This window comes from Bubalus kerabau, chromosome 15 (genome assembly GCF_029407905.1).
Source record: "Bubalus kerabau isolate K-KA32 ecotype Philippines breed swamp buffalo chromosome 15, PCC_UOA_SB_1v2, whole genome shotgun sequence".
NCBI classification, from domain to species: domain Eukaryota; kingdom Metazoa; phylum Chordata; class Mammalia; order Artiodactyla; family Bovidae; genus Bubalus; species Bubalus kerabau.
In genome coordinates, this window is record NC_073638.1 from 54297163 (window position 1) to 54441341 (window position 144179).

The 144179-nt window shown below is 40.3% G+C and overlaps 3 protein-coding genes and 1 long non-coding RNA gene across 10 annotated transcripts in view; 1 reads left to right on the top strand and 3 right to left on the bottom strand.

Annotated features, from left to right (window-relative positions):
- The window catches only part of P4HA3 (prolyl 4-hydroxylase subunit alpha 3), a 72792-nt gene extending 64960 nt beyond the window's left edge, over positions 1-7832 (bottom strand). For both annotated transcript variants that reach the window (XR_008703085.1, XM_055549071.1), the window contains exon 1: positions 7597-7832. Coding sequence is in view for 1 of the 2 variants with exons in the window: in XM_055549071.1 (XP_055405046.1) it covers positions 7597-7796 (200 nt within the window). In the remaining variant the exon portion in view is untranslated. The remainder of the gene's footprint in view (positions 1-7596) is intronic.
- Positions 7833-7927: 95 nt separating this feature from the next.
- On the top strand, positions 7928-19016 carry LOC129628267 (uncharacterized). Of its 2 annotated transcripts, XR_008702750.1 has the most exons (3): positions 7928-8293; positions 17509-17694; positions 18841-19016. It is a non-coding gene; the product is annotated as an uncharacterized LOC129628267 (long non-coding RNA). The 2 variants fall into 2 exon arrangements; XR_008702749.1 differs by lacking the exon at positions 18841-19016 and having other exon boundaries at positions 17509-17729.
- Positions 19017-28507: 9491 nt separating this feature from the next.
- On the bottom strand, positions 28508-89212 carry PGM2L1 (phosphoglucomutase 2 like 1). The gene is made up of 14 exons (XM_055549077.1): positions 88795-89212; positions 57627-57794; positions 55143-55249; positions 54336-54420; positions 51391-51474; positions 45344-45537; positions 44067-44256; positions 43421-43518; positions 42509-42689; positions 40484-40577; positions 40034-40163; positions 39621-39810; positions 35833-35966; positions 28508-33999 (listed from the first exon to the last, which is right to left on the bottom strand). The coding sequence occupies exons 1-14, from the start codon at positions 88903-88905 to the stop codon at positions 33897-33899; spliced, it is 1869 nt and encodes a 622-aa protein (XP_055405052.1). The 5' UTR covers positions 88906-89212; the 3' UTR covers positions 28508-33896.
- Positions 89213-125658: 36446 nt separating this feature from the next.
- Positions 125659-144179, bottom strand: part of KCNE3 (potassium voltage-gated channel subfamily E regulatory subunit 3) — a 22164-nt gene continuing 3643 nt past the window's right edge. For 2 of the 5 annotated variants that reach the window (XR_008703088.1, XR_008703087.1), the window contains exon 3: positions 125659-125843. Coding sequence is in view for 2 of the 5 variants with exons in the window: in XM_055549079.1 (XP_055405054.1) it covers positions 137186-137485 (300 nt within the window). In the remaining 3 variants the exon portion in view is untranslated. Of the gene's footprint in view, positions 125844-127691; positions 127894-133694; positions 137523-144179 lie in introns of those variants that run through there. The other 3 variants (XM_055549079.1, XM_055549078.1, XR_008703086.1) reach the window with 2 other exon arrangements.

The window sequence follows — 144179 nt, forward strand, 5'->3', positions numbered from 1 at the left end:
CCTGGCTGACTCTGAAGCTGGGGTTCTTGACTGATTTTGCCATACTGTTTCCCATGGAGTCAGAACAAAGAAGGGAGGAGAGTGGGTTTTTTGAGCCAAGAGGGACCAATGTATCTAAAGGCGCAGAGGCTTGACATATATTTAATCATTCAGTAAGTCATTTTCTAGAAGTCAAACTCCATGCTGGAAGCTGGGGATAAAAAGGCAAGACAGGGTCCAATGATCAAGAATTTCATGAACAAGAAAATAGCTGATTTCTCATCACTTTTTTTTTTGGCCACATCGTGCAGTGTGTAGGATCTTAGTTCCCCAACCAGAAACTGAACCTGGGCCACATCAGTGAACCAGGGAATTTCCTCTTATCACCCTTTTCCTAAGTTCAATATATATTTCTATGAAAGAATGAATGAAATATATTCTTCTATGAGCTAGGTACAAAATTTTGAATAAGACAATAACCTTGATCTCAAAACATTTGAGATCACAAATAATTACATTACAACCCCAGATGCAACCCCAGATTTAAGAACAAAGCTTAGAGGAAGGTACACAGATCCGCCACAGCAGATCACAGTAGGTATCACAGAGGAGATAATAAACTGAGACTGATGGGTAAAAGCAAATAATGAGGAAGGGAGAAGGAGGTCTCCTTCCAGGAAGGCAGAGACAGTTCAACATGTGTAAAAGTACAGAGAGAAGCAGTAGGGAAATTACAAACTGTTGAGTATTGCTGGAGCACGCAGTGTATTAGGAGGATGGGGAGACTAGACTGGAGAAGCAAGGAGTAACTCATATACCTTGCTGAGAAATCTGGGTTCTGCCTGAGTGCAATTAGGAGTAGCAAAAAGTTTTAAGTGAGAGTGGGATGGACTATGATATGTTACATATAGAAATCTGTGAGAGGGTGAGGAGAAGGGGTTAGAAGTGGCAGGGTTACTACCAGAGCAGAAAGACCAGTTAGGAGGCCATTTCAAGGCTGTAAGCAAGAGATAGGACAGTCTGAACCAAAACAGTGATGTGGGGGCAGAGAATGGAATGGTTTCAAGAGATATTTAGGAAGCAAATCATACAGAAACTGGTGAAGGTTGTAATGGGGAATGAACAGGTGTGTTACTCAGCATGCTGCCAACCTTTCTGGTTTACCAACGTTTGCAGTAAAGGGGCAGAAATGTAGGGGCCAGAAGTGATGATCTTTTTCATTAATTTCTCTCCTTCTCAATGTCCTATAAGAGTGTTCCTACAATTAAGAGAGAACTGTTTACTTTCCTGGCATACTATGGTTATCCCATTTCTAATTCCCTACTGGGATTTATATTATTGAAACTTATTAGTTACAGTAAGACAGACTTAAGAGTTCTAGTCCTGCCCTCTAAGACTTTTTCCCTTTGTTTTAAACATTATTTTCAAAAACAATACAATAACAACAATAGAAATAAAAGAAAAAGTGCGTGGTGCAAAGTGAATGTATGAAGAGCATGTGAGAATAGAAGAATTTTCTGGCCAGAGTGGAGGACTTCAGTGAGTCGAAAGGGATGGAAGTGAGGAATAGAGGGAGTGGTGGGGTGGGGGGAAGGTGCAGGATTTCAATCCCTTGAAACAGTCTGACTTAAGGATTTCTCAAGGGTGAGGCCTCAACTATAAACACAGCCTGAAACAGAATAGTTGCTTTGGGTAGAGATGCTTCTAGTGAGCCAAATATTCAATTCAAGCATAAACTAAGACAAATAGTCTGCTCCTGGGTGCCCCAGGGAGGAAACAGGAAGCCTGTTAAGTCCCAGGATATCTCTGATCCCCAAGACAGGGGGGGTTTAAAATTAAACCTACTCAAGGGTTTTAAAACTAAACCAGCCTCCAGGGTGTAGGACTTTTTTTTAATACCCATTATTTTCTGCTTCAGCTCCATATGGAACTACTTAGTGAAAGATATTCCACTGCTAGACGAAAATACAAGCCGAGACTCAGGCTTGAGTTCAGACTGAAGGGTAAGTGTCCAGGGACAACTGAGGCTGAGTGGCAGGGATTCTACAAGACAGTTGCATGGAGAGGAGCTGGGAGGAGACGTGAGAGGTATCCTACCCAGCCTCTAGCTATCCCTCAGTTTCCTCTCCTATAAAATGGTAAACCTGGTCTAGTCTAGAAGATCTCTATGGATGCTTTCGGCACAACCATTCTGTTCTTTCTTTCCATCACCTTTTCCACAATTGAATAAACAAACTCCTCACCTGGTGCTTGAGACCTAATGTATCGGGTTGGCCAAAAAATAACATCTTGATGGAAAAACCTAAGCGAACTTTTTGGTCAACCCAATATAACAAGCCTCGGAGGAAACTGAGGTGCAAAGGAAGCATGGCAGAGGGGTGAAGATCAAAGGTACCATCTCCTTGTTCTCTTCACATCCCACTTTGTATTACGGCGTCAATTTATTTAGGACAGAGGTTTGATCTCTACTGAAGAACATAATTCAATTCAATGTTCATGTACGTCATCTTTCTGTCACACAAAGAAAAAAGAAAAAACCTATCAATAGATATCTGAGGCTGGTTTGGAATCCAAACGTTGGCCCTGTGCCCAGCCTCTAAGCCAATAGCTGGTTTTTAGAGACCGAGTTACTGGACGCTGAATTCAAACCTCAGGGTTTCCTAAACAGCTTTTTTGCTTTAACAAATGCTGCTGAGAGTGGAAAATCAGATCCTTTCCTTCAAGAATCTGCACATAAAAGCTGCAACCCAATCCCTGTATTAAACATAGCCTGGGACAGGTTACCCAACCACAATACATGGGCTGTTTTAATTCAATATGTTTTTCCTTTGGAATTCAGAAATGGCTTTGTATCAGTTCTCCTGAGACATTCTGAATGCTTAATTCCTAGCATAGAAGTCATTGCTGATGATACTACTTTCTAAATCTTGATACTTTTTAAAAACTGCAACAACAAAAGAAGCTAGGGGTTAACTATCTAAATATTATATGATGAGTATACATAATACTATATTAGTACATAGCTATATATATTGTAACTAGTATAATTTTTATTCATCAATTTGGGGAAGGGAGTATAGTTTCAATATCAAAAAATATTTAATTTCTAACTAAAAATTCAAAGAATTATCAACTTAGGCCCCTTAGAAATAACATCTCAAGTTACATTAGATCACCAGATTGCAAGTATAGGAAAATGAGCAGGAACTGCCAGAATTCTTGTTTTAAAAAGCAAATATTTCACCAGGTTTTAGAGCAGTGACTAGAGAACAGACAGTCTCTAAGTTATCAAACTAAGCTTTCTGGAATTAAATGTTCATAAGTCATATGGGAAGAGACTCTAGAATTTTTCTGAGTCTTTCTTTTTTATTATCTGGGCTCTCACAATCCTAGCTACTGTGTAGAACCAAAAGTTGTGTCTAGCTTCACCAGCAAGTCTTAAACAACAATCATAAAGAATTAACATTTGTAGAGCAATTACTACTTTCCTTTATATGGTGGTTAATGCTTCCAACAAACCATGTTGGTAGGTACTATTTTTATCATCATTTTACAGATTAGGAGACTAATTCTTAAAGAGGTAAAGGAACTTGCCCAAGGTCAGAGCCAAGCATTCTAACAAACGTTACATTCCTGAATCCAGACTCTTAACCACTATGTACTCCAGCTGCCCATTAAACCTCAACAGCTATGGGGCTTGGTCAGCATCCTGGCATATCATACAAAGCAAGCAGTAGGGACATTATAGCGTGATAGAAAGAAACAATCAAAGGAACTATGTCCTAGTCCTAGCTTTGCTACTTACTTTTTGCTGTTGTTTAGTCACTAAGTCATGTCTGACTCTTTGTGGCCATATGGACTGGAGCCTGCCAGGTTGCTCTGACTGTGGGATTTCCCAGGCAAGAATACTAGAGTGGGTTGCTACTTCCTGCTCCAGGGGATCTTCCCAACCCAGGGATCGAACCGGTGTCTCCAGCATTACAGGTGGATTCTTCACCACTGAGCCACCAGGAAGTCCTTGCTACTTACTAGATTTTATAATCTTGGATTACGGTACTTCAATTGTAGGTTTCACACTTTTAAATGATTTCTCATTTGCTTACAAGAGTAATACAAACCTATTTCAAAACACTGTGTGAGAGAGAATCAAATGAGATAAGGTTTGTGCAAGACCTCCCACTGTGACAAGTGTGTGACAATGGCAATGGTGAGACGATGGTAAAGGAGACCGGCATGCAGGTTGGCGGGGGGAGTTCTAGCCAGCCACTCGGATCAACATCCCTAGCTCGCTCTTCTGACTCTATTCCCTATTAAGCCTGGCATCAGGATTCTGACCCCCATCTCAATCTGAGCCACCCAAATAAAGAGATTAGTAGTATGAGAACAAGCACACAGGCAGCAGGGAGCATGGTGGTGCTTCAAATCAAAGGAAAAAGTCTCCTCTATTTCCACCAATGAACTTGGACTCCAATGAATACGGATTATGAACAAAATGAATTTTTTTTTTTTTTGGTCACACCATGCGGCTTGCAGGATCTTAGTTCTCCCTATCAGAGATTGAATCCTGGCTCCCACCAGCAGAAGTACAGAGTCCTAACCACTGGACCATCAGGGATTCCCCAAATTAAATTATTTTACTCTGTAAATATGGGTCCACAGAATACCAGGCAACAATGCTACTCCAAAGAATGACAAGAATTATTAAAATTATCATTTATTGTTATAATTGGGCTTCCAAGGCAGCGCTAGTGGTAAAGAATCCGCCTGCTAATTTGGGAGACGGGCAGGAGACTTGAGTTCAATCCATGAATCAGGAAGATCCCCTGGAAAAGGAAATGGCACCCCACACCAGTATTCTTGCCTGGAAAATTCCATAAGCAGAGGAGCCTGGAGGGCTATAGTCCATGGGCCGCAAAGAGTCAGACACAACTAAGCAACTGAGCACAGCAGATTATTATAATTAATACACATGTATATACACTATATAGTATATGTGTGTGTGTGTGTGTATTATCAAGCTATTTTTGGCCACACCATGCACCTTGTGGGATCTTAGCTTGTGAGATCAAACTAACAGTAAATTTAAACAGGCATACAACTGCTTATATACAAGCTACATGCTTAACAGCATGTACCAAATTACATCATCATTCAGTTACCACTGAGTCACAAACAAGATCTCTCACACATACTTCCTCACACTCACTGACTCTTCTACATGGGCTCTCCCACATAGCCATGGTGGCCCTCACACCTTCTTCCCATATGCCCTGGAAGCAGTATTACTACCACATACACTCACTCATAGTTTTATAAGCAGCACACTGTGAGATAACCCTCTGTTGTCCCAGCTCAGCTGAGGGTCACAGGATATTTACATAGCATTAAATATTCAAGTAACTATATGGTTACACCCATTTCTCACTTTGTGAGTTTCTCAGTTTCCCAAAAGAAGGTGCACAGCACATATTCATACCACGGTGTTATATCCACTCATTTATCTTTCACTGTTTGAGAGAGTCAATACATGATTACCGTGCCTCAGTGTTCCAAGTCTTACAGTAGAGTTTGTTGATTGTATTTTCAGTTTCAGTTCAGCTGCTCAGTCATGTCCAACTCTTTGCGACCCCATGGACTGCAGCACGTCAGGCCTCCCTGTTCATCACCAATTCCTGGAGCCTACTCAAACTCATGTCCATTGAGTCGGTGATGCCATCCAATCATCTCATCCTCTGTCGTCCCCTTCTCCTCCTGCCTTCAATCTTTCCCAGCATCAGGGTCTTTTCAAATGAGTCAGTTCTTCACATCAGGTGGCCAAAGGATTGGAGTTTCAGCTTCAGCAACAGTCCTTCCAATGAATATTCACGACTGATTTCCTTTAGGATGGACTGGTTGGATCTCCCTGAGTCCAAGGGACTCTCAAGAGTCTTCCCCAACACCACAGTTCAAAAGCATCAATTCTTCAGCGCTCAACTTTCTTTACAGTCCAACTCTCACATCCATACATGACTACTGGAAAAACCATAGCTTTGACTAGACGGACCTTTGTTGGGAAAGGAATGTTTCTGCTTTTTAATATGCTGTCTAGGCTGGTCATAACTTTTCTTCCAAGGAGCAAGCATCTTATAATTTCATGGCTGCAGTCACCATCTGCAATGATTTTGGAGCCCCCCAAAATAAAGTCTCTCACTGTTTCCAATGAAACATTTCCCCATCTATTTGCCATGAAGTGATAGGACCGGATGCCATGATCTTAGTTTTTGAATGCTGAGTTTTAAGCCAACTTTTTCATTCTCTTCTTTCACTTTCATCAAGAGGCTTGTTAGTTCTTCTTCGCTTTCTGCTGTAAGTGTGGTGTCATCTGCATATTGATATTTCTCCCAGCAATCTTGATTTCAGCTTTTGCTTCATCCAGTCCAGCATTTCTCATGATGTACTCTGCATATAAGTTAAACAAGCAGGGTGACAATATACAGCCTTGACATATTCCTTTCCCGATTTGGAACCAGTCTGTTGTTTCATGTCCAGTTCTAACTGTTGTTTCTTGACCTGCATACAGATTTCTCAGGAGGCAGGTTAGGTGGTCTGGTATTCCTATGTCTTTAAGAATTTTCCACAGTCTGTTGTGATCCACACAGTCAAAGGCTTTGGCATAGTCAATAAAACAGAAGTAGACGTTTTTCTGGTTGATTGTATAGCAAAACAGTATTGGCTGAGCATCTAGTAGTATGTACTACACTCAGCATCTCCAAGCATCAAGTATGGTTTTGCCCAGTGGTTTTGTTTTCCTGCTGTCAAATACTTTCATACACATATACATCTCAGTTACAGTATTTAGAATTCTTATGTGTGTGTAAAGAGAAGACATCTCAGATTAACAATCATGATATTACAGACTCCAAGCTCTTAGAGGGCAGGGTAGGTTCTTGTTCACCATTCTCTCCCCAGTGCCCGGAACAGTGCTTGGTTCACAGTAGACACTCAAACATATATGTTGAATGAACTGATAAACCCGAAGCATTATTCCTATAGAGACCTGGACAATTACTTGGCATGACATCCATAGGGTCGTGCCCCCCAGTCACAATGACATGTAAATCTCATACATAGTCACAGAATGTCCCCCCATACTAAACATCAGTTCCCTGGGTCACATGGTCAACACACGTGTGGCTACAGTGTCACCGTATTCTCTCCGCTTCACTCTCTCAGGGTCGCTGTGTCTCTGTAACAGAACCTGGGGGCTCACACAGCTTGACTCAGTACCTTGTGAAGCTCTACTCCACCCCACTGTCGCTCCACCGCACGTTCCCACAGCGGACCAACTTGGCGGTGTGAGGCTGGATGGGGGTGCCGCTGCGTGTGTGCGAGGCACGGAGTCTGAGGTCCTACGCAGTGTGACACGGTGTCTCAGGGTGCCCCTCAAGATGACGATGGCTCTGGGGAGTCACACTGGGCCACGGTACCTTGGTCTCCGGGTTGGACACCGCGCCCGAAGTCCCAGCAGGGTGACCACGAACCTGAGTTACCCCCGGCCCTGCGGTACAAAGTCTGGGCCTCGTCCGTCCTCCGAGACTCAGTCTCTCCGGCTCACACCCCGCCCCCCGGTCCCCTCACCTGGTCAGGTCCCGCAGCCGCGCCTCCTCCCCGCGCAGGTAGCTCCGCAGCAGTCCCAGCAGCCGGCGCTCGGGCGCCAGGGCGCGCGCCACACTGGTCAGCGCCGAGAATGTGTCCCCGCGCGCCGCGACCTCGGCCGGGTCCCCTGCCCGGAGCGCCAGCACCGCCAACAGCGCCGCCAGCCGCGCCGCGGGGCCCATCGCCGGCGCTAGCGCGCGTCCTCTCTGAGCGTCTCGCCGGGCACTGCTCTCGCCGCTCCGCCCCCGCCCGGCCCTGGGCCCCGCCCCCGACTCCTTGCTAACCCCTCCTCTCGCTCTCCACCCCCACCTTCCTGCCCCTCGGACTGCATGTGGGCTGCCTGCAACCTCAGTGTCCCCCGCCGTCCCCCAATCACATCCCTGGGGAAGCATTTCCACTGTGCCTATTTCACACTTGGGGAAATTAAGGCAACGGGTGTGGTGAGGAATGAATTCATCAGTCTATGGCTGTACAACGTCATTCAAAAATATTCACTCCCTGGATCAAGGGGTGGAAATACAGAAACATCCCTGGATTCTGATGGACAAATCAGGAGAGTAAACGTTGTGGTATGGTAACAGCGGTGTGAAAAAAGAGCTGTGACAGACCAGCGGGGAGGAGAACACGCAGGACCTGACGTCTGAACTATCTCCAAAGATGAGTAGAATTTTGACCGGAGGTAAGGAGGGTGAAGGCCATTAGGGTCAGTGCGTGACAAATCTAGGACCTACAACCGAAACTTCTGGGGTCCTAGGTCATTGCTCTGCAATACATACCCATGGTCATTTAAGCAAACAAAAGTATTGTTAATCCTACTACTTACCCTTTCCCCCTATTCCCAGGCAATGTTGATTCACTCATTCATTCATTTAACAAATATTTAGCACATGTTCTACTGCAAGGGAGGGATGGGCTTTCCTGGAGAAGGTACTTACGTATACCAAGGTTTGAAGATGGAAAATAGTTTGAGTTGCAGAAATGGTGAGAAATTCCTTGGGGCTGGGACTGTCAGATTGTGAAGGGGTTTTGCATGTCATACTAAGAAATTTAGGCTGTTCACTATGAAAATCCAGTGGAAACCTTTTCTTTTTTTTTTTTTAACCTCCGTCTCACCTCCCTCTGCATCCCACCAGTGGAAGTTTTTAAGGGCATTAATAGTCGTCCAGTGACTGAGCAAGGTGAGGGAATAAAACCCAGTTATTTAGGTCCAACATGAGACAGCTCTGACAGGATCTAGTCCTCCTGCCACATAGACCAAGGCTTTGTCAAGCTTCTTTGACCTCTTCCTCTGCCCTTTCTGCTTTTCCTGTGCTTTCACAGACCCTGATCCCTAGCAATATCTTGCACTTCAAGCATCATCTCAGCATCTGCTTCTGGACAACCCAACCTGTAACAGCAACACAATCAACATACACAGCTGATAAGTGTAGAGCAGTAACCTGAACCCAGGTGGTCTGGGTGTGGGTACCGTTTTCTTAATTGCTACCAGAGGCAGATTTACCATGAAGCTTTTGAAGCTTAAGCTTCAAGGCCCCTAACTTACACAAATCCTTTCGAATACCCTCAGGATTGAAGGGTGGCAGACCCAACATTATTTTCTTATTGTTATATGTATTTGTAAAATTTGCAAAATAAAGATATTTTAACCACAATTGTTTAAGTTTTCTCTTTCCACTCTGACTTCTTTATCAGTTCGGTTCAGTCGCTCAGTCGTGTCTGACTCTTTGCGACCCTGTGAATCGCAGCACGCCAGGCCTCCCTGTCTATCACCAACTTCCAGGGTTCACTCAGACTCATGTCCATCGAGTGAGTGATGCCATCCAGGCATCTCATCCTCTGTCGTCCCCTTTTCCTTCTGCCCCCAATCCCTCCCAGCATCAGAGTCTTTTCCAATGAGTCAACTCTTCGCATCAGGTGGCCAAAGTACTGGAGTTTCAGCTTTAGCATCATTCCCTCCAAAGAACACCCAGGGCTGATCCTCAGAATGGACTGGTTGGATCTCCTTGCAGTCCAAGGGACTCTCAAGAGTCTTCTCCAACACCACAGTTCAAAGGCATCAATTCTTCAGCGCTCAGCTTTCTTCACAGTCCAACTCTCACATCCATACATGACCACTGGAAAAACCATAGCCTTGTCTAGACGGACCTTTGTTGGCAAAGTAATGTCTCTGCTTTTGAATATGCTGTCTAGGTTGGTCATAACTTTTCTTCCAAGGAGGAAGCGTCTTTTAATTTCATGGCTGCAGTCACCATCCCCTTATGGTGGCAATGTTGGAATGGCTAAGGGTCTGTATTTGCAACTGAGTAGTCACTCCAGTACTGTTGCCTGGAAAATCCCATGGACGGAGGAGCCTGGAAGGCTGCAGTCCATGGGGTTGTGAAGAGTCAGACACGACTGAACGACTTCACTTTTACTTTTCACTTTCATGCATTGGAGAAGGAAATGGCAACCCACTCCAGTGTTCTTGCCTGGAGAATCCCAGAGATGGGGGAGCCTGGTGGGCTGCCGTCTCTGGGGTCACACAGAGTCGGACACGACTGAAGCGACTTAGCAGCAGCCGCAGCAGCAGTCATCTTAGCCTGCTTTCTGCTCATAGAAGGTTGAGCATTGTAGTAGGAAGAATAATGCCCCCCCCAAGATGCTAATGTCCTAATTCCTAAAGCCTGTGACTGTGGTGCCTCACATAGCAAAAGGAAATTTGCAAGTGTGATTCATTTAAGGATCCTGAGATGCCCCAGTTACATATTCACTTATTTGACATCAGTATGGGCTCATGAATTTCACTGAGTGAATTATAATTCATTACTTGCTTATTTTGAAACTCAAATTGCCCTAGAGTTGGCCAGTGGTAGCCCCTGAGAGACTTCACTTTCACTTTTCACTTTCATGCATTGGAGAAGGAAATGGCAACCCACTCCAGTGTTCTTGCCTGGAGAATCCCAGGGACGGGGGAGCCTGGTGGGCTGCCGTCTATGGGGTCGCACAGAGTCGGACACGACTGAAGCGACTTAGCAGCAGCCCCTTCAATATGGCTCCTGTGTCCTTTTGATATGTTCCCTTTTTTCCTTGAGGACTTCCATACTTTATTACTTCCAAGATATTCCAACTTGTCTGTACTTTCCCTTCTCCTGTCCTGGAATCAAGCATTCCCCCCATGAGCCCTGCTTGTATTCAGAAACCAAGATCTGGGTGCTAGGTATGCTCATTGCAACTGGAATGTCTCTGCTCCCGGGTCCTTTTGGCAGACAGAACTAGATAATTATATATAACTTTGTTAAAATTAAAAATTGACATATATATAAAAAATTGAGATATAATTTACATATGATATATAAAATTGAGATATATATAAAATTGAGATATTTGAGATATATATAAAAATTGAGATATATATAAAAAATTGAGATATAATTTACATATGATAAAAATCCACATTTTTAAAGTGTATAATTCATTTATTTTTACCATAGTCACAAGGTTGTACAACCACGACCACTATTTAACTCTAGAACATTTTCTTCACCCCCCCCAAAAAAAATACCCATTAGCTGTTACTCTATCCCCTTCCCATGTGACAAACACCAATCTACCTTTTGTCTATATGGATTTACCTACTATAGGTGCTTCATATAAATAGTTTCCCTTTGATATTATTGAACAGTAAATGAAATTATTTCCTTAATTTCACTTTTTTAGATTGTTCAGTGTTCGTATATAGAAATACAATTGATTTTTGTATACTGATCTTGTATCCTGTGACTCTACTGAAATTACTTATTATGTCTAATCGTGTTTGTGTGTGTAATCCTTATGATTATATACAAGAAAGATCAAAACATTGGAAAATGAAGTTTATTTCCTCCATGTGAATCTAGATGCTATGTCTTTTTTACTAATTTATCAACACTTTGCTAGAACTTCCAGTGTAATGTTGAATAGAAGTGACAAGAGAAGATATCCTTGTCTTATTTCAGATCCTGGAGGGATAGGTTTCAGTCTTTCACCATTAAGGATGATGTTAGCTGTGGGGTTTTTGTCAATGCTTTAACTAGGTTGAGGGAGATCTTTTCTGTTCCTAATTTTTTAAATGTTTCTGTCAAATATGTTTTCTGCATCTATTGAGATGATCATATGGTTTTTATTTTTTGTATTAATATTTTTTATTATAATGATTGATTTTGTTTGTTAAACCAACATTGCACTCTGGGATAAACCTTGTTCTTTGTTGCTGGATTCAGCTTGCTGTTTGTGCTTCACTGAACTTCTCACTTGGCTTTTGTCAAATCTGGGAAATATCCATATATTATTTCTTCAAATATTTCTTTTTCAAAATCTTCTGGAATTATGATGACATAAATTAGGTACTGCATCACAGGTCATTAAGGCTCTGTTCATTTTTCAAAAATCTTTTTCCCTCTGTTTTTCAGATTAGATGATTTTAATGGATTTATCTTCAAGTTCAGTGAGTTGTTCCCTTATCAGGTGTATTCTGCTGTTGAATAAATTGTGAATTTTTTAGTTTGGTTTTTGTATTTTCATTAGGCTCCTGTTTATATCTCTTCTTTCTTGACATTTTCTACCTTTCCATTCACTTCAAGAGCGTTAACCTTTACTTCTTGGAGCATTTTATAACAATCTTCAATCATTTAAACATTTGTGTTATCTTTTCCTTGACATTTGTTGATTGTCTTTTCTCATACTAATGGAGATTTTCCTGGTTCTTTATATGCTGAATAACATTGGATTAAATACTAAAAATGTTCAATGTATTCATGCGTGCTAAGTTGCTTCAGTCATGTCTGACTCTTTGCAACCCTATGGACTATAGCCCTGCAGGCTCCTCTGTCCATAGGGATTCTCCAGGCAAGAATACTGGAGCGGGTAGTCATGCTGTCCTCCAGGGGATCTTCCCGACTCAGGGATTGAATCCATATCTGTCTTATGCATTAGCAGGCATGTTCTTACCACTACTGGGTTTCCCCAGTGGCTCAGATGGTACAGAATCTGACTGCAATGCAGGAGACCTAGGTTCAATCCCTGGGTTGGGAAGATTGCCTGGAGAAGGAATGGCAACCCACTCCAATATTCTTGGCTGGAGAGTTCCATGGACAGAGGAGCCTGGTGGTCTATAGTCCATGGGGTTACAATGAGTCGGGCATGACTGAGGAACTAACACTTTAACTTTCATACCTCCAGTTACCACTAGTGCCACCTAGGAAGCCCCAGACATTTTGAATATTATGTTATAAATGTCTAGATTTCATTTAAATCTAACGGATAATAGTAATTTTTTTTCACTGTTTGTTTTAGCATGTAGCTCACCCAGTTTGATTCAGAAGTACTGACCTGCTTCTGTGGTTCCAAAATGTCATCCAGTTTTCAAAGTTTCTGCCATGTTATTCAGATTTGTCCCAGGTGTACGCCACCCAGTGGCCAGTTTCAGATCTGGACAGTGGTCTATTCCATACCCGGTACCCAAGTACATGGTATGCTATTTGGCATCAGACTGATGCTTGCACAGTTCAGGGGTGAGGTCAGAAACTATGGGCTGTTCTCCTGAGCTCCTCCCTCTCTTGTGATTTCTCTGATACTTTCCAGTCTTTTGAAACCCCCACTTTTGAGCCCTCTGGCCAAAAAGCTTGGAGGTTCAGTTCCTCTTCTCTCCTGTGTATTTTTCATGTGTCTGGGGCCAAGTCACAGGAGGATAGAGGGAGGAAAAAATTCAACAGGGGTTTACCCCACCCTACTGGGATTGTTGAAAGAAAAAATTACAGCATTATTTTATGTGGTTTTAATGTGCACGAATAGAATACATAAGATAACTTAAGTGCCGTCTATGGGTTCGCACAGAGTCGGACACGACTGAAGCGACTTAGCAGCAGTAGCAGCAGCAGGCACTCACGACCACCACTTCCATTGTGGCCCATCACTGCAGGATTGCCTGGTGGGTGGGGTGCAGGAGGACAGAGAACAAAAGGTAAAAAACAAGTGGATGTTACCCCCCACCCAGCCCCTCCACATCAATGTGAGGGCCCTCTTTCCCTGTTCTTGAGCCAGAGCTAGAGGGCTTCCCCTGTAGCTTTCCCAGTCCTCACCCTGGGGTCCACTTACAGATTTAAGGCTACTGAGGATCAAAAAGAGGAAACTCACTACCAGTTCAGCAGTGCTTCAAATTCTGGCCTTTCCCCCCAGTCTGACTACAGAGTCCTCAAATGCCTGCTCTATTCTGTCTAGATTTTATAGCTGCATTCAGTGGGCAAGACATCTTCCAACAAACAGAATTTCCTACATTATAACATTTTATTTTAATTCTGCATCACAGAGAACTTTAAGTCACTCTAAATAACAACAGGGTTCCAAGTTTGACTAAAGCCAAACTGAATTTTAACTAAATTATATTACAAAGACAAATAATTATGTGACAATAGAATCGATCTTTTCCAAGGGAGCTAAGTTTGTGAGGTTCAATTTTTGTTCCTGTTTGGTATTCAGCAAGGTGTTTTTGTTTGTTTTTTTTACTTGCATTATTACACAATTTCTATTTCAGAATGTTAAAAACTAAAAAATGATGTTAGCGTTAAAGAAATGTTACTATTATTTTAGTTTTTTTAAGTGCAAAAATAGAAAGTTAAAGAAGAAATAAAAGGATCGAGGAAAAGATCATGACTTTCAAAATAAATATCAAGGCAGAGAAGAGAAAGGCTTTCCCAGAAATCATCATCAGCTTCATGTCATGCCACTCTCCCCTGCTCACTCCACACCAGCCATGTTGGCCTTTGGCCTTTTCATTTCCTGCTCCTGCCAACCTCTTTCCTGATTCATGGGTAATTTCTGACTAACTCCTACTCATCCTTTGACTCATTTCCTCAAGAATCTTTCATTTGCTTGCAGATTAGGGTCGAATCCTCATAATATTCAAAACACCCCTATATTTTCCCTTGGTAGCACTTATTACAATTGTAATTTCTTTTTTATATAATTCATGTCTATCTATTCCACCAGAGCATAAGTTTCATGTAGGCAGGGCTGTGCTTAGCAGAGTACCAGGCAATAGTGGGAACTCATTTAAAAAGAATGAATAGAGCAAATAGAGCATTCAAAATAATCCTACTACTTAAGCTGTTTATTGAGGGTTCTCTGTGTGACGGTCCTTTGCCAGGTCTTTTCTAATATTCATCTCCTTTATCCTCACAATAAGCCTACAAGGTATGTATTGTTCCTTTGCATTTTATGGTTGGGAAAACCGTAGTTCATTGAGATTAGTGATTCAGCAGCAAGATGGCAAAGCCTGAAATTGAACCCAGGGTCTCCAGTTCTCAGCTGAGTATTCTTTCCACTACATCATTACTTCAGGTGCTCATTACCAGCTCCTGGCTCAGTCTCCCTTCAAGAAGCGTTTCTGGGACACTCATGTCTCATTCTCTTCTCCTTTGTGTTATGAAAGGATTAAACCAATAGACTGATGTTTCTACAAGTGTGGTCCACAGTACATCTGCTCCAGAATCATAAGGGGGAAAGTGGATGTGCTTAGAAGACATAGTGCTGCCAGACTCATCGAATCAAAATGTAGGAGAAGGGGAGGCGAAGTCCAGGACTCCTTTTTAACAGGCTCATGAGGTGATTCTTGTGCACATTTAAGTTGAGAACGCTTCCTTAGGTGATTTCCAAAGTTCCCTCCAGCTCTGACAGTCTTTTCTTCTAAGACATTGAATTTGGAGGCCAGGCTTCTATAGCCCTATCATATTTTCCAGAGCTGTGAACTCAATACATACTGTTTTTCGTAAATGAATACATTTGAATTTGGAAGACAGATTCAAGTGCCTGCTTGGGTATTTACCAGCTGTGATTCCTTGGGAAAATGACTTCACCTCTTGAGCCTTAGAGTTATCATCTTTTAAGATGGAAATCATAACAACAACCCCTATTTTGGCTTCTAGTAGTTGGTGTGGAAGATAAATTAAATCATGTTTTTCAAACCTCTTGTGATTCCAAGTTGAAGAACCACTACGGGTATAAAATAGACACCAAGAGAGGTTACTTCAGTCCTTCAAATTTGCAGATGGCCGTTATAGCTCTTTCAAATGGACAGAATAGGGAGTGTATTCTAACACAAAACAACCACTACATCTCTGAAAATTTCCTTGAAAAGACCCTACTTGCTCTTTTATAGAAACCCAATTTTTTTAAGAAACCTGAGGTATTCCTATAGCGCCCCCTGGTGAAATTTAGAAGCCAATTCAAACCCATAATCCTTGTCAAACACTTGTATTTGCTTAGAAACAAGATTAATTTCTCAGTGTATGTATCTCTTCTCCAATAGACTAGGAGATTTTTAAAAAACTATTTATTTATTTATGGCTATGCTGGTCTTCGCTGCTTTGCACGGGCTTTCTCTGGTTGTTGTGAGCGGGGTCTACTCTTTGCTGCTGTTAAGGGCTTCTCATTGCAGTGGCTCCTCCTGCTGGTGAGCACAGGCTCTCGGTGCGCGGGCTTTGGTAGTTGCAGTACGTGGGCTCAGTCGTTACAGCACGCGGGGTCTAGGGCGCGCAGGCTCAGCAGTTGCAGCTCACAGGCTTAGCTGCTCCATGGCTTGTGGAATCTTCCTGGACCAGGGACTGAACCCGTGTCCCCTCCACTGGCAGGTGGATTCTTATCCACTGTGCCACCAGGGAAGCCCCTAGACTAGGGACTAGCTTTTTGTGGAGTGTCTCTTTGTCCCCAGAGCCTACCACTCATCCATTCATTCATTTAACCATTACTGAGCATCCATTGTGCCAGGTGCTGTTCCTGGTAACCAGCAATAGAGCAGAGGAGCCAGATGACTTCCCTGTCCTCAGAGTCCTTATGGCAAGGATGAGAGACAGACAAGTAAACAGTCAAGAACAACGATGACATATGCCATGTAGGGGGAGGTCCAAAGAACTATGGTAGCCATTTGGCTAAAAACCAATGAACAGTTTTGAGAAAAAAACACAGCACATGGAGGGATGCATGGCAAAAATGAGGCATGAAGTAAAAGCAGGAGCCAAATGATGAAGGGCCTACTCTTAAGTTTACTTTTACACTAAGGTCAATGGGAAGCAACTGAACAGTTTTAAGTAGAGGAATGATGCAATTAGATTTTTGTTTTTTAAAGATCATTCTGACTATAGTGGGAAGAACTGATTGGAGGAGGCAAGGCCACAGGCAGAAAGACCAGTTAGGAAGCTGCTGCATAATCCAGGTGAGAAATGAATGTTTAGTTAGGAGGTAGGTGTACATGGGAAGCTTTAAATGTATGGGTAAAATTCCATGTCTTTCTCGGAGTGGTAGGTACAAAAGTATTATATTCTTTATATTTTACACTTAAGTTACATAAATTCTTTAGTATATATGAAGCTATTCATTTAAAGTCAAAGAAGGGGACGACAGAGGATGAGATGGTTGGATAGCATCACCAACTCAATGGACATGAGTTTGAGTAAACTCCAGGAGTTGGTGATGGACAGGGAGGCCTGGCGTGTTGCGGGTCCATGGGGTCGCAAAGAGTCGGACATGACTGAGTGACTGAACTGAACTGAACTGAAAACTGACAAAATAATATCATATGTGTGCGTGTATATATGTACACATAGATAAATTTAAAAATTTGGAAGGGAAGGACACAAAAAATTCAAGAGGAGGATGGCCTCTGAGAAGGCAAAGTAGACTATAAAGACAGCCATGATCCTTATTCCTCCCTGTATCCACACCCTTTATGGTGTGAGCTTGCATCTCCCTCCATTAAGGAGTCAGTTTCCCCTTATTATTTTCTTTAGCCAATGAAATACAACAAAAGGGACAACGTGCCAATTTTGAGCCTAGGCCTCAAGAGGCCTTGCATGCTTCAGTCCTGTATTTTGGAACCCCATGCAGGCACCCATATGAACAAGTCTGGGTTCACCTGCTGGAGCATGGCAGAGCTTGGCTGACCCAGCTGAGACCATCGTGAGCTAACCAGCACCCAGGCGACTTGACTTGGCAGCTGACCTTCATCTGATAAGTGAACCCAACTAAGACCAGAAGAACCAGCCTGCTGATCCCAGTCCAAACTTCAGAACTGTGAGATATATAAATAATTGTTTTAAGTCACTAAAGTTGTGGGTAGTTTGTTTTGTGGCAAAAGTTGACTGTTATAGAACTGGTGTCTGAAATGCTGCTTTAAAAAAAAAACACACACAAAATTCATGGCATTGGCTTTGGGATCAGGGATGGGTGGAGACTGGAAAACTGGCAAGTAAACAGTGAAATCTGGGAAAATGAGAGGAAATTGTGACTGGCTAGAAAAATGGTAATCTGTGTTTTATAGTGGCAAAACAATTGGCAAAACTGTTGCCTGTGGTAACTAGGGGAAGATGGGAGAAAATACTAAAATTTTGATTCAACTAAGGAAATTTCTAGGGAGAATGTTGTGTCAGTTGGGTGCTCCCAACTGGGTGTGATAACCTTGTAACAGGAAGAGAGGTATGAATTAAAGAAAGAACTGGCCTGCCTGAAACATGAATTTAGAGAGAAGAGAGAGGGCCAGGACTTACTATGTTAAAAAATAAAACTTCATCTTGAAGCTCTCTAGCCAGCAAAGAATTCTTATGGGGAAATATAGCCTGGAGATGTGACTCATACCAAAGGTGTGGCTGTAACACACTTTGTAAAGACCTTTGAGAGAATTAAAGTGATGTCTAGTAGACTCCTAGACAAAAAGACTTCTTGAAATCTTAAGAGCAATATCCATCGAAACCTAATGCCAAAATAGCAATGATAAAGTTGAGAGATGTCTCAAAAACGATTGGGTGAATGTGGCATTTGGAGTATGGAGTAGACTACAGTCAGGTACATAGAAGACCCACAAAAATTTTAAATTGGTTACACATGTGAGAGTATCACCAACCTGAACTAAAAGGGACTTAAATAATTCGAATTGCCACTCAGCTGCCAATATGGACCACTTCTTCAGAAGTAGCCAAGGAAGGTGATGGACAAAGCATAGTCTAGAGGGCAGAGCAAGAAGCACAGAGATCAATAGACTAGGGAAGTATCCCCAGGGAGCAGAATTTAGGCCTCAGCAAGGAATACTCCCTCTCCCAGGAGAGGGGACCTGACAAACTTCGTCAACTTGGAGTCCAGAACTGCCTCTGTTTAAGGATGACTATGTATCTCTCATGCTTTTCCTTCTTGAATAGAAATGTCTGCTGTCTTTTAAATACATAGGTATCAAGATCAGAAAGAACAACATTCATCAAGTCACCTACAAACCTGATGTAGATTGTAAGATCCTAGACTTCCAGCCTGATGACATAACAGCAAGAGACTTTTAGGGGTTCTGAAATGGACGTAAGCGTATTTTGCCTGTGGAAGGAATGTGAACAATTACAGTCACAGAGTATATACTGTGATGGATTAAAAAAATGATCACTATCTTTCAATCCTCCTTGAATCCATACTCTTGAGTTGTGACCCTGCCATTCCTCCCATCAAAAGATGGAGACGATTTCTCCATTCCTTAAATCTGAAGTGGGCTTGTGACATTCTTGGCCTATGGAATGAAGCAGTGGCACTATTAAGCCTCAAGATGCATGTTTCAGTTCTTCTTGAAATCCTGTGTGGCTCTGAAGCTTAGAAAGGTCTGGCCTAAACACATAGACTTGTATGTAGGTCACCAACTTCAGAGTGATAGTTGGAACTTCGGACATTTCACCCAGAAAAAGTGTGTAAAATCTATGCCATTGGCTGAGATCAGAACCTATTTTCCAGTCTCTGCAGGATGCTTCTTCCTGCTTTCTTCTTGTTGTCTCCTGTGTCTGCAAGGTCTTTCCTCTTTTCTCTACCTCTAGCTATTCTTTCAAGGCTCCCACCAATTGTTTAGAGCCCTTCCTGGATCCAGCAAAGCTACCCCTCTATTCCTGCAGCATTCTATACTTACTTTTACTACTGCAATTCTATTGCATTGTAATTGTTTTTGTCTTTTAAAATATGTGGGTTATGTCTTACCAACTTTTTGTTCAGGGTCCTGCTCCTGGTAGGTTGAAAGTAAAAGTGTTAGTCACTCAATCGTGCCCAACTCTTTGCAATCCCATGGACTGTAGTCCATCAGGCTTCTTGTCCATGGAATTCTCTAGGCAAGAATACTGGAGTGGGTAGCCATTCCCTTCTCCAGGGGATCTTCCTGATCCAGGGATCAAACCTGGGTCTCCTGCATTGCAGGCAGATTCTTTACTATCTGAGCCACCTGGGAAGCTCTGGTTACTAAATATTTATACAGAAGGAGAAAGGGACTGCCATTTGGGAGACCTGAGTATTAGTCCCAGATTTGCCCCTGAACTGCTTTGTAAATCAAAGGATCACTGCTCTCTGGACCTTAGTTTTCTCTGAATACAAGTAGAGAGGACTCCTGACTGAAGACTAAGATTCACTGAATGAATATTAACCAGGCACCCTCAGGTCATGGGGGAAAGACAGCAGGCAGAAGAAGATGACTTGGGTTCTGCAGGAATCCACTCTGTGGACTCAAGTTGATCCCCAACCTGACCCTCAGACTTTCCTAACTGTAAAGAGAGATGCTTGCGTTGAATTTGGATTCTGATCCCTGTCCACTAGGGGGAAACATTGCAGATGCGGGAATAGCAAACAACTGAAAAAAACCCTCTAATCCAGTTACTATTTTTTTCTACCCTTGCTCCCTGCCCACTCTCCTACTCTTTCCCTACTCCAACTTTCCTAATTTAGCCTCAGGTTGGTTTCTACCCACCCTTCCAACTCCAGCTCATGACTTTGCTGCAGCCAGTCTGGCAGGAAGGCCTCCAGCAAGTCTCAAGTCTCCCTGGTTCCCAGTTGTCACCCATAGATTTTCTTTGCTTTGAGTTGAATTTATTCATATACCAAATATGCCTCATCCCCTTTGCTTATTCACAGCCTACTTGCCCTTGTAATGCAGCTCAAATTCCAATTCAGTTCACTTCAGCTGAACATTTCTTTTCCCCTGAGGGCTCATTTATCCTCTTGGCTTGGTTCTGGGCTCTGGGGAACTGCACTGAGTCAGCCAATTCCAGCCCTTGGGAGCTCACAATCCACTGGGAGAGTCCGACACACTCAGAAACCATTTCCTCGTGGCGTGGGAAGTGCTGTAACAAAGGGAGTTCTGGCAGGATGGAGTGGGGCCCTGCCCACTGTGGTTGGTGGGGTGGGGGTGGGTGACAGGCAGGAAAGGCCTTTTTTTTTTTTAAGATTTTTTTGGTGTGGACCATTTTTAAAGTCTTTATTGAATTTGTTACAATATTGCTTCTGTTTTATGTCTTGGTTTTTTGGCTGAGAGGCATGTTAGCTCTCTGACCAGGAATCAAACCCACACCCTCTGCATTGGAAGGCAAAGTCCCAATTGCTGGATCACCAGGGAAGTCCCCAGGAAAGGCTTTTTGGAAGAGACGATGCTTGAGTTGAGGATTAAGGGAGCAGCTGTTCATAAAGCAAAAGATGTCAAAGTGTTAGGGGAAACACAGGGACTGAAACCGCCCAACCTGGCCAGGCACCATAGTAACCATTTGCCTGAGTTATTTTATGACAGAAGGTCCTAGTAAGGAACATGGAACTAATAAGCCACCACCAACTGAAAGAGTTCAGGAAAGATCAAAAGGAGATGCCACGTGTCCTAGCACCTCCCAGAATCCTTCTCGCTGTCATCCATCTTGGCTGAGCAATGCATGTGCCACCGGGAAGGACTCTGAGTCAGAATAATTGTCCAGATACAACCCAGAAACTAAGCCCATCACCATAAAACCCAGCACAGAGAGTCATATGGCAGAGCGGACTTCCCAGTGTCCCTTAACCTCCTGCTCTCAGTCCAGGCACCTCTTCCCAATAAAGTTTTTTGCTTTGTCAGCTTGTGTGTCTCATCAGACAACTCATTTCCAACTGTTAGACAAAAGCCCACTCTCGGGCCTAGAAGGGGTCTCCCTTCCTGCAACAAGAGTGTGCTGTAGGCCAAGCCCTCTTCCTGACACCTGTTGTGCTGCCCCCATATCAGTTAGAAATCTCACCTTTTTCTACTCTGGGCTGGCATACATTAATATTATTTATATATTAAATTTTATACATTAAATTTATATAATATATTTATATTTATTATAAAATTTATATTTTTATAAAATTTATATAAACAATATAAAACAAAATTTATATTAAAATAAAATTCAGACAAGTTGAAGAAAGTAGGGAAAACCACTAGACCATTCAGGTATGACCTAAATCAAATCCCTTATGATTATACAGTGGAAGTGAGAAGTAGATTTAAGGGACTAGATCTGATAGAGTGCCTGATGAACTATGGACGGAGGTTCGTGACATTGTACAGGTGACAGGGATCAAGACCATCCCCATGGAAAAGAAATGCAAAAAAGCAAAATGGCTATCTGGGGAGGCCTTACAAATAGCTGTGAAAAGAAGAGAAGCAAAAAGCAGAGGAGAAAAGGAAAGATATAAGCATCTGAATGCAGAGTTCCAAAGAATAGCAAGGAGAGATAAGAAAGCCTTCCTCAGCGATCAATGCAAAGAAATAGAGGAAAACAACAGAATGGGAAAGACTAGAGATCTCTCCAGTACTCTTGCCTGGAAAATCCCATGGATGGAGGAGCCTGGTAGGCTGCAGTCCATGGGGTCACTAACAGTCGGAGACGACTGAGCGACTTCACTTTCACTTCCATGCATTGGAGAAGGAAATGGCAACCCACTCCAGTGTTCTTGCCTGGAAAGTCCCAGGGACGGGGGAGCCTGGTGGGCTGCCGTATATGGGGTCGCACAGAGTCGGACACGACTGAAGCGACTTAGCAGTAGCAGAGATCTCTTCAAGAAAATTAGAGATACCAAGGGACCATTTCATGCAAAGATGGGCTCAATAAAGGACAGAAATGGTATGGACCTAACAGAAGCAGAAGATATTAAGAAGAGGTGGCAAGAATACACAGAAGAACTGTGCAAAAAAGATATTCACGACCAAGATAATCACGATGGTGTGATCACTCACCTAGAGCCAGACATCCTGGAATGTGAAGTCAAGTGGGCCTTAGAAAACATCACTACGAACAAAGCTAGTGGAGGTGATGGAATTCCAGTTGAGTTATTTCAAATCCTGAAAGATGATGCTGTGAAAGTGCTACACTCAATATGCCAGCAAATTTGGAAAACTCAGCAGTGGCCACAGGACTGGAAAAGGTGTTTTCATTCCAATCCCAAAGAAAAGCAATGCCAAAGAATGCTCAAACTACCACATAATTGCACTCATCTCACACGCTAGTGAAGTAATGCTCAAAATTCTCCAAGCCAGGCTTTAGCAATATGTGAACTGTGAACTTCCGGATGTTCAAGCTGGTTTAAGAAAAGGCAGAAGAACCAGAGATCAAATTGCCAACATCCGCTGGATCATCAAAAAAGCAAGAGAGTTCCAGGAGAACATCTATTTCTGCTTTATTGACTATGCCAAAGCCTTTGACTGTGTGGACCACAATAAACTGTGGAAAATCAGATTCTGAAACAGATGGGAATACCAGACCACCTGACCTGCCTCTTGAGAAACCTGTATGCAGGTCAGGAAGCAACAGTTAGAACTGGACATGGAACAACAGACTGGTTATACATAGGAAAAGGAGTATGTCAAGGCTGTATATTGTCACCCTGCTTATTTAACTTATATGCAGAGTACATCATGAGAAACGCTGGACTGGAAGACGCACAAGCTGGAATCAAGATTGCCGGGAGAAATCCCAGTAACCTCAGATATGCAGATAACACAACCCTTATGGCAGAAAGTGAAGAGGAACTAAAAAGCCTCTTGATGAAAGTGAAAGAGGAGAGGGAAAAAGTTGGCTTAAAGCTCAAAATTCAGAAAACAAAGATCATGGCATCTGGTCCCATCACTTCATGGAAAATAGATGGGGAAACAGTGGAAACAGTGTCAGACTTTATTTTTGGGGGTTCCAAAATCACTGTAGATGGTGATTGCAGCCATGAAATTAAAAGACGCTTACTCCTTGGAAGGAAAGTTATGACCAACCTAGATAGCATATTGAAAAGCAGAGACATTCCTTTGCCAACAAAGGTCTGTCTAGTCAAGGCTATGGTTTTTCCTGTGGTCATGTATGGATGTGAGAATTGGACTGTGAAGAAAGCTGAGTGCCGAAGACTTGATGTTTTTGAACTGTGGTGTTGGAGAAGACTCTTGAGAGTCCCTTGGACTGCAAGGAGATCCAACCAGTCCATTCTAAAGGAGATCGGTCCTGGGTGTTCATTGGAAGGACTGATGCTGAAGCTGAAACTCCAATACTTTGGCCACCTCATGCAAAGAGTTGACTCATTGGAAAAGACTCTGATGCTGGGAGGGATTGGGGGCAGGAGGAGAAGGGGACAACAGAGGATGAGATGGCTAGATGGCATCACCGACTAGATGGACATGAGTTTGAGTGAACTCCGGGAGTTGGTGATGGACAGGGAGGCCTGGCGTGTTGCAGTCCATGTGGTTGCAAAGAGTCGGACATGACTGAGCGACTGAACTGATATTTTATATTTATAAATTATATATATTAAATTTATATTATATATATATAGTATTATGGGAGCTTCCCTGATGGCTCAGACGGTAAATAATCTGTCTGCATAGGTGACCCGGGTTTGATCCCTCAGTCTGGAAGATCCCCTGGACAAGGGAATGGTACCCATTCAAGTATTCTTGCCTGGAGAATTCCATGGACAGAGGAGCCTGGCAGTCTAGAGTCCATGTGGTATTATATTAATGTTGGATCCAGCTCTTTGGAAATTGTCTATGGGGTGATTAGGAAGGTGAAAGGGATCTAAAAATCAGGTCACACATGGAACAGTTACTGAATTACACATATTCAGACTGAGGGGAAAAGCCTTCAAGTGTCAAGGAAACAGAGTTTTGGATAACATTGAGTTTTCAAGTGCAACCGAAGAATAGAAGCTGCAGGAAGCAGATTTCAGCTGAACATAATAAAAACTCTCTACTAGTCTTTCCTTCAAAGAGAGTAACTTGTCTTGGCAAGTTGTCACTGGAAAAGTTCAAATCTTTATCCCATTTGGTAGTCAAATGGTAGAAAATGATGAGATTGGATAAGATGACCTTCGAGGTTCTTTCCAGTGGTGGATTCTCTCATACTTTCCGTGCCCCCACCATCATCTCTTGGAGACTTTCTGCTTAAACCCTCCCATGACTCTCATTATTTACTGACTGAAGTCTAAGTTCTGCAGCAGAGCACACAGGGCCCTCTCCCCAGTCTCTGCTCACATCCCTGCTCCCAACATGGCAGTACTGAACTGCTTGTGGTTCTCTGCATGCGTGTGCTGTGTCTGTGCTTAAGATGTCCCTCCTCTTCCTGTGCCCGAGCTTTTACTTACTCTCCAGTACTCTGGCACTGCAGTGAATTGTCACCTTCTGTCTGTACCACAGTTTCAACTGGTGAGTTAACCTCCTGTCACTGTGTCTTGACGGAAGGGTAACTGCAGCACGCTGCCTCCTGCCGCCATTCAGAAGGAAGCTGAGGGGTCAGATCCTTCCATTACCAGGGTCTGGTTTCAGCCAGGAGGCAGGCATGTGACAAGAGTCCAGGCCACTGAGGCCGTCTCTTCAGGTGCTTTGAATTCAAAGTCATCAAGAATAAATGCAGGTGATCTGGTGGTGTGGGGCTGTGGGAACAGTGTTCTGATCCTGCTGTTCCAGCAGTAACATGGTTGCTGTGTCTTTTTTCCTACTTCTTAGCCTTCTGCAGTGCCCTTGGTTCCTACATATTTCTGGGTCAAAAAATGTTTATAAAATGAATGAATAAAGCAGAGAGATAAAGGTCAAAGACATAATCTAAAGCAAATCACATGTAAGACTGGTCTATTTAATGATTAGAACTAGAGGTAAAGAGAGGGAAATAAAGATAAACAGGAGAACAGTCACATCACTAACAGGAATGAAGAAGTGCTATTTGGAGAAGACAAGAGAGGAAAGATGGAGAATAAATAAACATTTTTATTATAGTGAAAGTCACTCAGTTGTGTCTGACTCTTTGTGACCCCATGGACTATACAGTCCATGGAATTCTCCAGACCAGAATTCTGGAGTGGGTAGTCTTTCCCTTCTCCAGGGGATCTTCCCAACCCAGGGATCGAACCCAGGTCTCCTACATTACAGGCGGATTCTTTACCAGCTGAGCCACAAGGGAAGCCCAGAAATACTGGAGTGGGTAGCCTATCCCTTCTCCAGCAGATCTTCTCAACCCAGGAATCCAACCAGGGTCTCCTACATTGCAGGCGGATTCTTTACCAACTGAGCTATCAGGGAAGCCTTTTTATTATAATCCCTCCTCTAATACATCTCCATCTAAATATACATGAATTCTCCCTTGGGGATGATAACAGTCCCATTGCTATTTTAGGTTGAGTTAGCTTCTTGGTCCCTGTTTTAGGTGGGTCTCAGGCCAATGGACTTGTTCTTACCTTCAGAGGCTGTTAAAGAACTTGTCAAACACAGGTGGCCAATAGGCACAAGAAAATATGCTCACCATTGCTAATTATTAGAGAAATACAAATCAAAACTACAATGAAGTATTAGCTCACACTGGTCAAAATAGTCATCATCAAAAAGTCTACAAATAATAAATGCTGGAGGGGATGTGGAGAAAAAGGAACCTCCTACACTGTTGATGGGAATGTAAATTGGTACAATCATTATGGAAAACAGTCTGGAGGTTTCTCAAAAAACTAAACATAGGGTTTCCATATGATCCAGCAATCCTACTTCTGGGCATATATCTGGAGAAAACTAATTCAAAAAGATACATGCACCCTAATGTTCATAGCAGCACGGTTTACAATGGCCAAGACATGGAAACAACCTACGTCCACGGACAGAGGAATGAATGAAGAAGACATGGTATGCATATAAAATGGAGTATTACTCAGCCATCATAAAGGATGAAACAATGCGATCTGGAGCAACGTAGATGGACCTAGGGATTATCACACTAAGTAAAGTCAAAGGCAAGTATCATATGATATCACTTCTATGTGGAATCTAAAAAATAATGCAAATGAACTTATTTATAAAAACGGAAACTGGTTCACAGACATAGAGAACAAACTAATTGGTTACCAAAGGGAAAGAGGGGTGAGGGAGGTATAAATTAGGAGTTTATGATTAGCAGATGCAACGTATAAAACAGATGAACAACCAGGTCCTACTGTACAGCACAGGGCACTATATTCAACATCTTGTAACAAACCACAGTGGAAAAGAATATGAAAAAGAAAACACACACACACACACACACACATAAATACAAATACACACACACCTCTGAATCACTTTGCTGTACACCAGAAACTAACAACATTGTGAATCAACTAATATAGTACTCCAATTAAAAAAAAATAACTTGTCAATTAGTACATATCCTGTGGCATGATAAATAAAAGACGACTTGGCGGTTTCAAGCCAGGAAAATATGGGGCCAGGAAAGTGGGAAGAAAATCTTGAGATTTCAGCAGGACATGGGCAGAGATGACCCAGAGGTAATGAGAAGTAGGTGTTGCCTGAATGAGATACTGATTAATGGGCTTGTAAATCTCTAAAGGGGGTGGAATCACTGCTGCATATGTCTCATCACATGCAACTCTGTGCATGTGTGGAATCAAAGCAGAATTCAGGGCTTTTCTTCTGCATGCAGAAATGTGAGATGGGTTAATTCAACCAGTAAATATTACTGGATACCTTCTATGTGCCATGCACTGTTCTAGGCAATAGTAATGTAGCGAAAAGGCTATGCTTGTGGAGACTACAGAGACAGGTAATAATACTAAATTTACTGTATTGTTTATGTGCTTAAACAACAATAAAATAGAGGAAAAGGTAAGGCTGGGGTTAGCATGGTTTTCAGAATATACAAGGAAGGTGATAAAATGATCTTGTAGTATGTTATTCTCACTCATCTTACCTTTGAACCTGATCATAGGAAGCAGGCAGTGGAGACCAGGACCACAGAGTCCTAACAACCCTGGAAACTAATTGCATGACCACCACTCTATCACAGATACATAGTTACTTCTTTGAGGGATTTCCAAACCTTTAATTTTTTATTATGTTAGTTGATGCTGCAATGGCACCCCATTCCAGTACTCTTGTCTGGAAAATCCCATGGGCAGAGGAGCCTGGTAGACTGCAGTCCATGGGGTCACTAAGAGTCGGACACGACTGAGCGACTTCACTTTCACACATTGGAGAAGGAAATGGCAACCCACTCCAGTGTTCTTGCCTGGAGAATCCCAGGGATGGGGGAGCCTGGTGGGCTGCCATCTCTGGGGTCACACAGAGTCGGACATGACTGAAGTGACTTAGCAGCAGCAGCAGCAACATGGGCAGACAAATTAGGTCAATTAAAGAAGAGAAGGAGAAAAATAAGGTGGAAAAAGATTTAGTAATAGTTCTTTCTTCTGGGACTTTTGGCTAAAGTGAAAGTGAAGTCACTCAGTTGTGTCCCACTCTTTGCGACCCCATGCACTGTAGCCCACCAGTCTCCTCCCTCCATGGGATTCTCCAAGCAAAAGTACTGGAGTGGGTTGCCATTTCCTTCTCCAGGGGATCTTCCCGACCCAGGGATCAAACCCAGGTCTCCCACATTCCAGGCAGATGCTTTAACCTCTGAGCCACCAGGGAAGCTTTTGGTTAACCAATCAAGAAATATTTACTGAGTAATGAGCTACACTACTTATTTAGGGTCAAAGTAGTTTCTAGGGTATATCATGTATATATTTCAAGAACATGTTCAGTTTGGATAGCAAACTTTATAAACTACGTAATATGTAAGATAATAAAAATTACACAGAAACTTACGCCTATGAAGAGACCTGTTTATTACTGATAACACTTCATTTGGCTAAAACCACGCACACAAATACTTAAAGTGCACATTCTCATAGGGAGTATTTATGATACACCCTGGTAGTCTGTAAGGAAAAATGAGAAGATGTTGACAGAAACTATTAAAACAAGGGTACGATTTTGGTATACAGACAAATAATTAACTCTTAACTGCATATATTTTATCTGGCATATTCAATGACATATACAAAGAGTTTGTTTCAGCCTATAACACAAGGCCTCATCACATACAGGTGCAAATCTTGTTTGGGTGGCTTTCTTTAGACATATGATGAATCATACACTGGAGAAAAGTTTATCAAACAGTATCCAATTAGTTGTGACTCCCTTGGAAGGCAGCATTAGTAGGCTTATAACAGCACTAATACTAGTGATACTAAGTCTACACAGACACTTTCTTAACCTTCTTGGCCAACATCTTGCTTTGAGTGCAAAATAGTAGGCATTACATACAACTTCAAAATAGGAATATGCTCTGCTCTTGCCAAAGAAACAGAGTATTTAAGAGTGTGCACGCTTAATTAACATTACTTCCTGTACATATCAGTATTGAGAACTGTTTTAAAAGCTGAATCAGAAAAGTAATGTTTTTAATTGCCTAAACTATTTGTTTCTTTAGAATGAAATTCCATAATTCCTATTTTTACCAACTAAGTACTCTATAACAGGTGGTGGGTGGTGTGGATATGAAAAATAATAAACCATGATCCCTGCTCTCAGGGAGCTGAGAGTCAGGTGCTCCTTCCTAGTCACGGGATGCTAATAATTAATGAGAAGAAACTGGTAAATGCCTTGGAGTATATTATAAGGTTCAGTGGTACTAAAACTATTACAGGTCACTTCAACTTGGCATTAATACCTTCAAAGGTCACCTTCTAAAGGGAACATCTTATGCACGTTCTACGTATATTTGTCACACTAGAGTCGGTGTGTGTCCCCTCGGGGGTGTATAGCAATTGAGGCAGGGGATGGGGGAGAAAACTGAGAGCCCATGTGATAAACACGGCGCCTCTTTCTGGTGGCATCAGTTTCCACGAAGAGCGAAGGTATCATTTTTCACTAAAACAGTTTTATTACAGAGAATGCAAAAATCACATTTTCAAGACAGAACACGAAATTTTGAGTGCAGGCTGCTTCTGATTTTGCTCTCAGGCCCCTTCCCCCAAAACATTTATGCTCCTCTGCTTTAGGATTATGCTGATGGAAAAATTCGAGAAGCAAACTTTAAAGATATGCCACTTTGCCCTTATCTTGGTCACTTTAGTCATTCTTCTGTGTTCTCTTTTTTAAGTACACAGTCTTGAATTAACAAAGAGAAGATATGTCTTAATGAATGTAATAGTATGGTGAATATTTTAATGTCACCAACAGAAAACACTAACTTTGTTTCCAACCAGGAGTAAACTTAGGCTGTGTAAAGAGTCCAACAATGAGATATTCCCTCCTTTCCACTTAGACTCCTCATGGTTTATGGTAAGATGGTTTGAGGGACAAATGTAAAAAAAAAATTTTTTTCCCTCAGATCTTGGGCTTTGGATGCCCAAAGTACAAGGAAATCTGAAATAAAATGCCAGATCAATTGACCATTCATTTTGGTTAGTAGGAGTCTTTCTTCATCAGTTTCTAGAGCAATCTCAGAAAACAAGTGAATTGTAAAAGGCCATAATAAATTAATACACAGTAGTATCCAAGCAGACCAAAAAAGATTATGCAACAGATTTAAAATTACTTCTTACAATGTCTTAAATATTCTCACAGTAATAACAAAATAACCAAAAGTCCATAAACAAAAACAGCTTAGGAATAAGTTTAAAGCAGTCTGAATGAATACAGTTAAGATTTCTCATAAGTGAGGTAACAGGGCAACAGTTTTTTCACAGTAACAGAATGTGGAAGGGCACCTAGGGAAGGAGGGAGGTAGAGAGAAAAAGGCATAAAACAAATTTATCCAAGCAGAATTTGGATTTTTCAAGCATCACAAACATCAGTGGAAAACATCTGGGAGAAACACCAATAGCAGCAGTCTGTAGAACAATTTCTCCATTAAACTTCAGCTAGTATCTTTGTTGCATCAATTCCAGAAGCAACTTGCTTAAGAAATAGGAGGTCTATTCCTTATATAGATATTCCAAACATCCACTCTCTTAGAACCTGTCTGCTGAAGTTACAACATCCAAGTAATAATAATTTATATTCAAAACAAACTCCTCAAATATCCTATACATTCTTCAAGATGAACGGAATTATGTTCAAATCGCACTTAATTTACAGGTTTAATTAAGCAGGTCTTTATACAGTGAATAAAGACTGCACTCATGCATCTACTACTCAACATATACAAAAACTATCTTGTGAGCTAAATTCTTTCAGATATGGAGTGAAACTCAAATGTTACTTTCAATGCTCTTTATGATATCATCTTTGTTCCAACCTGAGATTTCAATGAAGGAACTTTAAAAAAGTGCTAAACAGCTTTTTAGCATATGCCATAATTCTAAAATGTTTAATTGTAGTTAAAAAAATCCTTATTCCCTCTTACACTGTCCCTGCTGGAGATGGAGAATAGTCTATTACTTCTTATTTTGAGTTCTTCAATAAAAGATTTAAATAATAACTCAAGAGTTACTAAACTATCTCAACAACTTCCTCCCCTCCAGAGTTAAATGATCTTAATCTTTTGTGCTTTTTCTTATAGGTCTTATTTTTCAATCTCTATTTCATTCCTTTTTATTTCTGCTATATTCTCCCCTCTCCAGTTCCCATGTGATCCGAAAACACAACATCCTAACAGGAACTGAATCCTATGAGGGGTACTTTTTCTCACCACCTCAAAGGCCTCCCTGGCTGCTTCTTAGCAGTCACTAATAAAAGGAGACAAAAGCATCACTATCTGCTCATCATAACAACAAGTAAACAACTTGCCCACAGCCAGTTCATTTCCTACTTTTCAGGTGGTAAGTTTGCTCTTCACACGAAGCACTTTCCCTGCCACTTTACTGACTTTTCTGTTGTTTATTTCTAGTGCTTTAAGCTTGCCTGATTAATTCTTTTCTTTTCCTCAAAGCTCTAGAAAATATCAGTTTTGATCTACACACTTAATGAGAAGGCATTCATTTCCATGATACTGTACATAAAGAAAAAGATAATGTAGATCCTAAGGCTGGGCCCTACTGGCCAGTACTTCTATTTTTCTTGGTTGTCTTGGGCTATTGAATTTATTTTGTTAGACAAGTGTACACCCACTATGTCAAGCTCTTGTTAAATATCATGCTCAAGAGTTTGGCTAGAATCAAATAATTCCCTCAATCTATACTCTTTGAGAACATTTGTAACATTTTAACTTTGGATATTTAAATTTTTGACACAAGAATCCAAGCCTTAATGACTTTTCACCTTGATTAAGATGACTCCTGTTGCATTATATTGTTGCATTCAAAACTGTTCTCTTTATAATAGAATGACAAGCATGGCTTTAGTGATTATGAATGAGCTGTTGTATCATTTTAGCTCCACTTTGTTCTTCAGTCACTGAAACACAGATACTAAAACAGAATATACATTATTTTTCATATATATATATATATATAGCATTGTTCATACCACTTTGTAGAATATAGGCCATTTCCTAAATGACAATCTACATTCCTAAAAGCAAATAAAGCAAAACATTCTACACATTTCTTCTTTAGTGCAAAGCCTTTGGAAACAAACTCATTCAGGAATAGCACTCTACATTTAGCTCTGTTATCTACAGTCACACAAGATTCAGCTATAAGAAAGTAAGGAAGGAACAAATGAACAATAGTGGCAATACAGTAATTTGAAAATCACATTTGGATTATCTGGAGTCAGCCAAATGTTAGCTGATAGCTGCAATAAATCAAACCCTGATTTAATAAATATTCTAGTCTGTTTAATTTTATATTATTTTTCAAGGAAATAAATTCTCTCATACCAGTTATCTCCCACAGGCAATTTGTTTAGTATAATTATGTACATACAAGGCCTCATGATTGTTAACTCTTAACTATACCACGTGTGCTAAGTACTCTGTGAGCAATACAGGACAGAATACACTTTGAGAAGATTAAACAACACTTCTCTATTAACTCTTTTTCAGAGATGCAGAATCAACCAAAAGTGACATTCCCCTCCCAAAAAATTTTCCCCCACTAAAAGAGATAAATAGTACTCATGATGAAAAGCTCTACAGAAGTCAGCAAGATGTTAGGATAAACTGGACTTTAGTTTTAAAACACGTAGCTTGTTTTGTAAGATCTAAAATCTGGATGTTTTATTTCTTAGTAAAATGAGCACTACTTCATATGATAAAGAAACATATATTCTTGTAAAAATGTAATTTAAATGTCAGACTTTTAAATTAAAAATTCACAGCTCCGTTCTTAGTTCCAGTATTTTTCTTTACTTAGAGGCTGTGCTGACGCAATTCTAACATGAAGATCCTTAGCTAGTTATACTGAGCCTGTTTTTATTAAGATTTTTACTTACATTCATAAGATTTTTAAATCAACAATCTATTTTAAATAGAGGAGAAGTACCTATATAGTTTGGAAGACTTTCTTTAACTGTCTGTAAATTAACTGATTAAATTATACTCAATGGAAGAACACTATTTCAATTTAAACCATGCCTTGAAAAGGCACTGAGAAAGAACCAAGCCGCTGGGAGTGTTGCCACTATTGTTTTATGTTCGATAAATGTTAGAATTTTAAATAAATACAATAAATTTACACTGCACCAAGAACACCTGAAACAGAGGTGCTGAAACCACAAATTGTAACACCTGTTCTAACCTAGAAATGCTAAATATCCTATTTCAAATACTCTAATTTGTAAGTTAATATCTGCAATGTAACAATGACACTTTTCCACAGTATTCTGGGAGCAGTGCCACTTTCTTGCCAATCTTATGGATTCATTTCCTTAACTAACTCTACAATTATACAACATTTATCTTCCTTTAAGAAAAACTGTGCTATACACAATCACAAGAATATATAACTAAGCTTAATCACACTTTAGTAAGAAAACTCACATTTATAATTTGTTTCTGTTGAAGGAAGAATGACGTGTTACCATAATACTTTTAATGTAATGACTTCTGTTCAGGATTATGAAAAGATTTGAATCATTTCTTCCCAGCCATTTCATTTCAATATATATAGTTTGTTTAGCTAGCCGACCAAAAAGAAAGAAAATAAAGGAAAAAGATACTTGGCCAGATGACACACAGAGAGAATGCTAACATGAGTTCAATGCATGGAGTTCTTGGTTGCTCTGTTCCATGGACTGGGGCAAAGCAACGATGTTCTGGTGAAGGCTAAACAGAACGCCAGGTCAGTCCATTTTTACTGGGCTCAAGAAAATTCTCAATCAAAGCGTCAATCAGTTTCTTCAATTCCTCTTCTAGTAAGGCAGTGTCACTGAGGAAAAAGGTTAACAGTTTTGAAATTCTGTATTTCCATAGCCTTAAAATGTGCTTAAATTGTTGTAACTTTAAGAGTGCATATACTTTATGGGATGATTAAATAACTGGTAAACAAGGCAGAAATTCACTCGGGTAAAACAAAACAAGACCAAAAGTGGGACGAGGGGAATCACACTCACAGAAAACACCATTCTCACAAACTGAAATTGAACTGCATTAAAAGGAGGTTAATATCTGCGATGTAACAATGACACATGAAACATGGATGAGTTAGAGTAAATCTAAAGACTGCTCCTAAAGCAGGCAATTTAAATGGCTCAGAACACCAATACCAGGTATTAAGATAAACTGGCTTCCTGAAATACTTTGAGGCATATCTCTTATAGATTATTATGGGATGATACAGCATATCTTTTAAGAAGTAAAGAAAGAAGTGTGACTAAAAGTATATGATGTTTAAAAAAATACCAAGTATTCCCTTCAAAGTCATCACCTGAAGAGCTGCCATTACCCCCAAAACCTTTCTTTTTGGACTGCCTTCAGTCATTTTACAAGCTACACAACAAATTTAATTTTTATTACGTTAATAATTGCCCTTCATTTTAAACCAAAGATAGTACTGTTCAATTTGCTTTACTTTAAACTCTGCTCTGAATGACTTAGGAGGTCATTTTCTCCCCCCAAAGGAAATAAAATCTACTCTTAAACACAAAGGTTTAGAGAAATACTAAGTAATTAATGTACATTGCTCTGAAGGCAATTCCAAAAAAAAATCTCCTTCCCAAATAGGTATTGACCAATGACAACATTATAGGAGATACTACTCATAAAAGTTTAAATACCCTCTAAATGTTATTAAAGTCAAGGTAATCACAATTTATACTCTTAAAAGGATATTAATTCAGCATATTAAGTCAAATCATATTAAATGTAGAAAATGAATATTTGGCAATGAACAAATTATTTGTTGATCATTTCTTTATGCTTAGCCTAAATAGTTCAAGGTTTAAAGAGTCTTCCCAGGAATATAAATTCACTAAAAAATTAAGATTCAGTTCCCAAATAATGCAGTTTTTTTGGAAAATAGTCTGGCAGTTCCTCAAAAAGTTGAACATAGAACCATATGACCCAGCAGTTCTCCTTATGTAAGGATGATATATACCCAAGTTAAAAGAAAATATATGTCCACACAGAAACTCGAACACAAACATTCAGACCACCATTATTCATAATAGCCAAAATATGGAAATAACCTAAATGTCCCTCCTCTGGTAAACAGATTAAAAATATGGTGTATCTATACAGTGGAATATCACTGGGCCATGAAAACAAAATTTCTAAAAAAGGAATAAGGTACTGATTCATGCTAACATGGATGAACCTTGAAAACATTATGCTAAATAAAAGATGCCAGTCACAAAGGACCACATATTGTGTGATTCCATTTATATGAAATGTCTAGAATAAGAAAATCTATAATGACAAGTAGTAGACTGGTGGTTGCCTAGGGCTGGGAAGAAGGAGAATAGGGAGTGACGGCTAACTGGGAGGGGCTTTCTTTCTGAGGTGATGAAAATGTTCTAAAACCGATTACAGTGATGTTTCCACAACTCTGAATGTACTAAAAACGACTGTACTGTGCACTTTAAATGGGTGAGCTATAGGGTATGTGAATTACATCTCTTAATAAAGCATTTTTTAGTTAATGCTTACTGGAGTACATTGCTATACAATGTTGTGTTAGTTTCTGGGGTACAGCAAAGTGAAATCAGTTCTGAAATCAATAAAGCTTTTATATATACATAATATTTTAAAAGTTGATTCCTACCTCTGGTCAGGTGATGCGCACATCTCTGCATAATACTTTATCTTCGGTTCTGTTCCACTAGTCCGAAGAGTAGCAACACAGCCATTTTGAAAAGTAAATGTAATCATTTGGCTGCTTTTGCTTACAGGCAGCACCTAGGCACAATTGCAACAACGGCTCAATTACACTTGGTACCTTTCTCATTTTCAAGAGTTGTAAAATACATTTCACTTATATGAGGTGTGTAAAGCAGTAAAACTCATAGAAAGAGAAAGTAGCAAGGCAGCTGCCAAGGGCTAGGGGGAGGGGGAAACGGAGACTTATTTAATGGGTATAGAGTTTCAGTTTAGCAGGATGAAGTTCTGGAGATCTGTTACACAACAATGTGATTATTAACATTACTGAGCCCTTAAAAATGGTTAAGATGATAAATTTTATGTTTTGTTTTTTTTTTTTTTTTTTTTGCGTGCTCAGTCATTCAGTAGTGTCCAGCTCTTGGCGACCCTATGGACTGTAGCCTGCTAGGCTCCTCTGTCCATGATATTATCCAGGTAAGAACACTGGCATGGGTTGCCATTTCCTCCTCCAGGGGATCTTCCTGACTCAGGGATTAAACCTGTGTCTCCTGCACTGGCAGCAGATTCTTTACTACTGAGCTACCTGGGAAGCCCCTGCATTTTTTTTTTGCTGCAATTAAAAATTTTTTAATATTTTAAAGAACTTTAAAATACAAAAGATTACATTCATAATTCATAACTGTACCATTTACTGACTATTTATAATTGTAGAAGCATTGGATTATATACCTTATACACATGATTTCCAGACCTCAACAATAATCCTGCAAAGTAAATATTACTGACAATTTACAGACAAGGTTCAGAGAGGGTAAACGACCTGTTCAAGGTAATCAGCTAAGTGGCAGAGCAAGAAGTTGAAACCTGGCCTATCTGTCCCAAAGTCCAAACTACCTCTCCTTTTGCAAAGTGCTTTACAACTTCAAGACACTTTCACAGATAGTTTTTCAACAGTCTCCAAAGCAGAGTGCACACATCCTAGAGGGCAGGCAAAATAATCCACTGGGGTACAAATATATATAATTACCTAAAAATTAAACAAGAATGAAGCTTTACTGACATAAATATATAGATTAACACAGGTACTCTTCCTGCACCACAAATCAGTCTGTGAAGGTGTCTCGAGGGAACCATGTGCGTTGTACTAGGGCGGAGGGGTTGACAGTGGAGCCTTTCTTTTCACAGGTGTCCTGAACTTGATCCTCTCTGTGACTGACACTCCTAGTTGCACAAGACAGAGACCTTCCTTCCCTCTGTTCCACTCACAGACCGTCAACTAGCAAGTCCTGGTTATTCTATCCTTTATTTAATTCAACTTTGTCAGGCTCTCTCCTTCACTACTGCTACCATATTACATTCAGGCTCCTGTCGTCTCTCATCTCCATTACCAAACAGTGTACTAATTGATCTTCTTCTCACCCCTCTCTAACCCACTCACCATACATGCCATCCTTCCTTGCACCCCATACTACTGCTGTAGAGAACTGCTTGCGGTTCCTTGAAAGAAAACATGACTTCTCACCTCCAGACATAGCGCTTACTGCTCCCTTTGCCTCAAACATCCTCTGTTCCTCCCACATCTGGATAACTCCTGCCCAAACTCTAGAACTCAGCTCACAAAAGTCCTCTGCAAAGCCCTGTACGAGCCCCTCAGATCTGAGTAAGGGTCTTTCCTATGCTCTTTCATGGCACTCTTATGCATCCCCTAATCATTTTGTAATCAGTTTACTTGACTGTTTCCCTACTAGACTCCTACAGTGTCTAGTCATTACTGTCTTCTTAGTGTAGCACAGAAGGGTTTTGATAAATGCCTGTTGAACACACAGATGAATGTCAATCTGAAGTTGGAGAAGAAAGAACTGAGGAAGTCTTTGACAGTCACTATGTGACCCCGGGGGATTAACAAATATCCATACTACAAGCCTTACAAAATGTGTTGCAAGCATTAGTGGAGAATAGATAGGAAAGCACTTGGAATAACAAATATCATAAACTTTAAAGGGAGTCAAGAGGGGAAAAGCATCATACCAAGAACCATTCTAACCATAGCAACACTAGAGAAATAAAAAGAAGCAAAACATTTAGTTCTTCTTTTCAAGTAGTTTATAAACACAGAAAAACATACGTACATACAGACAGAATAACAACAACGAACCAATTTTGGTTGACTGGATGAAAATACACAAAGAGAATATGGGTAGTATTCTACATAAGAGACTGCAGATTTTCCAAAATATATTATGCTCCTAGACTCTTGAGACAATATCAGACCATTATACATGGAAATTTAGGTTAATAATAACAATCATAATAATAACAAAATAAATATAATCAGCAATCTATGGCATTTAAATGTTAGTTGAGCACCTACTGTGTAGGCAAGAGCTTTGAGAGGCATAAAGGTATATTAGAACTGAATCTGCCATGCAAAAGGCAATGGTAACATGACATAGAAAGTGATAAGTGAGCAGAGGAAGGCACAATATATAAAGAAACCTCAGGAGGAAGATATCTGATTATGAGACCTGGAGGGTACATGGAGGAGGTGACATCTGCATGAAGTCTTAAATAATGGCTAAAGTGTGAATCTGCAGCAGTAGGAAGAAAAGGTGGACTAAGGAAAAAGCTTGAGCAAAAATAGAAAAATAATTTTTTAATGTATATATGTAAGAAGTATTTGTAAGTTATTCCATTTGGCTGGAGGTATAGGAAATAAGGTTGAAAAGGGACACCACTGAGCCACCTAGGAAGCCACGCATTCACAGGGAATAAGGTTGAAAGGGAAGTTAAAACTTCCCTAGAAAGACACATAGCTTTGGAATTATAGGCATTTATTTATTTATTTTTTTAGGTGCTAAGATTATCAGTAAAACATTCATCTTTTAAAAAGTTATAGTCTATTTTTTAAATTTTAATTGAAATATAGTTGATTTATAATGTGTTAGTTTCAGGTGTATATATTCTTTTTTAGATTCTTTCCCATTATAGGTTATTACAAGATATTGAGTATAGTTCATACTATGAAGTAGGTCCATGTTGGTCATTTATTTAATGTGTGTATATTTTAACTCCAAAGAAAGTTAGTGACTTAGTCGTGTCTGACTCTTTGTAATCCCATGGACTGTAGCCCACCAGACTCCTCTGTCCATGGAATTCTCCAGGCAAGAATACTGGAGTGGGTTGCCATTTCCTTTTCCAGAGGATCTTCCTGACCCAGGGATCGAATCCAGGTCTCCCGCATTGCAGGTGGACTCTTTACCAACTGAGCCACCTTTAACTCCAAACTCCTACTTAATCCCCCATCCCTTTTCTCCTTTTGTAAGCAAAAGTTTGTTTTCTATGTCTGTGAGTCTGTTTGTTTTGTAAATAAGTTCATTTGTATAATTTTTTAGATTCCACATAAAAGCAATATCATATGATGAAATTATAGGCTTTTAGACTTAAAAAATTCTCAACATTATTTAGCATTATCACATTTTTCCCTCCCTCCCACCCTCCCTTCCTCATTCTGTCTCTCATCCTCTTTCCCATTCCCCACCCTCAGGGCGTGCTATACCCTTGGGGAGTGATGAGGACAGGATGGGTGAGAGTCAGAGCCAGTTAGTGAACTTACAACTGCTCTGGAGAAAAACAAGGATCCTAAGTTTTAAGAAACTCACAGGCTTGACCTTCCATTTTGCTGTAGTATGAATTATTACAAATTGTTAAAAACTTAAAAATATAGGTACTTACTGATTTCTTATTAGGCTGGCTGCTGTCATATCCAGTGGTAATATCTCGTACGTGCAGTATAGCAAATGTCCCACAAAACTTTGGGTATTCTTTTGGAGAATCAAAATTGCGAAGCCTTTCAAATATACTTTTGATGGTCGTTGGATCATAACATAAGAAATATGAAGTTTTTGAAATATGATAACCATATCTGTACAAAGATTTAAAGTGTTAAAATCAGATTTCAAGTCACTCTTTAGAAAAGTACAAATCAAAGATAAGCCTATTATTGTGTTAAGCAGATAGTGGCAGTTCTTAATGCAGACAATATTAGTGCTTTTTAAAAAGGAATGACTATTCCTCAAAACAAGTTTATAAAGTTAAAAGTAGCACCAAAAAAATTAGAACACGAAATTCCAAATAGTAGAACTTACTTTTCATAAACGTTAATCAGTTGCTGTTTCAATGTTACGTTCATGGTTTCCAGGTAAGATGCCATCTCAGCAACAACAACAGCTGCACTCACACCGTCTTTATCCAAAACTGAAGTTCCACACAGAAAACCTAAGAATTGAAAAAATCTTTAAAAAGGAGGAAAACATAAGCCTACATATAATTTCAGTAGTTTCATATTTCTTCAGAAGGATCAACGCATTTAAGAACCTGGTAATAAAGGAAACCCACTGATACTGAGCATATGTAGGGGACCTTTAAGGGTTTGGTTTTTTTCTAATGAGAAATGTATCTACACATTTCTGAGTTCTTGATAGTTTTTATAACTCAAAGTGTAAAACCAGATGACAAAAATTCCTCTCTACAGAATCACTATATTTGAAAAAAGTGCTCTCATTCATATTTCAAATATTTTAATATTTACTACATACCTATAGACTCTTCAAATGAAAAAAGGACTTCTTTCCCATTTTCCAGGAGGTCTTTTATCCTACTTCCAATCCATTTAAAACCTGGTAGTGTTTCCTGAAATGCAGAAGAGGCCACTCTAGTTAAGTGATTTTCTCAAAAAATATATATATTAGAGAAAAGCCCATCACTAAATGCACATAACACTTTGATAATGATCTTCTGTTATGGTCTTCAGTCCACAAAGATTTATACAGTGGTAAACATATAGTCATAAAGTGCATGGATATATACACTGCCATGACTGATGACCTGCTATTTATCAAGCATAGTAATACTGATATAATTCACCAAATATAATCCAATAAGTGGTGATGTATATAGTCACAAAGTACCATAAATCCACACATATATTATGATCATACACTATTTATCAAGCACTGTAATAGTTGCTTTACATCATTATCTTTTTCAATGCTCACAAAAACTCTGTTACTGAAACGGGCTCAGAGAGGTTCAGTAAATTTGCCCAAGAGTACCCTGCATATGAGAGAGCCAGGATTCAATATCACTTCTCAGAAACTGCTCTTTAAGTTGCATTATAAGCACTAATGTAAAAGTGCCTACAAAGGTTGTAATTTAGTCCCTCTGAGTAACCAAAAGCCATAAAGCTTTTTAACAATGCACTTTCAACATTATCACAACATATACTTGAACCAAGTATACTTTTACCATAACACCATGGCCCAAATAAAATGATCAAGAAAATTACTAGGTTTGGTAATTAGATTTGAGGACTTTTCATCTGATGAGCTAGTGTTCATTTTAAAGACATGAACTGCTTTAGAGTCAGAAAGAGCATGTGATACACAGTGACTCTAGAGCTCTCTTACTAATTTAAGATTTCTCATTCACCTCTCCACCTCCTCACTGGGAAAAACACAATAAAAGCCCAAAATCTCTGCAGCACTACCTCCGGGAATAAAAACAAGAAAGCACATATATAATATTGGTCTTTAGAATCATGTTTTTTCTCTTTTGTGCTCATTATGCATTTTCTTGCTACAAGGAAAAGACCCTGATGCTGGGAAAGACTGACGACAAGAGGAAAAGGGGGCAATAGAGGATGAGACGGTTCAACAGCATCACTGACTCAATGAACCTGAGTTTGAGCAAACTCCGGGAGATAGTAAATGACAGAGAAGCCTGGCGTGCTGCAGTACATGGGGTCGCAGAGTTGGATACGACTGAGTGACTGAACAACAACAATAGTAATTCAGAATTTTAGGTTTGAATGAATTTTCAATTTCTTCTATTTTGCTATTTGTAATTTAGAAACCCAGAGACTGAAAGTTCTATTTCATTAAGAAAGGTACAATTTTCTTTTAGTTAGCCTATTAGTGTTAAGACCTATAGCCTGACTGTGGCTCAAGGCCCAGAGGTGACTTTTTCACTGATACTTGGCAAAGTGGGCAGAGGAAAAGCAACTTAATTGGCATTAGTCCCAGTAGCTATAAAAGGGGTCAGTTTAACTGCCCGAGGTTCACAAAGGTTAATGATCTGTGCTGAGAGAGAATCATTGTGTTTTTTGGATGTAGATCACTGGGTCTTAATTTGTAATTTAGGAGACTACTTAAAGTTTCTTTTTTTAAATTTTATTTAAAAGTTTCTTAAGACTGAACCTGAAGAGGCTAAACAAGCGATCATGACACCTACAGTTTTTCGGAGTGGAGTTTATGTTATTTATGAGGTCACTGGGAGCCAGATTTTCTTGGTAGGAAAGCCAGATACTGTTGTATGGAAAAAGAAGCATTAATGCAATTTGTAAGAAGGTTTATCTTAGTTTCAGAAACTCACATATAGGATGAATTTGGCTCAAGGTTTCCAAACTATCAAAAAGACTTAATCTTTTAGTTAAGTGTTAAGAGAGTTTGAAAAAAAGAGGGAATTAGAAATGAAATCAATAAAAGTCAACTTTGGTGGGGAGATGGCTTTAGCTTACAGAAATAGGTTTAGAAAAGGAGCACATAGATATTACCTATTCTTACCTCAAAGTGAAATCCTTCTTTTAGTGCAATTGCCTTCAAAATTTTGGAAGAGACTGTGGTGGCTAACATATAAATGTTGTTCACATCAGCATTTCTTGGTTTACTTTTCTTCCAGCAATCAAACATCCACCACCCAAACAAGGCGGCCAACTCATTCCCTGTGAAAACTTTCCAAACACCACTGTAGAGAGAATGAAAATTCAAGTCAAGATCTTTGTAACTTCTCATTAAAACTTCTTGACCCTAGGACCTACAAATTACCATCCTTCACAAAGGAAAACCTAAAAACTACTGTATGGGATTTTTGAGAAAACATTTACTATTACTTTTCTAACTGATCAGGGTGAGCTTAGGGTAGGAATGGCAGCAATGTACTTTGAAAAGCTATGACACTGTTACTTGTATTTTCTTACTTAAAGAGAAAAAGGTTATAATATGGTGTCCTTTTTATGTAAGGACATTTGTCATGACATTATAATGGCAAAAATACACAACAATCCAAAGAACCATGATTAGGAAATGATTACATTCATAAAGCAATCTTTTGAGATACTACACTAGTTTAAAAATCAATATTTTAAGCAATATTTAAAGATAGAGGAAAATGCTCATAGTACAATATTATGTGGAAAATAATCAAGACACAAAAGTAGTAATATATATATAGATAGATAGATAGGATGATCACAATTTTATAAAAAACAAATATATCTTGAATATTTGAATGAAGAAAACATAGGAAGGAAACGTCAAAATATCAACCTAGGTGGTTATCTCTGGAATAGTGGGCTTACAGGAGATTTCTTTTCTTCTTGTTTTTTTAAAAATTATTTCCAATGAGCCTGGAAGACTTAAAATCAAAAACTGTTTTTCAAAGTTTAAGATTTTAATCAAGTAACAGCTTCTACTTACTTCTCCTGAAGTTCTGCCACTGCCAGTCGGTCTGCATCAGGATCTGTAGCCAGCACTATCCGGGCATTTTCTTTCTCTGCCAGTCTCAAAGAAAGTTCCTGAAATAGTGACCCAAAAGGCTGAATTACATTGAAGATGTTAAATTCAAAGTTCATATTCCTAAATGTAGGCACTGTATTAGTGATCATGAATTTTAGAAGGGAATATAGTTTGGCTAACTTTTTTTAACTTTATTTCATAGTAGTATAGTTAGATTTACAAGGTGTTGATATCTGCTGTACAGCAAAGTGGTTCAGGTACACATATATATATTCATTCTTTTTCATATTCTTTTCCACTATGGTTTATCATAGGATACTGATTATAGTTCCCTGTGTTAGATAGTAGGACCTTGTTGTTTATCCATTCCATATGTAATAGTTTGCATCTGCTAATCTAGTTTGGCTAAATTTAAAATAAGACTAGGAAGTAAGGAAATCCACCATAGGGATTTCAAACAAAACAGAATATATGGCTCTAATATAATTTAAAAGATGTAAGCTAAAGTAGTTTTTGCTTCTGTAAGTAATTTTTGAATTGTCAGAGTCCTATCCACATGATAAACTTTAATATACTAAATCATAATTTAAATACAGAAAAAATATACCAGCACAGATTCTCCTTCTTCAGGATTTGGGCATTTAACAGTAGAAAAATCTGGATCAGGATCTTTTTGTTCTGGTACTGGAATTGGAGGCTTAAAACCAAATACTTGAAAAGCCAATTGTACATAGTCATGTCCGACTCCATGAAAAGATGTATGTACAAATTTCAAGGTGGTCTTTGAGTTTAATTCCCTGTAAAGGAAAATATCATTCAATCACTGCCATAAAACTCATTATTTGTGGTATAATTAAAATAATCTCAAGAAAAGGCTAAAATCTATTTTGCCAGGATAGGAAAACTACACTCAACAAACCATAATGTTTTCTGAAAACAGTGTTAGCTATTTATGGAACAGTTATAGAAACATGGAAATTGGTAAGGAAAACTCAAATTTTAGAGGAAATTTCCTTATCTTATATACAGTGAATATATATATATTGAGTTATAATTTTTAACAACTTTATTAAGAGGTAATTAGTAGTAGTTAAAAAGTAGTTTAAAAGTGTTAGTGGCTAAGTCGTGTCTGATTCTTTGTGACCCCGTGGACTGAGCCTATCAGGCTCCTCTGTCCATGGAATTCTCCAGACAAGAATACAGGAGTGGGTAGCCATTCCCTTCTCCAGGGAATCTTCCTGACCCAGAGATTGATCCCAGGTCTCTTGCATTACAGGTGAATTCTTTACCATCTGAGCCACCAGGGAAACTCATCAATATGCTATAAATTCATCCTTCTAAAGTACACAATTCAATGGTTTTCACTATATTCACAGAGTTGTTCAACCATTACCATAATCAATTTTAGAAAATTCTAATTACCCCTCAAAAAACTCCATAACCCAGAGCCACCACACCCTAACCCTCCCATTTTTCCCAGCTGTAGGCAACCACTAATATACTTTCTGTTTCTATCTCTATAGATTTGTCTACACTAGACATTTCATATCAATATAATCATACAATATGTGGTCCTTTGTGACTGGCTTCCTTCACTTAGCCTATTTTTAAAATTTATCCATGTTGTAGTATGCAACAGTATTTCTTTTTTACTGCTGAATAATATTTCAATGTATGGATATACTATGAATATATTTCTAGCCATTCATCTATTGATGAATATTTGAATATTTGGGTTATTTCTACTTTTTGACTACTATGAACTGTATTATTTACCTGTAATTTTAATATAATGAATAGCCAACACATTTTTATCCTTATTTTTTTCTGTTATTTGTTAATCTTATGTTAAGGTAATATTATCCTACATTCCCCCTTGGATACCTGTAAAAACAAATCTTTTTCAGATCATCCATGTATCTCCTACAAATGTCCTGCAAAGGATCTCTCTTTAGTGGGCTGGTATCCACTAAATTATCATTCCAAGAACCATTCCAGGGTTCCACACATTCTTCTATGCATTTAAGAATTTCTTTATCATGAGGAGATGTGATCTGAGCACCATTTTCCCAATAAACCTAGAAGACAGGTAAACACAGCTATAAGCACTTGAAATGTTGACCATGTTTTCTTAGCTACAGTAGGGATATTTGACTTTACAAAGAAGCATACCAAATTAGTCAAGTAGACAATGTCAACGCTGGACTAACTTAATAAATACCTAAGGATATTGATGGTAATGATTCCATAGGGACTTTTCAACAAAACGATTCTGTATTATTTTCTCATTTAGAAGTACATTTTAATAACAATACAAGTAAAATATAATCAGGGCACCATTATGACATTGTTAAAATATGCAAATATCATAGCGTCCAATCATAATCTTAGATCTATAACTATATACTAAAGAAAATCTAAGAAACCATGGAAAAAACTTGATATTATGAAATTTTAGCATTATAAAGTGGTTCTGTTATATGATAAAGAAGAATTTATTTTTCAGCTATAAACTAGAATTTATGTCACACCAAATAGTCTATTCCAGGGAAGACAACAAACATATTAATTATTCCATACACATTTCAGTATATGTATTTTCAGTATTTAATGAAAATACATTTCATTAAGTTGTCAGTCTGTCAAGTAGCCAAATCAACAAGACATTAGGAACAGCTAACAAAAAAAGTAGAAAATGTATTTCTATAATTCACAGGATCTCAAAGTTAGAAGGGACTCATCTATACCAACTTCTCCCATGTATTTGACATCAATCCCTTCTACCACATCCTGAATGAAGGAAAGAAGAATACATTTGAATATACACTATGTACTAAACTTTGTGCCAAGCAATATGGTAGACTAGATGACTCAAAAAGCTAAAATCGAAAAGTATTGTCTAAAATACATAGCTTAGTTCACAAAAAGGAAAGAGAAAACTCTAGGCAGTGGGAAAAAATGAAAGAATGATAAACTTGAATGATAAAGCTGTGCATTGATGCTGTGGCCAACTGGCCTTTGAGAAGGCCAACTGGCCATTTATCTGGCTCTTGATTGTAATGCCCAGGTGGAAAGCAGGAAAATGAACTGAGATGCCCTTCTTAGTGGAAATACAGAATAGAAAAAGTTCTGTCCACTATTACTGAAAGATGATAAGGTAGCATGTCTCTCTTCTTAAGTTCTGGGTGATTAAAATTTTAAAATCTGAGGTCTACATTAACATAAAAATTGCTCCCAGTTTGTGAAACTCCTGAGGTTCCTGCAGAAATTTAAAAAACAAAACCAAAAATCCAGTTGAAGGGATGCTCCCACATTCCAAGCAACCAACAAGATCCTGTTCATGAGCCCTGAAAGCTCTCCATGAAAATTTATTTAACATGAGAAAAATAATCTTGGCCTTTCTCCCTGCCTTTCTTCTTACCTTGTATGTGAATGTGATGCCTAGAGGTACAGCACCCCTTATACAATGAGCACTTGAAGAAAAGGCCAAAACAAAACTGCAGGGATGCTAGGTCCAAAAACATTGAGCTGTAGAACCATACCAGTTGCCACATACTTCTGGATTTTTTGTTATGTGAGACAAATTAACTCCTATCAACTTTAGCCACTTTTGTGGGTTTTCTGAACCTGTAGCAGAAGCATCCCTCTCTGATACAGTAACAGAGAAATCTGTGCAAAAAAATATACCCAGGAATAAACTTAAAAAAAATGTGAAAGATAAAAAATCTTTAAAATGTTACTCAGTTCAGTTCAGTTCAGTCGCTCAGTCATGTCCGACTCTTTGCAACCCCATGAATCGCAGCACGCCAGGCCTCCCTGTCCATCACCAACTCCCGGAGTTCACTCAGACTCACGTCCATCGAGTCAGTGATGCCATTGAGCCATCTCATCCTCTGTCGTCCCCTTCTCCTCCTGCCCCCAATCCCTTCCAGCATCAGAGTCTTTTCCAATGAGTCAACTCAAGGGTCTAAAAGAAGGAAATGGCAACCCACACCAGTACTCTTGCCTGGAAAATTCCATGGATGGAGGAGCGTGGTAGGCTACAGTCCATGGGGTTGCAAAGAGTCGGACACGACTGAGCAACTTCGCTTAAAGGGTCTAAAAGAAGTCTTGGAAGAATAGAAAGATACATTCTGTTCTTAAATAAAGAGACTCAAAAAATTACAAAAATACTGAAGCTCTCTAATGTACAAGTGAAATATGATACAAATAAAAAAGCTGAAATAATTTTTCCAGATGGAGAAATATACCATAATAACATGCATGGAAAAATAGTCAAAAGGTAAACAATAATATGGGGAGAAATACCTGAAAGACAGTTGACCAAGAGCTACTTTGGAGTTTTCACAAATCTACAAGGAAGAGGGCAAAGAGCAACTACCGAAGACAAAAATGAGTAAAGCCTTTAATAGACTTTTCAGGAAAGGGAACACAAATATCTTATAAATGTATGAAAAGACGCTCAACCTCACTCACAAGACAGATTCACGATAACATTTCCAAATATCTGACCGGCAAAGATGAAAAGGTTTGACAAACAATAATGGACGGTGTGGGATAAAGACCCTCCTATATTGCTGGTGAGAGTAGCAGTTGGAACAACCACCTTGAATAGAGAATGACAAACTTTATTTCATAGTTCCTTTGACTCTGAAGTTTCACGACTAGAAACTTATTCAGTAGCTCAGCAGGGCCATAGAAATACAATGTGAGCCACAATGCAAGCCACATATTTCAGATGCCTTTTTTGTATTAAGTCTTCGAAATCTGGTGTGCATTTTACATTTACAGCACATCGCAATTCAGACTAGTCATATTTTAAGTGTTGGGTAATCATAGGGGGCTGTTGGCTATCAGATTGGACAGTGCAGCTACCAAGAATAAGAATAAAAACAACAGGTAACATTTATTGAATATTTATCAGAGCCAGATACTATACAAGCATTTTTCATGCGCTGTCTCCCTTAATCCTAACTCTCTCCCTAAAATACTGGTTCTATTATTACTCTCAGTTTACAGATGGGGAAACCAAAGCATAGAGAAATTAAGTAATTTATCTTAGGTTACAAAGCTTCTGAGTGGTGGAGGTAAGTTTCAAACCCAGTCCATAACACTCTTAACCACTATTCTATAATGACTCTATAAATCTACTTGTGTATATGAACAAAGATGTGCATAGAACATTCACTTTAGCACTGTTTGTAAGCAGTAGCAGATTAGAAACAAAAAAAATGTTTATCAACAGGGATTGGTTAAATAAATTAGGACTCATCCATATAGGTTTTTAAAGATGAATAAGGCAAACCTATTTATAGATTGACTGATGTAGAAAATGATCTCTAAGACTGTTTCACACTGTTGTATTAAAAAAAAACAAGGTGCATAACACTATATATAATACCCTGACATTTATGAGGGGAAAAAGAGGGACTGACCAATACTACACATATGATTACACAGGCACAGATCACCTCTGGAAGGAAACTAAAACCAGAAACAGTATTTGCTTCTGAAAAGGGATGCTCAGGGAAACGGGTGGGAAAAATACTCTTTATTGTTTAAGTTTTTATAATGTTTAACTTTTATACTTTTTACCTTGTGCTTATACTTTAAGAAAAAAAATCTTTGAGGGTCTACTCTATGACAAGTATGTTCAATAACAATAAATATCAAAACAAAGTCTCACCAGCCATGAGCTTATATTGGGAAATTAGGCGGGGAGGAGGATCGAACAAACAAGTCAATAAACAAACAAGATAATTCATTATAAAGAAAGCACGTAATTATAGACAGTGATAAGTTCTGTGAAGAAAATAAATAAATAAAGAGAAGATCATTGAGGCAAGCCACTTCAGATAAGGTGACCAAGGAAGGTCTCTTCAAGGAAGCAACATCTGGGCAGGAAACTTAAAGATGAAAATAAGCAAGTCTGCAAGATTTGGGAAACAGCAATCCAAGCAGAGGAACAAACAAAAGGCTCAGAGAGGGAAAGGGTTTGGTATACTGGAGGCACTGGGAGAATGGAAAGAAGCTGCCGTGTGACCAGGACACTGTGAGCACAGAAGAGGACTGAACAGAATGAGGTGGAAGAGGCAGGCAGGAGACAGTCCTGTAAGCCCCAAGGTAAGGAGATTGGATTTAGCAGGAAAGCTAACATGACCTGTTTCTATTTCAAAAGATCCTCTGGCTGCTTGGTGCAGAATGGACTGCAGGGAAGAACAATGGAAGCAAGGAAGAGACCAGCTAGGACGATGTTGTTCGGGCAAAGACAATGGTTTAGAACCATGGAGGTAGAAGACACAGGCAGAAGTAAACATATTCTACATAGATTTTGGGTGCAGAATTTGTAGAACCTGTTAGTCAGTTAAATGTCTGGAGTGAAGGAAAGGGAGTAATCAAGAATGAATTTTGGCTTTTGCTTGGGTGGGTGGTAGTTAGAATTTATAGAGATGGGTAAGACTTGGGGAACACACTTGAGTGTATATATGGCAGGTTGTGGGAGAATCAAGGCCTCTGTTCTAGAGATACTAATTTTGAAACATGTTAGGCATCCCAAAGGATATCAGGTTGGCAGCTGGATGTAGGAGTCTGATGATCAGAGAACAGATCTGGGTTCTTTACACTCTTTGACAGTTGACCTCTTCCTCCTTGCAACTCTCTTACCCCTTTGGTTTTTGTAACATCAGTCTCTTCCTGTCTTTGTCCTGTCTCCAGATCCTCTTCTTTCTCCCTTCATTTGAAGTTGATATTCCCTAGGGATCCATTCTTGACCTCTTTTTCTAACCTACACTGTCTCTGGGCTGCCCATTCAAATAAAGAACTTCCAAGTATTCTTAAATGCTCTAACATAATACGTACGGTGATCCCAAATTTCTCCCCTGAACAACAGATCTGCATATTCAACTGCCTACAGGTTGCTGCTGCTTGAGTGACCCACAAATCCCTCAAACTTAATTATGTCCCAAACTAATGAATTAAGCTTCTTCACTGCTTCTGTAAATGGTAATACTCCCCACTTAGCTGGCAAGGGTCAAAATCTTAGATTAGTATAAAATATTCTTTTCCCCAGTAAACCAGAGCTCAGTGTGCCTGGAGTGCCCCCCTACACAAGAAGAAAAAGAAATATTAGATCATACACTCATGAGCCAGGAGCCCCAAACGCTGGTTCAACACTGCTGTATCTTCTGTTTGCCCCTCTGAGCACTCTGCACCCTTCCCCACCCTGCTTTCTGCCATGAAGCCTGACATATCAAACAGATCCTGTGGCCAATAGGGAGTCCCAGCAGAAGACTGGAGGGAAAGGAGGAGAATGAGGTCAAAGTACCATTCCTCCAGCTCTCTTCCTTCAAACTCCCACTCATTCTTCAAGTTCTTGGTACAAAATGATTTTATCTCTGAAATGGTAGAGAGGATGATTTGGGATGGGATGGGGAAATCAAGGGCAGTAAGATATCAGAGGTAAAGACCACTGAAGGGACTTTTGTAATAGTACATAAGTATATAAAGTACAATAACACGTATTGAAAGGTAATAAGGGCCAGGAAGGATACACATTCTTTGAGTGGTGGTGGTACTCAGTAGCTTCAATTGTGTCCGACTCTTTGTGACCCTATGGACTGTAGCCCACCAGGTTTCTCTGTCTATGGGATTCTCCAGGCAAGAATACTGGAGTGGGTTGCCCTGCCCTTCACCAGGTGATCTTCCCGACCCAGGAATCGAATCCACATCTCCTGTGTCTCCTGCATTGCAGGCAGATTCTTTACCCACTGAGCCACCTGGGAAGCCATTCTCTGAGGGGCAGCCTCAGTGTATTTATCTTTCTGTTTCCAATGTCTAACCCTGGTTCCCATTGTAGAAAATATACTCAGCACATATTATTTAAATAAAATAAGAACTATGAAATAACCAAAGATGAAGAGTCCAAGGTTTACCTTGTATCCATTGTCTTCTTTGCGGTTGTGAGATGCCGTAATCATCACACCTGCAACTGCTTTGAGTTCCTGGACTGCATATGGCTAAAAAAGCAACGACACTGTAATTCTGTTTCCTGGCCACTCATACATTTGACACAAGAATAAATAAACAAATACTTGATTAAATAACTGGAAAAGACATTAAGATATAAATAGCCTAAAACTTTAATAATCAACTCCAGGTTCACTAGGTGGGATATAACTAAAGCCATCTAACTATGAGGTCATCAGTAACCACCTAACTGTGAGACTGAATGCTTTTTCCCCCCAGTCACATTTAACTTAGTCTTATAATTATTTTGTTCCTTTAACAAATATTTAATAAACACCTACTACATGCCAGATATTCCACCAGACTCTGGAGATATGAGAGGGGAATCTAATCATAAAATATTAGACCTGGAAGTAAATTTAAAAATCATCTAATCTATCATATTTTACACACTGTATATTGTTTATTCAATATTATGTAATCATAAGCGAGAATTATATAAGCGTGGAACATAGGTCCCTTGCCTTTTGATTTTAAGATCTTTACATACACTCTGTGGCCTCTATAGCATATAAAAATCAATTTACCATTTCTCCCAAAGTTAATTGCCAGGTTGAATTTCCCTTTTTCATCACAGTTATTATTTATTTGCCTAAAATGTTCCTCCATCCTACCATCACATCCAACTTCTCTCCTCCTGGCCATGGGGGAATGGGCACATGACACTGATCTGACTACAGTAACCTATTCCTTTGATGATTTAACTCAGAGGCTGGCTCATAAGACCCAGTTCTTTTCCAAGATGTTTTTGCTGTAAGTAGATTTCCTCTGACTCAAAGACATGGTGATAAACAGTGCCAAAAACAACTTCCTTAGCAGCTAGAGCAGATCCACTTGCAATAAGAGAGGAAGGCCAACACATAGTTACAGATGGAAATGGTATAACCCAGAGGCAGACTTCTACAAAAAAGTTCAACATTTCTGGGCCCTCCTTGGTTTCTGTCATTCATTAGAGCTAATTATTTAAAAATTCCTTCAATTCTTTGATCCACTCTGTATATGTCCAATAAATCACTAGTAACAGATTATGGAGACAGTCTATTCATCTAACAATTGGTAAAACTTGCCAACAAAATCATGTAGACCTGACATTTTTATTTTGAGAAGATTAATAAAAATCAGTTCAATTTCTTTAATGACTACAGGTCTGTTCAGGCCTTCTATTTCTTATCAGTTTTGATGTATTAATTATTCAAGAAAATCGGCCAATTCTGTTTCACATTTATTTGCATCATGTTCAGAATATTGTGGTTTTCTTAATCTGTTCTTAGTCACTCAGTCGTGTCCAACTCTTTGCGACCCCATGGACTGTAGCCCACCAGGCTCCTCTGTCCATGGGGATTCTCCAGGCAAGAATACTCGAGTGGGTTGCCATGCCTTCCTCCAGGGGATCTTCCCAACCCAGGGATCGAACCCAGGTCTCCTGCATTACAGGAGGATTCTTTACCATCTGAGCCACCAGGGATTGTCTTTTCTCTTTTTTTCTTCAGTATCCTTGCCAAAAGGTCTATTTTACTATTTGTCTCTTCAGAAAGCCAACTCCTGCTTTTGTTGATACCCTCCTTTTCTTTATTTTCTATTTAGCTGATTTTTCCTTTATCATTATTATTTTTTAAATTTTATTTGGATTTATTCTGTTTTTATCCTAACATACTAAATTAAAGTCTTAGTTCATTACTTAAAACTTTTTTCCTAATATATTCATCATCAAGACTATAAATTTCCCTTTAAGTAGAGCTTTAGTTAAATCTCATAGTTTTTTTTGCTACTTAAGTGTTTTCATTGCTGCTCTTAAAATCCAGACAGTCATTGCTTTGCAAAGTTCCAATACACATGAATTTCTGATACCATGCTTAAGTAAATAATACCAGTCTCCTAAAAACATGCTCAAATTTCAGTTGCCTATAACTATATGAAGTAAAAACCTGGCTCCTAGCTCTTCAGCCTGAAACAACTATGTGCATATGACAGCCATCATGATTAGTAACTGATCATGTCACTCTTGGTCACTGTGCATCTGTGAGCTATTGCACAGACAGCAAAACATGTAGCTGTGTTGCGCTTTACCTCCCAGAGATAACTCATGTGACAGTTTTGCAAAACTGGATGACTGAAATTAGGAAATGGCCAACAAAGATGAAAGTGCAGCAAAGAAGTAAAAAGTGATAATGGTGGAGGTGACATTTGAATCAATCATAAATGAAGTTATAGAAAAATAACTGGGAACATTGACACTGCTGTCATTCAAGAGACTCCACATAGGCAATCAGATCAGCTTAGTGAAGGGTGAACGTATGGATATAAGTTAAGGATGTGGTTGTGATGAAAACGATGAGGTTGTCCTAAAGTAAATGATACTGGCAAAAAAGGAATTCTCAAAATCATTTTATGACATTGAATGTACAAAAGATAAAATGTGGAAAGTTAACCCAGACTTAGAAGGGACTTTGATAATTCACCAAGGCATTGAAAAGATGCACACTCATTGTTAAGTTATATGACAAGAAGCAAGCACTGTTCACACTCTTGAATTTTTAAAGAAGAAATCAAACACTCAAGTGAGTGTTTTATAGTAATTTTTGCCTGCTCGATAAATCAGTTTCTGAAAGAAGACTATTAAAATATCCTGCCATGACTGTAGACTTATCAACTTGTTATAGACCAAATTCTTAGGTGGTTCAACACATGTGTGTTGAATGAAAATAAAGTCAGAGCAATATTTGTTTTCTTTAGGTCCTTCATATTAGTTAATATAGAATTTTATGCATGACAAAGATTTGAACCCTGTTTGATTTAAGAAATACTTTTTCAAGAGTAGCAATCTGTATGATCAACGATATAACACACTTACTACAAAAGGTGTAGGAACATATCTTGAGAAAAGATACACAGGAACATCTTTGGCCAGTAAGACAGCAGCAGTTAGCTTAGCAAGCCTGAAAAAGGGACAGAAATTTCACTTGGTCCTTAGCTAATCATACTTAAAAAAAACCAACCTCCCACAAAATAAATGCATTACAATTGTTCTGAATATACAGCAATCTGATCCAACCAATTCTTATAATCACTAGTTATTTAAGCTTCATGCTCCAACTTTAAATTGTTAATAAACAAGATTTTTTAAAAGGAACTCTAACAAGGAACAGAACTGACATTTTAATTTCCTCCTTTTCCCTGATTCAGCTTTTGGTGGCTATTTACTAAGAAATAAAATTTTCCTTTTGCAAAAGGCAAAAAACATGGAAGAAAGTGAAACCAGAGACTTTGATAAACACAATATACCTATTTACCCCCTAAAAAAAGTATCACTAGATCATGATTATCTATGTGTGAAAATATGCTAAATCTAATAAAATAGGACTATAGTGAGAGAATACAAGTAACATAATATTGCTACCCAGTGCCTTTGCCAAAATAATAAAATCATAAGATAATCTACGATGTCATTCTAAATACTAACTTTAAATATTTAAAAATTTACTCTTTTCTGTAAAAACCATATCTTTGAAATGCTTATGTTTCAGCTCTAAATAAACACCAGCATGTGATCACATTTTTTGGACAGTTTCCTGTTTCAGAACTCCTATTACTGGGCATAAAATTTTTTTTCAGATTTTATTCCAATCCAGCTTAATCTCTGAAACAATTAATACTGTACCTCTGGCTGCTGCAGCTGCTAGTTACTTGACCCCGCGTGTCATACCCAACTACAAAGCCTCTTTGCTTGAAGTCTGAGAAACATCTCTCAAGGTATTTGTACATCCCCTGAAGCAGATAAACAGAAAAGATTAATTCCTGAGTAATGCCTGCATTTTCAGTGACTTAAAGTCTATGCTTTTTATGTGTGGTGTGCAGCTAATTGGCTCCCAGGGAACTGGCCTCCTCATTTTGCCCGTGTTCACCACCATGAGAGCAACAATCTTCAATCCTCAAATGTGAGATGACAAACACCCGTTTCCTGAAGTTTTGGACACATTTGATACACAGAAATATCAAGAAACTGTTAAATATAATATAATGCATAAAACATTAGGGAAAAAATGATGGGACATGAAAGTCAGTATGCTAAAAAAGAAAATCTGTTCGAAGAACCAAAAGAAATTGCTGTTTGCATTAAGGCTCTAGAGAATGGAAGTTTGACCATTTTAGGTCTTACTAAATCATAAGACTGAAGCTAACCATAAGAGTTGATCTATTTATGACATAAACATTTTAAATCAGCAATATAAACCTTCATTAGAATATTTCTTAAGATGGCTGATCCCATTCCTTAGTTTTAAAATCACAAAGAAAATCTTATAAACAAGGAAAATTTGCACCAAAGGGGACAAAAAGTGGAATAAAGCATTTAATATTGAAAATACCACAATAAGCCAAAGCCATTTAACTATTTTATGAATGATTTGCTAACTTTAATAAACACTTTCAACTATACAAAACTAACACTTTTAAAATGAATTTCTCGAATGTTGCCACATTTAATCCTCGCAATAACCCTGAAAAGAAAGAAATGCAGATACCAGTTTTAGTTTTGTCCATTTCTTCCAAAAAAGAGGAGACAAAATAAGATTGAAGCTCATTTAATGACTTGCCCAAGGCCATTCATTCACAATGTTGTACTAATTTAATGAAGACCTATGATATGGCAGGCACTGCCAAGTTACTATGGTGCCAGTACCAAATGACGTCCCAGTGACTTCTGGACCCTTCTTTCACAGTTCTTTCAAGTATAATTCTTCTTCCCAACCTACTCCTTATGAGTGAGTATGTCTGTGTGTGCACGTGCACTCACACATGCAATACAGCCCAAATTGACCAACTTATTTATTTTTAATGATGATGCTATCCTAAAATCTCACAGAATCTCATACTTTGGTGTAAAAATCCATCTTATCTTATTCCACTATACCTAGGTTCTGAAAAAAAGCTAGAGTTTAAGAATCAGATTCAATCTGGCTTTTCTACTTCACATATTGGAATCTCATTTCCTGTAAAAATTTGCACTTCTGTAGAAATTGATTTTCAAACACCTCCTCCACTCCTTTTTGTAAAGTCAAGGAATCTTCAGTCAAAATGAAATCTTATGAGGAAGCCCAACATATAAAAAAGATCTAACTGAAGCATTTCTGAACCAGGAAAAGAAAGGGGATGGGGACAGGAGCTAGCAAGTATCCCACTATTCAGTCATCTTGTCATTGTTTGTTCCCAAATCCCTGCATTAGCCATTGAATTTAGAGAATTTCTTCAGAATAAGAATATTGTTTGCCAGTATTGATTAGAATTATATCTACTGAGCAATTCTGTAGTTTAGGACTATTTTTTGGAGAAGGCAATGGCACACCACTCCAGTACTCTTGCCTGGGAAGTCCCATGGGTGGAGGAGCCTGGTAGGCTACAGTCCATGGGGTCGCGAAGAGTTGGACACGACTGAGCGACTTCACTTTCACTTTTCACTTTCATGCACTGGAGAGGGAAATGGCAACCCACTCCAGTGTTCTTGCCTGGAGAATCCCAGGGATGGGGGAGCCTGGTGGGCTGCCGTCTATGGGGTCGCACAGAGTCAGACACGACTGATGTGACTTAGCAGCAAATGTATTTTGGTCTCCAAAGTGGAGTTCCCTGAAACAGTTAAAGATGATTCACTGGAAAGAGAATTGTTTCTAGAATAAATTGCATAAAAATGGGGAGAAATAAAACAAATTGAATCATATCAACACTGTCTTAACTCTCAAATTATACGGAAAGCCATGTTAAAGGGAAATATTTTCAATTAAAATTTCCAAATACTCTGGTTAACCTTTATCAGTGGCCACATGCCAAAATAGATCACCTTCTATCTAAGTTTGCTTCTTTGTATTAAATGAAAATGTCAATAACCATTTCCTGGTTTGAAATGTGAAGTAATACTGTCAGGAAGTTGACGATGGCAACCAAAATAACCAGAACATCAGCCTGTGACCCTACGCACATGACCTCTAAGATGAGTCTTGTGTAAGACCAAAGATCAGAATTTATATAACATTTTTTATTTGTAAGAAAGTATCTTGCTGGATATAGAGCTTTTTTTACTATTTTTTTTAAAAAACCTAATTTATAAAGCAAAAAACAGTGATAAAAGTACACATATAATAATAATACTTACCTGTGTTGACTGTATTACTGTAAGATCATTAATATAGCAAAATCCTGCCCCCATAGCAGAACGAAGTCCTGCAGTTCCAAAAGTCATTCGGCAACAAAGCCTATCTCGCAGCTCCTTGTTCATCCCATTCCTTAACAGATTTTCAATTTGCTCTTTTGTTTTCGGGTTCTATTAAAAAAAAAAGATGCATTAAAACTTAATCAGAATCACAAGTACAGTCCTAATAGGAAGCCCTTCTGAGGAGCCAATAAGTTTTATTCATATGTTACAAGGTTCTGCATTCACTATAAATTCCACAATGCTACTTAATAATATTAGTATATAGGGAAGCCTGGCATGCTGCAGTCCATGGGGTCTCAAAGAGTTGGACATGACTGAGCAACTGAACAACAACAACAGTAATAAAAAAACACCTGCTATTTACTGAGTCCCCAGAGTGGCCACACCCTATTAAGGGTGGTTTATATATCTCTAATCATATTTTAAAAATACTATATTTAAGAAATTTTTAACAAACTGACAACCTTAAGAGCTATGGACCCAAAATAAAACTTAGTCAAGAATGACATCAATTATTACTATGTTCAGTTTTAAAAGAAATGTGGGAGCTATTAAATAAATGTTATCACAACATGCCTATTAAATACTTCCTAAACATCTATAATTCAAAATGATCAGATAAGCCTTGTGTGTGTGAGTGTGTGCATGCGTGTGTGTGTTCTCAGTCATGTCCGACTCTTTGACACCACATAGACTATACCCTGCCAGGCTCCTCTGTCCATGGGGTTTTCCAGGCAAGAATACTGGAGTGGGTTGCCATTTATTCCTCCAGGGGATCTTCGCCACCCAGAGACTGAACCTGTGTCTCTTGCATTTCCTGCATTGGCAGGTGGATTCTTTATCACTGCACCAACTGGGAAGTCGCAGATAAGCCTTGCTGCTGCTGCTAAATCACTTCAGTCGTGTCCAACTCTGTGTGACCCCACCAGGGTCCCCTGTCCCTGGGATTCTCCAGGCAAGAACACTGGAGTGGGATGCCATTGCCTTCTCCGTGCAGATAAGCCTTACTGCTCTTTAAAATCACAGAAAACTGTTCAATTTATCTATAGCAAAAACTGACCATAAAAAGGTCTTAAGTTTAAATGTGGACTTGATTAAGAATGAGAATAAAAATTCAGTTCAAACTTGGCTTGTGAAGCAAGACTTGCCAACATCTTCATTTTAGGATTCCTATTTCATTAGCACATACTTCAAGTTATTTTCATAAAGCTAAGGATGCCTATAACTGAAAATAGTGCTTCACAAGTGAGTAGCAAGTTTTGAATTGAAATGCAATTATAAATAAGAATAAAACTTAAATGGAATTTTCCAGTATTTTATTTTAGGAGAAAGAGTCAAAAATAAAAAAATAAGGTAAACCATAACTTCTCTCTTCCATTACCATACATACTATGGATTTAGTCCCTACTAACTTCTTGCTGCTGCTGCTGCTGCTGCTAAGTCGCTTCAGTCGTGTCCGACTCTGTGTGACCCCATAGACGGCAGCCCACCAGGCTCCCCCATCCCTGGGATTCTCCAGGCAAGAACACTGGAGTGGGTTGCCATTTCCCTCTCCCAATGCATGAAAGTGAAAAGTGAAAGTGAATTTGCTCAGTCATGTCTGACTCTTAGCAACCCCATGGACTGCAGCCTACCAGGTTCCTCCATCCATGGGATTTTCCAGGCAAGAGTACTGGAGTGGGGTGCCATTGCCTTCTCCAACTAACTTCTTAGACGGTCTATATCTACAATCTATACAATGATAATGAATATTCAGAATGATAAGCCAAGACATATGGAAGATACTAGAGTATATTTGCACTTACAGAGAAATAAAATCATGTTAATACATAATTTAAACAAAAATGTCTTCTAGTAATAGTGAAAATTAAAGTTATTGGGATACATGCCAAAAACTAATGAGAAGACATGGAAATTTTGATTAACTGAAATTATAATATTTAAACTAGATGGATGATAAAAATGTATGTCTATATACATATATGTATATATATATAGAGAGAGAGTGTGAGCATGCCTTGACTTAAACAGTTTCTATTTCATAAATGGCACAAACTAACAAATACAGAGTTACTATTAAAATATGAATAGCTATGAAGAGAAAAATCTAAACAGTAAAATTATCTGGGCTACTACATATTATTCCAATGTCTGTATTACACCACCAAATTTGATACAGAGGTCAAAGAGATTTGAAGAGGATTAACATTTAAAAATAGGCATAAGAAATACAAAAATGAAAAGACTGAAAAACTCCAGTACTATACAGGGTATAAGGCAGTATCATACAGTTAGTTACACTGAAATTAGGATAGTCTTTTTAGAGAGAATTTTGCAGCAATTATCAATATCAAACTGCGTATGCCTTTTGGCCCATAGATTTCTCTGTCCACAGTAATATGTTCAAATGAACAAGATTCATTCATACAAGAATGTTCATTGCAGTATCTTACTGCTAGTAGTATTATTATCATCATATTGATGAAGAGATTAAGATTTAGAGGAGACTCGTACCACTGAGCTAATTTTGCCGGTCTAGACAGGATCTGAATCCAGGTTGATCCGGTTCTAAAGCCTGTTCAATTCAATTGAGTTGCTCAGTCGTGTCTGACTCTGTGACCCCATGGACTGCAGGACGCCAGGCCTCCCTGTCCATCACCAACTCCCGGAGCCTACTCAAACTAGTATCCATTGAGTCAGTGATGTCATCCAACCATCTCATCCTCTGTCATCCCCTTTTCCTCCCACCTTCAATCTTTCTCAGCATCAGGGTCTTTTCTGAGTTGGTTCTTTGCATCAGGTGGCCAAGTATTGGCGTTTCAGCTTCAGCATCAGTCCTTCCAATGAATATTCAGGACTGATTTCCTTTAGGATGGACTGGTTGGCTCTCCTTGCAGTCCAAGGAACTCTCAAGAGTCTTCTCCAACACCACAGATCAAAAGCATCAATTCTTTGGTGCTCAGCTTTCTTTATAGTCCAACTCTCACATCCATACATGACCACTGGAAAAAACATAGCTTTGACTAGACAGACCTTTGTCAGTAAAGTAATGTTTCTGCTTTTTAATATGCTGTCTAGGTTGGTCATAGCTTTTCTTCCAAGGAGCAAGTGTCTTTTAATTTCATGGCTGCAGTCACCATCTGCAGTGATTTTGGAGCCCCCCAAAATAAAGTCTGTCACTGTTCCCATTGTTTCCCCATCTATTTGCCATGAAGTGATGGGACCAGATGCCATGATCTTAGTTTTCTGAATAGGTTTTAAGCCAACTTTTTCACTCTCCTCTTTCACTTTCATCAACAGGCTCTTTAGTTCTTCGCTTTCTACCATTAGGGTGGTGTCATCTGCATATCTGAGGTTATTGATATTTCTCCCAGCAATCTTGATTCCAGCTTGTGCTTCATCCAGCCCAGCATTTCTCATGATGTGCTCTGCATCCAGTCCCATCACTTCATGGCAAATAGATGGGGAAACAGTGGAAACAGTGTCAGACTTTCTTTTTCTGGGCTCCAAAATCACTGCAGATGGTGACTGCACCCATGAAATTAAAAGATGCTTGCTCCTTGGAAGGAAAGTTATGACCAACCTAGACAGCATATTAAAAAGCAGAGACATTACTTTGCCAACAAAAGTCCATCTAGTCAAGGCTATGGTTTTTCCAGTGGTCATGTATGGATGTGAGAGTTGGACTACAAAGAAAGTTGAACGCCAAAGAATTGATGCTTTTGAACTGTGGTGTTGGAGAAGACTCTTGAGAGTCCCTTGGACAGCAAGGAGATCCAACCAGTCCATCCTAAAGGAGATCAATCCTGGGTGTTCACTGGAGGGATTGATGTTGAAGCTGAAACTCCAATACTTTGGCCACTTCATGCGGAGAGCTGACTCATTTGAAAAGACCCTGATGCTGGGAAAGATTGAGGGCAGGAGAAGGGGATGACAGAGGATGAGATGGTTGGATGGCATCACTGACACAATGGACATGGGTTTGGGTGGACACCGGGAGTTGGTGATGGACAGGGAGGCCTGGCGTGCTGCGGTTCATGGGGTCGCAAAGAGTCGGACATGACTGAGTGACTGAACTGAACTGAACAGAAGTTAAATAAGCAGGGTGACAATATACAGCCTTGATGTACTCCTTTTCCGATGTGGAACCAGTCTGTTGTTCCATGTCCAGTTCTAACTGTTGCTTCCTGACCTGCATACAGATTTCTCAAGAGGCAGGTCAGGTGGTATGGTATTGCCATCTCTTTAAGAATTTTCCACAGTTTGTTGTGATCCACACAGTCAAAGGCTTTGGCATAGTCAATAAAAGAGATGTTTTTCTGGAACTCTCTTGCTTTTTCGATGATCCAGCAGATGTTGGCAATTTTATCTCTGGTTCTTCTGCCTTTTCTAAATCCAGCTTGAACATCTGGAAGTTCACGGTTCACATATTGCTGAAGCCTGGCTTGGAGAATTTTGAGCATTACATTTCTACCGTGTGAGATGAGTGCAATTGTGTGGTAGTTTGAGTATACTTTGGCATTGCCTTTCTTTGGGATTGGAATGAAAACTTTTTCCAGTCCTGTGGCCACTGCTGAGTTTTCCAAATTTGCTGGCATATTGAGTGCAACACTTTCACAGCATCACCTTTTAGGATTTGAAATAGCTCAACTGGAATTCCATCACCTCCACTAGTTTTGTTCATAGTAATGCTTCCTAAAGCCCACTTGATTTTGCATTCCAGGATGTCTGGCTCGAGGTGAGTGATCACACCATCGTGGTTATCTGGGTCATGAAGATCTTTTTTGTATAGTTCTTCTGTGTATTCTTGCCACCTCTTCTTAGTATCTTCTGCTTCTGTTAGGTCCATACCATTTCTGTCCTTAATCGAGCCCATCTTTGCATGAAATGTCCCCTTGGTATCTCTAATTTTCTTGAAGAGATCGCTAGTCATTCCCATTCTATTCTTTTCCTCTATTTTTAAAGCCTGTACCATTTCACTATAAACAAAATAATTATGTAAGGCAGGTTAATAATACTTCTAACAATAATTAACTCCAGCTACAAAGCAAACAATATTCCTTTTTATTATAGCTATATAAATATAAAAACGATCACCAGACATTAATGCTATTAGGTTACTGAGTGCACTTCCTAATATTTAATTGCACAACTACTAGAATAAAGCCTAAAAGTATTTTCTGTTATATATCACAATCAGTTCTAACCTAATTCTTGGTTCTTAGGAAGCCTGTAATTTGAAGAAAGAATAGATATATTAACAATTCCAAATTAGGTACCATTTCATGCCAGTCAGAATGGCTGTGATCCAAAAGTCTACAAGCAATAAATGCTGGAGAGGGTGTAGAGAAAAGGGAACCCTCTTACACTGTTGGTGGGGATGCAAACTAGTACAGCCACTATGGAGAACAGTGTGGAGATTCTTTAAAAAACTGGAAATAGAACTGCCTTAAGACCCAGCAATCCCACTTCTGGGCATACACACCGAGGAAACCAGAATTGAAAGAGACATGTGTACCCCAATGTTCATCGCAGCACTGTTTATAATAGCCAGGACATGGAAGCAACCTAGATGTCCATCAGCAAATGAATGGATAAGAAAACTGTGGTACATATACACACTGGATTATTACTCAGCCATTAAAAAGAACACATTTGAATCAGTTCTAATGAGGTGGATGAAACTGAAGCCGATTATACAGAGTGAAGTAAGCCAGAAAGAAAAACACCAATACAGTATACTAACGCATATACATAGATTTTAGAAAGATGGTAATGATAACCCTGTATGTGAGACAGCAAAAGAGACACAGACATATAGAACGGTCTTTTGGACTCTGTGGGAGAGGGCGAGGGTGGGATGATTTGGGAGAATGGCATTGAAACATGTATAATATCATATAAGAAACGAGTTGCCAGTCCAGGTTTGATGCAGGATACAGGATGCTTGGGGCTGGTGTACTGGGATGACCCAGAAGGATGCTATGGGGAGGGTGGTGGGAGGGGGGTTCAGGATTGGGAACACGTGTACACCCGTGGCGGATTCATGTTGATGTATGGCAAAACCAATACAATATTGTAAAGTAATTAGCCTCCAATTAAAATAAATAAATTAAAAAAATATTGTTAAGCATCTAAATAGGAGACAATATATAAAATTGATTTTTTAGTAACTCAAATATATCTAAAATTACAAAACTGTAAATAACACTTTTAAATGTTTCTGATAGAGATGACTGTCTATACAGTAAACATCAGTTTTATATTAACTACAGAGAAAAAAAATTTATTTTTTTTCTAGTTTATTTCTAGACAAGTTAAAATAGGAAACTGCAATCTGAAAATCTCAAGGGTTATTGTAACTGACATTTACTTCTGAGGGTCAGCCAGCTTGGAGATCCAAGTGTAGTGGCCTGAAGCAGAACGTGTTTTCCAAACCAGATGCTTCCTGACTGAGTCCAAAATACACTCTTGTTAAAGCAATAATTTTTTTCCCTTTAATCTTGGTTTAATTCTAAATTTAATTTCTCCATCTTAAAAAAATTATGGAAATAAATGTAAACTAAATTGGTTTAGGAAAAAACTTGAATGACTACACTTGTCATAAAAAATGATATTTACTTAATAACATAACTGACAATAAAATCTGAATAATAATCACTAAATGAATATAAAAATCATATCCAGTAAATAAAGATGCTAACTACTCCAAAAGTAGAAAATAAATTTAAAAAATACATTGTTACCATTTAAGTATAATATTGATTATGCCAAGATTAGTGTGAAATATAAAAACAATCAGTTTATTTCAAAGCTTAAGATTACATAAACAGTCTTTTTTTTAACTCTTGGGTTTTGTTTTTTTTTTAATCACAAAGCATATACACTTAATTGAAGTTGACTATTCAGTGACATAGGAATATATATCTCTATAAAGGTTTAAATAAAAATATTTCTCACATAAGGTAATCAAAATAAAACATTTCAAATAGTCAGTTTTATTTATTCTGATACATCTCACCTTTTTTGACAAATGAAGAACCCAACTGTTGGTCAACTAGTTCAGGAGGTCATTGCAGGGTAATGAAGAGACCACAGACCTTATGATTCTAGGAAGAGTGGTTCTGATCTTGAGTCTGCAATTGGTTAGCTAGATAATCTGGAACAAATCACTTGACCTCCTCCTAGACCTTATATTCTCAGTAGAGTGTTATAGCTTTTTAGATTATCTTTTCAAGCTCTACAGTAAGAGATCATGTGAGGGACTATATTAAATCTCCAGTCAGTAGCATCTATTACTAGTACTTTGAACAGATAATTTTACTCTAGTATCCTCTCTTGTAAGAAATAGGAATGATGTTCTGCTCTTCTTCCTGGGCACACAGATAGAATATATCTTCCAGCCTCCCTTAGAGTTACATGAGATCATGTGACAGAGTTTTGGTCAATAGAACTGAGTAAAAGAGATGTGTGTCAATCCAGGCCATTAAACACTCCCTTACCACCAGCCACCTCTGCCCCCTCCCCATCCTCTCTTTCCCCATCAACCCACAAAAGAGAGAGGGCTCCAAGGACTTATAGGAGTATGTAGCATCAAGATGGAATAGGTGGTTCACAGAACAAAATTGCCCTCTACCTCCTACCTCACAAATATGGCAACAAATTTTGGAGTATTTGCTACTACAGCTAACCTGCCCTAGTTTAGTATTCACAGAGAAATATCACATACCACTCAAAACTTTTTTTTGGTGGTAGACTGAAAGAAATTACTTCAGTCTGTATCTTCAGGGCTTATGCAGTATCCTGGCTGAGCTTACTCTTTCCATATTGTTGTCAGTTTCTTTAACAGATTAAAACTTAGAAGCCTTGAGTTCTTTACTCAGTCTCTTTTATCGAATAAACTATGAGCCCTCGGACAGGTCTCTCTCTGAACACTTCTCTCTGAAGCTCATCAGTACAATTTAGGGGTTGAAATTTAATCTGAAAACGGGTTGGAATTTAATCTGAAAAGACCTCATTCTGGTATATAGCTTCTCTATATGCATTTTTTTTTAAAAAAAAAGAAGAAAAGATCCTTTCAAACTCTAACATTTTGATTGTAGATTCACTTTGGAATCTAGTCAACAGTTTAACTTCTTCATTGCTCTCTAATTATTTCTCCAATGAAGTTCATACTTGGAAATATTTTTGTCCAACAAAATACATCAGTTTATTTACAAAATTTAAATCAAGGACAATTGCCAATTGCTAAAAATTAAACATATCTTAAGTACTACCATGTGCTTAGTTGCTCAGTCGTGTCTGACTCTTTGCGACCACATGGATTATAGCCCGACAGGCTCTTCTCTCCATGGGGATTCTCCAGGCAAGAATACTGGAGTGGGAATGTCATGCCCTCCTCAAGTACTACCATATACACTCCTAATTTCAATCAAAAATAAAAAGAACTTAGTATTTCAAATGGATGATAAGCAGACACATATATAAGTTCCCCAAGGTGTTTTACAAGGTTGACAGTTAAGTCAGGAATCTGAGGATCCCAGATTGGTAATAGCACCCAACTGCTAGATGTCTCCCAATATTTCTCTCTCCTTTAATCATACAGTTGGGTACTTACACAGCAGCCTGGCTAAGGGCTATTCAGTCTACTTTACAGATAAGTGTGACCATGTGACTAAACTCTGACCAATGACATGAAAGTGGGAATGATATGTTCCATTTTCAGGTCTTTCCCTGAAAAGGATTAAGTGTACACTCTCCTAAATCTTATTCTTCTTCCCATAGGTTGAAGCCATTTTGGATCAGTAGTGGCAGTCACATTTTGAGGATGGCACAGGTCCCCTCCACCAGCCCTGGTCAGTCACTGACCTCTGAAGGGTATGAAAGAAATTATCTTCTGCTTTGAGCCATTACATTGCATAGTCTTTGCTACACAGCTTTGACTGTACCCTAATACAGTAGGTGATGGTTGTGTCCTGATGTGAAATAAGGTTGAGCCTTCTTGACTCCCAATAAAATAGTTTTTCAATACACTGAATTCATCCCCTATCATTTCTCCTCCTACTACCTATCTAAGCATTCTTCTTGCCATTAATACATTAAATCAACATTCATCCAAGTCTTTATTTTGCAAACATTATGGGGAAAATAACTATGCTTATATTTTTGCTACAATCCCAACTGCAATGTCACTCAAAGAATTAAAATAAAAGTTAACAGATCATAGTAGAAATTTCCTTAAAAAGAGTACTCACTTACATAATGGTGGCATGTACTCAGTTGCTAAGCTGAGTCCAGCTTTTTGCCACCCCATGGACTGTAGCCTGCCAGGCTCCTCTGTCCATGGGATTTCCCAGGCAGGAATACTGGAGTGGGTTGCCATTTCTTTCTCCAGGGGAATCTCCCCATCCTAGAGATGAACACAGGTCTCCTACATTGGCAGGTGGATTCTTTACCACCAGGGAAGCCCAACTACATAATGGTGGTACCTTCATAGTTGATAGCAGTGACCATATTTTCAACAACCTTGTATCTCCCACAGTAGCTAACTTGTACCTTGTACACAGAAGATGTGTTGACTCAGAATCATAAATAGTGACAGGGAACATAAATATTAGAGAAAGAGAATATTAGAACAGGTTTAAGTAACCATGCAATCAAATAGAATTCCCAACTGAAACGAATTTTCTAATTAAGTGGATATATTTTTTAAGATAAAGGCCTTTGGAAAATTAATTTCATGTTATCTTTGAGGTTAAATTAAATCACAAATATATATTACTTGTGATCAATCAAAATATTACTTTGTTTTAATTATTAATGTATTTTAACTATCAAGAACAGAACCTGGTACACAGTAGACACTCAAATGTTTGTTGAATTAATTAAAAATATCTCCTTTTTAAGCACACACTATATGCTGCTGCTGCTGCTGCTAAGTCGCTTCAGTCGTGTCCGACTCTGTGCAACCCCATAGACGGCAGCCCACCAGGCTCCCCCGTCCCTGGGATTCTCCAGGCAAGAACACTGGAGTGGGCTGCCATTTCCTTCTCCACACTGTATGCTAGGCACAGCAAATGCTATAGGGAACAAGAAGATAGTGCTTTTGTAAAGCTCAAGATTTACTGAAGCATAACAATAAGTAAAAGGGCAATTACCACATCAAATATAAAAAGTACTAAAATAGGAGTAAGTAACAGGGTTCTATAGGAGCACATAAGATAAGCCTCTAACCCAGAATGGATTGAAAGATAGAGAGCAGAGCCAGGGAAAGCTAAGTGGAAGAAGTAATATCTGAACTGAAATATGAGTATAAATTGGAGAGAAAAGGATGAAGATCAAGTTGAGGGTAGAGAAATAATGACTTCAGCATTAGACTTATTTATTAAGTTTGAAATTATATCTATAGCTAGCATGCCAACTATTATCTCCCTACCCAATAGCTTCTTCCCAGTAATCAAGGAAATAAAAATTGAAATAAGATACCATTTTTCACTTAGAAATTTTTATTAAGAGTTTTCAAAATTGTAAGCCCAGTGCTGGGAAGGGAGGGTATAATAATTACAATGGCAGGGATAACAAACCACTCCAAACTTAGTGGCTTAATCAATAGTCATTTATTTCTCATAGTTTCTGTGGGTCATGAATTAGAAAGGGCAGAGCCAGGATGGGGCTAGCTGGGGCTGTCAACTGCATATTTATAGTGGTCACTATATGTGACATGGCTCCAAGGGCAAGTATCTCAAGAACAAGCAAGCCAGGGGGAAGTTACATTACCTTTCATGATCTAGCCTTGGAAGCTTTAAGGACTTCCCTGGTGCTCCAGTGGCTAAGACTCCACACTTCCAATGCAGGGGGCCTGGGTTCAACCCCTGGTCGGGGAACTAGATCCCACAAGCTGCAACTAAGAGTTCTCATTCTGCGACTAAAGATCCCACATGCTACAGCTACAAATCAGGTGAAGCCAAATAAATAAATGTGCTGTGCTCAGTCACTCAGTCATGTCTGACTCTTTGCGACCCCACGGACGCTAACCCACCAGGCTCCTCTGTCCACGGAATTTTCTAGGCAAGAATGCTGGAGTGGGTTGCCACTTCCTTCTCCAGGGGAATCTTCCTGACCCAGGGATTGAACCCTTGTGTCTCTTGTGTCAGCAGGTGAGTTCTTTACCACTAGTGCCACCTGGGAAGGCCAAATAAATAAATAGTAAATATTAAAAAACAACAACAAAAGAAGAAAGTCAGGAAGCTTCACTTCCACTGTTCTGTATTTCTGGAGACAGTTACAAAAGTCTCCCCAGGTGTCAGGTGAAGAACTAAAGATCCTACCTTTCAAATAAGGTGCACCGAATGTACAGCATGTTAGATGGGATATGTATATATGCTACAAAAAATAAAAATGCATAGGATACCAAAAAATGATACAAAGCAACATAACATTTCATACATATGGATGGAAAAAATATATATGAAAAATACAATCTTTCATACAGGGAATATACTTAGTGTAGTCACTCAGTCATCTGACTCTTTGTGACCCCCATGGACTGCAGGATGCCAGACTTCCCTGTAAATAACCAACTCCCGGAGCCTATTCAAACTCGTGTCCGTCGAGTCGGTGATGCCATCCAACCATCTCATCCTCTGTCGTCCCCTTCTCCTGCTTTCAATCTTTCCCAGCATTAGGGTATTTTCCAGTGAGTCAGTTCTTCCATCAAGTGGCCAAAGTATTGGAGTTTCAGCTTCAGCCTCAGTCCTTCCAATGAATATTCAGGACTAATTTCCTTTAGGATGGACTGGTTGGATGTCCTTGCAGTCCAAGGGACTCTCAAGAGTCTTCTCCAACACCACAGTTCAAAAGCATCAATTCTTCGGCACTCAGCTTTCTTTATAATCCAACTCTCACATCCAAACATGACTACTGGAAAAACTATAGCTTTGACTAGATGGACCTTTGTTGGTAAAGTAATGTCTCTGCTTTTTAATATGCTATCTAGGTTGGTCATAGCTTTTCTTCCAAAGAGCAAGCATCTTTTAATTTCATGGCTGAAATCAACATTTGCAGTGATTTTGGAGCCCCCAAAAATAAAGCCTGTTACTGTTTCCATTGTTTTCCCATCTATTTGCCATGAAATGATGTGACCAGATGCCATGATCTTCGTTTTCTGAATGTTGAGTTTTAAGCCAACTTTTTCAATCTCCTCTTTCACTTTCATCAAGAATCTCTTTAGTTCTTCACTTTCTGCCATAAGTGTGGTGTCATCTGCATATCTGAGGTAATTGATATTTCTCCCGGCACTCTCGATTCCAGCTTGTGCTTCATCCAGCCCAGTGTTTCTCATGATGTAGGCTGCATATAAGTAAAATAAGCAGAGTGACAACATACAGCCTTGATGTACTCCTTTCCAGATTTGGAACCAGTCTGTTGTTCCATGTCCAGTTCTAAATGTTGCTTCCTGAACTACATACATGTTTCTCAGGAAGCAGGTCAGGTGGTCTGGTATTGCCATCTCTTTAAGAATTTTCCACAGTTTGTTGTGATCCACACAGTCAAAGGCTTTGGTGTAGTCAATAAATCAGAAGTAAATGTTTTTCTGGAACTCTCACTTTTTCGATGATCCAACGGATGTTGGCAATTTGATCTCTGGTTCCTCTGCCTTCTCTAGATCCAGCTTGAACATCGGGAAGTTCATGGGTCATACAGTGTTGAAGCCTGCCTTGGAGAATTTTGGGCATTACTTTACTAGTGTGTTAGATGAGTCCAATTGTGCAGTAGTTTGAACATTCTTTGGCATTGCCTTTCTTTGGAATTAGAATGAAAACTGACCTTTTCCAGTCCTATGGCCACTGCTGAGTTTTCCAGATTTGCTTGCATATTGAGTGCAGCACTTTCACAGCATCATCTTTTGGGATCTGAAATTCCATCACCTCCACTAGCTTTGTTCATAGTGATGCTTCCTAAGGCCCACTTGACTTCACATTCCAGGATGTCTGGCTCTGTCATAGTCCATGGTTTCTCCAGGCCAGAATACTGGTGGGTAGTTATCCCTTGCTCCAGGGGATCTTCCCAACCTAGGGATTGAACCCAGGTCTCCTTCATTGCAGGCGGATTCTTTACCAGCTGAGCTACCAGGGAAGCCATTATTAGACCCAGAAATCCTTCTACTATACAATATTGTACTACATTAGTTTCATATACACTTATCTTACACATAGTCAACTGTATGTACTTAGCCCTACCTCCAAAAGTATTGCTAAAAATTACATTTTGTGCATGTGCTCCATTATATATAGTGAATATATTGTTGTTTAGTCGCTCAGTCATGTCCAGCTCTTTTGCAACCCCATGGACTGTAGCCCACCAGGTTCCTCTCTCCATGGCATTACACAGGCAAGTGGAGCAGGTTGCCATTCCTTTCTCCAGGGGATCTTCCCAACCCAGGGATCAAACCTGTGTCTCCTGCACTGGCAGGTGGATTCTTTACCACTGAGCCACCAGGGAAGTCCAAACTACTATATACATTATTATTATTATATATTACTGTATAAAGATAGATACTTGAAGTCACATATTCTATAGTTCATAGGCAATTTAAGAGTTTTCCAAGAGTAATTTTTACTTTACGAAATTTTCATTATTTATTGAGTTTAGAATCTAGCTCCCAAGTGAGACAAGAGTCCCCTATACCAGGGATATTCTGACAATGAAGTTACCTATGGGATATTTTAGACATTTTAATTCTGAGCAGGAGCTTAAACAAGATGATATCTAGAATCCTGTCAATTGAGATTCTATAACTATATTTAATTCAGTTTGTACCAGAAAAAGATTCATGGCCTGATGTTTAAGTTACTTAAACATCTAGAATCCTGTCAATTGAGATTCTATAACTATACTTAATTCAGTTTGTACCAGAAAAAGATTCATGGCCTGATGTTTAAGTTACTTAAGCTACTGCTGCTAAGTCGCTTCAGTCGTGTCTGACTCTGTGCGACCCCTGAGACGGCAGCCCACCAGGCTCCCCCATCCCTGGGATTCTCCAGGCAAGAACACTGGAGTGGGTTGCCATTTCCTTCTCCAATGCATGAAAGTGAAAAGTGAAAGTGAAGTCACTCAGTTGTGTCTGACTCTTAGCGACCCCCTGGACTGCAACCTACCAGGCTCTTCCATCCATGGGATTTTCCAGGCAAGAGTACTGGAGTGGGGTGCCATTGCCTTAGTAGTAAAAATACTACCAATAATTAGGAAAAACTTTCCCATCAGAATGAAAACTATCAACAAAGGAAACAATAAGATGGATTTTTTTCTTTTTTAATAAAGCCCAATTTTCATATTCTTCTGAAATCATGCTACAATTATGGTCTGACTAATGGTCTATGGTCAAAAATTAAATAGGTCTATCTCATGTATATGTCATCTTTACATATGCTACAGAAATAAACCAGAGGGGAAAAGCTATATGCAAAACAGTGCTCTCAGCATTATTTAAAGTAGCTTTTAAAAAATCAGAAATACTCTATTTTATCTATATGAGATGATGGATGTTAACTAAACCTACTGTGGTAATCATTTCACAATACATGTAAATCAAACCATCATGCCATATATCACTGTGAGACATGTGGGATTTTAGTTCCCCAACCAAGGATTAAACCTGTGCCCCCTGTAGTGGAAGCATGGACTCAACCACTGGTCCACCAGGGAAGTTCTGTACACCTTAAACTTATACAGTGATGTATATAGATTATTTCTCAAAAAAAAAACCAAAAAACTGGACAAACATTAGAAACACTTTAAGACGTTCAACAAACAGAAAATGTTAAGTGTGACATATCTCCCAAGTATTATCTGTCAATAAAATTATAATTATGTTCTGCATGATAAAAATTACATAAATAGGTCCAAAAGACAAATTGAGGAAAAAATATTTGTAATCAAAACAAGTAAAAAGGCAATAAAAAAAAGTGTGCAGAGGATCTCAACAGACATTTCTCCAAAGAAGACGTACAGATGGCCAACAGACACATGAAAAGATGCTCAACACCTCTAAACACCGGAGAAATGCAAATCAAAACTACAGTGAAGTATCACCTCACACTATTCAGAATGGCCATCACCAAAAAATTCTCAAGTAATAAATTCTGAAAAGGATGTGGAGAAAGGGGAACCCTCCTACACTGTTGGTGGGAATGTAAATTGGTGCAGGCATGATGGAGAACTGTATGGAGGTTCCTTAAAAAACTTAAAAAAAAAACCAAAAAAACCCATATGATCCAGCAATTTCACTCTCTGGTATACAAAATTCCACTTTTCTGGAAAAGGCAAAAATTCTAATTTGAAATTTTAGACAAATAGACAATTTTGTTCAAGGAAAAAAAATGATTAGAATTATAAACATGCAAGAGATTAAACCATAAAATGTACTCACAAAGAGAGCTCCAGCCTCAGTTGACTTTATTGGCAAGTTCCAAAGTATATTTAAGAAACAGATCATTCAAATCTTAAAAGAACTCTTCCAGAGAAGATAAAAGAGTGTACTCCCATCAATTCTTTTCTTGTATCTAGCTTAACGTAGATACAACAGACAACATCAGAAAGAAAAAACCATTGTCTAACCTCACCAATGAACAAAGGTGCAAAAATCCTAAGTAAAATCTACCAAACCAAATCCAGCAATATATAAAAACAATAATAAATCATGACAATGTGTTTTTATGCCAGAATATAGTGTTGGTATAATATTTGAAAATTAATCAAGGTTATCCACAACATTGACAGGTTTAAAAAGAAAAATCAAATGACAATCTGAACTGATACAGAGAAAGTACCTAATAAAGTAAAACACTTACTACATATGATAAAATCTTAGCAAACAAGGAATATAGAAAAACTCAGGATGTGTGTGCTACGATCCTATTAAGATTCTCCAGAGATCCTCTTAACTGGATGGTTGTGTCCATTTCTAGCAGCTATAGGTACTACTGCTATGAGTTCACACATGCAACATTCTCTGGAGAACTTCCTTGGGAGGACTGGAACCAGCTTATGCAAAAGACCTGAGAGTTATACACACCTTTCCCTCATGGCCAACAGCTAATGATATTTGGTGCAGAAGTATAACTCTACTGTGCAATTAACACTCCAGAAAGCATAGAATCAAGCTGATTAAACTTGATTAATTAAACTTCACCTGAAATTATATCATTGCTTAGTTCTTTCCTTTCCCTATCCTGATTCCCTCACTCCTTTATAGGTTTCTCCTGAGAGCATTCCTTTTATAAATCACTTGCACAGAAATTCCTCTTTGCTTCTAGGGAACAAAACCCTAAGATATATATAAGTAAGTTTAAACTTTCCACTTTCAGCACATAAGGAATAGAAAGGAACTTCCTGAATCTGATAATGGCAAGCTATAAGGAGGAGGAGAATGAGAAGGAGGAAGGCAGGATGGGATGGGGTGGCAAGACAGAAAATCCTATAGTCCTAGTCAAACCCATAAAGCAAGAAAAACAGACAAAAAGTACAAGAATAGAGAAGAAATAAAACTCACATAATTTGCAGATGAAATGATTGGGCACATTAAAAAATCTAAGAGAATAAATAATTTTTAGAATTACTAGAATATAGTAAGAGTTTTTTGATACAAGGTCAATGTTCAAAAGACAACTGTATTTCTCTATACCAGCAAACAGAAATAATTTTAAATGGCATAAAAAATATCATGTACCACCTGTTTCCTGTATGGGCCAAGAAAATTCCAACCATATCTGACCTTCCCACAGATAACAACTGTAACCTCTTAGACCAAATAAAAAACAAAGAAAGAAAAACAAAATCCACAAGACCTTAAAGTCCGAGAGAATGAATAAATATAGATTTGATTCTAAAAGGGAGTTAACACTTAGGAGAAGGAACCAGCACAGATGAGTTTCCTAATTTTATGTAGTCATTTTATGTAGACAGTAGTCAGAGCCTTGTGCAGTGGCTGAAATACCAATGGAAATCCCACGGTCCTTATGGCCCGAAGACACAGCGCATAGGATTCAGGGCCACCATGCCCACTGGAGTACACATCCAAGAAAGGAGAGATTTAGAAAGGGAGAACCCCACATTCTGTACATAAACTGTCCCAGACTCTAGCTGACTCCTCTACTACATAAGTGTGGGATAGACAATCAGCTAAGGATAAAAAAACAAATTGAGATTTAAGAAGCCTCTCAGGAAACAGCATGTATAGTCTGAGTTCAACCAAGTTAATTACATACTAAAATAAACAAAATAAACACTCTCCAGAGGAAAAACAGATTCCAGGCTCTCCACAATATAACACTCATCATGTCCATGATGCAATCCATAATTGCATCAAATTCTTCAGACAAATGAAGAATTAGAGAAACGCGATGCATTCTCAAGAGCAGAGACAATTAGTGGTGACCAACTCTAACATATCCAGATGTTAGAATTAGCCAACAAGGATTTTAGCAGAGCTATCATAAGTGACTTAAAGGAAAATGCTCTTGGAATGCACGAAAAGATGAGGCATCTCACAGAAGAAATAGAAACTATAGAAAAGAACCAGATGGAAATTTTAGAACTGAAAAATACAATATCTGAGATTAAAAATTCACTGAATGGTCTTAATAACAGAATGGAGATGAAAGGGTCCATGAACTAGAAGAGAGATCAATAGAAATGATCTATTCTGAAATACAGAGAGAAAAAGATAAAAATAAATAGAGTCTCAGAGATGTATCCAAGACAATACCAAGAAATCTAACATATGTATAAAGAACACTAAGAGAATTCATTGCCAGTGAATCTGTATTATAATAAAGGCTAAAGGAAATTCTTTAAGTTGAAGGGGAGGGATATCATTTGGAAACCTGAATTTTGGGGAAAGAACGAAGAGTATTACTGGATATAGTAGAAAGCTGGATAAACATAAACAGACTGTTTTTTCTTCTTAATGTCTTTAAAATGCAGAGGACTGACTAAAGCAAAAACTATAACACTTTTATAAAAAGTGATACAAATGATAAAGGACGGAGGTGGTATTGATGATAAAAAAATGGGCCAACACTGTTGCAAGAACTTACAATATTAGTGGTATAATATTAACTCTAAATAAACTGAGGAAAGTTAATTTTCCAAAATTGAAACTAATGAAACAAAATCCCCAAAGTCCAATATCTATTAAAGAAATTGTACTTGTTCTCAAAAAGCTTCAGGCCCAGATGGGTTAGGTGGCAGATTCTATCAAACATTTAAGGAAAAAAATAATACCATTGTACAAAAAGGTTTTCAGAAAACAAAGCAGGGAACATTTCAATTAATTTTACAAGGGCAGCATAATCCTAATACAAAAATCTAACAAATATACAAAAAGATCCTTAACAAAATATATAAAAAGAATAATACATTATGACCAAGTAGTATTTATCTGAGGATTATCAGTTGAATCAACACTCAAAAATCACTATAATTCATGATATCACAAAGTAAAAAAACTGTTTAATGTTATGGTACACCCAGACAATAGACTATTATTCAGTGATAAAAAGAAATGAGCTCTCAAGCCATGAAAAGACATGGAGGAAACTTAAGAGCATATTGCTAAGTGAAAGAAGCCAATCTAAAAAGGCTAAATACTGTGTGATTCCCACTATATGACATTCTGGAAAAGGGAAAACTGTGGAAACTAAAAGGATCAGTGGCTGCCAGAGGTTGAGGGTTGAGGAAGTGATGAACAGGTGGAACATAAAGGATTCTTGGGGTTTCCCAGGTGGTTCAGTGGTAAAGAATCCACCTGCCAATGCAGGAGATGCAGGTTCGATCCCTGGGTCAGGAAGATGCCCTGAAGGAGGAAATGGCAACCCACTCCAGCATTCTTGCCTGGAAAATCCCATGGACAGAGGAACCTGGTGGGCTATAGTCCATGGGGTCACAAAGAGTCGGACATGACTAAGCAGAGAGAGAGGATTCTTAGGATAGTGAAACTATTCTGCATGATAATAAAATGGTAGACACACGTCATTACACATTTGTCCAAACCCATACAATGTACACTACCAAGAATAAAACATATGTATAATAAGCCTGGCCAAGATGGCTGTTCTCTTCCTCCCTGAATACACCCTATTCGATCACTCCCTGCTTCACCTACGCTCTACTCACATGACTAACCTTCCTTCCTAATCACAGAGACATACTTGCCCCCAGCCCCAGCTAGTGATTGCTCTAATCTCCAGATCAGAACAGCTCCAATATGATAGTTTATTTTAGGGGCAGTGATGCTCCTCTGCTGGTTTCCCTGGTAACTGATGTGCCAACCTGACATCAATTTCCTTTGGTAACTGGTAAATTCCCTCACTGCCTTCCCCAATAACTAAGACTACTGCCATGCCATCTGCCATACATGATGGGGTGTTGCTCCAGGGCCTTGCTTCAGACATGTAAGATGCCCCTGTCCATTAAATCATTGATGTCTCTGTTGCTGACTTTGAGCTCTTTCTTCAGCCTTGAGGCTAGGCAAATACAAGGCATGAAGGTCTGTGGGGTGAGGCTCAACAGCATACTGGAAACAGTGGATTTTGGGCGGTTAATGTGTCGGTGTATGTTTATCAATTCTAACAAGTGTACCACACTGGTGGGGGATGTTGATAATGAGGGAAGCTATCCATGAGTGAGGGTAGGGAGAATATGAGAAATCTCTCTATATACTTTACCTTCAATTGTGCTGTGAACCTAAAACTGCTTAAAAAATAAAGTTCTAATTAAAAAAAACTAAACATGACCTTCTCAGTAGATGCAGAAAAAGCATTTGACACAAACTGAACCCCAACAACACGAGAAGACTCTATACACGGATGTCACCAGATGGTCAACACTGAAATCAGATTGATTATATTTTTTGCAGCGAAAGATGGAGAAGCTCTACACAGTCAGCAAAAACAAGACCGGGAGCTGACTGTAGCTCAGATCATGAACTCCTTATTGCCAAATTCAGACTTAAATTGAAGAAAGTGGGGAAAACCACTAGACCATTCAGGTATGACCTAAATCAAATCCCTTATGATTATACAGTGGAAGTGAGAAATAGACTTAAGGGACTAGATCTGATAGAGTGCCTGATGAACTATGGACGGAGGTTCATGACATTGTACAGGAAATAGGAATTAAGACCATCCCACAAAAGATAAATGCAAAAAAGCAAAACGGCTGTCTGAGGAGGCCTTACAAATAGCTGTGAAAAGAAGAGAAGCAAAAAGCAAAGGAGAAAAGGAAAGATATACCCATTTGAATGCGGAGTTCCAAAGCATAGCAAGGAGAGATAAGAAAGCCTCCTTCAGCGATCAATGCAAAGAAATAGAGGTAAACAAAAGAATGGGAAAGACTAGAGATCTCTTCAAGAAAATTAGAGATACCAAGGGAATATTTCATGCAAAGATGAGCTCAATAAAGGACAGAAATGGTATGGACCTAATAGAAGCAGAGGATATTAAGAGGTGGCAAGAATACACAGAACTGTACAAAAAAGATCTTCATGACCCAGATAATCATGATGGTGTGATCATTCACACTCACCTAGAGCCAGATATCCTGTAATGTGAAGTCAAGTGGGTCTTAGGAAGCATCACTATGAACAAAGCTAGTGGAGGTGATGGAATTCCAGTTGAGCTATTTCAAATCCTAAAAGATGGTGCTGTGAAAGTGCTGCACTCAATATGCCAGCAAATTTGGAAAACTCAGCAGTGGCCATAGGACTGAAAAAGGTCAGTTTTCATTCCAATCCCTAAGAAAGGCAATGCCAAAGAATGCTCAAACTACCACACAATTGCACTCATCTCACACGCTAGTAAAGTAATGCTCAAAATTCTCCAAGCCAGGCTTCAGCAATATGTGAACTGTGAATGTCCAGATGTTCAAGCTGGTTTTAGAAAAAGCAGAGGAACCAGAGATCAAATTGCCAACATCCGCTGGATCATGGAAAAAGCAAGAGAGTTCCAGAAAAACATCTATTTCTACTTTATTGACTATCCCAAAGCCTTTGACTGAGTGGATCACAATAAACTGTGGAAAATTCTGAAGGAGATGGGAATACCAGACCAACCTGACCCACCTCTTGAAAAACCTGTATGCAGGTCAGGAAGCAACAGTTAGAACTGGACATGGAACAACAACTTTTCCAAATAGGAAAAGGAGTACATCAAGGCTGTATATTATCACCCTGCTTATTTAACTTATATGCAGAGTACATCATGAGAAACGCTGGGCTGGAATCAAGATTGCCAGGAGAAATATCAATAACCTCAGATATGCAGATGATACCACCCTAATGGCAGAAAGTGAAGAAGAACTAAAGAGCCTCTTGATAGAAGTGAAAGAGGAGAGTGAAAAAGTTGGCTTAAAGCTCAACATTCAGAAAACGAAAATCATGGCATCTGGTCCCATCACTTCATGGCAAATAGATGGAGAAACAGTGGAAACAGTGGCTGACCAGTCAATCCTAAAGGAATCAGTCCTGAATATTCATGAGAAGGACTGATGCTGAAGCTTCAATACTTTGGCCACCTGATGTGAAGAACTGCATCATTGAAAAAGACCCTGATGCTGGTAAAGATTCAAGGTGGGAGGAGAAGGGGATGACAGAGGATGAGATGGTTGGATGGCATCAATGACTCGATGGTTATGAGTTTGAGTAAGCTTCAGGAGTTGGTGAATGCCAGGGAAGCCTAGTGTGCTGCAGTCCATGGGGTCGTGAACAGTAGGACATGACTGAGTGACTGAACTGAACTGAATGTTCACAGCAGTAGTATTTCAATAGCCAAGCTATGGAAGCTACCCAAGTGTCCATTAACAGCTTAATGGATAAAGAAGATGTAATACACACATACACACACAATGCAAAAGTACTTACCCATAAAAAATAATGAAATTTTGCCATTTGCAACAACATGGATGGACCTGGACGGTATTGTGCTTAATAAAATAAGACTGAGAAAGACAAATACCGTATGTGATCATTTATATGTGGAATACAGAAAATAAAACAAATGAATATAACAAAATAGAAACAGATTCACAGATACAGAGAAAAACCCATGGGGAGAGGAAAGAGAGGAGCGGCAAAATAGAGGTAGGTGATTAAGAGGTACAAACTACTAGGTTTAAAATAAACTACAAGGATACATTGTACATCACAGGAAATATAGCCAATGTTTTATAACTTCAAATGGAATATAATTTATAAAAATTTTGAATGACTATGCTGTACACCTGACATATAATATTGTATATCAACTATACCTCAATTTAAAAAAATCTCTTCATTGTTATTGCAAGTCCCCTGTTTAGTTTAATTTCCCTGATAGGTTTTCAACTGCTGCAGTATTCTAGTTTATGTATCCTTTCTCTGATTGGTGGGCATTTAGGTTTTTAATAGTTTTTACCTGCAATAAATAATAAAATATTTCAGAGGGAAAATTACATGAGAAAATTCTGAAGCAGAAACCACAAAACTACCACTTACACTGAAAAGATTTTCTAACAAAGTCTGGTGAGCTGAAAGCTAAGATGACTTTGCATCTAAGCAGCACAGTATTTTTCATTTACATTATAATTTTCATACTCTTTTAAACATTCAATAAGACCATTTTCATAGTTTTGTTTGGCAAGATATAGTCCTCATTAAATTACTTGGTATAAGAGAGCCTATGCAAGACTGGATACACTATCTGTATCCTTTCCACCAGCATTAATCATTTTCTTCATTAACTCCCAACACCAGAGGGCAGCAGCTTCAGTTCTAATTAGCAATAATGCAGAGAGTAACTAATGGAAAAAAATACTTCTTTAGCAAAATCTACACTAAATTACTACCCAACCTTTTATTTGGGGGAAAAAGTGTTTCTACAATATAGAACAGACATATGAAATAAATAAAAACAACTAAATAAGCAAAACACACTGTCTTCCCACAAGGATAGATAAATCAAATTTAGATTTTCCAGGGAGAGACCATGAAAATCCGAGTTAGAGGCATTTAATAACATTTACATTCTTTGGTTAATTTAATGTATCTTATAAGCATAGGTGTCTCTTGTTGTGGCAGTCCAGTCCCAGTCATGGCTCAGACAGTAAAGAATTTGACCTGGGTTCAATCCCTCTGTCAGGAAGATTCCCTAGAGAAGGGAATGGTAACCCACTCCAGTATCTTGCCTGGAGAAGTCCAAGGACAGAGGAGCCTGGTGGGCTACAGTCCATCCGTGGGGTCACAGAGTCAGACAAGACTAAGCGACTACTACTTTCCCATGACTTCCCTGGTGGCTCAGGCAGCAAAGAATCTGCCTGCAATGTGGGAGATCTGGGTTCAGTCCCTGGGTCGGGAAGATCCCCTGGAGGAGGAAATGGCAACCCACTCCAGTATGCTTATCTGGGAAACCCCATGGATAGAGGAGCCTGGTGGGCTGCAGTCCATGGGGTCGTAAAGAGTCAGACACTACAGAGCAACTAACACTTTCACTTTAACTTTTTAAGTATAATTTGGAAGAGGCAAATAAAGACAAATTCCTTTTCGTTAGCTTCTCTTGGCTCTCTGATTTTTCAAATAGGAGGAAAGGAAGAGATGGGGAAAAAATAATTCTAGATTAAAAATATAACCAAATAGATTTCTAATGGCCTTGTAGAAAACTTAAAGGAACTAAACAAAACTCCTTTTTGAAAGAAAAAACAGGGCAAAGAAGACCCTAAATAAAAGGAAGGAGTAGTCAGTCTACCTATTTTGACATTTCAGATGGGAAAGAAGAGGGTGCTCTCAAATAAGAATCCTTTCCCTTTCAAGTATTTTTTTTTAATCAAAGACTTGAATTTTTAGAAAAATTTTGGGTTTACAGAAAATTGAACAGGTAGTACAGGAAGTTCCCTTAAACCCTCCTACCCCACCTGTTTCCCCTGTTGTTAACACTGTGTTTTGGGGCCAGAGGGAATGGAGGTAAGGGGACTTCTTTAATGAGTACAGAGTTTCAGATTCACAAGACAAAAACGTTCTGGAGATCTGTTTCATAAAAATGAGAATCTGATTAATGCTATTGAAAAAGTGAAGTCGCTCAGTCGCGTCCGACTCTTTGCGACCCCATGGACTGTAGTCTACCAGGCTCCTCTGTCCATGGGATTTTCCAGGCAAGAAGACTGGAGTGGGTTGCAATTTCCTTCTCCAGGAGATCTTCCCGACCCAGGGATAGAACCCAGGTCTCCCGCATTGTAGGCAGACGCTTTACCATCTGAGCCACCAGAGAAGTCCCACACTTAAAAAACAGTGAAGATGGTAAATTTTATGTGTTTTTAACCACAATAAAAATTTAAATTTTCTGTTTTGTCTTCAGATTAATCCTCAAAACTGAAAATACTGCAAGTATTAGATTAAGATTATCTAAATATTGTTACCTACAGACCCTGAGCTTGGATAAAATTTCATCTTTCCAGGCTCACCTTGGTCGCCTGAAGGTGCTGAGATCAAATGGATTTTTTTCCCCTTAAGCTCCATCAATTAAGTCTTTAAAAATCACACCCTATTTTAGTTTGCCTCACTTTTGAACCATAACTTGCTTATTCAAGTCTGTTTTCCTTCCTTCCTCCCTGCCCTCCCTCCTCCCCTTCCTCCCTTTCTTCCATCTGTGGTTAACTGCTTTTCTTTTTTTGATGTTGCTGTTGCCAGAAATAACATGCCATCTTCATCATTATCATTAACATCTTCCAGCTCTCTCTGATGGCACAGACATTGCATTCTCTTTTAAGATACATTTCTTTAAAGCCCAGCGTCGAACTAGTGCACAGTTGTCATGTGTGATTTCTTTACAATGGACTCCTGGGGTGGTTCCTTCATGTCAGCTTCTCTCATATTTTCTATTTCCTTTTGCCATAGGTTTCTTCAACTTGAACTTTTATATTTTCTATTGCATTTGGCAGGGGGTGAAGGGATACAGTTTTTTGCCCCCTAACTTCCAAGAGCTCATTCTTCTTTCCTGTTCCTTTTACATAGCATCTTTATTTGATAGAATAATTACCTTTTAAAATTGATTTTAAGTTGTTATGTTCCTTTACCTTGGTTTTTTCTGGGTCCATTGCTTTGTTTTTACTCTTCATGCTGCTTGTTTTCTTTACATAACTTGATCCTTGGTAAGTCACTGATATCCACCAGTTTTTCTGGGAAGCTGGTATGGGTTTTCTCTGGTTTTTAATACATGGGCATGTTTTCTGCTAATCTCTTCTCAAACAGAACGGCTAATTGGGAGCTCTGTGTTTGTGAGTTGGGCTTAGGGTCCTGGAGACTTTGTTAGCACTAATTAAATTATTTAAGTTTTCAAAAGAATAACTAAAACTAAGGGCATAATGTAATTTAGTCAGGACAGAGAACAGGGTGAGTGAGCTCTCATTTTTCACAGCATGCATCTGACAGATAGTATGTAAAATAAATCAAGGAATAGTGGTACTAGCTTTTATGGTCATGACAGTAACTAAGAAGTCAAAAATGGGTTCTAAGGAGCAAACTGAGGATGAGAAGAGGTAAGTAGGAACACTGTTTTCCATTATAATCTCTATTTACTATTTTTTAAAAAAACATAAGCATGTATTTCTTTGAAATAAATAATAAATTTAAAAATAAAATTGTAGAAACTAAAAAGCAAATGTAAGAAATTTGGAAATATACAAAAGGAACAAATAAATGTGTGTATGTGTGTTTGTGTATATATATATATATACACACACATATACATACACATACATATATACATATTACATATATATATGTATATATATCTCCAAACCCTTATTTCTACATACTAAATATCTTGGACAGAAGGAGAATGTTGTTGCCAAGGAAACCAAAGCAACTGTTAAGCAGCAAATTCAGCTCTTTAAAAAAAAATTCCATGGCAATTTATTTTGCAGAATATTATAGTCTACTTCAGCTTTTACAAAAACCAATAAAATGGTTTTAATGAGGTCCTTGAAACTTGGTTTATGATGTCACTAACAACTATAAAACATTCCAGTTACAGAGTCTAGTACAGTGATAAGAAAGCTAAAGATCAGATATCCTTAGGTTTAGTTCCAAGTCTACCACTTAAAAGCCATATGTCCTTGAGCAGGTCATTTTCCTTGTCTGAAACTAAGTTTCTTTAGTAGTAAAAGTGGGGATAACTACACCTAACCTGCCTACCATACAGGGTTGCTGTGAATATCAAATTATTTAGATCATCAAGGTTTGAAACACTACACAAATAAGTTCAAGTAATAACCACTAATATTTTCCAAAATTAACAAGGTATAAGTATTCTTCATTGATCAAATGCCAAATTATGTAAAGTATTAGAAAAAGGTTAACAAAAAATGTAATATAGACTACTATTATAAAAAAAAAATGGAGAAGGAAATAGCAACCCACTCCAGTATTCTTGCCTGGAGAATCCCATGGACAAAGGAGCCTGGCAGGGTCACATGGGGTCCATGGGGGTCACAAGAGTCAGACACGACTTAGCAATTAAGCCATTATAAAAACTGTATTGAACTAGGTGGCAGATTCAAGTTCTGATTCAGGTTCTATCCACCACCATTGATAATTTCCACTTCTTTGGGTCTCTGCACAATGAAACTGGACTAGACAACCTCTGTAAAGGTGCTTCATGGGTGTGTTTTCCATCACACAATGATAATTTAAAAGGAAATTCATTCACCACTTTTAAAAAAATGCGGGCTGTATTTTGCTTGAAAACTTTCATTGCTAGATGTTTGAAAATCACTGACTTTAGGATGAAGTCTTTTATTTCTATTTTCAGGCATTTCATAACCGTAACCTAATTAATCTATCTTTACATTCTACTCTTTCTCAACATAAACCTACCTTCAGAGACCACAGCACTCTACTTGTTATTTCTCAAAATGCCATGGCCAATTCTTGCCTCCACACTGTTGTCAACATGTATATAGTTGTTGCCACTACAGCTGGCTGAGCAGCTCTGCCCTGGGTCCCATCCCACTCCCTACCCACATTTACACACCCAAACTTGGACAGGGCTTAATGTCTTTGATAAGACTGTTATCAAAAATGGTAAAATTTACAGTATATCAAAAACAGGAGAGAGTTGTCATGTTTATAGAGAACCTAGCTTCTAGCCAGCAAGACTCGTCTGTAATCTGATAGAATGTATGAAAGCATTAGGAAGGAAGTGGGGACCTTACCCCTAAAAGATAGAAGGGGGAGCACTGTAGCGGTGTCATCTGTGCCCTGGCTGGAGGAGGAACACTTCGATCCACAGACTTGTTGGATTCCAGTGGTAGAACAGTCCCATCAGAGAGATGGATGCATTTACTTATTACAGGCTAATGCTGTTAAACATTTACGCCATATATTGGACTCCTTGTGATTTGATTTCATAATCACTACAAATCTTCAGATTCTTTCACTTCCCTTATGGTGCATCTAGAAAATGGCCTGACTGAGACAAATTCATCTATATTACATCTGTACCATAAATTAATAAAACAGCTTTCTGAATTCTGACATCAGTTACTGTGACCTTGAAGAGCATGAGTCCATCCTGAAACAAGACAGACTAACACATTAGTCTGAAGGCATAAGAACCAAGGGTCAGATCCTGGACTATAGTAAACAGAACAAAAGAATGTCACTCCATAGCAACAGCAAGGGGTACCTGGGACCTCCCCAATAAACACCCTGTCTTATTGCACTATTTTTGTTTTAACACTTTCATATACCTTTATTCAAGGCCACTAACCACATACTAACGCCTTTCTATGACCTGGTCTACATGCCTTTCCAACAGTTTCTATGTACCCTAAGCTACTGCAGAAATAAATTTTCTAAGTACACACATTAATGTTTTTATCTCTGCTTGGAATATTCTTCCTCTCAATGTTGACAAGTCTAAATTTTAACTAATTCTGAAGGGTTTATCACAGATAACACCTGTTTTATGAAGAAATTTCAAAGAACACCACCCACCATGACTAAAACTAGCAATATTAGTGACCTGGGCAAGTAACAAATTGCTTTTAGATCAACTTATGACTTGGTACTATGTATCTCACCAGAGTCATCAAGGATCAGGGCATTTGGTAGATTCTTTTTTTCACTATAAGAAAATAAATAGGTATTAATCAGGTATTACCTCACTTTCTCTATGCTGGAAGACCACACATGTCATCACTAACATGTAATGCAATAAATGCTGTAAATCCAAACTATTGTTTCACATTTCTGCACTCCACATTTCAGTGCCCTGGGACACCATAGCCTAGCTGACCTACACTATTAGTCTACAATAGATGTATCTTTCCTTACTAATTAAAAGCATTTTTCCCATTGAGAGAGGAATTGGTTAAGTGAAAGTGAAAAGTGAAGCCGCTCAGTCATGTCCAACTCTTCTCAACCCCATGGACTGCAGCCTACCAGGCTCCTCCGTCCATGGGATTTTCCAAGTAAGAGTTCTGAAGTGGGGTGCCATTGCCTTCTCCATTGGTTAAGTAAATATTATTTTTATTAAATAATTATTAAACTTATTTAAATCTGTTAAAAGCACTTGTTACTTGCTACGTGTATTATATTTGTAAGCTTTTGTTTTATATTCCCTTCTATGTTCTTTGACGATACGATCCATATCTAATTAATCTTTGTGCCTCCCACAGGTTTTCAGTCAGTACCTTGTATATAGAAGGCCCTTTAAATATAAATTAATTTCTCTTCCATTTTCGGTGAGGGCTATCCCCATTCTTTTTATATGTATCCCATCTTCTTATTGTCTTCCTTGACTATCCCAGTCCACAGGTCACTATTTTTAAACTCCTATAAAAACCAACTGCCTATAAACCATTAAATTGCCACCAATACCATCCCAGCATAATCTTTTTACATGTATATGTATTTCATAGTCTTGTCACATTTCAGTATACCCAACAATATCTAGGTACAGCATGAACAATTAATATTAATTCACTCAGCCAATATTTTTAAAAATCAAAAGACCCATTAGAAAAAATATAGTCAAAATTGGCACCTAAATAGAACAAAAGATTTCACCTGTGGCAATGAAACAAACTCCTATTGTTGAAGGGCCAAAGGCTTCGACACACATAATAGTTAGCAGTAAATTAAATTGTGTTGGAATTCTACAAGTGTCTTTGAATGTCATACATCTTCCTTTCACTTCACAGACACAAGTGCAATCACATTTCTTTACTGACAGCAGATGGCTTTAAACAATAGCAATTAACTATATTAAACCTATAGAGATAAAATTCATTTGTAATTTAGATTTCTCCGCTAAAGAGATATATATGGTCAGTTTACAGCATATATAATTTACAGTATGCTAAGCCTTAGCTCTTTTTTCCTACTAGGCTTCCTCCTCCCTAATGAACCAAAAGCAGAAGAGTAATCTGTAAATCTTCACTTCTTTTGTATCCTTCCACGACAAGGAACTATATTCACAGCAGGCAATAATAAAAACAGGCAAAATGGATTTAAAGTTATTTGCATTTTTCACATCCTTGTAATCAATGAGATACCACAGATTTTGTACATGACTGAAAAAAGTGTGTGTACATATGTATTTTTTGTATAAATGGTCAAATCCTACAAAGAGGGTGTTAGCTCTCTAGTAGCTCATTCAGAACATTCTGGAGCCTTGCTACTCAAAGTGTGGTCCACAGTGTGGTCCATTATGAAGCAGAATCTCACACCCCACCCCAGGCCTCCTAAATCACAATCTGCATTTAAAGATCTCCAGGTGATCTGCATGCACTTCAAGAGTTTGAAATGCACTGGTTTAGACTCCAGAGGAAGAATTAGAATGTCCAAGATACATATGACCATGTAATACTAAACAAGTAATCGCTTATTTGTTGGTCTTCCTTATCTGCTGACTGAAGGCTTTTTGAGGGTAGGAACCCTTTCTAGCCTCCTCACCACTAACATACCCTGGACCCAACAGGCCCTGAAACATTACCCAATGCTCAATGGATATTTTTTGCTGAACGCATGAATGACTGAACAAAGTGAAAATAAAACTTTTTCAGAAGGCTAATAATCCTTTAGAAAGTTGAATAACATGATTTCACATATGACCACATTAATTCTTTAATTCAGTATTATTAATTCCATTTAAAATACGCTGCCGTCTCTACTTCAACAAATGTATTTAATATACTCGACAAAGCAAAAGCTTGGATCGTCTTCCTCTGTTGGAGCTAAGGACCTCTTTACAAGTGAGATGGCTGCATTTTAATTCTAGCTCTCAAATATCCATCCCATATGCCTCCACAAGATGAAAACACCGCAACAATTCAGAGAGAGTAGGGGTAGGGCAACAGAGGAGGAATGGATACAAGTCTGTATCCGGAGTATCGCATGAAACCTGGAAAACATGATTTTTGGAAGAGGATACTTTCAGAAAATAACTTCTGGCCAGAGGAAAAAAGAGAACTCTTATCTTTCTCAAGAGCAAAAGGTGGTATTAGAGAATACACGGGAGCGGGAGCGATACCAGCGACTACCTAGCGACGTAAGGTGGAAACACACCAGACCAGCGCTAAAGCAGATAGTGGTTCGATATTGTCCCAGAAGGCGGAAAACACACACACACACACACACACACACACACACACACACACACACACAAAACACCCACTTTCAGATTTGCGGAGAAGGAAGTCAAGGGAGAAGAAAGGGGGAAGGAAATATCTCTATTAAGGGTACACGATGATGATGATTAATTATTATCATTTTTTTGGAGAAAAGGGACATGATATACACTTGAAGGGGGGCGGGAAGGGGGGAGGGGGAAGGAAGGTAGCAATTTGTCGCCCTGCAAAAGGAAGCGACTCCAGGCGTCCTTTCCCAGCTCAGACGGCCCCAGGGAGGCAGCCCAGGCATAGGTGGGTGGCAACGCCCAGCTCCGCTAGCTCCCGCCGCATGGCCTGAGCCATCTCCCCCACAGCCTGCCGAGCACCGGGTGGGGACCGGCAAGGGCGTACACGGTGTGGGAGGGCGTGCAGGAGGAGGGGGAGGATGCCCTGCTGACCAGGTACCCACCTTATCCCAACGGAGCCACTGCCCGATGGCTGTGTCTAGCTGAGGGTCCCCAGTGTGATAGGGGGCGTGGAGCAGGTTGGAGTTCAGGTCTCCCTCTGCGTTTTCAGTCATGGCAGCCAGTCTGGGGTGCGTGAATGGGGATCCAGCGGAGACACCGAGCTGGAGGAGCTTGACGTGCGCTCACCGGGATCTCGACGCCCCCTCCTCACTGAAAGACATCGGAGACCAACCGCAGGACGTCTGTGCCAGGTCCTGCCGCAGCTTTGGGGAAACAGGAGAGAGTGGGGACGCGGCCGCGTTCTTCCCACTAGACGAGCTCCTGGTCTCTCTGGGCGAACGGACTGAGGCGGTCCCACCTCGAGAGAACAACAACAGCCCCAGATGTCTGGGTCGTGGCCGCCGCCGCTACCGCCGCCTTCGCAGCTTTAGGCCCCGCCCTCGCGCCTCTGGCCCCGCCCCTTCCCAGCCGATTTAAGCTCCCGGGACTCGGGGCGCGAGCCGGGAAGCGCGCTCCCGACGCCTTCCCAGCGGCGCGATTTAGGACTCTGCTGCGGGGTGAGGAATAGGGGTATGGCCATTTTATTTCTTAATTTGCCTTTTTCCACGTGTCTTATTCTTGTTACAATCCCCCCCACCCCCCACGCGTCTCCTTTTCTGCATCAGACGCCATGTCCACCACGATGCGCCCGCCTCAGAGCTCGCTTTTGTGAATCCCCATTGCGCGCGAAGGCCCCCTCCTGTTTCGTCTTGGGGAGCGCGCCTGGCGGGAGAGTGCGAGGGCTGTCCCCGCATGGCCTCACGGGAGTTGTAGTTCTTCGTCCCCCCCCCCCAACCTCGAGGCGTGTAAAGACCACCGCAGACTACAACTCCCAGCAGCTCCTTGCCCTGCGTTTTCGCAAAGGAAAAAAAGCTACACCTCTAGGTTGTTCCCTATGGAAACGCCCTGTCCGCGTTAGGTCCACTGCAGTTGTGTCCCTGGGCTTCAATTAGATTAAACAAGGGCAGATGCAGGAAGGGTACAGCTGATATCTATTCAGTACTTTACAGTTTACGAATCGCCTTCTGTCGTCTAAACCATCGTGTGACAGTAAAAAGGACGTGATCCATTCTCATTTTACACACAAAGAGGAAGCTGCCTCTGTGTGAACTGACTTTTTCAAAGGCGGAATTCACAAGTAGTCGAACGAGCAATCCAACCTCATTTCAGGTCTCAGCAGCTCATTTTGCTCTGCTGCTACAGTGGACTAGGAGGTATGGAGAACAAGGTAACTGGGGAAAAACAACCAAGTTGTGAAAGAGGGAAGATGTGTCAGCATTTAACCATAACACAAAAATGAATAAGCGTTAGCGTGCAAAGAGTACTGGCAACAGGAATATGGAGCAAGAAGAAAGATCGAAAAGAAATAGTCTTAAATTTCTCCTTATTTTGGCCTCCTCTCTTCTACAGAATGTTCACCTTTCAAGTCTCAGAACAGGTGTGGGAGATGCTGACAAGTCCTTACCTGTCAGATACAGCTGCTCCTGAGTCTCTTGGTGTAGCTTCTTAAACAGTAGCTCTACGATTTTGACCAAGTGACTCTTTCTGTCATCAGTTTTTTTGCAAGGAGAGTGTAATAGTATTTACACCTTGGCTGCAGTAACTTAAATGGCTTTAAAGTACTTGGACGTTCACAGATAAAAGATATAATAAATTCAAAGTATTTCCTTTAAAAATGCCATTTATCATAGTAAAATCCCAAATACCAAGGTATAGAAGGATTGTATTACCCATCCCTGAAAAATAGTGTGCCATAGTTGGGAATTACAGTTTTTGCTAGTCAGTTAAGTATTTCCTTTACAGAATCAGCAGGTTCTTTTATTCACACTAGGCCTGGGAAATACACATGAGTCCTGGAGAAAAATTCATCACTCACTATCATCACCATTATTGTCCGTGATGAATGTTAAGTAAACATGTACTCTATGCGAAGTTTTATGCTAGGGGCCGAGGCTAAGAGAAAATATATAATAGAATTGTTCATTTCAAAAATAAAAAATGAAAGAATGAAATCTGTCTGGGAAGACCATATGTATACAAGAAAAGAGCTCATGATAAACAGCAAGTGCTTGCCACAGACAACTGTTAAGAATTTAGGGTGTGAGGTAGTCTGTAAGAGCATCAAGTGGCAGAAGGGACTAGTAATGGGCTTTAAAGGATAAAAAATTAGTAAGTAGAGAAAACGGTAGAGGTCAGGGTCTCCCTAGGAGTTTGTCCTCTGGGACAGTGTCCCAGAGATTCTGAATCAGTACATTGGGACAGGGCCTAGGTACTTGCATATTTAACAAATACCTATTGATTGTGACGTAAGTGGTCATAATCTTGCTACTCAAAGTGTGATAGGAGAATCAGTCCTCTGGGAGCTTAATAAGAAATAAAAATTTTCAAGTGAAGGTGAAATCACTCAGTTGTGTCTGACTCTTTATGATCCCATAGACTGTAGCCTACCAGGCTCCTCTGTCCATGGGATTTTCCAGGCAATAGTACTGGAGTGGATTGCCATTTCCTTCTCCAGGGGATCTTCCTAACCCAGGGCTCAAACCTGGGTGTCCCGCATTCTAGACAGACGCTTTACTGTCTGAGCCACCAGAGAAGTCCAAAAAAAAAAAAAAAAAAAAAAAAATTTCAAGCCCCATCCCAATTCTATTGAATCAGAATCTTCATTTTAACAAGATCCAATGATGATTTGTGTATATATATATATATATATAAAATGTGATTAAGCAGTGGTTTTTATAAGACAACCCTAATTCAATTCTGAGAAACACTACTGAGTCAACAGAACTTTCAAGAGGTGAAACTGTATAGGGCAAGTATAAAGGATGGGAGAAATGCAAGTTTTAATTCAATACCAGAATTAACTAGTCCCCATTTTTATCAGCAAGATCATGACAGACATAAACTAGTTACCAGAAACTTTGCCCAACATCTCCAACTTGTTGCTTAGGATTTGAAGGATAAACAAGAGGATCCAGAACTCATCAAATTCAAGAACAGTATGTAAGTGTGTCCAGAAGAGGGAATACAATAGTTTTCCTAGTCAGGGAAGCTCAGAAGCTTTCATTTCTGTTGGGATTTGCCCAGTATCCTGTATTTTTATTTGCTAAATGTGACAACTCTGTGGTTATGGAAGAGAATATCTCTCTTGGTCCTAATATATACCTTTTATTTATTGTTTTAAAAAATCTAATTAAGACACTCAAAGTTCTCTTTTGGTCAGGGTAGCAAGAAATTAAATTTTCATCAATATCAGAGTCTCTCATCTCCAGCCCAGGCTTTAAATGATACTGGGGAAAGAGGAGGAGCAGATAGCTCTAGATCATCAAGGTTTCTGCTAACATCTAAATTGTCCAGGGTCATAGTGGTCTTGAAGTCTGACAGCTTTCCCCTTGCATAGCGTTCAGGTATGGCCAGGAAACTTGACTGAGGCTACAAACCCCAAAGCTTCTGTCTAGGCACATGGCCATCCCCTCTAAATGCTACCAGTTCCTTGAAACACTGCCACCAAACGGAGCTCAGGTCTTGTTACCCTCCTATGTTAAAACTTTAAAATCGGAAGAAATCTATCATTCTGCCTGTGATCACTCTGAAAAGAGGAATATTTTCTTATTGTTCCCAAAGATGCTTGTCATAAATTCTAGTGAATGCTGTATTTAAAAAAAAAAAAAAGGGAGAGGAGAGGAAAGGAAATGAGTATCTTGTAAGCAACTTTCTACTTTTAGCTCCTTTATGTAAAACCTCTGCTGAGACAAGGGATACAACAACAACAAATAAGAAGTAGTTTTCTTTGTATAAGGGGAAAGATACAGAGCATGCCTAGGATTAGGATGAAACAAGGCAAAGAACCTAGGGTGCAAACTCTAAGGAGGCACCTCCTATTAGGTTTATGGAAGTGTAGAATTCCATGAGGATGTGTCTCATTACAGATTTTAAAACACCTTTATTGCGATATAGTTCACATGCCAAACAATATACCTATTTAATGTATACAATTTTTTTTGTTTTATTCACAAACATCCCCACAGTAAATGTTAGAACATTTTTATCACCTTGAGCTATCCTGTTGCCCTATCTCCCACTCCCAGACCTAAGCAACCACTAATCTACTTTCTGTATTGGTTTCCCTGTTCTGAACATTTCATATAAATAGAATCAAAGAATATGGGGTCTTTTGTGACTGACTTCTTTCACTTAGCCTAGTGTTTTCAAAGTTCATCCATGTTGTAGATGTATCAGTGTTTCATTCCTTTTTGTAATTGAATAATAAAGACGCTTACTCCTTGGAAGGAAAGTTATGACCAACCTAGATAACATATTAAAAAGCAGAGACATTACTTTGCCAACAAAGGTCTGTCTAGTCAAGGCTATGGTTTTTCCAGTAGTCATGTATGGATGTGAGAGTTGGACTGTGAATAAAGCTGAGCGCCGAAGAATTGATGCTTTTGAACTGTGGTGTTAGAGAAGACTCTTGAGAGTCCCTTGAACTGCAAGGAAACCCAACCAGTCCATTCTAAAGAAGATCAGTCCTGGATGTTCATTGGAAGGACTGATGCTGAAGCTGAAACTCCAGTACATTGACCACCTCATGTGAAGGGTTGACTCGTTGGAAAAGACTCTGATGCTGGGAGGGATTGGGGGCGGGAGGAGAAGGGGACGACAGAGGATGAGATGGCTGGATGGCATCACCAACTCGATGGACGTAGGTTTGGGTAAACTCTCGGAGTTGGTGATGGACAGGGAGGCCTGGCATACTGCGATTCATGTGGTCACAAAGAGTCAGACACGACTGAGAGACTGAACTGAACTGAATATTCAAGTTTACTATATTTTATTGGTCTATTTATCCATTGATGGACATTTGGGTTATTTCTGCCTTTTGCCTATTATGAATAATACTGCTATAAACATTTATGTACAGTTTTTGTGTAGAATGCTTTTATTTCCCTTTGTATATACCCAAGAATGAATTTCCCAGATCATGTGCTAACTTCTATGTTTAATCATTTAAGAAACAGTCAGACTGTTTTCCATAGTAACTGCACCATTTACATCACCACCAGCAATGTATTGGGGTTCCAGTTTCTCCATAGATTTTCCAACACTTGTTATTATCTCAGTTGATTCTAGACATTTCAGTGACTGTGAAGTGGATTCTCATTGTGGTTTTTATTTGCATTTCCCTATAGATTAATCATGTTTAGTCTGTTTTTATGTACTTGTTGGCCATTTGTCTTTTTGGGAGAAATGTCTAGTCAGATCTTTTGCCCATTTTTTAAATTGTTTAATTATTGAGTTGTAACTTTTCTTTATGTTTCTGGACATAGCCCCTCAGCCAAATCAGATATATGATTTGCAAATATACCCTTTCATTCTGTGGGTTGTCTTTTCATACATGTATTTTTTAAGTATCCCTATTTATTTATTTATTGGCAATAACTGGTAGAATCTTAGTTCCCCGAGCAGGAATTGAAACTAGGACCATGGCAGTGAGACCTCGGAGTCCTGACCACTGGACTCCCAGGGAATTCTCCATATTCTTTTTGATACTCTTTGAAGAACAGAAGTTTTTTGTCTTGAAGAAGTCCAGTTTATTATTTCTATACAAAAACTGTACGTAAATGTTTATAGCAGCATTATTCATAATAGCCAAAAGGCAGAAATACCCCATATGTCCATATATAGACCAATAAAATATAATAAACCTATATAATGCAATATTCAGTTCAGTTCAGTCGCTCAGTCGTGTCCGACTCTTTACAACCCCAGGAATCGCAGCACGCCAGGCCTCCCTGTCCATCACCAACTCCCAGAGTTCACTCAGACTCATGTCCTTTATCTATAGTCAGCATTGTTGTTCAGTATCTGAAATCTTTGTGAATTTGTTCCCTTTGCCTAGTTCTTGATTATAGAGTCTGGTTTCTTTGTGAGTTTTGTGTTTGTGTTGGACATTATATTTGACCAACTATTTGTGTGAATAAGTTTAGACTAGCAAGGAAAGTATTTTTATCTAGAGAGGATTTGTATTTGCTTCCGCTAAGTTCCTGAGTTCAACTATGTTAAGGCTTATAATTCTCTGGTGCTCTTACTACCCTGCTTAGGGTGTCATTCTGTGTAAGATATTTTTCTCCTACTTTATCTTTACTCTGGGTGTGAAGACCCAACATATTGTGAGAAGTTTCTCCTGAGACTCTCAGTCTTTTGCAGGCTCTAAGGTTTATTTTCTTTCTTGCCCAAAAGGTTTTTTTTAATTTCAGGTTCAAAATTTTAAGGATTGACAAATGCTTTCGGGAAAAAAGCTACATTTCAACCGTTACCTCTCTTTTTCCTTTACTTTTGGCCTGGTAACTTCTTGTTGGCTTGTCACCTTTCTCCCATGATTTAAAATACGGTGAAAAATATTAATTGAGTTTTGTTATCTAGTTATAGCAGGAAGTTTAATTTTAAAAACCCATTTTAAGAGCTATTATATTATTTTGATAATCATCTTTGGCTGTAAAATACTACATCAAGTTGATCTGCCATATTATTTTTTTAAATGAATCTCATTTTGTGTGACTCTTAGCTTGTCTCCATTTTTTCTATAATAAATAACAATAGCAATGAACGTTTTGTTCATAAAGCTGTTTTTGCCTTTTACATTATTTCATACATCTAGCTTCTTGGGAGTACAATTACTGAGCAATATATTGTATGTGCTTAAGACATTTAATTTCCAAAGGGTTGGTATAATTTTTTGAGTTGAATTGCATGATCTTAATCTATTTATTTCTGTCATGGTAATATTGTGCTTGTATGCATGTTAAGTTGCTTCAGTCATGTCTGACTCTTTGTGGCCCTATGGACCATAGCCCACCAGGCTCCTCTGTCCATGGGATTCTCCAGGAAAGAATACTGGAGTAGGTTGCCATGACCTCCTCCAGGAGATCTTCTCAACCTAGCCCACGTCTCTTACATTTCCTACATTGGCAGGCAGGTTCTTTACCACTAGCACCACCTGGGAAGCCCCACGGTAATATTAAGTGAGTGAAGTCACTCAGTCGTGTCTGACTCTTTTGCGACCCAATGGACTGTAGCCTACCAGGCTTCTCCGTCCATGGGATTCTCCAGGCAAGAATACTGGAGTGGGTTACCATATTACTGTCTTTTAAAATTAAGCCAGATAAACTAATCCTGGCTAGTTGTATGAATAGTTCTCAAGCAAAAGATGATCTTTATGAATTTTCTTTTAAAATATTAACTTTTTAATAAAAATTATTTAAGTACAACTTAATGCAGTAAATACTTGCATGTCTGTAGTGTGCAGGCACCCTTCTGCAGGTGGCGCAGATTCAGTGATAAACCAGATAGATTGTGGTCTATGCCCTTATGAAACCTAAGGTGGGGAACATAAGCAAATAATACATCATTGAAATGCACTGTGGTAAGTGCTTTAATGACGGTAGTCCAGAATACTACAGAAGAACAGAAGAGAAACAATTAACCCAGACTGGAAGGGCCATGCAAGGTATCCTAAGAGAAGTAATAGCTATGCATAGTAAAATTTGAAAACAGGTAGCCTGAGTCCTCCAACTTTGTCCTGATTTTTCAATATTCTTTGAGTTTTCTAGATCCTTTGCATTTCCATGTAATTTTTAGAGTAAATTTGTAAATTTCTACCCCCCAAAAAGCCTACTGAGATTTTGATTGGAATTGTGTTAAATCTCTACATCAATTTGGGGATAGTTATTTTAACAATACTGAGTTTTCCAATTCATGAAGATGATGTATCTCTTTATTTTTAAAAGGTTTCTTTAATTTCTCCCAGCAAGATTATATAGTTTTCAGTGTAGAGGTCTTACAAGTCTTAAGCATATTCCTAAATATTTTCTTTCAAACAGATATAAATGGTTTCATTTTATAGCATAGCTTGGAACTGAAGAATAAATAGGAGTTAGGCAATGGGGATATGGCATGTTAGGCAAAATTAATAAAATAAGACAAATCTCACTATTTAAAAAAAAAAACTTTTTATTTTGTATTGGGGTAGAGTCAACAGAGAAGGAAATGGCAACCCACTCCAGTATTCTTGCCTGGAGAATCCCATGGGCGGAGGAGCCTGGTGGGCTACAGTCCACGGGGTCGCAAAGAGTCGGGCACGACTGAGCGACTTCATTATTTCATTATTATTTAGAGTCAATTAACAGTGTTGTGACAGTTTCAGGTGAACAGCAAAAGGATTCAGCCATATATATACATGTATCCATTGTCCTCCAAACTCCCCTCCCATCCAGTCTGCTACATAACATTGAGCAGAACTCCATATGTTATACAGAAGGTCCTTGTTGATTATCCATTTTAAATATAGTAGTGTGTACATATCCATTCCAAACTCCCTAACTATCCCTGCCCTCCATCCTTCTCCACAGCAACCATAAGAAGAATATTTGGATGTTGAAAGATCAAAATGACAAGTATCAAGCCTCTTTTATCATACTGCCATGGAAAAAATACCACTGAAGTAACAAGCACAACAAAAAGGACATTCTTTTTGAATTCCAGCACCTGCAGCTATAAACCTTGTAATAATATCTAATAATGTCTATTGGGTGGATATTATCTCACAATAGGAAAGTAATATCTAATAAGTTGAGGACTTAGTTTAAGCTTTCTGGAGAAGGAGATGCAGGTTTGATCCCTGGATCAGAAAGAGCCCCTGGAGAAGGAAATGGCAACCCACTCCAGTATTGTTGCCCAGAAAATCCCCTGGACAGAGGAGCCTGGCAGGCTACAGTCCACAGGGTCGCAAAAGAGTCAAACACAACTGAGCAACTAAACAACGGCAACCTAGTCTTAGAACTACAGAACATTTCCTTTCCCTCTACACCTTGCCATGACAGATGACCTTGGTTTGGTGATGGCTTTCTGGATATAACACCAAAGGCACAATCCCTGAAGGAAAGAATTGGTAAGCTGGACTTCATTAAAATTAAAAATTTCTGCTCTGTGAAAGACAATGCTAAAAGAATGAAAAGAAAACATACAGACTGGGAGAAAATAATTGTAAAAGACATACTGATAAAGGACTGTTATTCAAAATACACAAGGAATTCTTAAAACTCAACAATAGGAAAATGACAACCCAATTTAAAAAATGGACCAAAAAAATATATATATATATATTGACCAAAAAGCTTAACAGACATTTCACCAAAGAAGATACACAGATAGCAAGCAAATGAAAAGATGTTCCACATAATTTGTCATCATGAAAATGCAAATTAAAACAACAGTGAGATACCACTACACACATATTAGAATGGCCAAAATTCAGAACACTGACAATACCAAATGCTGACAAGGATGTGGAACAACAGGAATTCTCATTCGGTGCTGTTAGGAATGCAAAATAGTACAGCTGCTTTGGAAGACAGTTTTGACAGTATCAGAATTCCATGGAGGGAGGAGCCTGGTAGGCTACAGTCCATGGAGTCGCAGAGTCGGACACGATTGAGCGACTTCACTTACTCACTCACTCACTCATGAAGCTAAACATACGCTTACCATTAAATCCAGCAATTATACTCCCTAGTATTTACCCAAAGGAGGTGAAAACTAATACCTACACAAAAACCTGCACATGGATGTTTATAGTAGCTTTATTCGTAACTGCCAAACCTTAGAAGCAAACAAGATGTCCTTTAGTAGGTGAATGGATAAAAACACTTGTATTATCTGGACCACATAGTACATTTGTCCCACGATATTCGCAGGGGATTGATTCCAGGACTAACCGCAGTTACCAAAATCCACAGATGCTTGAACCCCTTATTTGTGTTTCCACCTCCCAGATTTCATACTGTTCACTTTGCCAACAGAGGTCATTCTAATCCAAGCTATACATGTATATACAATATAAAATTATATGTACAATATAAACATACCCTGACAATTCAAATCCGTGTTGTCCAAGAGTCAACTCTCTTCTTCCCTCCTGAGAAATGAACTATCAACCCATGAAAAGACATGGAGGAAACTTAAGCCAAAAGAAGCCAATCTGAAAAGGCTAATATTGTATGATTCTAAAATGCAGAACTATGGAGACAGTAAAAAGACTATTGTTTGTTAGGAGTTAGTGAGGAGAGAGGAATGAGAGAACAAAGGATTTGTGGGGCAGTGAAACTATTCCATATGCTACTGTAGCAGTGGATACAGGTCACAATTCATTTGTCCAAACTCATAGAATAGGTAGCCCCAGGTGTAAAAGGTAATGTGAACTATAGACTTGAGGTGAGTAAGATGTGCCAGTGTAAGTTCATCAGTTGTAACAAATTACTACTCTGGTGGGGGATGTGGATAGTTGGAGAGGCTGACTATGTGTGTATAGAGGCAGGGGTATTGGGGAAATCTGTGTGTCTTCATGTCCGACTCTTTCACTTAATTTTACTGTGAACCTAGAATTGCTCTTAAAAAAAAAGAGACTATTTTCAAAAGATCACTAAACCACCTTATCATTGTATCTGAATTCTAGATAAAAGAGGAGTGAAAGGTAAAGGGCTTAAAGTGTATGTCAGTCAAGTTAGCCCACCCATCTTCTTTTAATACAGGAAAAGCAGTTGTTTTCCCATGACCCCTACCCAGTAGACTTTCCCCTTACATCTCATTGGTTAGAAGTATGTCACCTGGCCACTCCTGGGAAATCAAATTTCTAATGATAAGGAAAAAGAAGAATGGGTATTCAGTAGGTATTTAGCAGAAGTGGCAAATAGAGGCTCAAGACCTTGATATAGATTATCTATACAATGTATATAGATAATGTGTATATATATAATGTATATAATTTATATATATATACATTATATAAACTATATATGTATAAACTATATAATGTATAATCAGGGGTTTATCATCTTAACCTCTTAGAAACTGTAGCATGTTTTCTGGAAAGTTGATGAGCATATCAGCATGCTTTAGACAACATCTAGATCAATGGGTAGAATGGTTCTGTGGCAAACACAGCAGCAGATTACAGAGTCTGGTAGTGGGAACCCTGATCAGTTACCTTCCCTATGGTTGGAAGTCTGGAGGTACATTCTCTAGGCTGCCATAGCATTCAAAACATCACATTCTCTACTTTTTTCCTGTACAATTTATGACATTCTTTGCTGTCTGCATTGCTGGCTTTTCTTCTATCAGTACATTATTTAAATCCATGTTCTCTCTGAAGCCCTTAATTTTCATATTTATCCTGGGTGATTTTTTTTTTAATGTTCCTGTGGCTTCAATCATGAATTAATTGATCATGTTTGTCAACCAAGGACACAAGCCTTTGTCTCTCTTCTGGCCTCCCAATCCTATCAAGTATTTTCACTTGGATATCTCATAGACAAATATTAAGTATTCTGATTTGATTATTTTTTACTATTTTAACATCACTATTTCAATCATTAAGACATTTTGAGAGTAAAGAAGCTCATCAGAATTAGGTTAATATGATGAATTTTCATTAAGAAAATATTTTATGGTGTAAATTCTATCAAATTAAATTATTGGCATGATAAATTTTATATTTTATACTATTTCTTCCTAGTTTTCTCTCTTATTTTTATCTTGTCTAAAATTGTTTTAAAATAAATTATTTTCCCTTTACATTTTACAACAAAGATTTGATTCATTGATAAGTTTTCATGCATGTCAAGTGTTTCCATAACCTCTGTCTTTGTGCATTTTCTTTTGTGGTCATTTTTTCCACAAAATCTAATTTTTCTGGTATTGATATTTTAAATGTTATTTTTTTGAGAAGCAAATAAATTACAAGGAAAAAACAGGGAGAGGGAAAACTGTAGATTAAAACAAACTTAAGAAACATGTCATTCAAATCCAATCTGTGTAACTTGTTTGATCCTGATTTAAATAAATTTGCCATCAAAATTGGAGAAGAAAATGGCAACCCACTCCAGTATTCTTGCCTGGAGAATCCCAGGGACAGAGGAGCCTGGTGGGCAGCTGTCTATGGGGTCGCACAGAGTCGGACACAACTGAAGCGACTTCGCAGCAGCAGCCATCAAAATTATGAAACAACCTAAAGGAGTCAAGGCACTCAACTGTAAAGGAAATGAGCAAAATTAAAATCATACATGAAATTTTGGAAATTACCCCACTCTATATGTATGTATGTATATGCTGCTGCTGCTAAGTTGCTGAAGTCGTGTCCAACTCTGTGTGACCCTGTAGATGGCAGCTCACCAGGCTCTCCCGTCCCTGGGATTATCCAGGCAAGAACACTGGAGTGGGTTGCCATTTCCTTCTCCAGTGCATGAAAGTGAAAGTGAAGTCGCTCAGTCGTGTCCGACTCTTAGCGACCCCATGTACTGCAGCCCACCAGACTCCTCTGTCCATGGGATTTTCCAGGCAAGAGTACTGGAGTGGGGTACCATTGCCTTCTCTGATGTATGTGTGTATATATATATACACATATACATGTACATATACATATATATATATATATATGGTATGAAACAGCTTGGAAAATTTTAATATTGACAGGGTATATAATGGTAATAATAAGTTATTCAGGGACTTCCCTGGTAGAAAAGTGGTTAAGAATCTGCCTTTCAGTGCAGGGGATATGGGTTTGATCCCTGGTCAGGGAACTAAGATCCTATAAGCCATGTGGCACAGCCAAAAAATAAAATAAAATGACTGGTGGAAATGAGTCATTCATTTTTAGGTATGATAATGCTCTTTCTGTATATCTTGAACAAAATTGTTAATCTTAAAGGTATTTCTTAATGAAACAATATTGAGGTCTCCAGATTTGCTTCAAAATAACTGCAAGGAGATCCAACCAGTCCATCCTAAAGAAGATCAGTCCTGGGTGTTCATTGGAAGGACTGATGTTGAAGCTGAAACTCCAATACTTTGGCCACCTGATGTGAAGAGCTGACTCATTTGAAAAGACTCTGATGCTGGGAAAGATTGAGGGCGGGAGAAGGGGACGACGGAGGATGAGATGGTTGGATGGCATCACAGACTCGATGAACATGAGTTTGAGCAAGTTCCGGGAGTTGGTGATGGACAGGGAAGCCTGGCATGCTGCTGTCCATGGGGTTGCAAAGAGTCGGACACAACTGAGCAACTGAACTGAACTGAACTGAATGGTTATCACAAACTGAATAGAATTTGATAGTGTGTTCATTTCTTAGCTATCCATGGGAAACTTGTAAGAAATTTTGTTAGGATATTTCAGCTGTAAATAACAACAAACCCTAACTGTTATGACCTTAGAGGAATATACTATTTCCCATAACTAGAAGCTCTGCGTTGGGACCACAACAGCGTTGATGCATTCAGTGGCTCAGAACTCTGCCATCCTCAGTGTGTCACTCCTGTCCTCATAGTTGTAAGGGACTAATTCATTTCCAGTCATCACATCTGAATCCAATAATGTCTAAGAGCAAGAAAGGATCGTGTATATCTTTTTATTAGCCTGAGAAACCTTTTCCAGAGGTCCTTGGCAGCTTTCTACTCATATCTAATTGCCCAAATTAGATACATGCCTAATCAGTCCCTGGCAAGGAGAATGAGACCACATGAATGCTTTGGATCACCATCCTTCACTCCTGGCATAGGCAGAAACTGGAGAGCCTGGGGCAGGAAGATGGAATCTACTCAAAAGTGGAGGTCTGCTGGCATGAGAAAAGGAAGAAGTGGCATATGGAAAAGCTTCAACAATATCTGCTAAAGGCAGGAAAAGTAACAACAAGGAGAGAGAGACAGAGACATAAAAGAGAGAGCAAGAGGCAGAGGCTATACAATCCTAAGCTCTTGAATGCACAGTAACATCAACATTCGGAGAAGGCAATGGCAACCTACTCCAGTACTCTTGCCTGGAAAATCCCATGGACAGAGGAGCCTAGTGGGCTGCAGTCCATGGGGTCACCAAGAGTCAGGCACGACTGAGCGACTTTACTTTCACTTTTCACTTTCATGCATTGGAGAAGGAAATGGCAACCCACTCCAGTGTTCTTGCCTGGAGAATCCCAGGGATGGGGGAGCCTGATGGGCTGCCGTCTATGGGGTCGCACAGAGTAGGACACAACTGAGGTGACTTAGCAGCAGCAGCAGCAGCAGCAACATCAACATTTCCTGGGGGGAGGAAGGCATCAAAACGTCATATATTTTCCACAGGTCCTCAAGAGACAGACGAGTTAATGTAGAGATTAGCAGGTGTTCAATTCTTTTTTTTTTTTTTTTTTTTTGGTGTATGGACTTTTACATTAGAGGAAATAATTGACCTCATGAAACATTTTTTTCGAATATTTGGTGTAAGGTCTGTCCCAAGAGCAGTCCTTTCTCCCTATGATATGGAGTTATGGAATACTTGGAGAAATTGTTTCTGTGTTTGATCTTAAAGCAAAGTAAGCTAGGATGGAGTGCTGTAGACTACTTGCTTTTACTTAAAGCATTCTTTATCATCAAGAGATGGAATATTATTTGCCTGGAGTGGAATTCATTAATTTCACTGGTGAGTCCATTTGAAGTTTTTTTTCATGAGGTCCTTAAAACCTGAAGTAGTTAAAGCAAGCTACCTTAAAGGTTGGCAACAAGCCTCTTTAAAATAGATTGAGAGGGACCTCCCTGGTGGTTCAGTGGTTAAGAATCCACCTCCCAATGCAGGGGATGTGGAAGAACCCACAGGACACAACGATCTCAAGAGTGCTGCAACTACACTGCTGCTGCTGCTAAGTCGCTTCAGTCGTGTCCGACTCTGTGCGGCCCCATAGACGGCAGCCCACCAGGCTTCCCGTCCCTGGGATTCTCCAGGCAAGAACACTGGAGTGGGGTCATTTCCTTCTCCAATGCATGAAAGTGAAAAGTGAAAGGGACGTCGCTCAGTCGTGTCTGACTCTAGCGACCCCATGGACTGCAGTCTACCAGGCTCCTCTGTCCATGGGATTTTCTAGGCAAAAGTACTGGAGTGGGGTGCCATTGCCTTCTCCGACAACTACACCAGAGGCAGCCAAGTAAATTAAGGGAAAAAAAGGTTCTAAAAAATAGGTTGAGCTAGTCCTCACCCCCCACCTCCTTTCTTTAGCTAGTCAAGTTTAACAGTTAAAACCAACTACACAGACTGTAGTTTATTTATTATATGCATTCAGGATAAAAAGAAATTAAGTGCTCTTAGCCAGTTACCTAGGAACAGCTCAAATTTTGTATCTACGTTTGCTACCTGATTCTTTCTTTGCACTTATCTTGGTTACCATGACAACTAGAGAGCTCATCAGGGAGAAAAATTGTTTTGACTGCTGGACTGAGTAGGAGGAAGAGTTGGGAGAGTTGTAGAAACATGGATTTAGATCAGGGAACATAAGAGCTGGGGGCTATTTGGACGTGTCTCTCCTGAGCAATGCAGGAGACCTGGATTCGATTCCTGGATTGGGAAGATCTCCTGGAGAAGGGAATGGCAACCCACTTCAGTATTCTTGCCTGGAAAATTCCATGGACAGAGGAACCTGGTGGGCTACGGTCCATGGGATCACAAAGAGCTGGACATGACTGAGTGACAAACACACTAAGAGCTGGGAGCTATGTGGATATGACTACTGAGCATTTTATGTCATTTTATAGGGAAGACAGGCATGATGCTGAGTAAAATTACAATGCAGAGCGCTTGAATAAGACATGGAAAGCCTAGAGGCAGTGGAGCAGAAAATTCTTGTGTAGCCATATCGTCCCTTGCTCTCTCTCACCACAGATTCTGTGCCTTAATCCACCCCAGGGTATGAGTGCCTGATCTACCCGGTTCATCAGCCAGGCACTAACACAATGAAAATATATCTATTTAATAGCTAAATAAAAATCCCTCCCCCCCAGCCCCACTCCCCATATCAAGACATCTTGAGCAGAAGAATACAACTTGACAAGAATACAGCTTGATGCTATCTTACTAAGGTGCCCTCAGGGAAGGGACTTGGTGGCAGAGTAGCAGCAGCTGGCCTTGACAAGTCCTTTCCAAAGTGCAGAAGTTAGTAATTCCCTAACTCATGGATCAGCCAAGGTGTGTGGGGGAACATCATCCACTGCGGGGACACTGGGGATCAGTACTGGCAACTGGCAAGCTGAGACTAACTTAGAAGGGGGCTGCTGTTCCCAAGTTGGACATGGCCTAATTTGGACTTGGCCTGATTTGGTACACATTGGTAAAGGCTGGAGCTCACACAGGATACCATTCTTGGCAACTCATTCTGTCCACTTCTGCCATGGGCACAGCCACCTCTTAGGCTTCAGCTGCCACAGGGACCATTTCAGAACTGATTCTGATTTCTGTCCATCACAGATGCAGAACCCCTCCCTTGTTTTTCATTTTAAAACTTTTTATATTAAAAAAATTTTTTTACTCCTGCCTTTTTGTTTGTTGCAATACTGATTCCAAGTAGTGATAGAGTAAGTGCTTATTCCCCAAAATAGGATTTGGAAATTTTTACTGCTTAAAATTGATAAGTCATTTGACCCTCAGGAACTTTTCCATAATGAATCACTGATTTGAATTATTTGAATTACCACATGATCCAGTAATCCCATTCCTGGGCATATATCTGGAAAAGATGAAAACTCTAATTTGGAATTATGTCACATCTTTATTGTAAATCTGCCTTTTGTGTTACTTCCTCTATCTCCCTGGCCTCCTGTTAGTGAAGAGGGAGTTTGGTGGTATGTAATCTTTGAAATGTGCAATCATTAAGGATCCCAGTATGAGCAGTATACAGTATCCTGGCTTTTTATTGTGCTTCTTTCCCACTCGTTCTCAGGTTTTACTCCTGAATGTTCTGCAGTCTCTCTTTACTGCCTGCTTGAATAACAAGCATGCACAAAAGAAGTGGCTTTTATGACATGCTAAGGCAAGGATGTTGTGTTCCAGCTTTATAATAATAGCACTAGGGAATATATTCTATTTCAAAAAGGCTGAATAGGCTCTACTTCTAAAGAGCTGTAGCTAGTTAAAGTTAGGGTAATGAAAAGCCTAAAAAGTAATTCTTTGACCTGATAGTTTTTATTTAGCTATTAATTATGTGTATTTTCATTGTATTTATAGCCTTAGCTATTAATGCTGTGCTAAGTCGCTTCAGTCATGTCTGACTCTTTGCGACCCTATGGACCATAACCTGCCAGGCTCTTCTGTCCATGGGATTCTCCAGGCAAGAATACAGGAGTGGGTTGCCATGCCCTCTTCCAGGGGATCTTCCCAACCTAGGGATTGAACCCACGTCTCCTGAGGCTCCCGCATTGTAGGCAGGTTCTTTACCACTGAGCCACCAGGTTAGCTATTAATATTTGTTTTCAAATAGACAAACAAAAATGCATATGCTGAAAAGCTCAACATTACTATCAGAGAAATGCAAATTGAAACTGCACACAGGTCAGAATGGCCATTATCAAAAAGTCTACAAATAACTGCTAAAGAGGGTGTGCATAAAAGGGAACCCTCCTACGCTGTTGGTGGGAATGTAAATTGCTACAGCCACTGTAGAGAACAGTATGGAGGTTTCTTTAAAAACCAAAAATAGAGTTACCACTTGATCCAGGAATCCCATTCCTGGGCATATATCTGGAAAAGATGAAAACTCTAATTTGAAAAGATACCTGCACCTTAATTGTTCACGCTGCTGCTGCTGCTAAGTCGCTTCAGTCGTGTCCGACTCTGCGACCCCATAGACGGCAGCCCACCAGGCTTCCCCATCCTTGGGATTCTCCAGGCAAGAACACTGGAGTGGGTTGCCATTTCCTTCTCCAATGCATGAAAGTGAAAAGTGAAAGTGAAGTCGCTCAGTCGTGTCCAACTCTCAGCGACCCCATGGACCGCAGCCTTCCAGGCTCCTCCGTCCATGGGATTTTCCAGGCAGGAGTACTGGAGTGGGGTGCCATTGCCTTCTCCAATGCATGAAAGTGAAAAGTGAAAGTGAAGTCGCTCAGTCGTGTCTGACCCTCAGCGACTCCATGGACTGCAGCCCACCAGGCTCCTCTGTCCATGGGATTTTCCAGGCAGGAGTACTGGAGTGGGGTGCCATTGCCTTCTCCCATAGCAGCACTATTTAAAATAGCCAAGCAACCTAAATGTCCATTGACAGATGAATGGATAAAGACAATGTCTTGTATGTGTATATATACACACAGCCATCAATATTACTCAGTCCTCAAAAAGAATCAAACAGTGACATTTACACAACATGGATGGACCTAGAGATTAGCACACTAAGTGAAGTAAATCAGATAAAGACAATATCATATGCTATCACTTATATGTGGAATTTTTAAAAAATGATACAAACCACTTCAATTTAAAAAAGGAAAAAATTTAAAAAGAAGAAATAATACAAATGAACTTATTTACAAAACAGAAATAAACTCACAGACAAAAAAACAAATTTATGGTTACCAAAGGGAAAAGGTGGGGAAGGATAAATTAGGAGTTTGGTATTAACCGACACAAACTACTATATACAAGATAGATAAACAACAACAACCTACTGTCTAGCACAGGGAGCTATATTTCAATATCTTGTATTAACATACAGTGGAAAAGAATCTGAAAGAGTAGATAGATATATGCATAACTGAATCAATTTGCTGTATACCTGAAACTAACACAACATTGTAAATCTTTAACTTAAAAAAAAAGAAAAAATGTGTGTGCATGTTAGACTGCCTTTACTGTAATTACTTCTTTTAGCTACACTATGACCTACTAAAAATGATGTCATATTTGCTGACACAGTACTGGTGATTCACGTTTATTACACAGTTAATATGAGGTATACTTTGCGTTTTGAAGCAGCAGCCTGGTCATCTGTTCTTCTGCCCGTTCTCTGCAAGCCATCTGCTTTCTCTTGCAACAGCTCTGCTGCTTACATATCCTACGTGCTGCCTTTGACAAAAATTCATTTATTCATTTACCTTACATCTGGTATGTCCACAGCACAATTGTACACATTGCAGGAAATGTAAAAACAACACCACGTTATATACTGTTTTATAATTTTTAAAAATATTTTTTACAACATGGGGTGGATGGGAAGCAGTCAGGAAGGCAGTAAGCTTCATTAGAGATGAACCCTGATATAGATAGGTAGGCTATTGCCAGACAGTTGAGAGAGAAGAAATTCATATATAGAGGTGTAAAATAAGTCAAGTTTATTCCTGTCTCTCCCATCTTGCTCCTCTCTTCCCACAAAGCTTGCTCCCAGCATGCCTCTCCATTCCTTCCCAGAATGAATGTGAGCTTCACGAGGGCAGGATTTTTTTTTTAATCTATTTTATTCACTGCTGCACATTCAGCATAAAAAATACCTGGCACATGTAGATGCTACGTATTGTGAGTTGTTGAATGAATAAACATCTGAATGATACTTACTTGTAAGGTTTAAGGTTTCTGGGCTTCTAAAGTATCAATTAGTTCATTTTTTCTCCCCTTAAACCTTGGCCAGTACAATTAATATCAACTTTTTAAAGAATCTTTTATTTTAATTTATATCTTTAAAATTATAAATGAGATTACACATCATATATATTTTTCAGCCATTTTTAAGCTTGTTATTAACTTCTGTTTGTGTTTTTTTCCATTTTTTTATTGGTTGTCTCTTACTGTAAGAACTCTTTATATATCAAGAACAATTTTCTTTGTCACATGTCTTGCAAGCATTTTCTCCATCTTGTCATTTATCTTTTGACTTTACTGTATTATTTAAATTTTGATGTGGTCATCTATGTAAGTATTTTACTTTATGCTTTCAGAGTTTCTCCTTGATTATTTTAATAAAAATTATCTCATGCTTTCTCCTAGCACTTTAATTCTTTTTCTTTTTTCTTTTTTACTTATATATATCTTTGACCTATTTAGGGCAGATAATTTTTATTAAATAATCCATCTTTTTGTCATTGATTGAAATATCTTATCAGATACTTAATCTCTCTGTTTTGGGGTCTGTAACTGATCTGTTTTCCATCCCATTGATCTTTTTTGTCCATTCATGTGTCTGTACCAACATGCATGCAGGAATACTGGAGTGGGTTGCCATGGTGTCCTCCAGGGAACCTTCCCAACCCAGGGATTGAACCCAGGTCTCCCCCATTTTAGGTGGATTCTTTACCACCTGAGCCACCAGGGAAGCCCAAGAATACTGGAGTGGGTAGCCAATCCCTTCCCCAGGGGATCTTCCTGATGCAGGAATCGAGCTAGGGTCTCCTGCATTGCAGTCAATTCTTTACCAGCTGAACTACCAGGGAAGCCCACATGCATAGAATACTGTATCTTTAAAAATACCGTGTGTGTGTGTGTGTAGCTCTGTGCAATTTTATCCCATATGTATATTTGTGAAACCATCACCACATTCAATATGTAAAACTGTTTCATAACTACAGAGGAACTCCCTGGCACTACCCATTAATATTTCTACCCCACCTTGTCAAGCTTCTGGCAACCACTTTGTTTGCCATGTCTATAGCTTTGTCATTTTGAGAATGTTATTAAATGGAGTCATGCAGTAAATAGCCTTTTTAAATTAGCTTTTATCATTAAGCATGATGCCTTTGATATCCATCCAGGTTATTATGTTTATCACTAGTTCCCCACCCCTCCCTCTGCTTTTTTTTTTTTTGCTGAGTAGTATTCCACTGTATGGAGGTGCCAGGTTTTCTTTAACCTTTCACTACTTTTTAGTTGGTGTTGTTTGGGTTGGATCTTTGGTTTATTTTCAGGTTCTTTATTGCAAATAAAGCTGCTATGAACACTATTCTTGGTAAAGAGAATATTGGATTAAATACGATCCTTGGTTTATGATACAATGTCATCACTGGTCCAATGCAGAGACCTATTATTCATGTGTTGCTTTTCAATTTTTTATCTGTACTAATAAATAAACATCCATGAATCTACCATCCAAGCTAACAACAAATAACTTACATCTTTCTGTGTTCTCCAGTCCTATCCCTACTCCTAGCTTCCCCCTTAGAAGAAGCTAGATTCCCCTAGATTCCCACCTTCCTGGTTTTGTTTTTATCATTACTTTTAGGGGAGGGGGTGTATTTTTTTTTATCACATATTGTTTGTTTTACTTATTTTTTATTCTTATAAAAAGATTTTAATAATCTATGTTATCTTTTAGGATTTTCTGTGTTACTAAAGTTTTCTTGTCACTTTATTTTAATTCCTGATTAATACTCCATTGTAAGCATATAACAAGAAAGTTTAGGTTGTTTTCAGTTTTGCTGTTATGAGCAAAGGTCCAACTTCTAACCATTTGGCTATAATTTAATAATAATATTGTTTTAACAGTAGTAAAAATAATGCTCTAATCTAGTGGTACTACTACTAAGAAATGACATGATTGCCATCATAAAACTGCTACATTGATCTGAGATGTTTATAATAGCCTAGCCTTGTATTTTACATCATAAATTAAGAAGGTCAGTGGAAAATCAAGTAAGATCTAAATATTCTGCCCACTCATGGTAATATTTATGTTTTTAATAAACTTCTCCCTGGTACTCTTTTATAATAAACTTCTCCCTGATACTCTTCCAAGGTCAACTCTATAGAGTATTTGTTGAGAGTAAGGAATTATTTATATGTTGACATTCAGATGATGTGGGAAAGAAATGCTCTTATTTTGCAGAGGCTGCTAACCTTAGTACACTGGATTCTTCCATGAAAGTGAAAGTGTTAGTTGCTCAGTTGTATCCAACTCTTTGTGACCTGGTGGTCTGTATTGTCCAAGGAATTCTCCAGGCAAGAATACTGGAGTGGGTTGCTATTTCCTTCTCCAGGGGATCTTCCTGACCGAGGGATGAAACCTGGGTCTCCCACATTGCAGACAAATTCTTTACTGTCTGAGCCACCCAAATGCCCCTCTAAATCCACTCTCCACCCTCCCACAGCTCACTCTGCCTCATGGGGTTGACCTGTATGGAGTTCATCCACAGGGTTCCTTCTCCTCCGCTTCCAGTCTGTTTGGGCAAGGGAGAACACCAGCAGCTAACTAGAGGAAGGAAGAGATTTAGGCTGGAACTCAATCTGATTTATCCCTTGGCACAACTCCTGTCAGGTGACCCTCTTCACGCAGCTTTTTGGTCTCAGATTCCAGTAACTGTTGCCTCCCCTATCCTGTCAGGCTTTGGGGAGATAACATTTCCCCCACCCCAGGCTGTTTCTAGCCTGGGGCACTACATCATCCTTTGTGGTGTTTCTACCCATATTTGTGTATGCAATCTCTTTGTACTCTCGTCATGACTCAAACCGAAAGGCCTGTTTCCTGTCAGCACTCTCTCTGATACCCTGAGGTGCCAGGTGATCATTCACTTGCCATATAGTGGAACAGGCATGTCTCAAGTAGAAGAGAATGAGGGAGAATGAAAGTACAAGATGAAGAGGGAAAGTCCTGATGCTACCAAGATTTGGATTTCAGTCCCTGGAACACTTGTTTCTACAGCTCTTCCTTCCATTTCTTCAGTTACCTTAGTAGACTCCATGGCAAACAGGCAAGTAACAAGAAGCCAGTGTGTGTCTATGCCAATTTGAGTTGAGTTTTCTATTACTTGCCATGAAGTATACCAAGATAGCTCATGGCTTATGAAACTGCAAAGTCCAGAGATATATTGGGCTTCCAAAATAGTTGATCTAGTAGTTTAGTAATGTTACTAAAGACCCTGTTTGCCATCCACATTGACATCTTTGTTCTAAGGCTGGTTTTCTACATAGTAAAAAGGAAGTTGTGTCCATTCCCCTCACATCTGTTGGAAGACATTTCCTTCCATATACTTTCTCATTAAATTCCCTAAAACTCTTAGCAAACCTCTCCTTGCTTCTCATTAGTCCATATATTGTCTGTCACATGCTCATCTTTGAACTGATGACTGTGGCCAGGAGGTGGGATTACAATGATCAGTTTAAATTTAAGCATAAGCTCCTCCTTGAGTCAGGCAGGGCTGGGTCAGTTTCCCAAGGCTTTTCCTGCTTAAACTATTGTATGTTAAATTTCTTTCTCATCTTGCAAAAGCCCTAATTAATTCAACGAGGAAAACCTTGGAATAGTCTTCGCTTTGCTGCATTTCCCATTTATGAGACTTGGGGTATGTTGCAAAAGCCATCTAAGATTTAGTTTCTGCTTCTATAAAATTAAGATGAATAACATCTACCTAACAAGGTTGTTGGGGGCTCAAGTGAGATGAGCACTATGAAAGCACTTTGTAACCTAATATAAAGGGCTAAACAAATGTGAAGGCTTTTTATTAGCAGCAGCTTTGTTCTTGCCATACCCTGGAGATCATGTTGCTCTCTTTAGTAGGCAAATTAAACATTCTCACCTGACTCAGTAATGCTAAATTGCTTACAACTTCCCTAAGGTTTCATCTTCTTTCCTTTTCATTAGAGACTTTTCTCTGAGGTACTAAGATCCAGAGTGGTATTAAATTAGAGGTTTCCCCCAACTGTCTTGGAAAAGAACAAAGATGTACAGGTCATTCTAGTCAATCCAAAAATGTTTATTAAGCACGTTCTGGTATCTCCTACTGTGCTAGATATAAATATAACCAAAACAAATTGTTGGGGCTTCCCTGGTGGCTCAGACAGTAAAGAATCTACCTGCAATGCGGGAGGCCCAGGTTCAATCCCTGGGTTGGGAAGATTCCCCGGAGGAGGAAATGGCAACCGACTCCTGTATTCTTGCCTAGAAAATTCCATGGACAGAGGAGCCTAGCGGCCTACAGTCTATGGAGTTGCAAACAGTTGGACACAACTGAGTGACACCACCACCATAACAAATTGTTAACATGAATTATTACAGAGAGAGTAGTCCCTCTGCATAACTGGAGAAGCAGCAAACATCTACTGTGCTATCTTCTAGGCATTATGCAAACTCTTATCAATATAAGGGCTTTTAGGAGTTGACCATGACAAGAGGGAAAGCATTGAAGGTAATGCTTATATACGGTTAGAATTTGGCCAAGTGGGTTCTGTAAGTAGACTGGAGAGAGCTTGGGATACTTATGAATCTCTGTGTTTCCCTCTTCAGTCTCCTGGAGTTGGTAACTCTTCTTTGAAAAAACAGTTATTGGTTTCAATTGAATAAAAACAGCTCTTAATAATCAGAATAGTCATGATACAAGGAGGTTCATGACTTGTACAGGAGAAAGGGATCAAGACCACCCCAAGAAAAAGAAATGCAAAAAAGCAAAATGGCTGTCTGAGAGGCCTTACAAATAGCTGTGAAAAGAAGAGAAGTGAAAAACAAAGGAGAAAAGGAAAGATGTACCCATTTGAATGCAGAGTTCCAAAGAATAGCAAGGAGAGATAAGAAAGCCTTCCTCAGTGGTCAATGCAAAGAAATAGAGGGAAACAACAGAATGGGAAAGACTAGAGATCTCTTCAAGAAAATTAGAGATACCAAGGGAATATTTCATGCAAAGATGGGCTCAATAAAGAACAGAAATGGTATGGACCTAACAGAAGCAGAGGATATTAAGATGAGGTGGCAAGAATACACAGAAGAACTGTACAAAAAAGATCTTCATGCCCTAGTTAATCATGATGGTGTGATCACTCACCTAGAGCTAGACATACTGGAATGTGAAGTCAAGTGGGCCTTAGGAAGCATCACTACCCACAAAGCTAGTGGAGGTGATGGAATTCCAGTTGATCTATTTCAAATCCTGAAAGATGATGCTGTGAAAGTGCTGCACTCAATATGCCAGCAAATTTGGAAAACTCAGCAGTGGCCACAGGACTGGGAAAGGTCAGTTTTCATTCCAATCCCAAAGAAAGGCAATGCCAAAGAATGTTCAAACTACCACACAATTGCATTCATCTCACACGCTAGTAAAGTAATGTTCAAAATTCTCCAAGCCAGGCTTCAACAATATATGAACCATGAACTTCCAGATGTTCAAGCTGGTTTTAGAAAAGGCAGAGGAACCAGGGATCAAATTGCCAACACCTGCTGGATCATCGAAAAAGCAAGAGAGTTCCAGAAAAGCATCTATTTCTGCTTTATTGACTACGCCAAAGAGATACCAAGGGAATATTGGTATGACTGTGTGGATCAACAACAAACTGTGGAAAATTCTTCAAGAGGTGGCAATGCCAGACCACCTGCCCTGCCTCCTGAGAAATCTGTATGCAGGTTAAGAAGCAACAGTTAGAACTGGACATGGAACAACAGACTTGTTTCAAATAGGAAAAGGAGGACGTCAAGGCTGTATATTGTCACCCTGCTTATTTAACTTATATGCAGAGTACGTTATGAGAAACACTGGGCTGGATGAAGCACAAGCTGGAATCAAGATTTCCAGGAGAAATATCAATAACCTCAGATATGCAGATGACACCACCCTTATGACAGAAAGTGAAGAAGAACTAAAGAGCCTCTTGATGAAAGTGAAAGAGGAGAGTGAAAAGATTGGCTTAAAACTCAACATTCAGAAAACGAAGATCATAGCATCCAGTCCCATCACTTCATGGGAAATAGATGGGGAAACAATGGAAACAGTGGCTGACTTTATTTTGGGGGACTCCAAAATCACTGCAGATGGTGACTGTACCCATGAAATTAAAAGACGCTTGCTCCTTGGAAGGAAAGTTATGACCAACCTAGATAGCATATTAAAAAACAGAGACATTACTTTGCCGACAAAGGTCCATCTAGTCAAGGCTATGGTTTCTCTAGTAGTCATGTATGGATGTGAGAGTTGGCCTATAAAGAAAGCTGAACGCCGAAGAATTGATGCTTTTGAACTGTGGTGTTGGAGAAGACTCTTGAGAGTCCCTTGGACTGCAAGGAGATCCAAGCAGTCCATCCTACAGGAGATTAGTCTTGAGTGTCCATTGGAAGGACTGATGTTGAAGCTGAAACTCCAATACTTCGGCCACCTGATGCGAAGAGCTGCCTCATTTGAAAAGACCCTGATGCTGGGAAAGATTGAAGGCAGGAGGAGAAGGGGATGACAGAGGATGAGATGGTTGGATGGCATCACTGACTCAATGGAGATGAGTTTGGATGAACTCCGGGAGTTGGTGATGGACAGGGAGGCCTGGCGTGCTGCAGTCCATGGGGTCTCAGAGAGTTGGACATGACTGAGTGACTGAACTGAACTGATGGAGAAAGATACTTTCTCCCTGCCATTGCACAAAGCTGTTGGAGCTAACTACACTGATAAATCTGATTCTAATACTATAATGGTTCTCAGCAGGAGACCATTTCCCAAATATATCTTTCTCTGTTGCTTTCCCATCCAAGAGTACATCAATGAGCAAGAGAAGGGAAGGATCAAGCCTGTGTATTTTGATAAAAATGGCCTCCCCTCTGATCTTTGAGAATTATTGGCCTAAGACAGTGAGTTTTGAGTGCCCAAGGGCCCCCACTCTATTCATCCAATTTTTCTTGTATTTTAACATAGAAGTTTAAGGAATAAATAGGTACTTCTTGATCCAGAATCCAGCCCATAAGCCTGGAACCTGTGCTTCTAAATCCAATTTTCTTTCTCACTGTCCAAGCAGCTTCATGCTCATTCTCAACACAAATCTCAACAGGAAGGGTTTGGGTTATATGTATTACCTTTCTAGTACGTTCAATTCACTTTGATAGAACCACAAGATAAATTAAATATATATATATATGCACATATTTATATAGGTATGTGTATATGTATCAGGGTCTTGTCTTTTATTAGTGTTTTTAACCTAGTTAGAAGACAGGACATATCTTTAAAAAGATTTAAAAATAAAGGGGCATATGCTTAGTGCCAAATGAGTGATTTAGTAAGTTGTTGCTAATAATGGAGCAAATTTTGCAAACAATTTACCTTTATAAAATAAATTAGGATAATAAAGACATTTCTATCCACATTTCAGTATACTTTCTTCAACTGAGGGAAAGAGGGTAGAATTATATCCAACTAGCCAGAAGTTCGGAGAAGGCAATGGCACCCCACTCCAGTGTTCTTGCCTGGAGAATCCCAGGGACGGGGGAGCCTGGTGGGCTGCGTCTATGGGGTCGCACAGAGTGGGACACGACTGAAGTGACTTAGCAGTAGCAGCAGCCAGAAGTTACAAATTGTGCACAACAATAAATTCTTTCACATGTATCTATTTTTTTCTTCAGGGATGAGGAAAGGCTGGGAACATTTAGTTTATAAATAGAACTTTGGAATTTCCTAATATGGACAATTATTGAAGCCTACTGACTTTGGAAATTTTTGTGAAGATGAGACCAGAACTGGGTTTTGATTGAAGTACAGGATTTAAGCAGACTGCCGAGATGATGGGGAGAAGGAGGAAGCATTCACTCCAGACCCTAGGACTGTTGAGTAACTATAAGACTTAGAGCAAATGAAAATAACAGTAGATAAATAGTTGTTTAATGGCAGGGAGTTTCCTAGGTACTTGACATATATTATCATATATTTATAAGAACCCAAGACAATTGGGATTACTTTCACAATTTCCCAGATAAGGAAGCTGATCTCAGGAGAAATAAATTGCCTAAGGCCAAAGAGCTAGGAATTGAGGTAGATCAAGTATGGCCACAAATTCTTTTCAGTTCCTCTCACCAACACCACCATTTATGGAAACTGGTCTAGCCTTCTGGAAGATGAATAGCCATGTGGCAGGCACCCCAACAAAGCCAGACATGAGGCCATGATGAACATTCCATCCCACTAATTGCCAATCCATGAATGAGTTCAAGTGAAACCCTCAGAGGAACTGCCCAGCTGATTCACATAATTGTGAGAAATAATAAATTGCTGTTTTTCTAAATGCTAAGTTATGGAGTGGTTTGTTACACAACCATAGGTAACAAAAACAGTCAAGTTTTTACTTTAGATCTTCCTTGTTCCAAAGCTAGTATTGTTTCCATGATACAAACTACTCTTTGTCAGAGATAGCATAGCATAGCATGGTGTTAGCAGCACAGTCATGTCTGACTCTTTGCGACCCAGGGACTGTAGCCCGCCAGTCTTCTCTGTCCATGGGATTCTCCAGGCAAGAATACTGGAGTAGGTTGCCATTTCCTTCTCCAAGGGATCTTCCCGACTCAGGGATCAAACCTGGGTCTCCTGCATTGCAGGCAGATTCTTCATTGTCTGGACCACAAGATTATTCAATAAGATAGTCTACCAGACTTCTTCAAATTCTTAATAAAATTATATTCTAGATGCATGGAGTTGGAAAAGGAACTGAAAAGAATTTGTGGCCATACTTAATCTACCTCAATTCCTAGCTGGTTGGCCTTAGGTGTGTTTAGATAACAGGAGGAGGCCATTCTAAGAAAGATGGAAGATTGTTGTCCACGAACTTATTAGAAAGAACGGTCTTACAGCAATTAAGAGCAAGAGCTGGGTTTGAATATTCCAGGTGATAGTTCTGTGTCTTTGCATAAGTTGTATAACCTCCCTGTGTCTTGGTATTCCTATTGTTAAAAGGAAATAAAAATAGAACTCTCTTCCTAGGGCTGTTGTAAGAATTAAATGAGATAATGCATGTGAAAATTTAGGAACTGACTCATGGTGAACACTCAGTACAGGAAAACCAAGTAGATTGAGGAAGAGACCAGAGGCAGGGTGTCCAGCCTGCCCTTGAGGTCAGGATAATGTGACAAAGGCAGCATTTGACTCTGGTGATGATGTTTACCTGTGGCAGGAGTAGGACCCTTTTAAACATTTTAAGAGTCTTTTGTGGATGAAACGTTGATTTTTTTTTTTTTGCATCTCCACATCAGAAGCAAAGAAGGTTTTTATTATAGTGATAGCCAGCTTAATGAGTTCTTTTGACATAATAAGTCCTTCATATAACGTGTTCAACTGTAAAGTATTACTATTCACATCTTTTTGTCATTTGATCACTACTGTGAAAATAATTAGAAACCATTGAGTCAGAGTTCTGGTCATGCATTCAATAGATATTTACGCAGCATTTGTGATGTGCTGCGCTCTTTGCTTAGGTCTTGGGGGAAACAATGGTACTGGGAAACAGGAATGAATAGTCTCTGTGCTCACAGAAATTACAGTAGAGAACAGAGATAAAATAAGCAGGCAATTACTGTCCAGGGTGATATTATACATGTTTTGTTGGAGGAAGTATGGGGCACTAATGGTACTTGTAGGAGGTACTCCTGACTCAGCCAGGGGAGACAGACCAAATAAAAAATATTTCACTTCCAAAATAAAATAATCTAAATGGATATCTGAGAGATAAACATGAGTGAACAAGTTGATGCCTGAAATTCTGCCGTGAGTCAAGACTGGTTTGCTTAAATAGTGGATTTATGTTGAAGAGTAGTGAAGAGAATATTGTGTATTTGGTAGGGAAATCTCTCATTTCTGACAGCTGAGACTAAGGCAATAGCCAATTGACTGGGACCCAGAAGTGACTAAACAGTAATACAGTAAAACTGACCTAGAGAAAGTAGCCCAGTAGGTGATCCAGAGACACAAAAGAATGGGAAGAAGGTGAGATGAAAGGGTAGCTCATTTTTCAGGACATAAGTGTGCAGAAAAACAAAGGGTGGCCCCATGGGAAAAACAAGTGTCAGATGACATGGCATCTGCTCTTGATGTGGCCATTAACCCCCTTTTAATATGTGAGGTTGGATAAAAAATATTCCCGCTCAGAGACTGGTTTTTCCATCTGCGAGGTGTGTGGTTTGGACTATTTACAATGAGAAAGAGGGTGGTCTTGTCTCTGTTCTGCTGTAGGACAGAAAGTGAAAGTGGTCAGACTGGATGAATAGTATTCTGTTTCAGTAAAATCATCTCTCGATCCACAACCTGGACAAAGTACAGAGGATTTTAGGGTCTGATGTTGAGCAGGTGAGGTCAGTAGATACCACTTCTAAAAAGGAAACAAACCTTTCTGGACTTATGGTTGGTCTTTCATTATTCACTGAAGGTTTGCAGAGGAAATCACACTCTGATTTTACTTTGTTGCCCATCCTTCTGCTCACCTCCTTGTGTTATAGGGAACTCATGTGATAAAATGAGTCTAGAGGAGCAGAACCCAAACCAAAGCTAATTGATTGCAAATGGTAGCATTTCGTGTCTCAGTGTGGGAATTCTTTTAGAAAATGGAGATGGACCACATTTATTATTTTGTCTCCCTGGCACCCATCCATTCTTCTTGGAACAGTAACCTCCCTTCTGTTGGCACATTGATTGCCCCACTCTAGTCATGTGGTTCCAATGCGGGCCAGAGATCGTGTCCCTCACTGTTCGTGTAGAGTTAGATACATCACTCAAGCCAGGGCAAAGGGAGATTCTGCAAATTGGAATTAAGAGAAGGGGCTCAGTCCCTCTCAGAGAGACTTCCCTCAGTTGATCTTCCCTGGTGGCTCAGCGGTAAAGAATCCACCTGCCAAGTAGGAGATGTGGGTTCAATCCCTGGGCCAGGAAGTTCCCCTGGAGAAGAAAATGGCAACCCACTCCAGTATTCTTGCCTGGGAAATCCCACGGACAGAGGAGCCTGGCAGGCTACAGTCCATGGGGTCACAAAAAATTGGATTTGACTTGCAACTAAACAGCAACAACCCTCTCAGATGGCAAAACTGTGAGATGGAGCCAGAAACTGCAGGTAGCCATGTCCCTTGCTATGTTGAGTGAGGCCATTTGTAGTAGGCAGGCGGAAATGAGAGGGAGACAGATGCGGGGGTGGGGGTGGGGCAGCGAGGGACAGGATAAAGGGGAGAACAAGAAGGATGTCCACCTCGCTGCATCCTTGTGTCTATTTCCATTGTCCTGGAGGCCCAGCTACACCTTTCCCCTTGTCATATGAAGTAATACATTTGCTTTTTAACATTTTTGGGTTTCTGTTCCTAGCAACTGAAAAAGTACTGTCTGACCCAGAAATCCTGAGTTGTCTCTTGGAGGCCACTGTGTCCAGATACAAGGCTACTCCTGGTCCTGGGCTTCTCAAAGGTCCAGCTTTCCTGGAACAGCTGTTTACTTCACATGTTGTTTCGTCTATCTTTATAGTTTGCCAAGTGGAAGTTTAAATTGTTCTTCACAATGACACTTTGAGGTGGACAGGGCAAGGCAGGATTATCCCTATTCTGCATCAAGGACACTGGGGTAAAGTCACAGCATGACTCACCCCAAATCACATAGTTTGGGAGAGGAAGAGCAAGGTCCTGAACCCAAGATGTGGCTAGGCCTCTTTCTACTATGCTAGGCTCTCTGTCCACTTGGGCAAGAGCATTGGGCTGGCTCAGAATATGTTGCTCATTCATTCACCAAATACCATGGAGCCTGCACTAGGCCAAGCACCCTTCTCAAAGCAGGCTACATTGTTGGACAAGACACAGACTCTGTCTGCACAAAGCTGATGATCCAGAATGGATAAGACCAGTGAACAGGCAATTAGAATAAAGTGTGGTCGATGTGATGGTAGGGGAAGTACAGGGTCCTTCTGCAGCTGAAGAGAGGGGCATTGAACCTGAGCTGAGTTAGGAGAGGCTTCTCAGCAGGATCACTGGAGCCCACATGGCACCATTTTATGAATCAGCAAAGCAAGATGCCTTTCCTCAAAACACTTGACGACCAACTGCTGGAAAATTGTCATAAGAATATGTAAATCTGTGATATCTATGCTGTGACGCATCCCAGGTATGTGCAGTGTGCAACCCGCACAGCCTTGTGAGGCACCTGCTTCCCGAGGAAATCCGATTTCAGCTGAGACCCCAAGGCTGAGAGTGAGTTAGCAGACTCCCTACCTGGAGGCCCAGGCATAAATTGGGTCTGCTGCCAAACTATTTATTTATTTAGGTAACTCAGTCCTCCCATGGCTGCTCTTGCATCCCCATGGACACCTTTTCCCTTCACCCGAGCCTGGTCTCCCAGGGAGCCCAGAGCACTCTATCCCTGCGGGGGGATAGAGTACAATCTTCCCAGACCTGTTTGTCTACCGGAGACTAGGTTTAGGGTTTGTGTTTCTGGACTACAGCCGTCAGTCGTGCTTAATTCAAAAGGGAAGAAACCCCAAGAGAAAACCTGATCCTCTCTGGGAGGGGCTGGCCTGGAAGGTGCGGTGTATGAGGGCCTGGAGCCTTCTCCTAATTGGCTGCTAATTATGCCATTCCTTGGACTGCAGGTTTTTTGTTTTTGTTTTTTAACTGTGGTGTTTTCTTAGCTCAAAAAGAGAGAGAGATGAGAAGGGAGCATGCAATCCTGTTCTTAGAATCCTAAAATGTTAGGCCTGGGGGAAAACCTCACAGTATGCTCTCCTCTCCCAGCGTTCTTATCTGTAAAAAAACAAACAGAAAATGTAGGCTGAAAGGGGAGTAGAAATGGTTCATTTTTATAAGAGAAAACTGGAGAAGTGTTCAGCAAAGGACAGGGACAGTGCTTTCTCTTTGTTTTAATAGTAGTGAGGTTCATGTATTGATGGAATGTTTATGAATCTCAGATCTTTTAGAACCAGCTGACAGGGGGAAATATTTTCCTCCCTGGATCAACTGTACCTGTATATAAAGGTAGAGTCATATTTGGATGTCCTGAATGTCTTGATCATGAAATGAACTCAACTTTAGAGATTTTTACTGGCCCCTATTCCTACATTCTGCTACCTATCACAATGCTTGCTATGTCATGTTTCATTATGTTATATTATGTTGTATTATTCCTGAGGTCACTGGAAATTCTTTTCATTCTACACCCCCACTTGTTCATGCCTCTCTGCAGGCTCTTCCAGGATTGTTTTCTGGAAGCTGTTATAATGTTAGGCTGTTCATCTTTTCATGTGTTTATTAGCCATCTGTATGTCTTCTCTGGAGAAATGTCTGTTTAGGTGGGAGACAGGTGGGAGGGGGGTTAAAGAGGGAGGGGACATATGTATACCTATGGCAGATTCATGTTAATGTATGGCTGAAACCATCACAATATTTTAAAGTAATTATCCTCTAATTAAAATTTTTTAAGTATCAAAAAACTGTGAGATTAAAATGAAAAATAGTATTTGGTTCATTTTGTTGGTAGATACAGTAAAAATCCATTTTGGAGGGAGAAAAGAATGTTAGCGTGTTCAAATGGGAAGAACTTTAAGGAGTGTCTGGCCTAGCTCTGCAGATTATAGCCAAGGAGCACAGGCCCCCAGGGGCATTGAGTGACAAAGATCAGCCAGGGAGTTAGAGGCAGAGCTTGGGTGTCATGCTCAGTATTCTTTCTGCCACAGACACTATCTCTTTTGCCAAGTGGTGAGGTTGAGATGAATTCTGGCATGCTTCTGAAAAGCCTGCTGTCTTATCTCTTCCCACTACAAATCCCCCTTTCCCAGTTCCTTCCTCTTTTCCCCCATTTCCCTCCCAAATTTGACTGTGATCCAGGAGCTACAACAGGTGTTGGGCCTGCCTCTCAGCAAAACCTGACTCTTGGCTGGCATGGTCCTGGGGGTGGAGCAAGCCCTTGTGCCACCCGGTTGGCTGCCAGATCAGTTTCAAGGTCTCTCTGGTAAACTCCAAGGTCAATTCTACTAAAAGGTTCCTTCCTTCTTGGTACATTTGGTGATTGGCATGAAAGAAATCTTCAAAAATCTCCTCTGAGCTCCCTAAGGGGCTGGGATATTATACTGGAACCTTATCTTGAGCTTCCTAAGGATTTTTCTTTGTTGTATTAAGCTTGACCCAGTGTTAGTATACAATGTGTGCTAAGTCGCTTCACTTGTGTCTGACTCTTTGAGACACTATAGACTGTAGCCCATCAGGCTCCTCTGTCCATGGGATTCTCCAGGCAAGAATACTGGAGTGTGCCCTTTCCTCCTTCAGAGGATCTTCATGACCCAGGGATCAAACCCATGTCTCTCATGTCTCTTGCATTAGCAGGCGGGTTCTTTACCACTAGCACCAGTTACAATGGAGGCTAGTAAAACATGCCTTGTTGTTGTTCAGTCACTAATTAATGTCCAGCTCTTTGCAACCCGATGGACTGCAGCACGCCAGGTTTCTCTATCCTTCACTGTCTCCCTGAGTTGACTCAACTCATGTCCATGCAGTTCGTGATGCCATCCAACCATCTCATCCTCTGTCGTCCCTTTCTCCTCCTGCCTTCAATCTTTCCCAGCATCAGGGTCTTTTCCAATGAGTTGTCTCTTCGCATCAGGTAGCCAAAGTGTTGGAGCTTCAGCTTCAGCTTCAGCATGAGTTCTTCCAATGAATATTCAGGATTGATTTTCTTTAAAATTGACTGGTTTGATCTCCTTGCTGTCCAAGGGACTCTCAGTCTTCTCCAGCACCACAGTTCAAAAGCATAAATTCTTCGGCAGTCAGCCTTCTTTATGGTCCAGCTCTCAGATCCATACATGACTACTGGAAAAAGCATAGCTTTGGCTATACAGACCTTTGTTGGCAATGTGATATCTCTGCTCTTTAATACATTATCTAGGTTTGTCACAGCTTTTCTTTCAAGGAGCAAGCATCTTGTAATTTCATGGCTGCAGTCACCGACCACAGTGATTTTGGAGCCCAGGAAAATAAAACATGCCTTGTGTTGACAATAATGGTGATAAAAAACTTACCAGGATATCTGAAACCTTCTCAGACTCAGTCATTCCACTGGAGAGGGTAGGGCTGCTATAGTGCCTAGTGTAATACTTTTTATAGGCTCAATAAATATTTGTAATAAATATGTCAAATGTGCCTAAGCTTGAGCTTAAATTGTTTTCACTTTTTGAATTCACACAGGTGGGTACATGCCTAGTGTGGCAGGAATGGGAAGTACCCTGCTCAGATCTCCCATACAGAGAGCCTGCCGGGAAGAGTGTTGTTAACTGACAGCCTCTGGCTGTAACACCTTCACAGTGTATTGCGGTGTTTACACCACAGTCACGCTCTCCTTCTCTTTCTCTCTGTCAATGAGCACTGCAGACATGCTAGAACCAAGCCATTGCTGCCTAACATGGGGATCCTCCAATGGTCAGTCTTGTTCTGTGGCATTTGATTGGCCTGGCTCAGACTGTCTCAGAGCTGCATCAGTCTGAGGCTTTTCCTGCTCAAGCCTCCTTCCTTCTTCCTTTCCTTTCAAAGGCATCACTCTTGCATTGCAATTTATGGCTCTCCCACCTGCTCCTCCTTCTCCTCTGTATCCTTCCTAGATATTTTCTCCTAGTAAGTCTCTTGCATTTCTTGCTTCATCTTGACATCTGCTTCCCAGAGGACCCAAACAGGCACTTCCACCTTAGTGGGCCCAACTCACAAAGTCTATTTTTCATGAAGACCTTAGGTCTCTTTGGGCAGGAACTCATCCTAAAAAAAGCAAGGAGTTAGGCAATTGTGTCCAGCAACAGAGTCGTCAGAGTCAAACACAAGTGAGTCAAAGTTCAACCGGTGCTAGGTTTATCACTCACATTTGCTTCCTGGCCTCACTGCAGCCCTGTCCCTACCCCACCATTGGTTCATGCTTAGTGATTTATGGAGGTGGATGCAGGTGAGGAGTAATCAGCAAAATATAGAAGAGCTGCTTCGCTAAAAACTCTGCAAGTCAAAAGGCATGCATGCATGCTTAGTTGCTCAGTCATGTCTGACTCTTTGTGACCCATGGATTGTAGCCCACCAGGCTCCTCTGTCTGTGGGATTTCCCAGGCAACCCATTCCCTTCTCCAGGGGATCGTCCCAACCCAGGGATCAAACCTGGGTCTCCTGTATTGCAAGCCGACTCTTTACCAGCTGAGCCCCCAGGGAAGCCTCTGCAAAAGGCATAAAGAGTACCTACTGAGAGCTCATGTAGCACAATGGTGGGAGAAAAGTGTTCTTCTCTCCTCTGCAAAATTCATAAAATGGATTCTGTAGACTGGGGACTCAGGAAGGGTTAGCATCACCTGGCATCTTATAACCCAGTGAGTGAGACTCACTCTTTGGGCCTCTAAGAAATTAAGACATGCTTTTCTCAAGGAGCTAGGGTCCTTTATTAACAGGTGGAGGCAATAGCTTGCAAAACTACATACAAACTTGAATTACAGATTATCAGAACTGAAAGGGACTGTGGATATCTCTGCTGGTTCTCCAACTGTGCCCCAAAGACATACTCAAGGGCCCAGGGGGAGGAGTGCTACAGACAAAATATAAGTGTATGGAAGCCCTTTAGAGGTTAATTTGATGCAAGAGGGTTTTCAATAAGAATCAGAGGATTGTTGTTGTTCAGTAGCCAAGTCGTGTCCGACTCTGTGACCCCATGAACTACTGCACTCCAGGCTTCCCTGTCCTTCACTCTGCAGAGGAATGAATTAGTCTAGGTCCAGCAGCTAATAGAGGAAGAGCTAACACGAGAATCATGCATTCCTGGCCTCCTGTGTGCTTTCATAAGGGACTATAACTGATACTTTTGTGATATGGAAGCTGTGAGCAAATAACCAAGCACGGAAAGAATTCAGGGGTCATGGTGTATGTTTTTTCTCTATATTCCTACTCCTGGGAGAGAGGCAGAATGGATCTGCCTTTTGGATGCAATTAGGTGACTCTAAATAAATATGTTCTTTCTAGAGTTTGGTTTTCATTATTTTTATATCCTCAGGCTCACAAGTCAGCTGAGGCAGAGATGTGGACAAAAAGGCCTAATGGAAGGAATATGTTTACTTCTAATTTAGAATAAGAACAACCACACCCCCAAGATCAAACTTCATGGAAACTTCCACTGCCCTGCAGTAATGTATAAGAAAGCATTCTAAGAGATATTTAACATGCTCCTGAGAAAGGATTCCATACTCATACAGTGGGGATGGGCAGTGGGGGGATGTTCCATTTTATATCTTTGTCATGGAGATTCATGTCATTCATAGAAAAGTCTTGAAGAGATCTGAAAAAGATGTCTCCTTACCCTTAACCCAGTGTTTTGCAAACTTGTTTATTGATGGAAACTTTTATTCATGGAGTATCTATTATTACTGTACAGAGAACACTTGAGAAATGCTGAGGTGAAGACTACTGACTGGGAAGAGAGGAGGTCTGGATTGTGGTCCTGGCTCTGCTGTTAACTTGTATTTTTCATCTTCTTTGAGCTTCAGTTTGCTCAGCTGCAAAAGGAGAGGGTTACAATCAATAATCTAGAGAGTGAAAAGGACTACCATTTATTGCACATGTATTCTGTGCCAGGCACTGACATGCCATCAGGGTCCTTAGAGGGGCCCCATGCTTGGTATTAGGAGCTTCCCTGGTGGCTCAGAGGATAAAGCGTCTGCCTGCAATGCAGGAGACCCGGGTTCGATCTCTGGGTTGGGAAGATCCCCTGGAGAAGGAAATGGCAACCCACTCCAGTATTCTTGCCTGGAGAATCCCATGGACAAGGAGCCTGGCGGGCTACAGCCCATGGGGTCTCAAAGAGTCGGACATGACTGAGCGACTTCACTTCACTTCATGCTTGGTATAATCTGCTATCATCATCTTGAAATTCTTTCTTCATTCATTCATCCATTTATTTGGCTACATCAGGTCTTAGTTGTGGCATGTGGGATCTTCATTAAATTATGTGAGAGCTTTTGCTGTGGTTCAGGCTTTCTGGTTGTGCCACATGTGCTCAGCAGTTGCAGTGCACAAGCTCCAGAGCACACGGGTTTCAGGAGTTGCAGCATGTAGGTTCAGCTGCTTCTCGGCATATGGGATCCCAGACCAACCAGGGATCAAACCTGCATCCCCTGCATTGCAAGGCAGACTCTTAACCACTGGACCACCAGGAAGTCCTTTGAAATTCTTAATAATTTTTAAACAAGGGGTTTTGCATTTTCATTTTGCACTGGATCTCATAAAATAATGTAGCAAAATTTGTAGCTTTTTTCTGTGCGCATGTATATATGTGTATGAGACAGAGAGATTATATCTCTCATCTTTACCTCAGTCTAATATATGTGTATTAGTATTTGTAATATACAGATATCAGGGCAAACATTCTATAATTCTAAGATTCTTTTGTTCTTCAAGCTACTACTAGATCTATCTTACTGTTCAAATAACAGAATAACTATATTGATACCACTCACTGTCTAAGTGAATATCTGGCTAAATGAATTAGTGACCAATGGACTAGATGTCTGTGAATGCTTGGCTAGATGATGGGGAATGTGTGACTATAGAAGCTAGATAGAAGTGGAGTCCAGCAAATCTGATTCTGCCATTTACTAACCATGTGACCTGGGGTTGACCCAGTTAAGTTTTCTTGGTCTCAGCCTACCTCATCGGTAGAGTGTGAGGGTTAAATGTAATATCAGGGGTCCTCAAGCTCCAGTATCTAATGCCTGATAAGCTGAGGTGGAGGTGATATAATAATAATAGAAATAAAGTGCATAATAAATGTAATGCAGTTGAATCATCCTGAAACCATCCCCGCCACCTTGGTCTGTTAAAAAATTGTCTTCCACGAAACCAGTCCCTGGTGCCAAAAAGGTTGGGGACTGCTGTGCAATAGTGCATTGCCTAACACATGATAGTCTCTCAAAACATTATTCCTATTCTTTTATTAACCTACCCAGGCTAGATTTACTATTGTGATATCAGAGCTCCATGATCGATCCCTGGGTTGGGAAGATCCCCTGGAGAAGGAAATGGAAACCCACTCCAGTATTCTTGCCTGGAGAATCCCATGGACAGAGGAGCCTGGTGGGCTATAGTCCATGGGGTCACAAAGAGTTGGACACGACTGTGCGACCAACACACATCAGAGCTCCAACTATTGGAACCCATTTAACTTGTTCAATAGCAAGTGCAGAGACATTAGATGTAGTTACTTTTTTTCTGAATCAAATTACATTTTATTTTTTCTAATTCAAATAAAATTTAACTTCAGCCTCACCTATCAGGTTGGTGGGACATTCAGTATCAGAACTTTTATGGGGATTTAAAAAAAAAAACAAAACACCTTCAGGGCTTACCCAATCTAGAAAACCTGGGGAACTATCTTCGGTCCATCGAAGTTGTAGCTCATTTTTCCAAGTCAGATGTATCTTGCCCAGTTGCTCAAAGCATCTGATCGTTCTGTTCTAAACCAAGTCCCCAAGAACTCTTGTATGCTCCCAAAGCCATGGCTTAGTGTTCATTCCTCAGGTGTGCTTGTAGTCACCACTGCCAGAGACACTGGAAGAGAGCCAGGTTCAGGTCCGCACCTCCCCTCCATCCTCCTGCCTGTGTAGACTCCAAGTCTGCTCCTCTTTAATCTTCAGAGCTTTCCTCCACCCAAACAACCCAGCTCTGTCCTTTGAAGAATGTATATGTCGGAAACTTGTGAATAAAGCAAAAAAGAAGCAGCCTCACAGATTTAGAGAACAAACTAGTGACTACCAGTGGGGAGAAGGAAGGGGGAAGGGTAATATAGGAGTAAGGGGGGAAAAGTTTTTATGGGATTACGCGAAATTATGTGTGTGGAACTTTTGGAAATCGTAAAAAGCAGCTACAGACTTTAAAGAATTTTTATTCAATTAAAAAAAGAATACATTAAAAAAAAAAAAAGGATGTATATGTTGGAAACAGAGACCTCTAAATGGTCCAGACCCTCCCTCCCTATTCCTCAAAGAAAGCCTCCCAGCCTACAAAGGACTAACTGTCCTTCCATAAAGGATATAGAGAAAAATTTTCTATAAATCTTTTCATTAAATCCACACAGGAAAAAAAAATCACTGATTTAATTAAGCAATCATTAATTCATGCACAATGTTCTCAAACTTTTTCATGTTCTGTGTAGACTCCCATGACACCTTTCTCCCTTGGCCACTATAATTCACATGTAATCCTGTGTGTCTTTACTGTAAACTGGGGAAGCAGGGTGGGGAAGGAGGTGTGACAGGACTAGACAGGTTATGTTGCTGATTCTCTCCATTTCTGGGCAAGAATTGCAGCAGTCAACTGTTTGGAATTCCACATTTATGATCTTTGGAACCCCGTGGGAACAATGAGAACAGTGGGTGGGAAAACACAGGTTTTGGAAGCTTTGATTTATGGAAACATATTTATATGTAATGGTATAGATGGTGACAGGGTATTGGAACAGGCTAGGACACTGAGATGCATGGCGTAGATAAAAGAGAAGGAAGCACTGGACCAGCAGTTTCCCCCCTAGTGTAGACAGTTAGGTGGTGTCTGCCAAGTCAAGGGCAAAATTAGAATTTTGCTCTATGATAGCAGCAGAGCTATAGAAGTGTAGTGCTGGGCCCTCTAGTGGCCAGTTCTTATTCAGTGACCATAACTTGCCTTTTCCTACCCTGCCAATCTCTTACCAGCTGCCTTATCTTCAATTTGGATTTGCTAGAACCACTAACTGCCTCCATCTATATTCTATCATCCCAGTTGTCTATTATTACTGACAACTACTTTGGACAGGCTCAGTGCCAGGGAAGAGTTCTTGAGGGAGAGATCAATTCCTTGGGAAAGAGACTAAGGTGGAGAGTGGCTTGCAGGTCTTTTGGAGAGCGCTTTTGGGAGACACATCAATAAGGAAGTGAGGAAGCCAGAGTGGGCAGAGGGAGAAGCTAACCCACATCGTGGTTGCAACTGAAACCTCAGCTGATCCTCCTGGGAGTTCTGAAGCTGAAATGGCTCCTCAGAGTTGTCCCAAGTTGATACGATGGGACCAGATCTTTGTATCCTTGCATCAGTCTGTCACTGGTCATGAGTTGCTCCCCAGGAGGGGTCATAGCCAAGGCTATGACCCTGTGCAGGAAAATGCACAGTGAGGGCTGCAGCTGTGAGCTGTCAGTAACCCATGCTCCCAGCAGTTGGATGAGGGGTGCATTGGCCCCAAAGATCTGGGCAGAGCACCACTATCTCCACTCCTGGGAGTTTGCAATTTAGGGAGTTCCTGAGTTCTGTGTCTGTTCCTTTCTTTTGTCAATGATCCCTGATGCATGCAGAAACAGATGTCATGAGACACAGATTCTAGCACAGACTCCTGATGCATGACCTTAAGTATGTTACCTAAAGTATCCGGGCCTCAGGGCTAGTCATATTCAATATGGTTCATAACAATCCTTACCATTCATATTTTACAAAGTGTTCTCACATCCACGGAATCCACCAGACCAAACTCTCTAAACCAAATGAAAGAAAGGAGATGGAAATGTCTTGAAAGGTTGGCTGCATCGTACACATACACATGTGCGAGATTATGTAGCACAATACTCATAATCATGCTGATTCTTTTCACCAATATTTATGGAGCATACACTTTGTGCCAAGCCTTAGCCTAGGGCTAAGAGAGGGCAGAGAGATGCATTAGACATAGTTCCTGCTTGCACCTTTGCAGGGTTTCTAGGTGGGAAAAAGACATGCCTGGAGAATATAATGTGGTAAAAATGATCAAAGAATTGTAAGAAGGGCCATAACATGAATGAAAGAAGCCTTGACCTGCGTAGAGGAAGGGAGTTCAAAGTAGAGCTTCATAGGAACAGAAGAGTTTTATAGGTAGAAAACCTGAAGTGGGTAAGCTAATCCTTGCCCACAGAGTCTGTGCCTTTCACATTTGCTGTATTCTTTTGCCAAACACATTGCCTAACATCTTGGTACTTAATATATTTCTTGAATGAATGAATGATAAACCAAGAGCAGAAGTAAGCCTATAGCTGTCCAACAGAGATCTTTTGAAATGTATTTAAATAATCTCATCCTCTCTCTAACTGAGGGAGAGTCACCAATGATTCACATTAGACCTTTTCTTGAGATTTAACGTTTCTAATCTCCAAGCAGATTCTGTGGCTGGTCTCTTCTCTTGTCCCCAGTGTTGAGTTAGGGCAGTAGGGACTTGAGGACTCTCACCCAAAAGCTGTCCCAGTTGGCTTATTAGTCCCCCTAAGCACTACGTCGGGAGAAGGCAATGGCACCCCACTCCAGTACTCTTGCCTGGAAAATCCCATGGACGGAGGAGCCTGGTAGGCTGCAGTCCATGGGGTCGCTAAGAGTCGGACACGACTGAGCGACTTCACTTTCGCTTTTCACTTTCATGCATTGGAGAAGGAAATGGCAACCCACTCCAGTGTTCTTGCCTGGAGAATCCCAGGGACAGGGGAGCCTGGTGGGCTGCCGTCTATGGGGTCGCACAGAGTCGGACACGACTGATGAGACTTAGCAGCAGCAGCAGCAGGCACTATGTCAATGCCCTCTTTATTCTTTGAATCATCTTGCTTCGGTGTAGAAAGAGTTAGGTGAGGACAAGCTCCTGGCTGCTCTCTACTAGAGCCAGGAAGGGGAGCCAAGAGGCCAGCCACAGAATCTGCTGGGAGATTAGGAATGTTTATTCTAAAAATCCTATGGGCAGAGGAGCCTGGAAGGCTACAGTCCATGGGGTCGCAAGAGTCAGACACAACTAAGCTGCTAAATCATCACCACGAGTCTCAAGAAAAGATCTAATGTGACTTTCAAAGGGACCAGCTATAGTGGGGAAAACATGGGCTTTGAATTTAGACAGGTCTGTGTTAAAATCTAGACAGCACTACATAATAACTAAGTGAATGTTAAGCTATTTCACCTCTGAGCTTCTGTTACTTTGTCTACAAAATGAGGTTAAAAAAATAATCACCTCAAGAGTTTCCCAGCGCAGTGCCTGGCAGAGATAGGCTGCTCATCAAATATTAGTTTTTCTTCCCATTTTCTTTCCTGTTCACTAAATTTCTTTCTCTCCTGCTCCCAGACCTGATTCTCTGTCATAGTTTAATCGCAGATAGATTCTCTGGTTTCATCCAGGCAGATCATGTTCTTGGTTTCTTAGTGGCACCTGAAAGAGGATTCTTTATCCTACACAAAACTGGCTGAAAGCCTTACTTTGTCTATTTCCCCTTTGCCTAAACAAATATCTTGGGTATTACCACTCCAATGCCAGTAGAGACCAGACTCACCAGTGCAAAAGTCACACTCCCAGGACATGCTTAGTTAGACCTACAAGGCTCCTGCCTGCACCCCTCAGAAAACATGATAGAATCAGAGTAAACAACATTTCTTCCTTCTTGGCAGGACTGAATATTTTCTTTCCTTTTTCCTTCTACATGGCATGTAGAACTTCCTGGGCCAGGGATTGAACCCATGCCCCCTCTAGTGGAAGCATAGTCTTAACTCCTCAACTATCAGGGAAGTCCAGGACTATACTTTTTTTGATCATGATCTGTCCTGAGGAAAGTGAGGAGGATGGAGTGAAGAACACTAGCTGTCACAAAATCCATTCTTTCTTCCATAGTAATTGAGGTTTGACTGGGATGTGACTGCCCAGATAGGAACATCATTTGCCAGCTCCCCTTGTAGCCAGTTGTGCCTACGCTACCAAACCCTTGTCAAGAGATGTGAGCAGATGGGATACAGGCAGCTTTTGCCTTGCTGGCTTAAATCTCTGGCCCTTGAATTCTGTTCTTTCTCTCTCCCCACTAACTGTAAGTGCTTCTACAGAGTAAACTTGGAAGCTACCTGCTGAGAATGGCAGTCATCATCCCTAAGTCCCTAAATGACCGCATAGAGGACAGCCATCCACCTACTTGGAATGCTGCCTTGGACCATACACACTAGAGCTTCTAATCAAATCCTGTCTCCAGGAAACCCCATGAATATGTCTCTCTTCCTCTTCTTGATCATCACATTTATCATTTCCCTACATTTTCTGACACTTAACTGTATTGTTTCCTACTTGGTTCTTTCTGGTGTTATCTTGTTTTGTTCTTTATTCAGTGTGTGCTTCTTGGCTGTTAAGCTAGAAGATCCCAAGATGTGACACTTTGCTTCTGCTTCCATTTCCCCACCAACACAGCTGCTGTGGATGCTGATGGAGCCCCCATGCAGCCCCTTCTCCAGCTGCCGTGAGTGTTGGCTGTCATCAGCTCAGAGCTGCCCCTTCTCCAGAGTTTTGGTCTCAGACAGATGTAAGCATCTGTGGGAGGTTATGTGCCCCCTCTAGCATCCAGCGGTCAATGGTGAGTGACATGCAGTAGAAACAGTCACAAAAGATAAGACTGATCCTGTGATGAAAATTAAGTTTTGAACCTTCCTGAGGAACTAGGCTGTTGCATATCTCCAACCAAGCCAACTGCCCTAGGCTGCAATTGCTCTTTTCTCCAGAGACCTGCTCTCAGCTGACGGAACCTCCTTGTAAACCTCCTCTCCTCCCCCGCCCCACCAGGGTGGCCCGCAACCAATGAGGCATGAAACCCCGCCCCCTCTTGCCTCTGCTGCTGCTGCTGCTGCTGCTAAGTCACTTCAGTCGTGTCCGACTCTGTGCGACCCCATAGACGGCAGCCCACCAGGCTCCCCCGTCCCTGGGATTCTCCAGGCAAGAACACTGGAGTGGGTTTCCATTTCCTTCTCCAATACATGAAAGTGAAAAGTGAAAGTGAAGTCGCTCAGTCGTGTCCGACTCTTCGCGACCCTATGGACTGCAGCCCACCAGGCTCCTCCGTCCATGGGATTTTCCAGGCAAGAGTACTGGAGTGGGGTGCTGTAATTCTGCCATGTGGTTTATGCTCCAGTTCCCTGTGGGTCAGGCCCCCGGGCTAGATGTGACCTGACACACACACTGATTGTCTTGTTCCCTTTCTTTTTTACTTCACTCTTTCCATTGCCTGTTTCCCCCCCAACAGTGCTTCCTCAGTAAATGCCTGTCTCAGACTCTGCTTATAGGGAACCCAACTTCAGTTTACTGGTGTCAATACTCTGCCGTCATCTTCCCAAATCATTTTCCCATTTATCTCTGGGGACTCATTCATCTCAGACCCATGCTCTGGGCTGGGTATGCTACGGTGCTGAAAGTGGGCTGAGGGGCTGACTGAACAAATGGGCTCTATTGAAGTAGCCGTAATACCTACTACATAGGGATGTTGCGCGTGCTCAGTCACTAAGTCATGACCAAATCTTTGCGATCCCATAGACTGTAGCCCACTAGGCTCCTCTGAACATGAGATTCTCCTGGCAAGAATACTGGAATGGGTTGCCATTTCCCCTCCTCCAGGGGATCTTCCTGACACAGGGATCGAACCCACGTTTCTTGCATCTCCTGCATTGGCAGGCAGATTCTTCACCACTGTGCCACCTGGGAAGACCCACAAAGGGTTATTATGAAGGTTTTAACAGCTAAATGCGTTAACGTCCTTATAATGTTTAGGCCACAGTCAGTATCCTAAGTTCTCTTAAGTATTAGGGCAGGGATTTCTTTGATCTTCGTTTCCTTATGTATTTCAAGTGTGCCTGGATGAGTCGATGGCACATAGTAGCCACTATGTGATTATCAGTTTTGCTTTGAAGGCTCTAGGTGATGTGCTGGGATCTGGCCAGCAGGGGGCAGAACCAGTGCAGCCAAAAAGAGGACGTGGGCTGAAGGAGGTAGTGGGATAGCTTGTGAGCTAGAGCTGAGGGGAGGGCCGGGGAGTACCTACATCATAAAATATTAGAATGTTTCAATTATACCTCAAAATCCTAGATTTCTATTTAGTCCAACCGCGGGTGTGCACAATGAAGTTTATTGAGCCCCGACTTTGTAAATCCATACAATTAAGTAGTTCTAGGCCCCAAGATCCCTGGAATTGCCCTAGTGTCTATAGCTCCTCTTTTGAACTGGTGACTACCTCATATTCCTCTCAGTAAATCCTCCATTGTGCATATGCTAATACACATTGGATTTCTGTAACTCACATTCAATTTGTATTACTTTATTATTAAGCCCTGTGAGTTATAAGGATTGTGTGAAGGGGCATGTGTGAGTGCTCAGTTGTGTCCAACTCTTTGTGACCTGATGGACTCAGCCTGCCAAGCTCCTCTGTCCACAGGATTTTCCAGGCAAGAGTACCAGAGTGGGTTGCCATTTCCTTCTCCAGGGGTGTGAAGGGGAGTTTCCCCCATCGATGGGGACACTGAACTCCCAATGCAGCCACTCTGGGCTGCTTCCTGCTCCATCCAACATCCATCTGACCTTGCTCTCTTCAAGGGGGTGGTCTCGCCACATTTCTGCCTCCAAGCTTCCTTGTTTCGTTCCCTTCATTCACTCTGTCCACTGAGATCTGTCCTGTTTCAAAGCCCAGTTCAAATCCTACCTTTCTGTGGCTCCTCTACATCTACTCAATCTCATCTCCCCAAATCCTGATAGCATCCATCACTTGACATTCATTCTCATACTTCATGGGATTCTGTATGTTATTTGGGCGTTTGGACTGGGTGGTCGCCAAAGTCCCATCCAGTTGTAGACTTCCAAGTCTGTTGTACACTCTTACATCACATCTTCTTAATCAGGTCTCCACCTTCTCCCTCGAGAAGATATGAGGAGAGGCTTGAGCACATGAATTTGCACGGAATCAACATAACTAACTGCTCAAGGGAGCAAAGGTGTTCTGTGATCCTCCATTCAAGGAACACACAGGCATTTATTTTTTCAAAGTGGAAGTAGCTCCCTCCCCCACCCCTGACCTTGTCATATAAGAAACATACTTATGGTCAAATAAATCAAATATTACATAAAATTTTAAAGTAGAAAGGGAAAGTCATCCATAATCCTCCTCTTCAGTGATAAGTGCTATCAAAATATTCTTTCAAAGTGTTTGCTGTATGCAAATATGTGTTTTGACAGGGCTTTCTGGAGACCCCATGGAGATCCCTTAAAAACAGAAATGAAACAGAAGAGTGGAAGGTTCCAGTCTGGGATTTGTAGCTTGCCACATTTGATGTATTCAGCTGAATCACGTAAAACTACTGATATTCAGCTGTTTTTTAATCTACAAGCACAGCAGTTTTATATGATTCAAATCAATGTACATGAAACCTAGAATGTCAGATCTAATCAAGCACTTAGAGACTTTCAACTATTTCAATTTTCCTTCTATTTCACGGTTCTGAAGAAGGACAAGAGTCAGAAAAGTGTCTAGCCAGATCATACACCACACTGGTAGTAGAATCAGGGCTGGTTCTCTTTCCACTGAATCAAGTACCTGCTTCTTTTAATATGATATCTTCTAGGTGTAATAATAATTTTCTAGAAGTAAGATTTCAACTTGGTATCAGAAAATTTCTCACAGAATTCAATCAAAATGTTAGAAGCTGCCTTAGAGGTAGTGAAGTCCCCAGGACTGGCGATGGGACTGGGAAGGACAGGGGGACACGGGTGGAAGGGTACAGGAACCATGAGGCTAGACATTTAGGGTTCTGTACTCACATGGCTCCTTATTAAGGTCTTAGGAGGGGACCTAACAATGTATTAATATGCTGATATGTTTTTGGAATATTTGCAAAAATAAGATATTTGAAAATTACTCTTCTTAAGGAGGACTCCCTAGAATTATGTAAATTTCAGGCCTAGATCCACTCTTAGGTAGCACAGTTTTGCAAAGCACTAGGCAAAGAGACCAGAGATCCTGGGTTCCAGTCATGGCACCACTCTGGCCCAAATGGGCAGAAGAGCATTTGCTCTGCTTCCCTCACAGGGGGGTAACATCACAAATGTTGAATGGGCTGAAAAACATAAAATGTGAACAACTATGAAAAAGCAACATAACTTCGATTTCCTATCTGTGATATGGTCATCACCATAACATCAAAAAACTGTGTCCTCAGGGTATTTTCAAAAGCAGAGACATTACTTTGCCAACAAAGGTCTGTCTAGTCAAGGCTATGGTTTTTCCAGTAGTCATGTATGGATTTGAGAGTTGGACTGTGAAGACAGCTGAGTGCCAAAGAATTGATGCTTCTGAACTGTGGTGTTGGAGAAGACTCTTGAGCGTCCCTTGGACTGCAAGGAGATCCAACCAGTCCATCCTAAAGGAGATCAGTCCTGGGTGTTCTTTGGAAGGATTGATGCTAAAGCTGAAATGCCAGTACTTTGGCCACCTCATGCAAAGAGTTGACTCATTGGAAAAGACTCTGATGCTGGGAGGGATTGGGGGCAGGAGGAGAAGGGGATGACAGAGGATGAGATGGCTGGATGGCATCACTGACTCGATGGACCTGAGTTTGAGTGAACTCCGGGAGTTGGTGATGGACAGGGAGGCCTGGCGTGCTGCAATTCATGGGGTTACAAAGAGTCGGACACGACTGAACGACTGAACTGAACTGAACAGGGTATTTTCCTATCTCATTTCTCCTTGCTATGACTTCCTGTTCTCCTTCCTTGAACCCCTATACCCCAACACTCTGGCCACTAGGCCACTCATTTTTTATTATATGTTGCTGTGTGTATGTATTTGTTCATAGGGCTCCCAAAGGCTAGAAAGTCTATCTTTGCTGGAAAAAAATCCTTATCCACAAGGCCCAGGTCCGCCAGATCTTCTCTTCCCACCCTGACAATGACCTCCCTTAGCACTGTTTCTTGTTAATCTTACAGATAAGGACACACAGGCTGGATATGGCCCATAGATGAGTTCTGGAGGCCCCAGAAGATAATCCTTGGGTATCTTGATCTTCTGCCATCCCTGGCCTCTTAGCATCAGAGCATAGACACACGGTTCTTGATGTACACATGATAGGGGTCACTGCGCTTGTCCACTTTGCGGGAGCGGGTGTATCCGAGGATGAGACTGCCCACAGTAGCAGCAAAGAGGAACATGACGAAGAGGATGTACATGTAGGAGTTATCATTGCGGCCAGGCAGGCTGGCCCGCTTCTCCTCAGTCAGGTTGTCTGGCCCTGGCCGGCAGAGCAAGTTGCTGTGAAGAGTGGCATTTAAAGCCTTCAGCACAGCGTGCAGGCTCTCATGCCAGGTCTCAGCCCCATTGGTGGTCTCCATAGCAACAGGGAAGGTGGGGGAAGGATTGCAGGATGTTCTGGCAGTAACAGAAAAGAGACAAGATGGTTTCTGTTACTTAAAGCTTGAATGACCCTACCATTTCTTCAGATCCCAGCTAAAATCCCAGCCTCACAGTTTACTCTAACTACTTGTTTACCTATCTTCTCCACTAGACCGCAAGCCCGAGGAAGTTAGGGACTATGTCTGTTTTGTTTTTTTGTTGTTGTTTTAAAAAATATTATTTATTTGATTCTGCTGGGCCTTCATTGTGGCACGTGGGATCTTTAGTTGTGGCATGTGAACTCATGCTTGCAGCTTGTGGGATCTAGTTCCCTAGACTGAACCCACACCCCTTGCATTGGGAGCATGGACTCTTAGCCACTGGACCACCAGGAAAGTCCCACTATGTCTGTTTTATTCACTGCTATATATGAGCACTCATGACGGCACTCAGTAGGTGCTCAATAAACGCCTGTGGAAGGAAGTCTTCCTTGAGCACCATAACCATGCTGATCTATCCTTTTCTGGGGACTCTATAAATCACTGAGCTTTAGGCTAGAAGGACCTTAGGAATTATTTAACACTATAATTCTTTCCATTTTACACGCAGGGAATCTGAGGCCCAGAGAAACCAGGTGGCTTGTCCATGATCACAGAGAATATTGGAGGTAGAGCCGAGACAGAGCCCTGCTCTTTGATGACTAGCTCAGAGCTCCTGCAGCCTCCATGCCAGCTCTGGGCAGGACCATGTAGCACAGTAAGAAGATATGCCTCAGAACTCTACCACAGCTCAGTTCTTTTTTATGCTTCACAGACACCATGTAGAAGATGTTTGGGGATGGCTTAGATTTCCCCCTGCCTCGAGAAGCAGACACTGGGTCTTTTGACTGCTAAAGCATCCTAGGTCCCACTCTAGGTATTCATAGCTATTGAGGGGAAATTCTGTTGGAAAACAGGTGGCTGGGGAGGCAGGGAGGGGCTGAAACCATTGCAGGCACTGGGCCTGGGGGGAGTGGAGTGAAAGGAGCACTCAGTCTGGTTTGGGGTTTTACCTACCTTAGAGAAAAAAGACACTGGCCACTTCCACTACTCTGCCTTCCAAAACAACATCACTGTGTGTGTACGTGGCTCAGATATCCTTAGTCTACGGCTTAGAAAAACCGCCAAAGACAGCCTTGCATCCTAGTCTCTGAAAAAACACGTGTCATTCCTTTTAAACAAGGCTCCACACTCACTTCCTTCAGGAAGCCTTTGTGCACTCCCACCATAATTCACAAGCTTTATCATCACAGCCTTTCCTTTGCCCCAGCACTTACATGTGAGGCAATGTGAGGCTGTCCTCTTGTTACTGATAAGGGTTATCAGCAGCCACATGCTCCTGGTCAGCAAGGCTATGCTGTCTTCCACGGTGAGAGGACTACCTTAGCTCTCCTTCCCTTGGTGGTCTCCAGTAAAAATGGCCACTTCGGATTTTTCACGGGCCAAGCACTCAGTGTTCACTGAACTGGTTCCAACTCTTTTACCTAAGGTAGTGCTGTCAACCAATCAAAGTTAACACACTTGACTATTAACCATAAGGTCTTTTCTCCAGAAAAGTTGACAGTTAGTTATGTTCATAATAAATATTCATGAATAATGCTATGAATGTAGATGTTGGGGGGGAAGAATCTAAGTAATACAGCAGTAACCCAGGACTGGCTCACATTTTGTGCAAGGCGTTTGGGGCCCTCTGCCATTTAGAGCTTGGACAACCTTGTCTGGATGGAGGAGGGGAAGAGTTAAGATCCAGGAGGCATAGGATCTCATGTACTATCCCACTTATCAGGCAAGAAATTTGTGCCTTTGCCTTTCCTCATATGGGCTAATGGAAAGCAGGAGCAGCACAATGAAACAAATGGCTCAATGAATCATCTGGCCAGTCATCACTAATGGGGCTCACTCTTGGGAGGCTCATCCTGGGAGTTCCAGGAAGCCAGTCCCTACACTTAGGGCACATCGCCAGTTCTTAATGCAGGAGACAACCTAGGAGGTCCTGGGGCTTAAAGGAAGGAGGGATGAATTCTGATCGGTGCTTGGAAAGTGTTCACAGCAATGGAAGAATTTGACCTGGACCTTGAAGAATATTTTGGAAGTAGAGGAGGCAAGGGGAGGAAACAGATGGACAGAGGCATGACAACAAGAAAGCATGTTTTGAAGAATGGAAAGTAGCAAAAAGAGTGTAATATGCCTGGAAGGATAAGATGTGGGATGGAGATGCTGGTCCAAACCAGATCAGGGAGGGCCTTGAGTACCAGACTGCAGAGTTGGAACTTTATCATGTAGGTGGAGAAGAACCACAGAATGACATTTTAAAGGTGGGGTTACATGATCAGATCTGTACTTGGAAAGGACTCTCTGGCTGCCATGCGGAGTACAGAGTGAAAGGGGCAAGAATGGAGGCAGGGAGCCACGTGACAAGTGAAATAGTCTAGGTTTAAGATGCTGAGACCTGAGCTGAGCTGGAGGGGATGACAAGGTCGGGGCAGGGACAGATGGAGGATGTGAGGGGCACTTGAAGGAGGGGATGGCTAGTGTAATGGTTGCAGGAAGAAGGGGCCTCAGTTAGTTTTATAGGCAGACAACAGACAGATAGCATAAATGCTAGAAGAGCTCACTTTGAGTAAAATAAGTTTCTTGCCCTGTTTGCGCTTCAGTTTCCTCATCTATCAAAAAAGATTATCACCAGGAATTGTGGTTCAATGGGTAGAGTTTCCTTTTTGCAAGATGAAAAAGATCTAGAGGTCTGTTGTATAACAATGAACACTACTGAGATGTGCTATTAAAAATGGTTGAGATGATAACATTTACATTGCTTTTTTTTTTAACCACATTAAAAATTTCGTTAATTAGAAAGAAGAAGATTATTATCTCTGCTCTGCCCCCTCTTCAGGCTTGCTGGAGCATATACATTTATTATGGTGAAGAGGATTTTTAAAACACATTTTAATTAAAAAAAAAGACCATGGCTTTCATTAAAATGAAAATCTACTTGTTGTTTTTGTGAAGTAAATACATACACACAATGAAAAACGGAAGCAGTATGCACAGTGAAAACGCAGTCTCTCTGTTCCCAGTGGCCCAGGTTTCCTTCCTAGGGCAGATACTGTTACCACTTCTCTTGGATATCTTTGTGAGGGGGTTTGAACTGACAGGGCAGTTCAACCTCCCCTGGGAAGGCTCATGGAACAGCAGGCAAATTCACTGGCTCCTCGTCAGCTCCAGGAATCTCCCCGTGGGTGCCCCAAGGCTCCTTAGCTCTGCAGCCTCTTCAGGATGTCCCTGGACACATCTGAGGTCTCAGCATGTGTTAGGGGAAGCACACTGACTGGAACCGCCCACCCTGGCCAGGCACCATAGTAACCATTTGCATGAGTTGTTTTAGGATAGGAGATCCTGGAAATGAACACGGAACTAATAAGCCTCCACCAACAGGAAGAGTTCGGGAAAGGTCAAAAGGAGACACCACATGTCCGACCACCTCCCAGAATCCTTCTCTCTGGTATCCACATTGGCTGAACAAGGCATGCACCACCAGGAAGGACTCTGAGTCAGAATGATTGGCTAAAGACAACCCGGAAACTAATCCCATCACCATAAAACCTGAGACTGCAAGCCACGTGACAGAGCTGTTCCGGGTTCCTTTACCCTTCTGCTCTCCACCCGGGTGCCCTTTCCCAATAAAATCTCTTGCTTTGTCAGCAGATGTATCTCCTCGGACAATTCATTTCCGAGTGTTAGACAAGAGCCCAGTTTCAGGCCCTGGAAGGGGTCCCCTTTCCAGCAACACATGGACTTTGGAAGCTGGGAAGGCCCAGATCTGGGGGGTGGGGCTGGGGGACAGAAAAGGAAGGAACTAGACACACAGGAAAAAACCCCCCAGAATCAGGGTGGATCGCCTAAGGCCAAGCCCCAAGAATTGTGCAATAACTTTACTGTGGGTGATCACTCCCTCCTACTTCCCCTCCCCTTCCTGCAGCAGCAGGATCAGGCCAGCCTAGGGTTGTAGTTAAGGGAACTGTACCATGGCCAAGGGACCCCGATTGCTGTCCCCCAACACCAGGTTCACAATGTCTCAACTGGATGACTTCATGAGAAACCTCAGTTTAACACATGAGCTGCTGCTCAGGGATCAGCTAACAGTGCAGTCTAAAACATCCCCTTTTGGGACTTCCCTGGTCTGGTGTTTAAGAATCCACCCTGCAATGCAAGGGATGTGGGTTCAATCCCTGGTTGGGGAACTAAGATCCCATATGCCTCAGAGCAACTAAGCCCACTTGATGTGACAACTGAGCCTGTGTGCCACAACTAGAGAGTCCATGTGCCGCAATGAAAGAGCCTCCATGACACAAAAGAGATCCCTAGTGCCACAACGAAGACCTGATGCAGTCTAATAAATAAATGAAATTAAAACATTCCCTTTCCCTGAGTACTGACATCTCATTAGGAGTCTCTAAAAGGCTGAAAGGATGTGAGACCCAAGGAAATGAGGTGAGTAGCAGAATGGCAGCCAAAATTGGGTTGCTGTTTTACATAGGAAAAAACCATGTTACCAATCCACCTATTTGGATAGACTGGGTATAAACACAGGCATGACATCAACACTGTAGCATTGCTTTGTTGCAAAAATTAAAGGAGAAAATGAGGGAGTGCATGGCTCTAGACACTCCACAGATGTGGTGGTGGTTTTATTTGTGCAGAGCAGAGGCTGGCAGGGCCCTCAGAGTCCATCTAGTCTAACCTCCCTCATTTTGCAGTGAAAGAAATGAAAACCAAAGAGCTGTCTTGGTTCAGCTGCTACCTGTGTGACTTTGGGTATGTGACTTCCCTTTTCTGGGCCCCAGCTCCTGTGTGTCTGTAAAATGAAGGGGTTTTACTGTGTGATCCTGTAAGGTCCTGATCAGCTCTAACATCCCATGAAGATACCATAAAACCACACTGTGATATTTGGGAGACTGGGTAGGCTGGTGGGAGAGGATTTGGGGGGCTCTCTAGAGTCCCACAGATGACAAGATAGAGAAGACTGCAGACTTTTTCCTCCAAGGTTAAGATTCTTCAGAGTCTCAGGACTGTTACATTTAATATTCCAGCCCAGATAAACTGAAAGCCAAACTTGTTCATTTTTCCTCTTTATAGCTCACCTGCCAGTGAGATCTAGCCTGGAAGAGACAGACTCTGTGTTAGAAAGTGGGGTTGGGGGAAAGGATGGAGGACAGGGTGGGCTCTGAGGTGGGGTTCAATGAGGAAAGTAAAGGTTCACAAAACCATTCATTCCTCAGACGTTCTTAGCTCCTCTCTGGACAAATTGGTTGGATATTTGTGGTTCTGATGGAGGGCACAAAAGAGACACAGATGCATGTCTTTAGAAGCTGGATTGAGGTGGGAGGGAGGGCCTGTGTACAAGGGCATCCTGTGGCTTCAGGAGAGGCAGAGAGCTCTTAAAGGGACAGCTTGGTTCTCTATGACCTGCCTCCGGCTCCCAAGGCAGGGATTGGCGACTGGCAACATGGGGAATTTTGTTCCTCTTTCTGAGCTCCTTGGCTTCCCTCTTCAAGATAATAACTGATTATGAAGCTGTTCGGATTGGGGAGACAGAGCTCCTGCCCTGAAAGTCCTTGACTTGACACAGGAGATAATCAGGAAGGAAGATGAACAGTGACTGAAAAGAGATTTTAAAGACCATTTAGAATCTAGATTCTCAGTCAGTCCTTCCATTTTGTAGCTGAGAAAACTAAAGGTCAGACAGGGGAAGTGACTTGTCCAAAATGACATGGTTAGTAAATGGCAGAGCTCAGATGAGAACCCACGTCTTTGGGGTGCTGTTTAGGTGCTCTTTCCACTACAAATGGCAATGTCTTCTGGCATCTGAGCTGTTATTTCCCACCAAACACAGGCTCCTCGTGTCCTGGGGCATCATCTCCTTTAAGTCCACCACTACTGCTTTTTCCTGCACTACAGACTCTCACAAATCTTTTCTTTTTGGCCATACCACCTGGCATGTGGGATCTTGGTGACCCTACCAGGGATAGAACCTGCACCCCCTGCATTAAAGCATGGAGTCTTAACCACTGGACCACAAGAGAAGTCCCTCTCACCAGTTGTAACTGAGGATCCAATAAAGGCAGAAGTTGGTGACTTTGGGAGGAGTTAACCTTCCCTGGTAGCTCAGATGGTAAAGAATCTGTCTGCAATGGAAGAGACCAAGGTTCGATCCCTGGGTCGGAAAGATCCCCTGGAGAAAGGAATAACTATCCACTCCAGTATTCTTGCCTGGAGAATTCCATGGACAGAGGAGCCTGGCGGGCTACAGTCCATGGTGTCACAAAGAGTCAGACACAACTGAGTGACTAACACTTAACCTTCCTTTACAATATTGTCTCCCATGGTCCTTTCTGCTCCAGATGTACTTCTGCTCCCCCATACAAACCAAGTGCACCCTCTTCCTCCACACCCTGGTGCTACTCTTTCCTGCACATTAACAGATTCACCCAAAGTGTTCTTGACTTCAGTTTGCCTGACCTGTTTCTTGGGAGTGGAGGCATAAAGCTGTGACCTGAAGGATAAACTGGGTATCTTAGTGAGGTTTTCTTTCAGGTTTCTCTGGGGAAAAGTAAAACTCCACTTTTGGTTCTTTTGGTTTCCCTACTGCTCTGTTCCA

Bases quoted from the DNA above. Each gene is read 5' to 3' on its own strand.
- PGM2L1 (XM_055549077.1), bottom strand. From the start codon at position 88,905: ATGACTGAAAACGCAGAGGGAGACCTGAACTCCAACCTGCTCCACGCC. The intron at 55,250-57,626 runs GTAAGTATTATT...TATCTGCTTCAG, and splicing joins CAGTAATACAGTCAACACAG to GGGATGTACAAATACCTTGA. The intron at 42,690-43,420 runs GTAAGTAGAAGC...TTCTCTCTACAG, and splicing joins GTGGCAGAACTTCAGGAGAA to TGGTGTTTGGAAAGTTTTCA.